We start from the raw sequence: 144,179 nt of genomic DNA on the forward strand, positions 1-144,179 counted from the left end.
CGCCATAGGACCTACCTGTGTCGGTGCGACGTAAAGCAAATTTTTTAAAAAATCTAAAATGGATAAAACATTCACTAACCATTAGAAATAATTATTATAACTGTGGATATAGAAGTATTTGTTTAAATTTTTTGAAGTCTGAGGTGTCCTTGGAAACCAAGGAGATGTGATCGTGTGCTTGGTGGGCTGATAGGAGCTCATCTGTATTAACAATTCTATGACTAATGACCAGAGGGCGGACTCATGTGCGCTAAAAACGGCAAAATATGCGCTCATATATGCACTATTGCACACTCTGCAAAATACTTGTTTTTCCTCTATATATAAGGTTGGTTCTCTAAATATCAACTGCCGAAGCAGAGTACTTCTAGCTGATTTTTCTTTTGGCATGATTTCTGGAATTCATGCAATGAAGAAATGAAAGTATAGACTATAGTTTCAACATACTGTAGCAGCGGATCCAGCGAGCTCGCAATGCACTAAACAGGCTAAGTAGGCTTGCCAAAGTCGGCGCATTATCCACAGATATTGAATAACACATAATATGAATATGGAAAGGTTAGAGCTAAAAAATAATGGGTTGGACGAGACATGTTGGTCTGGTTGATTAGGTCCTGCTACTAACAAGAACATAATGGCAAAGAAAATGGTGGTTTATTTAGTTTCAGGCTGTCTCTGTTTTAAATCCTCTATGTAAGAATACATTTCGGGACGGATAGCTTGGTCCCTGACAAATATCGAAGAATGAGCTCTCCTCTCTGCTAATTCAGGTCTCACTAGGCGAGTTGGCCGAGCTGTTAGGGGCGCGCGGCTGTGAGCTTGCATCCAGGAGATAGTGGGTTCAAATCCTACTGTCGGCAGTCCTGAAGATGGTTCTCCGTGGTTTCCCATTTTCACACCAGGCAAATGCTGGGACAGTACCTTAATTAAGGCCATGGCCGCTTCCTTCCAACTCCTAGGCCTTTCCTATCTCATCGTTGCCATAAGACCTATCTGTGTCGGTGCGACGTAAAGCAACTAGCAAAAATCGTTATTTTTCTATGATTCCAACATCCGAACCGAAAATCAAAACGCCACTGTAATAAAATTACACACTGACAAGCTCTTGTTAATACTGTCGACTGTCAACAACAATGTACTGTAAAGGCTTCCGGTGGCGAACGGAATTTACATATTCATTTCATTGCATTGTTGTACCGATTCGAATGCAATATTATTTGTTGTTTTATAGAAGATAATAATAAAACATGCCTCTGCTGATGAGACCTAGTGTTTATAGTGCACTATGTCTTCTGGTATGGGCTAGAACAATTTTCTTACTTTCAATGACCTGTCTCAGTCGCATCCTTCGCTTTGACAATATGAAAATTACTGAGGTATGAGTGATGTTAGTATTGCCATTCCATATCCAACCAGTCCCTGCTATGAACGGTGTGAAAATATTGCTCACATGGTCGGTTGGTGCATGCATTTCAGTGGGATTGGCAGACTGATATGTCATAGCAACTTCTGGCTCGTGAGGAAAGCAACGGGAAACTACCTCACTCCTCATTTCCCTAGTACGACTCTTCAGTAATGCCTATGCCATCTATGACAGCTAATGGTGAAGCTGTTGAGGATTCAACAAGCCTTCGGGCTGAGGACTGAACATAGGCTACATAAATACACACACAATAATAAAACAGCAATTATGCACTTAGGTGCACATACGTAAAGAATATGCGCGTATTCCCAATATTATATGCATTATAAAACTTAGTCATTCGATTTCAAGTTGTATGAATCGCCTTATAGGCATATTATGTCTTGAAACAAACAAAACATGCAAACATGCCAAATCCGCCTTCTATTAATGACCAGTCTGTCGTGCCTGACTCTTGAAGTATTCTAGTGGTAGACTATGACTGCAATTAATCAGCAGTTCAATACTTCCTCTTTTAAAAATATTATTCACTATTTCTTTCGTAGATAATTTAATTCTTCTTCTTCTTCTTAACCCTCCTTTAGTAACTCACGGAGATTTCCTCCGGGCCGATTACATTTTACACGGTACTGAACTTCTCAGTTGAAATGTTGGTCTCCCCACCCCTAGACCTTCCTCCTTGTTCATTTGGACTCTTCCTGTCAGCATTTCGGCGCGATCGTGCATCCTGTGAGCGAGTGTGGGATCATTGTTTTGAAGATGACATCACCTGGGCCTTTCCTCCGTGTGCAAATAAGCAAAAAATCCTTATATTTTAGTGCACATTACTTATTTTCTAAGTCGATGGCTTTGTTGTTCTGTTCTTCTAAACGTATTTTAGAAAAATATTATTTCATATTTCATATGATGTGATCGTCGTAGGTAATATCATAAGACCATTCGTCACAGTTTAGGTCTACAGTATTCTGATTTTAGATCAAACAAACTCTGTAAGAATAACCTACTAATACTTAAAAGGGTTTCTTTTAATTATACCGAAGAACACTGCAAATGAACATGCCAAAACAACATCTCAAAGGACGAAAATTATGCGCATTTTTAGCCCCGGAGGTTACCTCCGTGCGCGACTAGTAACGTAATAATTTTCGCGCGACTAAAGAAGGGTTAATCTGTTTACCCTCCAGGGTCGGTTTTTCCCTCGGACTCAGCGAGGGATCCCACCTCTACCACCTCAAGGGCAGTGTCCTGGGGCTTCAGACTCTGGGTCGGGGGATACAACTGGGGAGGGTTACCAGTACCTCGCACAGGCGGCCTCACCTGCTATGTTGAACAGGGGCCTTGTGGAGGGATGGGAAGATTGGATGGGACAGGCAAGGAAGAGAGAAGGAAGCGGCCGTGGCCTTCAGTTAGGTACCATCCCGTCATTTGCCTGGAGGAGAAGTGGGAAACCACGGAAAACCACTTCCAGGATGGCTGTGGTGGGAATCGAACCCACCTCTACTCAATTGACCTCCTGAGGCTGAGTCGACCCCGTTCCAGCCCTCGTACCATTTTTCAAATTACGTGGCAGGGCCGGGAATCGAACCCGGACCTTCGGGGGTGGCAGCTAACCACTACACCACAGAGGCGAACAGATAATTTAATTACGTATGATTTTCATGTAAGGTTGCTCTAGAAAGAATCGGTGCACGATATTGTATACGTTCCTCGCAGGTACAGTTTTCTCAAATAAGTACCATGCCTGCTTTGGGTATGCACACAGTTTGTATCTACATCAGAGGTGAATTATATTTTGATAAATAATTAACATTAAGTCTGATAAAACCTTCAATGCGAACAGCATACAGTACTTCGCACATTATTATTTATTCAACCTGTTTACCCTCCATGGTTAGTGTTTCCCCGGGCTCAGCGAGAGATACCACCTCTACCGCCTCAAGGGCAGTGTACTGGAGCGTGAGACTTTGGGTCGCGGGGGTACAACTGGGAAGGAGGACCAGTATCTCGCCAAGGCGGCCTCACCTGCTATGATGAACAGGGGCCTTGTGGAGGCCTTAAGTTAGGTACCATCCCGGCATTTACCTGGAGGGGAAGTGCGAAACCACGCAAAACTACTTCGAGGATGGCAGAGGAGGGAATCAAATCCCCTCTACTCAGTAGACCTCCCGAGGCTGAGTGGAGCCCGTTCCAGCCCTCGTTCCACAATCCAAATTTCGTGGCAGAGCGGGGAATCGAACCTGCGCCTCTGGGAGCGGCAGTTAATCACATTTAGTTACATTACTCTTAAAATTATATTTATATCAAAATATTCATATTGTTCAGTCGTTATTCTTCAAAAATTAATAGACATATAAGTTATATTTAAGTTAATAACGTAATATCTAAAAGTCCGTCCTACACTTCCCTTATCGAGAAGAAAGATTTGTCAGGGAAAGCCGTTTCAGTGATGAATGTGGATGCCAGTCCCGTTGAAGGACTGAACAGAAACAATATGTCCAGGGCTGAGAATAAATGGACGTAGCAGAATAAGGATTGATGAGAGCTCACCAACGTAATGCCCGGAAACGTAGAGTTTGTTCTTATTCTTTTTTGTTTTCATGTTTTTCCTTGTCTCTCTTTATCTGCCTTCCCTCTACACCAAGTTGCCTATGTAATAAGTAGAGACAGGAATTTGCCTATTTGCCTAATTTTATTCCTGTGTTCAGAAACGTAGGCTTTTGAGACATAAATCCATTTTAGCTATATTTCATCGGTTTTATTGTGCCTATAAATGCCTATTTCAGGGGTTTGTGCCTATTTGGAGTATAATTTCCTATTTGACTGTATTTTTAAAAGTCCGATTTTCTTCCAGTGCATTATATTGTAGCTAGTGTGCTCGACAGAATTATCTTCTCTTTTCTCAACATCGGTTTACCCCACGAACAAAAACGGAAATTCTCAGAAGTCACCAGAAATAGTTCAAGGGAAATTTCCATCAGCAGAAACAAGGAACAATTTGACCTCGAAGCCTTCAACCCCCTAAGACATATGCGAGAACCACTCAACGTCGAACTGTTACACAGCCCATATGCCCTGTACCTCCCTTTCGATGCGAACTGTTGTACGCGTATGCTTTACATTCAGAAAGTGTTGTGATTTATTGTGAAATTGAAGAAGAAGAAGAAGAAGAAGAAGAAAAGAAGAAGAAGAAGAAGAAGAAGAAGAAGAAGAAGAAGAAGAAGTGAGTCTGCAGCAATGCCCAAAAAAAATAATCGAATTCCTACTGGCTGAAGCAGTGGATCACAGGGGATCCCAATTTCACGACGGAGTCAGGGGAAGTTTTGACCGAACATCCGGGATGGCAGCCGCTGACAGCGAAATAAGACCAGATGAAGTGACTTCATTGAAGTTTTGTCCAATCACTTCAGGTGATGTTGAGAGATCTTTCTCTCAGTACAAAAATATTATGCATAAGAGGAGAACAAGATTGTTACCGGGAAACACTGAAACGTTGCCTGTAGATTCATTTTCTAGTAACTGAGTGTGTTATTAAATTTTTCCATGCCTATTTTGTTGCCTACTTTATATGTTTGTGCCTATTTAAATGCCTATTTTGGCTAATTTAAAGCCTATATGCCTGCCTATTTTAACTGCTTTTAGTGCTATAATTCTCGTCTCTAGTAATAAGGGTCGTGTAGCTGAAAACTTGCATTTTGGAGATAATGGGTTCGAATCCCACGTCCATGCTATGATTAAACCATTAGGACTCAAATTATGTCCGGCTCTGTGTGTAGTGATTAGTGTGATTAGCTGCCATCCCCGGAGACCCGGATTCGATTCCCGGCCTTGCCACGAAATTTGAAAAGTGGTGCGATGACTGGAGCGGGGTTCACTCAGCCTTAAGAGGTCAACTGAGTAGAGAGGGTTCGATTCCCACTTCAGCGATCATCGAAGTGGTTTTCCGTGTTTTCTCAGGTCTCCTCCAGGCAAATGCCGGGATGGTACCTGCAGTAACTTAAGGCCACGGTCGCTTCCCTCTCTCTTCCTTGTCTCTTTCTTCCAAAGTTCCCATTCCCCTATGAACAGGAACTGTCCCAGCATTTGGCTGAAAGTGAAAATGGGAAACCACAGCAAACCATTATCAAGACAGCCGACGGTGGGTTTCGAAACATTGTTTGTCTCCCGATTGCAGAGCTTGGCTCCATAGCCGTAGCGCGTTTAACATGTGCGACCACTCCTCTCGGTGGATAGATTACGACGTTGTGCTTGTTATTGATATATGAACAGTCCAGCCCCTCAGCTGAATGGCCCTTGGTGTTAGTTTTCGGTTCAGAGGGGCACAGGTTTGATTCCCGGACGGCTGAGGTATTATAACTCCATCTGGTTAATTCCTGTAGCTTGGAGATTGGATGTTTGTGTTAATACATACCTGCATACAACACATTGCAGTACAGACCACAACAAAATACATCCCTCATGATAGGTTTTGCAACAGGAAGGGCATCCGGTCGTAAAATTTGAGATTAATCCAGACATATTGTCGACACCAAGTATTGGGAAAAACAAACACTTTTGTTGCCAAAGTTAGCATCAGCACTCACCTGGCATGTTTCCCGATGCTCTCGTGAAACATAAGGCATCGTCATCTGGTCCATTTGACGGCCAAACTCTAGGCATTTCCTTTTTTCAGCCCCCCCCCCCCGGGTTAGCATTTCTTCACCGCAATTGTCTGAGTCTTCCCTACTTCCTTTTTCGAATTCAAATTCAACGCCACTACCTCGATTATTTCATTTTTATTCCTCAGAGTAAGACCACACCGTTTCCATTTCCCCTGCCTGATCTGTATGGAAATATCAATTTTTCCGTTCCTTGCACAGAGTTCAGGGATTCAGGTTTTCTGGAAATCAAATCAGTAGATGTACAAAACCGCTGTTGACGAAGGTCTATAGCTCTGGGGAGACCACATACACTAACTTACTTATCTCTGACATATACAGCAATACTGTCTGTATGTTGCTTCATCACCGCAATAAGAGCTCACCAACTTGGATCAAGTACCCCTTTTCAACTAATCCCCCACCTACCCATCAAAACTCTACCCTCCCCGCCACGTTAACGCCTTTTCAAGTATGTAATACGAGGTGTCGACCCCTCTATTACAGAAAAAACAATCTCAGAACTCACCGCGGAAGGCAATCCAGTCAAGAAGGCATTCAGAATCAAGGATTTCACGGGTCCTACCTATATGGTGAGAATTCTTCTGCCATCGCCCGAAGATACCGATGCGTCTTGGCCAACGGTGTCTCCATTCATAGACACCACCATAAAATGGAACGAACCCGCGCTCCACCACCACAATCCAGCCAGTGTCAGCGCTGTCTCATCTACAATAATCATACCACCATTCAGTGTACCGCCAAACCCCTAAATGTGATCATCTCAATCAAGATCACGCTACAGCCAGGAGTCCCCCTCCCCCACTCCCATACCTGTGGAGATTATCACGCAGTGTATTCTCGCGACTGCCGTCGCCACCCTGCACCTCCTCAAAATCAACCAGAACTTATAGCCCGTATCAGAACCATTGATTCACCTACAACACATAGCCGTTCCCTTTTTCAGTCACTTACAGTCGAGGATCTAATTCGTTTTGTCACCATTACTAAATATTCACACCTACAACAGATCCTTAGTTCTCACTCGCTTACAAGCCGTAGCAAATCAAACATTCAATCTTCACTTTCTAACCACCCATTGAGCCAAAATTAGCACTTCAACTTCACACCATTGGAAACCCTTGTTTGAACACAGTTCCCTCAGCTCATGCAACTGCTCGATAAAATCGCATCCTCTCAAATCTTTGCAATCACCGAATGAATTTACATTCTCTTAAACGTAGGCCTGTGTGTGCACCAGGATATTATACGACTAAGGCCCAGATTTTTTTATGCATTAACAGGTTAGATTGCAAACTAATTTAGTTAGTAGGAAGTGCCGGCCATCCGCTCATCCATAATGTAGTAAGAGTAACATAAATTATAGGGGTTCTGATGGGCTGTACCCCTAATGTTTATGCAAACCCCGCAGCATAGTCGTTGTGAAGGTAGACTATACTTGCTACTCACTTCAGGAAGTTTGCATTCTAAGCTATTAATGCATAAAAATCCGGGCTGTATATATGACATTCTTCACATACTTGCCAGCCTGTCTTCAGAAGAGAGCCCCTCGGCGAAGGAACCGATGAAACAAAAATCTTTAATTGATGTTAATAGCTCTAGTACTGTTAGAATGTACAGGTTATATATAAATGTAAATGAAACGGAAAAAAATGAGAAAATTACATTGTAAATAATAATGAAATAAAGAAGTTACAAACCCTTAGCTAAGAAGCAAACTCCCTCCCATGTCCTTCTTCACACCCTTTACCCATCACCTTCCTCCATCACATCTCCCTAACTCACCCGCATATCTTTGCCAGAGAGAGGGCATAACCCTCTAGATGGCCCGCCCAACCCCTTCAGGGTGGGGAATGGAAACATTCATAGATAGATTACTAGCAGCACTTACTACTACCTTAGAAATTAGTTAACTACTAGCATGTTATTTGTTAAACCAGTAGACTATATGCATTTTTAACTTCCTTCTTGTAAATAATTTTAAAAAAATTTAAGTTGCAGAACCCCTAGTCAAGACGCCACGAACTCCCTACCATCCCCTCCTTCTAATCCGTCCGCATCTCCTGGCCAGAGAGAAGGCGTGGGCCGCCTCACCCTTGCAGGATGAGGAATGAAAACTTTGTGTGATGATGATTCACCTGCATACACCCCAGCGTCGGTGGGTAGAACCTGATACGTTCCACTTTAATTAGTCTAGTGCCAGGCGTACGTCTGAAAAGTCTTAGATCGAATGTTGGAAGTGCTCTATTGGTGGGGGGAAAATCTAATTCCCTCACCGGGAACTTAGATTTTTGATGGGCATACTTCTTTTACCATACAGTGAATTCAACTTCAATCGCAACACGAAACATTATTAGTAAATATTAGTAAATCATTTTCCGATAATTATGGTAGATATTATCATTGTGTCAATATGCGAACAGATATTCCATAAAACTTGGAATAATAATAATAATACAATACAGTATGTATACTACATGGTCTACCGCTCAAATGATGTTTGCAAAAAAGCTTGATCTTTGAAACACTTTCCAGATGGAGAGGCAGTAATGATAATAATTCAGAATTGATTCAGTTGTATCTGAACTATTTTTAAAGGAAACGCTGCGGCTCAGACGCTTCTTATAGTTGTGAAAGTTGCACCACGCACGCATTAGCGCTTATTGTGTCTCCTTCTGAGTGTACAAAGTCTAATGCCGCCGAAATTAAATCGACTCTGCGATGACTTCACTGTAGTGCTTTTCGTTGCAAAATTTAGTTCTTCTGGCACATTTAAACAATGGTAACACCATGAAATTTGTGTGGTAAGTTCATCAGTGAATACTATATTGCGTAAATGTATACATCGGCCTAGAAGCAGGATTGAAGAAATATCGCTTTGGGAAGTGCTTAAAAAAAGTCAAACGTGCTTCTGCTATGACAGATTCATCTCGCTTGCGTGCGGGTAAAGAGATTAGGCGAGATGAATCACCTCTCGTACTTGCACGAAAATCAAGGCAAAGAGTGAAAAAATGGTAACCAGGTACCGCAAGATCTGGACTTCCTCTAAATTATTTGAGTCTGGTTGAGAGACACTCATACGTGTCGCTTCTGCCAGTTACGCTTATACTGACAAGCTTTATATACTGTTCGCATGGAGCGCTGAAGCACTGCCGTTGTCTCAAGGTAAAGCACGCGAGAGCTACTATTGGTTGTAATTCATATTAAATTGTAAATAATTCCATGAGTGGGAAGGTGAGGGTAAACACTGATTCAGAATAAAATAAATGTTGTATGAAATATATGACATTTGGACAAATACTTCATTATATTTGACAGGTGTACTATAAATAACTGCAGGTACACTGTCATTGGGGTTCATAATAAGCTCTGTTGGGTACGAAGGATAAATCGAAGGAAACTAGACAAAATAGAATGCTATGGCTTCGGAAAAACTTATTATAAAATTTCTCTAACCGTCTGAAAGTAAAACTTGGCTCCAAGCATTTCATAGTTCGGGAACTATTTTCTTCACATCTATGGCAGTTACGACTGACGTAACACAAAAATAATCTGATTAAACGAGTATATATGTGTTTTACAACAACTGGATCTAATTTGCAAGAATTAACATATAAACTCAAAAATAATTTATAAATTACGCCATTGAAATTATATGTGCTCCTTGTTTAATTGTACAAGGAACGACAATGCAGACAATTGTGGATTGTTATAGAGGATTGGTTCCTCAAGCCTGAATTGTTCTCCAGCTACAAGCCTTGGACACTTGATTGCTAATTGAGCATGAAGGAGGGTGGGGGTCGTGAGGTACAATCTCCGGCTAATCTCCTCATGGTCCGGAACCGAGCGCTCTCTAGGGAAATAGAGTGGCCATTGTCTATCATTTCCTCCTCTCAAATCAAACAGATGGCACAATTTTAGTTTTAGAATACAAAGAAACCGTGCCATAACGAGAGTACAATTAGAGTGGACAGTACGATTCTGGCACTGACATTATCTTACTAGGGAAAATTGTCCTTTAAACAGATTGTAATCTGTTGAAGATTAACCCCTTCAGATCTATGGTGCATAATTAAGTACACCGATTCTGAAACTTCCGTTTGGCTGCAGATATCATAGAGAGACCTCAAGACGTGCTGTACACAATTCCACACATCAGATAGACGGAATGTCAACACTGGGGTAGCCATCTAGACTATTTAATACGGAACTATTTAATACGATGAACTCGTCGAGGTAACGGTACGAAATTTGTTTATTTTATAACATATAAAACCATTGAATTTGGAATCCCTGCTACAGATTGCGTAGTAAAACTTCGTGGTATCTTCTCTGTTTAATTGCAGTATCGTAAGGCCCGAATTTTTATGCAGTAACAGGTTAGATTGCAAACTAATATGGTTAGTAGGAAGTGTCGGCCACCCGCTCTTCCACAATGTAGTAAGAGTAACATAAATTATAGGGGTTCTGATGGGCTGTACCCCTAATGATTATGCAAACCCCGTAGCATAATCGATGCGAAGGTAGACTATACTTGCTATTCGCTTCAGGAAGTTTGCATTCTAACCTATTCATGCATAAAAATCCGGGCTGTAGATACAATACCAAAATCGACCTATAAACGTTTTGGGTTTTCCATGCCACTTTTCCAGAAAACAATTTCGAGGGCTGTAATTAAATTAGTAGCAACATAGTCTAAACAAAAGCTGAAGATCGGGCATGCACATATAGGATTTGGGAGTAGTCAGGTGGCGCTTCTGTCCATGTGTAGTGTGCATTTGACGGGCAACCAGTTGGGAATGTTGTTGCTGTGTGGCGTTGTAGTGAAAGAGAGTCGATTTAATCGCCCTAAAGCATGTTTTCAAAATATGATCAGCGTTTGTGGATTAAAATAGAGGTTAACCGTGGCAAATATGCATTAGAATGTTATCGCGGATTACGTGAAGCCTGTGGCGAGAATGCATTACCGTATAGGATAGTTGCACGATGGTTGGAATGGGACTGCGGATTTGCACCGCACAGGTCTACCGCCCATTCCTCAAGATCAGATGGACATCGTGAGTGATCTCGTTTCCGTAGACGATGGATGGACTGTCGGGAAATTAGAGGTTGGTCTCAGTTATTAAACGGTGTGTCACATTGTGACGAAATGTCTTAACATGAGGAAAACTGCGTCCCGTTGGGTTTCACATCAACTCACCGACGTACAGAAATGACACCGGTATGCACAGGGTGGCATCCACCTGGACAGATACCGCAACGAAGGAGACGCATTTCTGCAGCGTATTGTCGCTATTGATGAAATGTGGGCACGAACCTAATAGCCTGAATTAGAGCGTCAGTCGAATGAATGGCGTCACCCAGGTTCGCTACGTCCACAGAAATTTCGACAGGAACCCAGTGGGGTGAAACTTATGCTGACTGAGGCCTACGACTACGAGGTTGTTATTCTTACACACGCTGTGCCTGAGGGACAAACCATCAACAGTGACTACTATTACCGATTTCTGGATTGTCATCTGCGTCCGACTATGCGGGGCAAATGCCACGTTTATTGCGATACGATCGCCCTATCGTGTTGCATGACAACGCACCTTGTCATAGCGCAAACAATGTCAAGCTCTCATTACAACGGTGGCATTTCGAAGTCTTCGAACGCCCTCCATACTCACCAGACATGACTCCTTGTGACTTCGACCTGTTCCCGAAGTTGAAGGAAGCTCTCCGAGCCTGCCGATTTCCTGACGTGGCATCTGTACTCCGTTGCTGTCTTCAACAGAGAACGCCTTGCCAGTGATCCTCAACGGCTCCCCAACATTTGCCAAAAGGTAACAGACATGGCTGGAGACTACATTGAAGAAATGTATTCCAGTTATACTTGTTAGTTCATTAAATATTGCCACTATTATGTTTAAAGACCTCGTATTTTATAGCATCTAGTAGAACATTATGGTAATACAATTTTATTAAATCTATGTCTTTAAATTTCTTTCTGCACTGCAGAATACCGTTTTCAATAAACAAGAAGTTATAATATATTTCATATGCTAAATTGTTTGTTGATTCTGGCAACATTCCTTATGACTGGCTAAAAGCAGAATTTATCGCATTACTTAAAACAAGCGGAGCTAAGTTATGTGGCGATTTCAGAATGATAAGCCTTATGAGCCATTTATTAAAACTTTTTCTGAACGTCATTCACAGACCAATATACAAACTTTGCGAAGATCAAATTTCACCTACACAGTTTGGTTTCCGAAATGCATTTCGCACACGGGAATCTCTAGAGGTAACATTTCAGCAATGCAGAGACATATATTGTTATATTTATGGCTGTTTTATTGACTCTGAATAAGGCCTTTGACAGAGTGCAACATCACAAGACGTTTGAAATTCTAAGAAGTATAGGTCCAGATGATAAGGATCTGAGAATCATTGTCAACTTATACGGATATCAGACTGCTTCTATTAGACTGGGAGAGGAAAATACGGAAGACGCTAATATCCATCGGGGTGTACGACAGGGTTGTATAATGTCTCCATTGCTATTCAACATCTATTCAGAATATATCTCAGGGAAGCACTGGATGATATACAAATGGGAGTGCTTGTAAATGGACAGTGGATAAACAACATTTTATAAGCGGATGACACTGGAATTTTTGCAGATAGTTTAGAAAGTTTACAATGTCTCATTGAAAGATTAGCATTTACTAGCCATGAATACGGTCTTGACATTCATATAAAGAAAACCAAAATTATGGCCGTAAGTCAAACTTTATCCCTGTATGTCATCTAGTAATTGACGAAAAACCTGTTGAACGAGTGCGGAAATACACCACATCTCAGCACCATCGTTAATGATCAATGGGATAATTCGGTTGAAGTGAAGTCCCGCATTGAAAAAGCTAGGACTGTGTTCAACACAGCTGCTATGTATTTTCTGTTCTCCATTGCGGTGTTGAATCATGGACTCTAACAAAGTCGCTGAGTAAAATATTAGAGACCTTTGAGATGTGGCTATACCGAAGGATGCTAAGAGTGTCATTGACAGATCATGTCACAAATGTAGAGATCCTTCGAAGAATGAAAAATGATATGGAAGTACTGATCACTGTAAAAACGAGAAAGCTACAATAACTCGGTCACATCACGAGAAACAGAAGCAGGTTCCATCTACTGCAGGAAATCCTGCAAGAAAAGATACCTGGAAAGAGAGATGTTGGCAGAAGACTAATTTCTTGGCTAAGAAACCTCAGAGACTGGACTCACAAGACATCGGCAGAGTTATTCCAAGCAGGTCACAACAGAGAAGACACAGCCAAGATGGTTGCCGACATTCGGAACGGATAGGGACTTGAAGATGAATAAACTGTTCGATAAATCTATATCTACTCCTGGTCCATATAAATAAAATTGTACGGGGTCCGTTGTCTGTAATTTCATTTATTTTTCCAATTTTTCATATGTTTATCCGTTTTAGGTCAACGCAAGCCCGTATCAGTGGTTTTAAGCTTTCGTGCCTGCCTGTATGTTTGTCTATTCCACCATCGCGGCGAAACGGCTGGATAAATCTCGACCAAACTTCATATGTAGAGTATACTCATCCAGGAGCAGGTTTTAATATGCATTATGATTTTAAAATCACGGCGCAGAATGGAGGTTTATAGGGAGATCAAACGAGTCATTTAACATTTTCTCAAACCCTGCTGAGTTTCTGTAAAATCTCTTGGTGGTATGTGAAACGTCCTCTGTGGATCCGTGGTAGAGTGTCGGCCTCCGGATCCCAAGTTAGCGGGTTCAAACCCGGCAGAGGTAGTCGGATTTTTGAAGGGCGGAAAAAAGTCCAATCGACACTCCATGTCGTACAATGTCGGCATGTAAAAGATCTCTGGTGATACATTTGGTATTTACCCGACAAAATTAATTAAATCTCAGCCATAGACGCCCAAGAGAGATCCGGTTTACACTAGGTCCGCTAGATGGCAGACAGAGTAAACCGGAACGTCGAAATTGACGAGCAGACAGCCAGATGGCGTCAAATCGAAATGTCTGCAAACGGTAGCTGAGGCCTTATTATTATTATTATTATTGTTTTAAATAATTTTTTGTTATCCACATAATTTCGCTTACTCTTCAAAGGACGGAGAAAATTATTATTTTCTACGGGTTTCATGCTCTGCGTCGAGTAACAGACACCCTCACAGACCGACAAACAAATTAACGGACAGAATGATGGATAAACATTGAACTGAAGCTGTTTTCTACTTTCGAATATCCGGCACCACTGAAAATAAGATCTATGCCATCTATACCGATATTTTGAAAGATTCAATAAATATTTTGCACTGTCATTTATATGGCGCACGTTACAATGTTTTGTCAATAGATTATACATGGAGGATGTAATTTCAGGTATCTGCATGTAATTGTAGTTGTGCCAGTTTATTCTGGACCCTTGTGGTCAAGCTGAATGCCGGACAGACGTTCTTAGCCTATATTCAGAAAATATAATACGAGATATACAAATTTTTAAAAAATAATTATGGGACAAAAAGTAGCTTACAGAGAGCATTATAATTTTATTCGGAGTTCGGAAATTATTGAGTAAAATATATTACTGTAGCGATTACAGTCTTAGTAAATTTTACTTTTTGAATCATTACTTTTTGTAAAATGTAATTTTTAATATTAATTTTTTTAAATGAAGTGTTAATCGCTATTTTCTAGTAAGTATTCTATTCTAGTAATTGATATACATCGCACGGAATCGGAAACGGGGAAAGCATAAATGATGATGATTTTTTTCAGTTCTACTGCATTATAACCAGTAATTTGACCAGTTTTTTACTTCAAAGACATCATTCTTATTCCAACAATATTTATAAAATCGGACACATGCTTCTGTAGGGCGTCCGTTAAAGACAACATTACTGTACTTTACCCCCAAAGACGTCGAGGCATAGCGATGATAATCTTAAGAACCAATTCATTTATTGAAAAATGAATGGAAATTTTTCATTTAAACTTTAACGGCCCGTAAAACTATTCATGATGTAATATTTTTGGAATTAAACCGTGTAATTAAAGTATATAAACTCACTCAGTAAACGCGCGCTTCTGTCCAATATAAACCTTACCGCAAGTACAGGGAACTCTATAGATAGCCGGTTGTTGCAATTTAGGCAAACTGTCCTTTGTTGGGCGCAAGAGTTGCCCATCTCAATTGAAGTTCCAAATACAGTTGGTATATTGCACCTATGTAAGATATTAGCAATACGAACCGTCGTGCTACGTATGTAAGGTAGGTAAGCAGTTCCTCTTACATCTTTTTTCTCAACATGCGTCGGTTTCAGAACCGTAGAGATCAAAGCTTTGCTACAACTGTTGCTCTCAAAGGTGGTTCTCAAGGTATTAATTTCCTCTTGTAGAGCATAACTGAAACACTAGATCTGGCACTTCCCTCGCTATTCCCGTCGACTACTCTTCAATGTATTATAGATCCTTCATTGCGGCTGGGTCACGTCTTTGGAATTCACTTCCAGCTACTGTCAGGAACTCTAAGCCAGTATCAAAACTTAAACTTCACGCACATATTATCCGCTGAATACCACTGATTGTTTCGTGTGGCTGGTGACGTATAATAGGTTGCGTGATCGTCGTAGGTAGGCTAGTAACATTGCCATTTTACTGTACAGCTGAAGAATACTGCTGTTTCTTGTAATAAATTTTAGGTTATTTCTATAGTGTAAATGTACATAATATTTAGCTTTCAACTCATGTACATAGATCACTGTTTATGTCCATACTTGTATTTCCGTTATTTTATTTTGTATTGCCTATATTTTTCAGTTTTTACGTTTCCTTGTTTCATTGTGACCTTTCCTCTTTCATGTTTACTTTTATGCTCCGAATTTCTTTTTATTTTATTTTATTTTATTTTATTTTATATTTTATTTTATTTTATTTTATTTTATTTTATTTTATTTTATTTTTTGTATTCATTATACATTCTCCAAATCTGTTATTTAGCTTAGTTATATTTGATTTTATAATAAAATAGTGAATTTATTTTATGTACCGGTATGTATTATCTTGTCATTTACGCGCTTCAGTGTAAGATAGTGCCATGATCCCTAAATTCGCCAATGCTAAAGTCAAATACCGTATTTACGCGAATAATATCCGCACACTTTTTTTAAAAAATTTGGGGCACGAAATTGAGGTGCGGGTTTTATTTACGTCAATGTTGGCATCTTTTTTCAAAATCAGCCTTCCTAAATTTAGGGTGAGGGATTATACGGTGGCGGGTATTATTCGCGTAAATACCCGCACAATTCAAAAAATAGAGGCATGAAACTGGGATGCGTTTTTTTTTTGCGTCGAAGTTGGCATTTCTTTTTTTCAAAATAAGCCTACCTAAAGTTAGGGTGCAAGGATTATTCGCGTAAATAGGGTAAATAAATTCTCACTTTCGGCCAACAGGAAGTTCGTCACTTCCCTTCTGTCATGAAATTGTCAGACCGTAAGTATTGATTACGAATACTATGTTCACATGAACTAACACGAAGATCACCAAAAAGGAATCAGTGATTCTAAGATTCTTCATCACTCACGGCACACTGCTCCCCGAAAAGCAGCCTTTACTACATGAAGTTGTTCTAATTTAATTTCACTCTAGAGTGAAGCTGCGTGCTCTATTTCTGGCCCTCTTTGGTGTGAAGTGTTCGCGCGAGACGCCTCAGGCTTGCCACCATCTTCCACACTGATGAACATGAGACAGTTAACTTAATAATGTCCTTGATTACCTGCCACAAGCAACACCTGACGTGACACGAAATGGCAGCAGAGACTCTACGAGTTCTCGAGAAGACGCTCTTAGTACAACGCTTTGGGATTATTATTATTATTATTATTATTATTATTATTATTATTATTATTATTATTATTATTATTATTATTATTATTATTATTATTATTATTATTATTATTATTATTATTATTATTATATATTAGTATGTAGATATCCAAGAGGCAATGTCTGCTTCCAGTAGCAGAGCCGCTAAATGAATTTAAAACCCCAGTCACAGAACAACAAAGAATTACAGCAAACCATTACATGAAAACTAAGTATTACAGTAATTTTATCAAGAATAGGAATTCCATGTTAACAAAAGAATAAATATATGAACACAAGGAAATAATAATATATGTAAATTTAAAATTATGTACGAGTAACGTAATAAATAAAATAATTAATGAACGAACTCGAACGAAATTCGCATAAAACTTACATTCTCTTATAAAATATAATATGCATTATTGTTTATGCACTGCTAAAGCGACTCTTTAATGCCAGAGGGAATTTAAAAAAATACATCAGTTCATGAGGGAATAATATTTTACAACAGCATAGTGGGTCAAATACCCAGCGGAATGGCTACGCGTATTAAACCCATTTATGGTCGGAACCTTTTATTTCAATTTTAAAAATGAAAAGCATTTGATTAAGTCAATATGAGATCTATTTAGAGTCTTCTTCTTTTTTCTTCTTCTTTTCCTGCCGCTTTTCCCACACCTGTGGGGTCGCGGGTGCGAACTGCGTCGCACATGTGGATTTGGCCCTGTTTTTACGGCCGGATGCCCTTCCTGACGCCAACCCTCTATGGAGGGATGTAAGCACTATTGCGTGTTTCTGTGGTGGTTGGTAGTGTAGTATGTTGTGTGAATATGATGAGGAGAGTGTTGGGACGGACATATACACCCAGTCCCCGAGCCAGAAGAATTAATCAGAAGCGATTAAAATCCCCGACCCGGCCGGGAATCGAACCCGGGACCCTCTGAACCGAAGGCCAGTACGCTGACCATTCAGCCAACGAGTCGGACATGAGATCTATTTAGAGTAATTTTCGTAAATATAGTTTTCTTCATGCAATACAGGAGTGGGTACGAAAGTGCCCATTGGTCACGAGTCCTACAAGAACACCACGAAAGGATATTTTGATTATTAATGTAGTTGATAACGGTCATTATATTACAAATAGTTTTTAACTCACCTATTTGGACTAATGTTTGAATATAGTCTCCAAATCTGAATATTTTCACAATATTCGTTTGGAGTATATGACACAAAAGTTTTCTCTTTGTGATATTCAGCAAAGCAATATCTGTAAAATGAAACTTGGCATCTCTCACAAACCATTACCGTCCTTACCTTGCGACAAAGTGCACATCTCTTAGCTTGCCCCTTTGTGATGAGATGACCTTCACGAGTCTCAGCAGCAGGATCGCTCATCCTGTCAGAATATCGCATTATCTCCAGTGTCTTCGGAAGGGTGTCATACTTCTGGAGAAGTGTTGCCCAAATCTTCATCTAAGCTACCTTCTTCACGAGTTCCAATAAAAACATCGGGACCAAGAACGTCTGGCGGATCAAGACACTCAAGCTTATCGGGTATCTCTGCCACAATAGCATGTGCTGAAATACGGATACTGAGGTATAACGATGATATTCTGTGCACAAAACTAAGAGAAACAAGACCAAGTGTGCTTCATAAACAGACTAGTTATCCTTCAAAATTAAAAGGAACAAACAAATATTACACTAACATCAAAAATATATTTTGAATCTGATGTTGATATTTGGATCTTTCCATGAATAATGTTGTATCAGGGTCTGTATAATTGACATAAAACCATACTTTCAAGCATTATGTGTTAGAAATATTGCGATTACTTTGGTAAAAACGAACGTGGTTGTAGGACTCGTCATATGGGAACTATCATGGAATCACACTAAATGCACATGAACACAATTTAGTGACACTGATACCATTGCACACTTTGATATGATCTTTCTCAGCTAACAATTCAGTTACATAGATGATAGTGAGTATGAAGTTTACTTCCTCTTTGGAGCTTATGATGGCATTCCAAACATCCTTCCTTCCTTGTAACTGCCAACAAGTAATCAAATGTAATTGTTGATAGGTACACACGCATACATGCCCATTGTTATGTATATTCCTTGTTGGCGGCCAGGCTTATTTAAAAACATCGTTAATTAAATAATTAAATTTCCTAGAGGGCAAAAATGCGCTACGGTTGTGGAAGTAAGCTCTGTATTCGGAAGACGAGTAGGTTCGAACCCCACCGTTGGCGTCCTGAGGATGGTTTACTATAGTTTCCCATTTTATTTTCCATGTAAGTGCTGGGACATTTTATATCCGTAGGCCGTAGCCGATTATTTCATTCATTTCATCTTCATGAGCTCCCCAGCTGAGCCTGGCGTCGGGAAGGGCATCCTGGCGTAAAACATGCCATATAATTGAATTTAGTATCGTCTCATCCCCGACCTCGTATCAGGAAACGGGACTAAGGTGTTAGACATCCCTAGCGGTGGGGTTAGGAAAGGGATGCATTATAAAAATAATAGAAAACAAATAATATCAATGTGAAACCCATACACATACAGTAGTAGTTCAAATTGCAGACGTTGTTCAGTTGTACACGTATCTTGATCTTACAGTTGTCACAAGCCGGTGACTCGGTAATACCAACAACCCAGCAACCCAATCTGAGGGAAGAATCATTATTCGCCATTTTTCACGAAACGAATTACGATATCTACAGTTACAAATAGTAATTTTTCGTCGCCATAAGACCTATCTGTGTCGGTGCGACGTAAAGCAAATAGCTAATAATAATAATAATAATAATAATAATAATAATAATAATAATAATAATAATAATAATAATAATAATAATAATAATAATAGGAAGGGCTTACTAGAAAACATTGAAAAGACAGAAAGGAAGATCTTGAGGAAGATACTAGGGCCCAGGAAAGTGGGTCAAGAATTTAGACTGCGACCAAATGAGGAACTATACAAAAGGACCGCAAAAATCACATCCTTCAAGAAGAGAAGACTCTGCTTCTACGGACACATTAAAGGAATGCCACCAGAGAGAACAGCCAAGCGAATTCTGGAATACATGGAGAACAGGAAGACACAAACTAGCTGGCTTAAAGGGGTCAAGGAGGATATGGAGGAAAATAATATATCACAGCAGGTAGTATACAACAGACAGGAATACAGAAAAATCATCAACAAAATTACGGGATTCCAAGATCAAAGTAGCAAAAAATGGACCGGTAACAACTGGTCACGAGCACGTAAAGAAGCCCACTCCGAAAGGATGAAGAAGTACTGGGCCGATCGAAAGAGGAAGAACCGTAAATGAATGATGCTTAACGTGGTCCATAGTAGACCCATTCGAAAACAAGAATAATAATAATAATAATAATTTACACGCGCGACTCCTTGGTTAACTGGTTAGCATGTTGGTCTTTGATCCAAGGAGTAGTGGGTCGGATTCCTAGCCGTATTTTGGAATTTAACATTCATTCTGGCAAGAGGATTGTATGTTCGAGCCGTCTTCAACGTCAAATTTCATTTCAGCTAAGGCCGATCATGGACATCAATGCAAAAGACCTACAGATGTCACATGCATTACTATTATTAGACCAAGTTCGTGGTATTCAACAGAAGCAAGCGTAAAGGTGCCTCCTTTTCACTAATCAAACAATGAACGAGTAAGTCAGTTCACATTCCTGGGTGGTGGTGGTGGTGGTTATTGTTTTAAGAGGAATTACAACTAGGCAACCATCCTCTATATAACACTAATCAGAGAGAAAGAACGGAAGGGGTCCGACACTTCGAAAAATGAAGGTATGGGCCAAAGGAAGACAACGGCCACGAAGGGCGCGAAAATGAAAAACTCCCTAGACCTCCATACGTAATACCGTCGGGGCTGAAAAGAATAAGAGTTGACCAAGGGAGGTCGGATAGGATAGATGAAAGTGAAGAGCCTGGCACAATCAAGTGGAAAAAATGCCAGGACTCAGCTGAGGGCCCCGTGGTCGCCAACTCACGTTCAAAAGTTCAAAGCCCATGGGGCTCACATTCCTGGAGAGCACCATAACAGACAATCTCGGCCCTTAAAAAGAGATCAGACGCCGTATTGACATTTCCAGATCAGCTTTCCAAAAGATGAAGTCCATTCTTTGAGATGATAATATAAACTTCAAACTCAGGCAAAAGCTGTTGATATGTTACGTCTGATTAGCACTGCTTTATGGAGAAGAGACCTGGACTGTCAAAGCTCCCTCTCTGAATAGATTAGAGGCCTTTGAAATGTGGTTACATAAGGGAATGCTCAGAATACCCTGGACAGATTTTGTTACCAATAACGAAGGGTTATAGAGAGTCAGAGATGAGCGTGAGATGACAAACATCATCAAAGCCTGGAAATCACCTTACTTAGGTCATGTTCTGCGAGGTAGGAAGTACGGGCTTCTACACCTCATGTTACAAGGAAAGATAGAAGGCAAGCGAGGAACTGGTAAACCACCGATGTCATGGCTCCAAAACATTAAAAACTGGACTTGCTTCAAAAAACCGAACAACTTTTCAAGACAGCTAAAGAAAGGGGCTGGTTTTTCCAGGGTGACCACCAACGTCTGGAGGACCGGGTATGGCACTTGAAGAAGAAGATTATTATTATTATTATTATTATTATTATTATTATTATTATTATTATTATTATTATTATTATTATTATTATTATTATTATTATTATTATTATGATAACAAAATGTTTTAATAACGTTCGCCTTGATAACAGAACTTATGGAAATGCTGATTATACTACAATTTCACGACATTTGATTGGCAATTAAAATGAACATTTACAATATTAAATGCATAAAAGAATAATGTATCTATTATATATATTAAGCAGTGTTCTGATATGTGGGAAAGAAATAGAAATTGTAAAACAATTTAAATCCCTTGGAGAAACTATTACATACAATTTAAATGATAAAATTTCTTGGACAGAGAGAACGAATAAATTATCCAGAGCCCAAAAATAACCGGAAGTACATACAACATGAAAGGTTTGTCAATTAATACAAAATTGAAAGATTATAAGACTGCAGTCCAACCTGAAATAACTTATTTAAGTGAAACATTATTTAAACTAAAGCAAAAAACAACGTAGACAAAATTTTAAAAATAGAAAGAAGAACAGTAAGAACATGCATTAATAAGAAGTACCAGAAAGAAGGAGAATGGCGTATCATCCGAAATGCAGCAGTATATCAGGAAATAGAACCTAAAACGGATTTCATAAGAAGGAAGGGAACGTCATTCTTTGGTCATCTGTTGGGAACACCTCAAGAAAGATTCATACGTAGAATTTTGAAAAAGCCTTGGAAACAAAAACAACCACCTGTCTGGAAAAAACAAATAAAAGAAGACATGAAAGAATTAGACATAACACTGGAGGATTTAAAGAATAAATCAAACAAACTAAATAAGTTGAAGAGTGGTAAAATTAGATTCCTACCAAAATGTGATAATGAAGAAACAACTAAAAGGGTATTTTCAGAAGAAGAACGAGAACGAAGATCAGATAGAATGAAGAAATACTGGAAGAACTGATAAAACATAAAAAATCATAGAAGACCGGACAGAAATTGACTACAGTGGTCTAATGGGGCCGTAAAAGCGCAATAATAATAATAATAATAATAATAATAATAATAATAATAATAATAATAATAATAATAATAATAATAATAATAATTGTACCGGGCGGTACACCTCCGCGCCGCTAATTCAAACATTGCGCCAGTTGAAACTCCTCTACTGGAGGAAGCCTGAACTTTAACCACCATGTTAATTCTAAAGTTTCTCAGAAGATGTCGCTATTGTAAATTTTGAAGAGTTCTGAACTGCGTCTTTTTCGATTTATATTTGTTTTCTCTGTAGTGAGAAGTGTGAACATTATCTTCTAGATGGCACTACTGAAGAACTACTATTGTGCACCCTAGTGCGAAGTGAAGGAACTGTTTTTTGAGAAATTTTGTGTTCATAAGTTTGTTCTTTGTTAAATTTCTTTCTGTCATTTTTTGGGTTTCTGTTTCCGCTTGTTTTGAATTTAGCCAATCCCGAATTTCTCTAATTAATTTTTGACCAATAACGTACGTCTTCTCCGATATGGACATGTTGCTTGATCCTAGCCAATAAAATTGAGGGGGGTGTGGGTAATCATTCATGAAACGTCTCGAATTTTCCGCGAGGATATATAAACTGCTGATTTTCTTGTCTCCTGGCCACTTCAGTAACATCTTTCCTAGGGTGATTATGTAGCAGGGGGCGGGAAGCGCCTCTTCCTTCGGGCAGCAGTTCTTCCATAAGGTAATGGCCTTCTAATAACTTCATTTCTTGCTAGCTCAGCAGTTTAACCCTCGGGGCAGGTTCGAAACTTTTATCATGTAACCTTCCTTTAAAATGTAAAAGTCACTTGGTATAAATTCCGTCTCTTTAACTACAAATCGGGATAGAGAGTGCCTAACCCTCTCGAGCTCCCTCTCATATTGTTTTTGAGGTGACTACGTTTTCATAACCGTTTTTTTTTTCGCTTCATAATGTAATAAATTTTCCTATCGTGTCACCTCCATAGTATGGGATTAGCCCTTGCATAAGCGGCCTAAGAGCCAAATAGGTTTTAAAAAGGTGTTTTAGGAGTGCAAGTTACGCCTCCACTCAAGTTGGTATTTTGAGGCCATGTAATTGTCCTGTTTCTTTAGTGAATAGGCCTCAGTAGGTTGGGTATTTTTACCCCTGTTCTTGTGTGCCTGGAGGGCAGCTTCAAGGTGGAGTTTGGTGTGGCCTTTGAATTGGCTTCAAATTTGAGAGCGGGTTCGCTTTCTAAAAATTGTATTTTCTGTGTGCCTCAAGCAGGCTTAACTGGGTAATTGGGAGCAAATGCTCCTTGGCATGATTGGGGTTTTCTGCCCCTTTGTTGAACCTTGTGTATAGGTAAAGTTGGGCTCATTGCTCAGGGATTGTTAATCTGGGGCTCGAAGCCCAAAATCCATTAATACACTGTAATTGTACTTTCTTAACTTGTTGATATACAACTGAGTTCCTGTTATTCTTGTTATTTCTTGATCTTGAAAAGAAAATATAACCTTTGTTAAATTTTAAATTAATTTTAATTTCGTTGTTGAGACCTATTCCATCCAGCACCTTCTTTTACCTCTAACTACCACGGGTAATTCCGTAATAATAATAATAATAATAATAATAATAATAATAATAATAATAATAATAAAGATCTTGCAGAGCTTAATATTAATCAAGCCGCCATTACTGACAGAAATGCATACCGTTTAATGGTCAAAACTAAACCTTTCCTAACATCCCGTACATCAGCTAGCCACAAAGGAGCCGGGAATTGGTCAGAGGAGCGCAGGAAAGAATTCAGCGAGAAAATGAAGGAATACTGGGCCAACAGGAAGGCTCAAGAGGCCACTAAGAACACAATCCAGTATGCTAAAAGGGGCAGACGAAGACAAAAACACAGCTAGAACACAAGCACCGTGGTCCACAGATGGCCTAAACGCAAAGAAAAAAAAATGGGTTTGTGTGATGGGTGGGGAGGGGGGCGTTGTTCCACATCTCCTCCTAAACCACTGGAGCAAAATCAACCAAACTTGGTACACATGTGACTTAATATCTGGTAAAAAGTACTTTGGATACTTTGGAGGTAAAACACCCCTAGCACTCCTAGGGATGTTGGTGTAAATGGGTGAAATAAAAAAATAATAGAAAACAACCAATATTAGTGTCTAATCCGTAGTTTTCTTTGCTGATAAGAATAGTGACACTTCGGATGCCGTTTAAGTCCAAGTTCAGTTCGAATCGGTATGGGGGTTGAGAAGAGATGAAAGAAAGAATGTTCAAAATGGCCGACATTATGGATGTATGTGTGTAAGTTCTAGCATATCTCTCAAATAAACTTGGTATATATGACTTACTATCTGGAAAAAATACTGTGGGGTTTAAACACCCCCAGCACACCTAGAAAAAGGATTGATATGTAAAGATTATCGAAAACGACCGCTATTAGTGTCGAATCCTAAATTTTCTGGGTCGCTGATATAAATTGTGACACTCTGGTAGTTTCAGCCTCCACCGGCATAGGAGTTGAGAAGGAGTGAAAAGAAAATGTCCAGAATTACTGATATTAGTGTTGAATACACAGTTTTCGGGGTTGCTAGACTAAATGGTGATAGTTCCAGTGACATTTGGAATCGTGTACATCATAACAATAGCGCAACGCGTAAATATATACAACAATAACCTACTTATATGATTTATTTGAAGGGATCAACCACTTCCCAGACAATCTGAGCTACCAAAAGAAAACAAATTTTAAAGTAAAATTGATGATGATGATGATGATGATGCGTGTTGTTTTAAGGGGCCTAACATCGAAGGTCATCGGCCCTAAAGTAAAATTAAACAATCTCAAATTGAAACTTAAAATGAAATACATAACTGCAACTCTAAAACTACAAGACAGTTCGTGCAATATCGATCAACGTCCCAATAAATAAAAACTAAAAAAATTCGCTGCAAACAGGTAATACAAATCCTGAAATTAAGCATTCAAAAAAGTACCCGAACTGAGTCGGGCACAACTGCTAGTAATAACATAATTTCCTTCCAAGTATCGTAATATAATTATTGTAACACAGTAAGTCCGCCTCTGTGGTGTAGTGGTTAGCGTGACTACCTGCCACCCCCGGAGGCCCGGGTTCGATTCCCGGCTCTGCCACGAAATTTGAAAAGTGGTACGAGGGCTGGAACGGGGTCCACTCAGCCTCGGGAGGTCAATTGAGTAGAGGTGGGTTCGATTCCCACCTCAGCCATCCTGGAAGTGGTTTTCCGTGGTTTCCCACTTCTCCTCCAGGCGAATGCCGGGATGGTACCTAACTCAAGGCCACGGCCGCTTCCTTTCCTCTTCCTTGCCTATCCCTTCCAATCTTCCCATCCCTCCACAAGGCCCCTGTTCAGCATAGCAGGTGAGGCCGCCTGGGCGAGGTACTGGTCATACTCCCCAGTTGTATCCCCCGACCAAGAGTCTGAAGCTCCAGGACACTGCCCTTGAGGCGGTAGAGATGGGATCCCTCGCTAAGTCCGAGGGAAAAACCGAACCTGGAGGGTAAACAGATGATGATGATGATAACACAGTAATCCAGGAATGTATTTAAAACCTAGAAAAAATATAATTAAAAATATTCCATTGCGAGTAGTGTAACATAACGATTACAGCCTAATAACATACGAATTTATAGATAACTTAAATATTGGCACCGAGCGAGTTGGTCACGCAGTTAGGGGCGCACAGCTGTGGTCTTGTATTTAGGAGATAGTGAGTTCGGTCCCCAATGTCGGCAGCCCTGAAGACGGTTTTCCGTGGTTTCCCATTTTCACACTAGGTAATTGCCGGGGCTGAACATTAATTAAGGCCTTCCCACTCCTAGCCCTTTCCTCTCTCATCGTCGCCGTAAGACCTATCCGTGTCGGTGCCACGTAAAGTCATTTGTAACAATAAAGTTGCAATAAGTTAGCAGTGGTGGTGGTGGTGGTGGTGACAATTGTTTTCACGATGAAGTACAACTGGGCCAATACAATATCACTACGACTTACAGTACATTGAGAGGTACAGTGAATTGCTACCAGCTTAACATTGTAATAGCAACATTATCGGATAGAAATTAACACAAAATGTATAAGATACTGGAGTCCTTTCCTGAAATATCTTGCATTTTTGAGAAAATCCTTTAAGACTGCTGCCGTTAATGAATTCAAATGATCAATTCCACGATTTATAGAAGAATATTTACCACACTTGGTTTTTTTCCGCAGTCTTCCTTCCACTTCACGTGAATGGTTGATCCATCAGTGAAAGAGAGTGAAAAGACATATCAGAATAGATTTAGATTAGTATGTTGATATATCGAACATATGATGAGTGAAAAGAACTATGTTACTAAGCATGAACTCTCACTAGACAGAAAGAGACTTTCTGTAAATCTGAATGAACGCAAGAGTGGCTCAAGGGATTTGTAATTCATAGCAGAAAAGAATGTAGCAGTCATGTAAACAAAGACAGCCTTTTGAATACATTTTGACTTGATGATCTAATCAAAATTTAGATCTATATCACGATTCGTAAAATAATAATCACTAAAACGTTTTTATTTCTTCCGAAATAGTTTCCATTGTAAAGGAAAGATCTGAACCAAAAATATTGAGAGAACGATTCATTTGCGTTTCTGTACTTATTAATACTGTTAGTCGATTCGTGTAGATATTTAAAAACACAGAGGTGTAGAAATATTTTTCCAGAGAAACGTTTAACGTTCCAGTAGACAACGACTCGATTTTATCTCATTAAACACCTTCAAATACCACTTACCTGAAATGGGTCAAATCTTCTAATATTATTTACTTATTTTCCTTTGAACTTCTCGAATTTATGTTACGAACCATCCGCTTAAAATCATATTAGTTTTTACTACCGATAAAAGACTCAGCATAATTTCGTTTCATGTCAGCATAAACATGGTTAAAATATTTGTCCCACTAGCCTCTGTCTGTTTCTTTATCTTTATGCCTAAATGTTTGTTTGTTTGTTTGTTTTTGTTTGTTTGTTTGTTTGTTTGTTTGCTTGTTTGTTTGTTTGTTTGTTTGTTTGTTTGTTTGTTTGTTTGTTTGTTTGTTTGTTTGTTTTTGTCTGAAAACGACTGCAAACTTCTGTAATCAGATACCATCCGTATGAGTGAGTGGTATAAGCAGTGGATGTTGCAGGTCAATGTTTCGAAGTGCAATGTAATCAGCTTCACTCATAAAACATCCCCTGTCGAGTATAATAATCCTTTCAATGTCGTTTATTCAAACCGTGTAGATACGATCAATGATTTAGGTATCATATTAAGCAATGCAAATGTACTTCCTTCAAGGACCATATAAATTTTATAATAAGCAAATCTCTTAGGTTTTTGGGTTTTCTTAAGAGAAATTGTAAGGATTATGTTTCTGTTCGAAGCCTGAAATTCTTTATATTTCCTATATCAGGCAAAGCAAAGCAAAGTCATCTCCGTACAGGCCATGAAGGCCCTTGGAGTGGTGGAAGGTAAAGGCTTCCACTATTTGTAACCTCGACACTTGATGGGGTAGAGAAGTTAGCTCTAAGCCCGGCCGCCTTTGCCCCCAGGAATTAACCTGGTACTCATTTTTGGTGTAGGCTGAGTGAACCTCAGGGGCATGTGCACCTCCAGAAGTGGAAATCTAGTTTCTTAAATGTTACGACTTCCTGACGGTGATTCGAACCCACGTCCTTCCGGGCGAACCGAGCACGCCTTTACCACCTCGGCCAATCGGCCCCTTTCCTATGTCAGGCAGGGTTGTAATATGGTACTGAGATCTGGATACCGTCCCAATAATGTTTAATTGACTCACTAGAGAGAATGCAGGTAAAATTTATGAACTGAATGAATTACAGGGCCTTCGAAATTAAGATGACGTCTTCATTATATGAGTTTTGCCCACAGTGGCAAATGTACTGCTGCGTCTCAAATGTGCTAACGTAGTGTTCACAATAAAATGCATCATCATCATCATCATCATCTGTTTACCCTCCAGGGTCGGCTTTTCCCTCGGACACGGCGAGGGATCCCACCTCTACCGCCTCAAGGGCAGTGTCCCGGAGCTTCAGACTCTTGGTCGAGGATACAACTGGGGAGAATGACCAGTACTTCGCCCAGGCGGCTTCACCTGCTATGCTGAACAGGGGCCTTGTGGAGGGATGGGAAGATTGGAAGGGATAGGCAAGGAAGAGGGAAGGAAGTGGCCGTGGCCTTAAGTTAGGTACCATCCCGGCATTCCCCTGGAGGAGAAGTGGGAAACCACGGAAAACCACTTCCAGGATGGCTGAGGTGGGAATCGAACCCACCTCTACTCAGTTGACCTCCCGAGGCTGAGTGGACCCCGTTCCTGCCCTCATACCACTTTTTCAAATTTCGTGGCAGAGCCGGGAATCGAACCCGGGCCTCCAGGGATGGCAGCTAATCACCACAATAAAATGCACAACAAATAAAATAGATTGTCCAGAGCTCCTGCAGATAACATCATTTCATGTTCCGGCACGAAACACAAGACACAGAGTCACCTTTCTTGAAATCAAGTATAGAACTTAACACCACAGGGTTAATACAGTCACGGCGGACACTGAACAGTTTTGGGGAATCTCTGAACTGCTTCTGTTATGATTTAAAGAATTAAAACGCAGTATTACAAATGGAAAAATAATAGATCTCTATGTAGTATTGTAGGATGTAAATTTTTCAACCTTATAGTTTGTGATAACACTGATCAACAAAAACTTACTTTCGGTGGATATCTTGGTATCCAACACATGTTCTAAGTCAACTGAAGCATGTTTATTCAAAATATGCAAACCGTGTATCTCTATCATCCACAGTTCTTGTGATATACTACATCAAACATCTACATATGTTTAACTGTATCAAGGAAAACAACTCACAAACAGAGGTTTCACTAGAGCCTTGATTGCTACACGGAGTACTAATGAGATGGCTGTAGCTAATATTAGTGCAAATTCACCACATGACACATATTGGATTTGTTTGTTACATAGCCGCACTCGTAGGAAAAGAAATTTGATGAATTTATGCAACCTCTGGACGCCATAATATCAACTGCCACTGAGAGTAAAAAAGGAGCAAATTAAAATTTTTGTCCGCCTCTGTGGTGTAGTGGTTAGCGTGATTAGCTACCACCCCCGGAGGCCCGGGTTCGATTCCCGGCTCTGCCACGAAATTTGAAAAGTGGTACGAGGGCTGGAACGGGGTCCACTCAGCCTCGGGAGGTCAACTGAGTAGAGGTGGGTTCGATTCCCACCTCAGCCATCCTGGAAGTGATTTTCCGTGGTTTCCCACTTCTCCTCCAGGCGAATGCCGGGATGGTACCTAACTTACGGCCACGGCCGCTTCCTTCCCTCTTCCTTGTCTATCCCTTCCAATCTTCCCATCCCTCCACAAGGCCCCTGTTCACCATAGCAGGTGAGGCCGCCTGGGCGAGGTACTGGTCATACTCCCCAGTTGTATCCCCCGACCAAGAGTCTGAAGCTCCAGGACACTGCCCTTGAGGCGGTAGAGGTGGGATCCCTCGCTAAGTCCGAGGGAAAAACCGAACCTGGAGGGTAAACAGATGATGATGATGATGATGATGATGATTAAAATTTTCGATGAACGCTGTTCCATGAAAAATAAAACTTTGTCAGCACCTTCAAACTCTGACGTGAAAAAGTCGAACGGTTTTCAGATTTGAAATCAGTTCGGAAAAAATTCACTAGAAACAGTAAACATCATGTCAGATATCTCCGCTTTGTAAATCAGCGTTATGTGTAAATATAAGGAAATAAGGAATAGCCTGTTGTTCTAAATAAATCTATCTATCGGCATTACTTGATAAATGCTGAACATAATTGTACAAATCATTGCATTTCAAGATTCCTAGTAGGATTGTCACTTTATCTATAAATTATTTTATTTTGAAGGAAAGTCTAGATAGAACAGTTAATATTAATACCACCTTAACATTTGTACATAAAATAATGTGTATACAAAGAGACAATCCCCCCTGAAAACTTGAAATGCAATACATTGTAAACTTATGTTCAGCGGTTCAAGTGATGTAACACACAAACAAACATACAAACAAACAAACAATAAATGGTATTGTCTTGTATATTTTGTATGATTTGTTGCATAATAAATTAACACGGACTACTTATAATTTCAGATCTTTTGCCATGTTTCTTAAGTATGGTTGATTTTTTAGTTAAAGGACGAGCGATTACTATGGGATTGTCTAGCTTATAAAACATTTCTAATTTCGGTTGTAGGGAAAACGCTGAGATAAGAGTAGAAAGTTTGCCTTTAAATTTAACTCAAATCAGGGAGGTGGTGGAGGTGAACTGGTAGTGCTGAAATAAAGAAATAGGTGTTTCAGATTTAGTCATTATTTTATAGTTACTTGACTGATCTAGGATTTAGGATCACATTATTCAGTTGGTTTAAATAATTGTACAAATCTTTGTAACTTATTCAGATATCCTTCTTCTTCTCTAAGAACGTTTGATGCCGTTTTGAATTCCTGAAATGAAATACTTGCGATAACCTCTGATTTATTGCAACAAGTGATTCCCAGCTCGTCAATATGACTCATTAGATGAGACAGCAAGTGAACACTTTCGCAGAGTATGACAATGTTATATCTCTTCCTCTTTATAAAACGTTCCTCGCATCACCTCTAACTTGCACGGCTTTACTCGACTGATCTCCTGGAATCCTCTCAAATCTACTTCTTTCCTCAGCAGCTCTCTCTTCTCTCTATAAGGCTGGTGACTCCATGGATCATTGTCAAAGGAATTTGTGTATCGGTACTTCTAACTTCCCTGTAATGCTTATTAAAAATTAATTAAATAAAACTAAAGTAAACATTGCCAACATTAACATCTACAAACTTTCTTTGTGGGTTGCTCCATGTATTTACTTACATTTGCATCATTTCTGTTTTGTTCTTTATTGTATTTTTCTATTATTTTCTCTTTTCTGTATTGCACATATCTCCCGCGGTTTCTACTTTATGTTTTATCTTTACTTTTTAAATTTACTCTGTATTGTAAATTATTCCTTATTTTTTCATCATGTTATTCTTACTCAATTTTTGCACGGATTAAATTGTACTAGAAGCTAAATAAATAATTTAATTAATTAAAACTATCAATAACATATTTACAACAAAAAAATCAATGTTAGTAAAAGCCAAACTTCGTCCTTACAACACCGTCATAAAACCGGAGTACAGGTATGCAGATGAATGTTCGGTCTTAAAAAAAGAAAATTGTTGAATTAGGAAAGGAAAAAACGAAAGTCCAATGGAAAATTAAAATTAAAGACAAAATGGAACAATGAATAACTTAATTTTAAACATGAAAAGCCTTCAGACAGTAATAAGAAAGGGGGATTATCTTGCACGTCCATTTCCTCCGGATGAATCCAGAGAGGCTAATGAAGAGAATATTTTATCATTTCAACAAAAATCGCAAAACAGGAATCCGATCGTTCATCGAAGTTGACCAAGACATGGCTGAAATGAGTATCACAAGAACGAGATATTAGTTAGGGGCCATTTTCAGAAAAATTATGAAAGAGTTTGGGGGAGGGGGAGTTCTAGGAGAAAGAGAAGAAGCAAAGGCAATCTGTGTGGATGGAGAAAAGAAGGAGGGAACATAGTGAAATGATGAAGAAATACTGGAAAAACGTGAAGGCAAGGAGAGGAAGAAAATCACGAAGTTACTTCACGTAGTCCAAAGCTGGCCATGATCGAAGAAAATAATAATAATAATAATAATAATAATAATAATAATAATAATAATAATAATAATAATAATAATAATAACGTATAACTCCTAAGTTATGAAAAATTCAAAAATATTACTTTGATCTTTTTACCGTTAATATCCTACGATTTGGGAAAAACTACTTCCCGAACCGGCAAACTTTCTGCACAGAATTCCACTTCTCTAAACTACACTACAGTGCACGAAACAAAGCCAAATCATTGAATGAATGAAGAATATCGCGCCCCAACCATTATTAGAGAACGGATGTTCGCTATTTAATTTTCCAGTTCACTTCTGTTTAAAATCATTGTTTGGATTTCACATTGGCAGTACGAGAGGCGGACACAATGGATTTTTCATTAGGTCTTCACCCTCATCGCATGCTAAATAGTGGAATCAATAGAGCCCATTTAATCAGCCACCGTACCAATGAAATGCACGGCCATCCTCACATACTGCTGCGATTTCTACGTCGTTATGTACATCATCCATGTTTGTTTGACAATTCATCTGTTATGATTATTTTATGAAACAATAATTGACGGGATTATACTTCCTTTAATGAATGCAGTTCATTTGGCTCCTAGCGTACTGCAAACGAACTGATTGAACAAAAGGCTATACGTGCAGGGAGAACCTGTCCAGACACCATTATACAGTTTATGTGAAATTCACAAACAGTTCATAAACATCATTATCCTTTAATCTATTTCTAGTGCGCATCAATTTGACCTAAATTGAAGAGATACATATTGACATAAATATGTCTTTAAGCTGGGAGTCATCCGAAAATTTGTTTAAAGAAATAGTGTTCTGTAACAAAATGGGTGACGGAAGTGTAACCTAGCAACCGTGCAGACAGTGATGCAAAGTATGGATGAATGGCCAGTCGGTGTTGCCTAGCAACCGTGCAGGCAGTGATGTAAAGTATGGATGAATGGCCAGTCAGTGTTGCTTAGCAACCGTGCATGCTATGTCTTATGGCTGGTGGCCATCTGAAATTAGCAACCGGTGATGGATGACCATGGCCGAGAGACATATAAAACATACAGTGTGTCCCGCTCCCAGCTGGGCCGACAGTCGACATGCACATTCACGCTCCGAGCGGTGTATTTATAACCTCATGCTGACTCACTGCACAGCCACGTGGCGGTCAGTTACACGAGTTTGTGTGTCGTGGAAATCCGTGAGTCGTGAAGTGATAAAGTTTGTTGCAAGAACACGTGTGGCAGAATTACAGTAGAATTAATTAGATGAATTACATTATTAAACATCGAAATGCCAGCGAAGTTCGCGCTTGAAGGAAATCTTAGATTGTGCGATTTCTTATGTATAGGGAACCCTAAAAAGTAAAGATTATTAATCATCACACTGTCCGACACATTGGCTGAAAGGTCAGCATTGAGGCCTTCGGTTCAGAGGGTCCCGGGTTCGATTTAATCACGTGTGAATAAATCTTCTGACTCGGGGACTGAGTGTTTGTGTTTGTCCCAACACTTCCATCTTCATATTCATACAACGCACTGCACTACCAACCAGCCACAGAAACATGCAATAGTGATAACATCCCTCCATATAGAATTAGCGTCAGGAAGTGCACCCGGCCGTAAAAGAGGGTCAAATCGAACTGTGCGACACAGTTCGCGCTCACTACCCCATAGATGTGGGGAAAGCGGTAGAAGAAAAAGAAGAAAAGAGGAATCCTCACACAATAGATGGACTTGAAAAAAATATAAGAAGATGCCAGGAATGTTTGAATGCTGAAAGACACCACTTTCAATACCACCTGTAAAAAAAAGTTAGTACTCATGATAAAGCTTATTGGATGCATAAATAAGCAATAAATTTCACAATATCAGTAGTAGAACACGCGGGAGGTTATGAATACTGTATACCGCTCGGAACATGCATGTTGTCTCCTGGCCCCACTGGGAGTGGGACATACTGTTTTTATGATCATTTTTCACTTGTTAACTTACTAGTGTCCGCCTCTGGTGTAGTGGTTAGTGTGATTAGCTGCCACCCCCGGAGGCCCGGGTTCGATTCCCGGCTCTGCCACGAAATTTGAAAAGTGGTACCAGGACTGGAACGGCGTCCACTCAGCCTCGGGAGGTCAACTGAGTATAGGCGGGGTCCGATTCCCACCTCAGCCATCCTCGAAGTGGTTTTCCGTGGTTTCCCACTTCTCCTCCAGGCAAATGTCGGGATGGTACCTAACTTAAGGCGATGGCCGCTTCCTTCCCTCTTCCTTGTCTATCCCTTCCAAACTTCCCATCCCCCCACCAGGCCCCTGTTCAGCACAGCAGATGAGGCCGCCTGGGCGAGGTACTGGTCATCCTCCCCAGTTGTATCCCACCCAGAGTCCGAAGCTCCAGGAAACTGCCCTTGAGGTGGTAGAGGTGGGATGTCTCGCTGAGTCCGAGGGAAAAACCGACCCTGGAGGGTAAACAGATTACGAACGAACGAACTTACTACTAGTTCCGATGCACCTACAAATCGCACTTTGTTTGGCATTAAGTGGACATTATTAATGGAATGGGCAGTGTTACATAATAATTCAAAAGTATTAAACGGTACATGGGATGGAAAGTCAGGCTGTAAGTTTCAGCAAGAAGAAAACTCTCAGTTTTAATCAGTGTGTTGATAGAACGACCTCTCGGGGATCACTCTACGTACCTAGGAGTTAATATGAGGAAATATCATCACTGGGACAATCATTTTAACGAGGTTGCAAATTAAGTTTACAGATATCTTCTGAGGGTATCTAGGGATTGTAGCAAGGAAGATGTAAGAGAGAGGGTGCGTAAGTGTCTGGTAAGACCACAATTAGATATGGTTCCAGTGAATAGGAGCCACACCAGGATTACCTTATACAAGAACTGGAATATATCCTAAGGAAAGCAGCACTATTTGTTCTTGGTGATTTCCGACAAAAGAGTAGGGTTAAAAAATATTGCAAATTTTGTATGGGCTGGGAAGACTTGGGACTGAGGAGATGTGCTGCTCGACTACATGGTATGTTTCGAGCTGTCGGTGGAGAGATGGCCTGGAATTGCATCAGTAGATGAATAAGTTTGAGTGGAGCTTTTAAAGAGAAGAAAGATAAGATGAAGATAAATTTGGAATTCATGATAACAAATTGGAGCAAATATTAAGTTATAGAAACACGAATTAGGGACTGGAATAGTTTATCAAGGGAAATGTTTGGTAGTTTTCAAATTTTTTGAAAATGTCATTTAAGAGAAAACTAAGTAAACAATTGCTGGGGAATCTGCCACCTGGGCGAAGAAAGTCGTAATATGTAAATAATTTACCCTTCCCTTGCCTAACGTAATTAGCTTATTGTAAATTTTTTACTCCTGAATCACCGAGTGAACTGGCCGTGCGGTGAGGGGCGCGCAGCTCTGAGTTTGCATCCGGGAGATAGTGGGTTCGAATCCCATTGTCGACAGCCCTGAAGATGCTTTTCCGTGGTTCCCATTTTAATAATAATAATGTTATTTGTTTTACGTCCCACTAACTAACCTTTTACGGTTTTCGGAGACGCCGAGGTGCCGGAATTTAGTCCCGCAGCCACTCAGCCCGGCGGTTCCCATTTTCACACCAGGCAAATGCTGGGGCTCTACCTTCATTAAGGCCACTGCCGCTTTATTCTCACTCCTAGGCCTTTCCTATCCCATCATGCGACGTAAAGCAGCTTGTAAATAATAATTACTCTTGAATCATTTCCTCTAGAATAACCAAACACTAACCTGATCCCTCCTTCATTATCGCATTTTCATTTCATGTTTTATTAAGAAACTCCTGAATTTCCTTCGGGAATATCAAGTCTTCAAAGAATGATATTGTGAACCTCGTCTCTCGGGCTCTGTAAACACACGACTGGGAACACAATATCTCTACAGCCATATAGTATTCATACCGTTCTATATTTGTTTTGTACATTCAGTTACCTGAACCGCTGCGTTATGAGAAGGAACACTCCGTCAATAAAACAAAGACGATTAACTTTTGGAAGTTCACGTTAGTACAGACACAATATTCTCGCTTTGAATTAATATAATGACGGCATCTCTATCTTATACTGCTGCACCATCGTATCTCTCACGGAATAATTTGAAAGCCTTGATCCCAAATGAGAATAACGTTCTTTCTTCGTTCTTATGCTTCTGTAGCAGAAAAGAAGGATTTTAGTCTCAAGTCAGGGCAAATTGCACTGAAGAAAAAACAACAGAGAACACTGCATTTCACTAAAACAAAATTAGAATGAGGTTATTTCTGAAAAGACAGGATAATCTTCAAAAAAAATTAATACAAGAAATTTTACAACAGAAATGAAATTGATATTTTCAGAGCATAAAACAGAAATTTAAAATAAATTATTAACATTTCATTAACCCAATCTAGATCATTATATACACTCTCATTCATACAGTTTTGGGCAATCTGTCACATAGCAAAAGAAATCTATTTTGGGGATGGAAGATCCTCAGTTAAACCCTATAACATCTGAGGGGTGGTGGTGGGGAATTGTCCGCGGTGTGGTACTTTATGTGCAGTACGTAAAACTCTTAACTCCAAAGTGTCATCCTGTAATTTGTTGTGTATACAGTACCGCACTGCAACTGTTATACAGCTTTATCAATTTGCAGCGGGCAATTCCCATTCCTCTCCCCTTGAGCATGGGTGTGCAGATTTTTTTCCATTGAAGTGTCTCAGAATAGATCTCTAACTACACTCTGTTCACGGGATCTGTTAAGTATGGTCGCACATCACCCAACTGTGTAGGAGCGACGTAAAGCAACTTGTAAAAAAAGAGAACTGTAATGTTTGGGTACTCAGCATTATATACATTTCCCAGTATGTGCTCATAGTTTGGCTACAATGCATGCTCCTCGCATCAGTAGACAACAGAAAGTTTGGCCTACAAGTCTGGTCATACGCACTGGCAGCGACCTTGACAAACGCTGCCCTCTTCAGGAGTTCAAGACAATTTGTACCTTTGCAAGATCACACAAAATCTGTGATCCCAGTTCGCATACAAGCTGTAATTGCTCCTATACGTGCCTGTTATGCAAACTGCCAAACTTCGTAGTTTTCACTCGTTTGCGATCGTCTAACAGGAGCGCTATATCTGAATGTTTACACTGCGGGAACGGATGTCTAAAACTGACAACTGGATCACCGAAACGTGTTCCTGTGATCTTATATACGAAATGCTACTGCTTGATTTCGATCCTAGATGGCAAAGGGGTTAGGACTGGAATGGTACAGAACGGGAGATATAGCATGAACCAAACATGCGCAGAGGGGAAGGTTCTTGCTTCCCTACCTGTCCGCACGGCCCCCCGGCTCGACCCTGAAGATGTGCTGGAGAGAGGAATGAGGGGAGGAACCGCCCAACTTGCTACCATGACTGCTACACATTAAGCATGTGGGTTTTCGCACTAGAGGCCCGTCAACACTCCCTTCACCACTGTGGCATTGAGTTACTGCGCATCTCTTTGTTTGGTTCTTGCTACTACTCCCGACCAGTATAGTCTATGGCTTCGACTTAGGTACAGCTGCATCATTGGCCCGACGTGAAAATGGTAAAACACAGAATGTTATCTTCAGGACTGCTGATGAATGAGTTCAAGCCCATGGCCTTCCGCACAAAAGCTTACAGCTACACAACCCGTACTGGCAGCCAACTGGGACGCGGTTTGTTGAGAATTTTTGTCGGTGACTACATGCGTGGGTGTGACAGGGATAAGTAGCCGAGGATTACCTCAATGTGTCACTTGTGAGTCCACAACAAATATACAGACTAAAAGAAGGAAGATAAATGTATGCAATTTACGAGTCTGAAATCCTCCCATTTGAAATCCTTAACACCGTTATTTGCTTACATAAAATATGTTATCTTAGACATTCGCAATAATTCACATACTTTCATGACTTTTAAATAAATAAATCAGGATTACCAACGATATAGCGATTTGAGTATAATGAAGGTAAACACGGTTCATTCTTAAATCATTTTAAGTGGATTAGATTCGGAAAGAAAATAAAAGAAAGCATCTCGTTACAGTACTTTCAACTGATCATATTTGGTAAAGGTAATAAACTAAATACCTCCTTGGAACACTTTGAAATGATCATATTAGATAAAGAAAATAAAGTACTTTCTACCAGTTATAATTTGTAAAGAAGAGAAATAAATTTCTTCATAGGAATACTTTCAAATGGACCGAGCGAGGTGGCCGTGCGGTTAGAGGCGCGCAGTTGTGAGTGTACATTCGGGTGATAGTGAGTTTGAAACCCACTGTCGGGAACCCTGAAGATAGCTTTCCGTGGTTTCCCATTTTCGCAGCGGGCTGTACCTTGGTTAAGCGAGGACCTACACCATTGAACATAGAAAAATGGAGTGTATTAAACTTTTTTTTTGCAGCAATGGGAATGAACACTAAAAGGAAACTTAGTATGACAAACACATTTTTCCTTAATAATATACCTACATACTGTATTTATAAATCATACAAACGTATGCCATTATGTATAATTAATTATTAGGAATGGCGTTGTATCACGGCCACTACTTTGCGGTATCCATGATAATTTTTAAACACATGAATATATTTCTATTTTAATTATGATTAGTAATGTTATAGCTACAAAATGTACCAGAATCAGTGAAGTCCATCAAGTAGTTAATTTTTCATTAATTTTAATTTGAAAATATTTTCTTGAAACTTAAACCAATAAAACGACCTCAATAATTCTAGCATACCTTCTTTTCTTCTATGAAATACACATGAATGCAAAATTTCACTTTCATATCTTAAAATTTTCAGAGTTATCTGGGAAACGGTTCTGTAAAGCAAACGTTACGGGAAACAAGCAACAAACGTACCGATAAAGGGCAAGCTTGGGTGACAGGGCTCCGAAAGTATTGAAGATATTATTAAACATTTTGCACTCTTATGATACATTTCCATTTATTTAGGAACAACCTTCTGTATTTACAGGCTGCCACTAAGAACAATGCAAAACATATCAAAGAACAGTTCAATTTTTAAATTAAAAAAATGAAAAATCTCATTTTTGGTCACTCATAGGTGTCGGTCCTCCCTTAAGGCCACAGCTGCTTCCTTTCCACTTCTATCCCTTTCCTATCCCATCGTCGCCTTAACACCTATCTGTGTCGGTGCAACGTAAAGCAACCTGTAAGAAAATATCTTTCAACCGGTTATATTCAGTGAATTATTTCTTTGAAGTATTTTCAGGCGATTATATTCCTCCATCTTTAGCAACTTACATTCCAGACAGGAATGTGTGATATCATGTGTCCGGAACCAACATGAGGTGTACGGTTAAAAAATTGTAGAAATGATTATTGTTTTAGGAAGTGCCATCGCTTGCTTAGCCATATTCAGATGGGGAAGGGGAATAGTGTAGGTTTATTTGTTTTAATGTGGAATAAACTCGAAAACGAAACCCCCGGTGATTTGTTGAGCAACCTGTCTTCTAAGCCTGGTATAGTATATATTCGCTTCCTAAAATTTTTGGCAAAACGTACGTATGAGGCTTTCGTCATCCAATGGTACACTGAATGTAAAAATGTAGGAAGCGGGTAACTATCACGACTGCCTCTGAGGAATTTAATATTTAAAAAATCATATCGAAATGTGATTGTTCCTGCTTAGTTCATCCACATGTACTGTGCCCTTTAAAATATGGCATATCTCCAAAATTCTTCATCCTTGAACTTTATTATCGTGTATCACATTCACAGAGAACGGTCTAAAAAGGCTTGTAAAACGAATGGCCGCTACACGGCCTGTAATATAATTCCAAATGACCCGCGATAAAGTGTGAAGTTTCTATTAAATTTGTTTCTAATATATTATATAAATATTGTACCCATACCAGGCATATCAGGGCAACAATTACATAATTCGGCCTCACAAACAAATACATAAATGGAATTCCTGGATGAGAACCTTCGGAAATCACTTCCCGGAGCTCGAAGTCTCATCCTCCCTACTTCCATTGCGTCAACGGCTAAAGCTCAAAGCATACGGGTAGTGGAATGTTCGTAAAAGAAAAATAGGCACTACATAAAATATAACGAAAGTAGGGTTCTCTATAATGTAAGAGGAATACATTAATATCATAAAATGAGAAGAATCCTTGTTAAGAATATTTACTAAACGTTTTATTAAACTGATAGAATCACACGATAAATGCATGATATAATGCCATATTATTTCATATAAACAAAGAAATAATCATCTGAAAAGCAATCATTTGTACACAGTATGCCTTAACGTCCTTTCAGTTTATTCACAGTTGTGGTTGTCGCTTGGCATATAAATCACTTTATTAACGCGCACTGATACTTGTACAGTATGCAAATTTATTTCTTTCTTAACAATAATACTCGATGGTATCTGTTATCTGAATGGACTGACCAGAAGTCATGATGATATTTTCTCAATGAATCATATTATTAGTTGACTGTCATGGTTATGGAATTTATGTATATTAGTTAGTACATTTTAACGCACGAGATTGCATCGCCACATATCAAACATATGGTCATTTGACCACGTCAATCATATATTACACTGAACACATACGCGTATCCTTGGTTTACCTAAACCTATTATATACAAAGTAAATCAACCAACGCTGGTATCTAACCCATCGCCTTAAACACTTGGGAATAATGAAATACATAAATACATTACATAGGAAAATATCAAGCATATAGCAAACAATACATCTTGAAGATATGGCCTAACCAAGCCATAAAGTATCAGCTTAAATCCATATTACCAACGAGGGTCGAACCCACGTTCTTCAGCTTCCGAGGTAAAAATCTGAAACTCCTATCACGAGCTAATTTGATATATAAAAATGGGGAGGAATACTTCCTTCGCTATTATCAACGGTAGTCATAATGTATCATTAGCATGGAATTGATATTGCACTGGTGAATGAAAGAAAGCCTACAGGTGAATGTTAAGACTCTTGGAGACAACACAGTCCCTCTCGAACCGTATGAACCCTTACATCGTAAATCCATCTTTCTCTAAGAATGGCCATTGCCCTGCCCTGTGGCGGCGAAGATATTTTCGGTTTTTCTTTCTTTCTTTCTTTCTTTCTTTCTTTCTTTCTTTCTTTCACCGGGCGAGTTGGCCGTGCGCGTAGAGGCGCGCGGCTGTGAGCTTGCATCCGAGAGATAGTAGGTTCGAATCCCACTAGTTCCTAGGCCTTTCCTATCCCATCGTCGCCATAAGACCTATCTGTGTCGGTGCGACGTAAAGCCCATAGCAAATTCAAGAAAAATTCTTTCTTTCTTTCTTTCTTTCTTTCTTTCTTTCTTTCTTTCTTTCTTTCTTTCTTTTCATCTTGGTTCGTTCCCAAGTACACGTTTATTTAAAGGCCATCAATTCTTATTACTCATTATTCCGGCTATATATACGGCCTAATTCAATACATCACGATAGCCGATATTATTGTAATTCTTTGTCATTCCAGCATATCAAACATTTCACAAGCCTCATCCTTGCCACATCACACCAGTGCATCTCAAATCCATTTTATTCATTTATGGAGAAGACTCCATTCTCACAGGTTATTTAACTGATTCACTTTCACTCTCGTATCTATATAAATAAAATAATACCTCGATTTGAACATCTTCAATGATCATTTATTATTATATGGGATTTATAAAATACCTGAATCACCCTGTGAAGCGAACACATAGTCTATATTCAAATTACTATGAAGGTCCTTACCAATTAGTAACATTAGGAAGAATTATAAATTTAACTGAAGTGTCGTTCTCCTCAAAATATGTACTTCATGCGCACTAAGAATTTATGGGATCTATGTTCTAATTCATGCAAATAAGCCCACTAAAATATTAGTGATTATCCTTAAACCACAGAAAAAAATCCTAATTAAATTAATCAAATAATCTTTCCCAGTCACACGCGTATAGTGTTCCCTACATTTAATATTATTAATTACAATATATTTTTATATTCTTTTATTCACAAAAAATTGATATTAGCATGCAAATCACGTGGTTTAATATATTTAAAAAATTACTTATCAGATAATGCCTGTGGTTCGCTGCCATGTCGAAGGTACATCTGGAAATTAGACCCTCATGTCGACAGCTCCACTCTTAAATAGTCCTTGGTTCTTCTTCCTCCTCACAAGGTCCATGTCCCAAATTGTGGTCTTCCGTTGTTGGAATTTCTAGACGTTCCCTGAAGAGATGAATTCAGGCACTTTGGGCGCGATTCTCGTTTATTCCAGTTCTTGGGTTCGATGATCACTCACGAACATAGAGGCAAAAATGGGAAATTTAATTAATAAACACTCTTTATGTTTTCACAGAATCTACTGGTGATTAGATACACTTATAACAAGAAATGGACTAACCCGAATAGTGGTAAGTTTGTATAAATCACTATTTATTTCCCCATTAATCACACAGTCTGATTAATTGTTACCACGAGTGTCCATGGAGTATGCAAACGTTCTTCCTATCTCTAACACCGTTCTTTTAATTTTACTAAGTGTCACTCACTATTTAAAGGTTTTTAAATCAGCCACTATTAAATACTGAATATAATCGGCTGTCTCACTACTTCTAAACAACCTGATGCGTTTTCCCTTTCTGTGATGATTGCATCATAAGCCATAACTGACTGTCGTCAATATTTAAAGGATTAAGTGTTGAAACAAGACTTTTATTCATCACCACTGTACTTTATCTCGTACCACACGGCTTATTTTGCGATATTTACACCGCACTGATATGTTTTTCCTCGACACAGTACTTCATACACTGATATCCGTAGTTTACTACTAACACGCGAGTACTTCGGCTACACAAATTACAATGGGATACTGCATCTAAGTCCGGATCGTATTTATAGTATCTGGGCTGAGTAGTTGGGGAGGAGGTAGACCACGCCACTGATCGATATGAAGGTCCAGTAAACGGAATCTTCCAGCGACCTGAAAGCAATCAAATTATAGCTCGTGACCTCTGTTTTATACTGATCTAGTTTTGAATTAATACGATCAGCGGCTCATTTACAATCTCAAGAACATCCTTTTATAAATTCACGCGCCATGGTTCATCTCATAAGACCTCCCACTTTTTTCCACATGTTGCCAGATCTCGGCAGGCATCTTTAGTCTGCGTACCACTATATGACATGCATCATTACCGATCCACTATTAATGTATTGCGTTTATATGCGTCAATAATTAGTATTAAATACTTGTTTCGAATGAGACCTGACTTATAAATTTCCATAGATTATCTCAGACTAAGGTGTTCTTCTTCTCCCTCTTTTTAGTTAATTATGGTGAATTGGCACCAATGAATGCGGTGTTGAATCAATAAAGATTTTTATTTCTTGGGGGTTAACACACCTTAATTCAGCCCACTCTCTGACAACCTACATTTCCACGCGTAGCGTCATCTCTCCTCCTCTCTCGCATCAAGTGAGAGTGCGATCTCAAGGTTCCGTAGTAATACGCTATCCTTTTCTCAATACAGCGCAGGAAACTGCTTCCTTCGGTCCTGTATATCGCAAATCTTATCCCGGTTCGGCACGTAGACTGCTAATTATGACATCATATGTCGCAGAATGTTGCGGAAAACGGCATACATGGTTGACTAAACCTCCTAACAAGCCTATGGCGTAGTGATGAACATTCACATCATATACATTTTCGCTCCGTCGATTACCGGTTTATTACTTTGTTACACACTTTAAGGAAGGTGGGGTGTGTAGTGTTGGCGCAGCAAATGTTCATCTGCAAGAAGGAACTGTACTTCGTGTATGATTTCCTGACAGTGTTTGTGACACTATAACGTGTATTGAGTGTGTGTTAGTGTTGTTTAATGGATCTGAGATCGTTTAATGTGTATTTTGGCACAAATATTATGTATCTTTTGTGCTCTAAGTGTCACCATTTCGTTTTTCCTACAGTTCAGTCCGTAGATAACACTAAGTAGAGAGACACTCTGTTATATGTTTACCATCTTTTCCCGTAGTGTCAGCCATCTTGTTATATTTATCATCAATGCCATAGAAACCATGAAGAAGACGGGCACTCTATACGTGGTTACTGGCATTGCCTATGACATGGAGTTTATACTTCTGGGTTCCATTACAGTGGACATAATGGTTTTGTGTTGGTTTCATCTGCATTCATGTGTGTCCAATTATCCAAAACCTTTCTACACACTACCACAATATTACCTGTGCAAACCTCTACGACAGTGAAGGTGGAGGTGGTGATCGTCAGTACATAGGAACTGGTTGACCGAATGACCACCGGTATAAGTGGTCCTCTACCAAGTGCCAACAGCCTCCTCGGAGGGTGGATGAGCAGCTAGAGGTCCAGGGCACCCTCTTGTCCTTGGGGTGGGAATCTGTCCCTAAAGGCGGAAGAACCACTGGATTGCCAACGGCATAGCATCAGGAAGGCAAAAGGAAACTACCTGATTATCATCCCATGAGTGCATCATGCAGAGTCAAAAAATGAATATTGGTATGCTGCGCGATCCGAGTAGCAATCGGCGTCAGTTTAGGTCCGGACCAAACGATGTGAAATGTGCAGAGGTGAACGATCAGGCCTCACACGGTCAATCTGCTACTTATTCACGAAATGAAGACAACTTTGCAAAGGTAAAACAATAATTACATGGAATGTGAGAGGGTTACTTCAGACGGGAGAACTTCGCATTGTAGAAAGAGAACTAAAGAAACATCAAATCGATATTTGTGGACTGTCAGAAACTCACTGGAAAGGATGTGGGCATTTTGAAATGTTGAAGAATACAGACATATCAATGAAAGAATACTGACCCTCACTCTCAACACCAAACCATATACACTACATCTGATCCATGTATATCTACCCACCATCCCTGCATCCGATCAAGAGGTTGAAGACTTCTATACAGACATGGAAGATACTATAGCATCACTTAAACCAAGAGGTATTACCATCATATTGGGAGACTTCAATGAAGAATACAGACATATCAATGAAAGAATACTGACCCTCACTCTCAACACCAAACCATATACACTACATCTGATCCATGTATATCTACCCACCATCCCTGCATCCGATCAAGAGGTTGAAGACTTCTATACAGACATGGAAGATACTATAGCATCACTTAAACCAAGAGGTATTACCATCATATTGGGAGACTTCAATGCAAAAGTAGGAACCACCTGCAAGAAACTGTAGGACAGTATGCCCTGGGTGCACGTAATGAGCGAGGCAATTGGTTGATACAGTTGGCAACCGACAACAGTCTTTATATTATGAATACCATGTTTAAACACCACAAACATCGTCTCTTTACTTGGACCTCCCCGAATGGGCATTTTAAGAACCAAATTGATTACACCCTTGTCGATAAAAAAGTGAAGAACCTCCTTCCGTAATGTGAAAACAAAACCTAGTGCCGAATGCGGATCGGATCATCGTCTACATTGAGCCTACCTTAGAATCAAACTAAGCAAACCAGTGGTCAAAATAAGATCGAAAATTTTACGGCCCCTAAGCAAATTACTTTCCAAAAACACTCCGAAGCACTGTGCTACCTGAACCAGAAGGAAATTGTGAAATGGCTTGGAAGAGTATTGAAAAATGGATCACAGATGCAGAGAACAAGGCCTCAAAGATGAACACCATAGTGAAATGACAACATTGGATGACTGACGAAACTTTGGCACTGGTTGAAATGAGACTTAACATATGGCTCACAGTTACAGATTCAGAACAACAAGGACGACTAATGGAAAATATAAACAATGATATCAAACACGCGCGTAGAAGAGACAAGAATGACCATAATAAGAAACTGTGTGCAAAACTAGAGGCACATGCGACCAAAAATCACAGCGCCAAACTGTACGACAAGGTGAAATACATAGCACGAGAGTTTATGCCTAAGATTATTAAAGACGACGAAGAGAATATCATCACAAATGCAGTGGGCATTGTCAAAGTATGGAGAGAACACTGCATTAAGCTGTACACTGATGATCCACAACCAATGCCAGGTCACCAGAACCCAACAGACATTGAACCAACGATCCTTAGAAAAGAAGTGGAACGTGCAATAAAAAAGCTCGGGAACCGGAAAGCACCAGGCCAAGCTGGAATCTCTGCTGCAAATCCTAAAGAACATGGGTGACCTAGGTGTCGACATCCTTCACAAGTTATGTCAGAAGATATGGGCATCTGGAAATTGGCCGGACCAGTGGTGCCACTCCATCTTCGTACCATTGCTCAAGAAAGGTACTTGACTGTGCAAACTATCGAACGATAGCCCTCATCTCCCATGCCAGCAAAATGATGCTCACGGTGCTGAACGAGAGACTGAAGACGTTCTTACTTCCGCAAATATCAGAGGAACAAACCCGAACAAACCGTGTTTTTTTCAGGCAAAGGAACTCTTGAGCATATCCTAAACATCCGGCAGCGCATAGAGAAGACAAGAGAGTACAATATCAAGACGTTCCTATGCTTCGCGGACTACAAGAAAGCCTTCGACAAGGTGAAATGTTCAAAGCTCTGGGCTATACTCATTGAGATAGAGACGCCGAGACATTTAGTGAACATGATTCAACAATTATACTCTTCGAACACTGCGACGGTGAGAGATAATAGCATCTTCTCAACATCTTTTCTACTACTGCTGGAGTGCGACAAAGTTGCATTCACTCCCTCCTTCTATTTAATTTATACAGTGAGTACATTAGGAGGGAGATTCTCGACGATTGGAGTGACGGCATCACAGTTGGTGGCAGGAAAATTAACAATCTCAGATATGCGGATGGCACTGTGATGATTTCAACAGTTGATCATAAACTAGAAACCATCATGTGGAGGTTAGACGAGCAAAGCAGAGAACACAGTCTTGAAATCAACAATAAAAGGACCAAAGTGATGATTGTAGATCTTGTTAATAACAACAGACTTGCAATAACAAGAATTGCTGATTATGAGGTTATCAGTCGCTTCGAGTATCTGGGATCTATTGTCACAAATACTGGAGACTGTGAACCTGAGATCCGTAATCGCATTGCGATTGGGAGAAATTCAACAGCAAAACTTTCTCGCATCTGGAAGGACACCTCCGTCATTTCCAAGACAAAGCTCAACCTCATGCGAACTCTGATCTTCCCTATCGCGACCTATGCAGCAGAAGCTTGGACGATGAAGATGCCAGATCACCGCAGGATTGATGCTCTAGAAATGTGGTGCTATAAGAGATTACTGCGAATAGCATGGACAGCCCACCGTACTAATGAATCGATCCTGCAACAGCTCGGCATCAGAACAAGACTGTCGACCATTATCAACCAAAAACAACTCAGATATTTTGGTCATATTGCCAGAAGACAGGAGGCAATGGAAATACATATCATAGAGGGAAAAGTTGACGGCCGAAGACCTAGAGGACGTGCACCTTTACGATGAATGAACCAGATCAAGAGCTTGACCAGGATGATTTTACAGCACGCAAGTCACCGTGCCCAAAGCAGAGACTCCTGGAGACAGATCACTAAGTCTTGTCGCGTGATGCCACTACACCCTCGCGCAGGGTTGGACTCAGAGAGGGGATAACAGGTAAGTCTCAGAAGTTGAGGAAAAATATATTTTTCTCGAGTGTCCGAAAACGAGGCCCGACATAATTATATGTTTATTCTGAGTCATTGTAGGCCAGAAAATATCGGCTTTTTTCTTCAACTTCACTTTTCTTCGACTACATTTGTACTGCCCATTCTCAATTCGAACCATCATTAGTTCACCCATTACCTCTTAAACATCTTTTCATTAGTAAAAGAGAAAATGAAATAAAGATGAAATTAAAAATGAAACTAATGCTTGAAAAAGCCCAGGCTTACCACATTATGTGCAATATAAGTGAAATATTGAAAGGAGAAAATTTTGATGGGAGTGTTTTTGAAAAGGAAAATCTCACTTGCCTCAGGTATGAACCGTTAACATCCGTTGACGTGGAGAGAAGTTTCTCGATGTTTTACAACGTGCTGTCTGTAAACCGACGATTCTTTACACCTACAAACCTGGAGCTGACTATTGTGACATACTGGAAAGATAACTGAGGTAATGTTCCCGAATTCCAATTTCTGTAACCCTAGTGTGGTTAAGCCAAATATGATTCCAGGTATACAAATTTCAATTCTCCAGGATATCCATTGCGGGTTCGCTGAATTCATTATAGGTGGAAAAACATTTCATTCTAAATTCGTAAGTAGTTTTTAATAAACGCGGATTTTTTAAAATTATTTTAATCTAAAAATATATGTCTGAAAAAAGAAATATTTCAGTCATATATGTTTACATTCTTCTTCTTCTTTTCCTACCGCTTTTCCAACACCTGTGGGGTCGCGGGTGCGAACTGCGTCGCACATGTGTATTTGGCTTTGTTTTACGGCCGGATGCCCCTCCTGACTCCAGCTCTATACGGAGGGATGTAATCACTATTGCGTGTGTCTGTGGTGGCTGGTAGTGCGGTATGTTGTCTGAATATGAAGAGAAGAGTGTTGGAACGGACACAAACACCCCGAGCCAGAAGTATTAATCAGAAGCGATCAAAACCCCATACTCGGCCGGGAATCGAACCCGGGACCATCTGAACCGAAGGACAGTACGCTGACCATTCAGCCAACGAGTCGGACTCATATTATTTTACATTGCATGTTGCATTCCACCAGAATTTTGCATTTGAATACGTTATTCCTACATTAAATATGTACGTAATGAACTATAATTGTGAATTAATTTGGATCGCATTTTTAGTTCCTTTTTTGGGATATTTTAGGCCTTTTTAAAGGTCTATTTTAGGCAATTTATAAGTCTTAAACCTCCGAACCCTAGTTATAGGATACAAATATAAGTCAATCAATCACACAATAGCATATATATATTCTTTGGCAGGTATTAGTAATCAATTACTCAAATACAAAACGACACACAGGTCAAATATTTGAATATGTTATGCCATCTTCCATTCTACCGCCAGTTCTAGAATGTGCACTCTTACAAAAGGTGGAAAGTATGCCGCTATAAAAATAAATGCTGCTAAGATATTTTAAAAGTTCGGTAGCATATAAATTAGAAATCGGTTATAACAACCCCAAAGGGACCGCCAAACAACGTCGTTATAGCCGATAGTCACACAAACCGTTTTTCTTTCCTTGCGAAAAGTGTCATATATACACGTTCCAGGCTTCACACTTACATGGTTAATTAAAATAATTAAGGTAAAACATAAAAACCGTCACTGAATTAAGTACTGTATTTACAGTATAGTATTTGTGAAGTAGGACTGCGAAGAATGTCATTGGCTTTTGCTTGAAGAGTGCCTGATCGGCACATTATTTGTTCTTTGCTGCTTAAACCATCTGAGTAAAGATTCTTCAATATCTTCGTGTTCAGATGATCTGCCTCGCAAAAATTATTCTAAAAGTGACTTATTTTCTCTTTGTCCTCCCAAAATGTAGAAATCTGTCTATGTAATGCACCCAATTCCTTCGCAATCCTGACATTTGTATCCCCGTTTCCTAGTCCCCATATTATGAGTGATATTTTTCAATATTAAACACTTTCCTTTTCTTTTGCGTCATCTTCACAGCGATGCTTGCCTTGACCGCTACCCCCAGAGACCCGAGTTCTATTCCCGGCTCTGCCACAAAATTTGAAAAGTTGTATTAAGGCTGGAACGGAGTCCATTCAGCCTTGGGAGGTCAATTGAGTAGCGGTGGTTTCGATTCCCACCTCAGTCATCCTCGAAGTAGTTTTCTGTGGTTTCCCACTTCTCCTTCAGGCAAATGTCGGGATGGTACCTAACATAAGGCGACGGCCGCTTCCTTCCCTCTTCCTTTTCTACCCCTTCCAAACTTCCCATCTCCCCACAAGGCCCTTGTTCAGCATAGTAGGTGAGGCCGCCTAGGCGAAGTACTGGTCCTCCTGCCTAGTCTAATCCCCAGGCCCAAAGTCTCACCCTCCAGGACACTACCTTTGAGACAGTAGACGTGGGATCCCTTGGTGGGTAAATGGATTAAGGAAGAAAGAAGGAAAGAAAGATAGGAAGATAAAAAGAAAGAAAGAAGGAAAGAAAGCAAGAACGAAAGATGAAGGTATGTGATGTAAGAAAATTTATTTTACAGTGTTTAGTTACATTACAAATAATATTTAATGCTCAGTCGGGCTCCGTGGTTAAATGGTTCGTATTCAATTTCCGGTCGGGTCGGAGATTTCAACCTTCAATGGTTAATTCCAATGGATCGGGGGTTGGGTATTTGTGCCGTCCTCAGGACTAGAAATCATCAAAGCTTGGAACCCATCCTCACAGACGCGCCGGTCGTCTCTTTGGCGTCAGCACGGAAGACCTGCACCTCTTTGGAGGCCACACGCCATCATTATTAGTAATTCTAAGAATGGTTTCTGTTTTGTTTTGTTTGATTAGTAGTCATACGTATTATTCCGTGCTTTATAAGAGTACAATACTGACATAAAACTTTTAAAGTAACGTTGAATATGGACAATTGAATACACATTTTCATCTATTCAGAATTTTCCGAGAATTTATGTTAATGTAATACTATTGAGTGATGTGTCTAAAATAATGAAGTTTGAGGTTATTAACACACTGACGTCGGCTGCGTGGCGAAATGCTTAGCATGCTGACCTTTGGCCCAAGGGGTGACGGGTTTGATTCCCGGCTTGGTCATGGATTTGAACCTTAATTGGTTAATTCCTCTTGTTCAGGGTCTGAGTGATTCAGCGTCTTCAACTTAGAATTCGAATCCAGGAGCATCTGAACCGATGCCACTACGCTGACCATTGAGCTAACTAGCCGATTTCGCACTCGTGAATATCAAATAACTTTTTGAGAAATGAAATACTGCGAATCACTCTAAATGGCTTAAAACACTTAAGAAATTCCGTACTATATCGGAAAAAGTGCAAAAGCAATAATCCTCTAATCAGAGGAGGCAACACCACATATTGTGCCTCAAGGTTGATTGTAGCCAGGCACTGTATAGGCAACACAACAAGAACATGAGTTGTATGGATTGCCTGCAGCGTAGGCGCTCAATTATCAGATCTTGTGTAGGTACAGCGCCGATTTGTGAGTAGTAAATGGAGACAGAAGGTGGTTGTTTATACTGTACTCAGCCGACTGTGTACCACGTTATTTCAACCATTGGCAGCCTTCAGATTTAATTCTTTCCCAGTATTCCCACATCTATTTTCCGTGAAATCCATTCTTTCATAAGTCCACTTCTTGCTTGTTTTCAATTTCGGCTTTGCTTTGAACCGCTGGCATTTACGAACTTTCTCCTGGAGAAGAATACGTTCCTGGATGTCTCCACGTGTGATCCCTATTTTTTGAAGGTCTTTTTCAATTTCGGTGCACCAGGGTCCTTGACTGTTTAACAGACTGATTTGAAATCTACAGTAAACTTATTCACACAGTAACAAGTGTTACATTCTTGTCAGCAATCTCCAAATAAGTTTATGTAAGAAACAAAAATCAGTGTTGGACGTTATATCCGAAAATGTGATCAAAATACATCGTTTTATACGATATATCGTACTAAGCGACGTCGTACTAAACGATTTTTTAAAATGCAATGTTTATTTAGGATTTAGAGGAAACCGTTACATTTCGCCATTATATCCAGTACGTCGTTAAAAGCAATGTCACTATAAAACGGTTTCCACTGTATATTCCTGAAATATATATGACTATAATACCACACTGAATTTGCATGTCTCGATCGGTGGCCAACTATGATCTCTTAAGAAAATTATATGACACACACACACACACACACACACACACACGCACGCACCAGATTTAGTTTGACAGCCCTCATCTAAGAAATAGACTCTCTAAGGCATGAGCATTCCTCCAGGAAGAACCTGTATATATTGGCAAGTACTTTAACGTATTATTGTCGTCGAAAGGAAAAGAATATCTGACACCATAGTCCTTACACGGTATTGATGTTCACTAAACTTGGAGAGGATTCAGTTCCACTGGAAAGATCAGCCTGTAACTGGAGAAGTTTAGAGTGAATGCAGAACTCGGAAGTAGAAACTTGAACTCAATAACATGACGTTCAAGTTGAACTAGGTAAACGGAGAAGTATGACATTTTCTCCGTACTAAACTGTTGAATGTACTGTATTTTTATACCAAGGATTAGTTGTAATTCGAATTTACGATACGTAATTTACTTAAATTTTTGTTCGCCTCTGTGATGTAGTACTTAGTGTGATTAGCTGCAACCCCCAGAGAACCGGATTCAATTCCCGGCTCTGCCACGAAATTTAAAAAGTTGTACGAGGTCTGAAACGGGAAGTCAGCTAAGTAGAGGGGTTTCGATTCCCATCTCATACATCCTCGAAGTGGGTTTCCTTAGTTTCCCATTTCTCCACTAGGCAAATGCCGGGATGGTCCCTAACTTAAGGCCACGTCCACTTCATTCTATCCCTTCCGATCTTTCTATCCCCCCCCCCCACAAGGCTCTTATTCAGCATAGCAGGTGAGACCACCTGGGCGTGGTATCGGTCTTCCGACCCAAATTCTCATGCTCCAGGACAATGCCCTTGAGGTGGTAGAGATGGGATGCCTCCCTGAGTCCGAGGAAAAAACCTAACACGGAGGTAAACGGATTAAGAAATCAAGAAAAAATGTATTATTATTATTATTATTATTATTATTATTATTATTATTATTATACTTCGTTTCGGCCGACTGTGTACCACGTTATTTCAACCATTGGCAGCCTTCAGCTTTAATTCTTTCCCAGTATTCCCACATCTATTTTCCGTGAAATCCATTCTTTCATAAGTCCACTTCTTGCTTGTTTTCAATTTCGGCTTTGCTTTGAACCGCTGGCATTTACGAACTTTCTCCTGGAGAAGAATACGTTCCTGGATGTCTCCACGTGTGATCCCTATTTTTTGAAGGTCTTTTTCAATTTCGGTGCACCAGGGTCCTTTGATTTTCTTGTTTATAAAGTAGGAAAAGATCCGCTTGGTCAATCTCTGTGACCACATACGTGTTATGTGGCCATAAAACTTAATCCACCGTTTCCGAATTATTCTTATCATTCCGTCTCAGTGACTAAGATCTCTGAGCTGATGTCACATGTAATACTTGTAGGTCAATTTCGATGTTCCGTTCTCACTAACTGGTACGCCACTGTAATTAAGTATAGTTAACACGTCTCCTAGCAATGAACTGAAAATGTGCAGACTTGCGTAATGATAATTGTTCCTTTAGGAAGTAACAACGTTATAAGTATTTTATCCGAGATTATTACTCGATAAGTTGAACCATTTCTTCAATGTTTACAAATGATGCAGGAAACCGAAATCACGCCTTAACATTCATTGCATTCGTAGAGAATCCCAAGTGAAATATTTTTAAAACGCTACCATTCAACTAAAGCATCAAATGATGAAATTCTGTTACACTAAAATATGTCTGAAGTTATTATCTCATTTCTTTGAATCAATACAAGTCTAAATTTTAACGAATTAATCAAAAAGTGTAAGTGATTTCTTTATTAAGCTGTGTTACATAACTTCAGGAGAAGCAGTAAAAGTTGACCACGTTCCTCTTAGCTGGATGAAGAGCCTTTACTCCCTTCATATAACAATTTGAACATCTAAATTCAGCGTATTCACAGGTTCTACAAGTCCTACAAAGAAACAGAGATTATAAAAAGGTTAAGTGAGCGATTTTATTTTTTAAAACTTCCAGTTGCAAGACTTAGCACCATTGATGATTGCTTGCATTTCATACCGAAACAAAAGCATCGTCTGTGAGAATACCTTGGTTTTCTTTGATGTTACTCCCATCTTTCTGAAAGGACTGAAACTCTGCCTCTGTAGGTGCCTTCAAATGGCATCAGAGGGCATAACGAGTGTAAGTAAAGATTTAAATCTGCCAGATGAGGAACAATCGGCAGACGTGATTAGTTCAGTGGCTTAGTCGCTGGTTTCCCAGGCGGAAGGTTGAGGTTCGAATCCCGGTCGTTCCTGAGTTGTGGTTTTCAACTCAAAAGTCTGCTGGGGTTAGGATTGTCATCCGGCCCAAACTAAAATGTCTCCAACAACTCCAGAAATAACTGGGATAAGCTGAAGGAAATGTATTGGAAACAATGGGAGATTGATTTTAACAAGTAGTCTGTGTTAAAGAATTGTTATGGAATGTGCCAGTGTCTGAGTCTGAGACTGATAAAGAGAAAACGAATGCATCGTATCTGCCCTTCAACAAAAGGAAGGATGACATCATATCAGTGTTTGTTTCATGTGTGCGTCACCAATCAGTCTCGGATAAGACCATAAAATCTGTAAGAGTTGTGCTGAAACTTGAGGAAAGTTACTGTCAGACTAAGTGATTCATAGGTATTGAAATACTTGATTACGAAGCGCATAATGTCTACTAAACTTATATTGTGAGTGTAAATATTCAAATTTGTCAGGAGATTTCTCTTCTGGTTACTAATTATTTAGAATTTCAATAATGAGCATCCATGTGTTAATGTGTGCCTTTCTGTCTCTATATAAGTAAGCAATTGTTGTTTATAATGTATGGTACCGTTAGTATTCATTGAAAGTATTTTAAACCTACCATAAGTGAGTTGAAGAACATACTGTGCTCTCTCTTTAAGTGTAATTGAACGATTTTTCATCATCTCCTTCGTCTTCTTCTTCTTCTTCTTCTTCTTCTTCTTCTTCTACTTCTAGCACTTTTTCCACACCCTTGTGGGGTAACAGGTTTGAACTGTGTCGCAGATATGAGTTTGGCCGCGTTTTTCGACCGGATGCCTTTCCTGACGCCAACCCCATGTATTGGAAAGTTAATTAATCGATATCGAAGGAAAATGAAACCTTGAAAGTGGGGTAGTCCCTGAGAATGCTGAGTACAGTATGAACAACCACCTTTTGTCTCCATTTACTACTCACAAATCGGCGCTGTCCCTACACAAGATCTGATAATTGAGCGCCTACGCTGCAGGCAATCCATACAACTCATGTTCTTGTTGTGTTGCCTATACAGTGCCTGGCTACAATCAACCTTGAGGCACAACATGTGGTGTTGCCTCCTCTGATTAGAGGATTATTGCTTTTGCACTTTTTCCGATATAGTACGGAATTTCTTAAGTGTTTTAAGCCATTTAGAGTGATTCGCAGTATTTCATTTCTCAAAAAGTTATTTGATATTCACGAGTGCGAAATCGGCTAGTTAGCTCAATGGTCAGCGTAGTGGCATCGGTTCAGATGCTCATGGAATGGAATTCTAAGTTGAAGACGCTGAATCACTCAGACCCTGACCAGGGGGAATTAACCAATTAAGGTTCAAATCCATGACCAAGCCGGAAATCAAACCCGTCGCCTCTTGGGCCAAAGGTCAGCATGCTAAGCATTTCGCCACGCAGCCGACGTCAGTGTGTTAATAACCTCAATCTTCATTATTTTAGACACATCACTCAATAGTATTACATTAACATAAATTCTCGGAAAATTCTGAGTAGATGAAAATGTGTATTCAAATGTCCATATTCAACGTCACTTTAAAAGTTTTATGTCAGTATTGTACTCTTATAAATCACGGAATAATACGTATGACTACTAATCAAACAAAACAAAACAGAAACCATTCTTAGAATTACTAATAATAATGGCGTGTGGCCTCCAAAGAGGCCTGGTGGCAGGTCTTCCGTGCTGACGCCAAAGAGACGACCGGCGCGTCTGTGAGGATGGGCCCCAAGCTTTGATGATTTCTAGTCCTGAGGACGGCACAAATACCCAACCCCCGATCCATTGGAATTAACCATTGAAGGTTGAAATCTCCGACCCGACCGGAAATCGAACACGAACCATTTAACCACGGAGCCCGACTGAGCATTAAATATTATTTGTAATGTAACTAAACACTGTAAAATAAATTTTCTAACATCACATACCTTCATCTTTGGTTCTTTCCTTCTTTCCTTCCTTCTTTCTTTCTTTCTTTCTTTCTTTCTTTCTTTCTATCTATCTTTCTTTCCTTCTTTCTTCCTTAATCCGTTTACTCTCCAAGGGATCCCACGTCCACTGCCTCAAGGGTAGTGTCCTGGAGGGTGAGACTTTGGGCCTGGGGATACGACTGGGCACGAGGAACAGTACTTCGCCTAGGCGGCTTCACCTACTATGCTGAACAAGGGCCTTGTGGAGAGATGGGAAGTTTGGAAGGGGTAGACAAGGAAGAGGGAAGGAAGCGGCCACCGCCTTATGTTAGGTACCATCCCGACATTTGCCTGAAGGAGAAGTGGGAAACCACAGAAAACTACTTCGAGGATGGCTGAGGTGGGAATCGAAACCACCGCTACTCAGTTGACCTCCCAAGGCTGAGTGGACCCCGTTCCAGCATTCGTAAAACTTTTCAAATTTTATGGCAGAGCCGGGAATCGAACTCGGGTGTCTGGGGGTAGCAGTCAAGCATGATAACCACTACAACACCGAGGACTGGGTGTATATGTCGTCTTCATCATAATTTCATCGTCATCACGATGCGCAGGTCGCCTACGGGAATCAAATCAAAAGACCTGTACGTGGCAAGACGAAGTCCTCGGACACATCCCGGCACTAAAAGTCATTAGCCATTTCAATAATAATAATAATAATAATAATAATAATAATAATAATAATAATAATAATAATAATAATAATAATAATAATTCCGTGTGGCTATTTCTAGCCGAGTGCAGCCCTTGGAAGGCAGACCCTCCGATGAGGGTGGGCGGTATCTGCCATGTTTAGGTAACTGCGTGTTATTGTGGTGGAGGATAGTGTTGTGTGTGGTGTGTGAGTTGCAGGGATGTCGGGGACAGCACAAACACCCAGCCCCGAGCCATTTGAATTAACCAATGAAGGTTAAATATCCGACCCGGCCAGGAATCGAACCCGGGACCCTCTGAACCGAAAGCCAGTACGCTGACCATTCACCCAACGAGTCGAACAAAAAAAATAATGATAAGGATCTTTAACGAGACGTGCCCCTCACTTCATTGCTCCTTCAAGTCGTTCTGTACAGCAAAGGTCAAGGATTCTTTTAAAACAAAGGTACGATTTAAGGGCACAAGAGGCAGGAGGTGAATGACAAAAGAAAAAATCGATGGAGTTGTAAGTGACTCTTAAAACTCTTTTTGGAGTTACAGATGCTTTCAGCGCAAGCTATAAGGATGGGTAAAAAGTCATTGTGTCCGCCTCTGTGATGTAGTAGTTAATTTAATTAGCTGCCACCCTCCGGAGGCCCGGGTTCAATTCCCAGGAAAGGCTCCAATAAGCAAATGCGGGGATGGTACCTAACTTAAGGCCATGGCCGCGTCCATCTCTCTTCCTTACCTATCCCTTGCAATTCTTCCCATCCCCCACAAAGCCCTTGTTCAGCATAGCAAATGACGCCGCCAGGGTAAGGAACTCGTCCTCCTTGCCAATTGTATCCCCGACCAAAAGTCCCACCCTCCAGGACACGGCCCTTGAGACCGTAGAGGTGGGATTCCTCGCCGAATCCAGGGGAGAATCAACCACGGAAGGTAAATGGATGAAATAAGAAGAAGAAAAGAAGAATTGTACCGGAGCTACACCAACTCCGTACATTCAAACTAAGCGCCTTTTAGAAGGCCATCTGTAATACGAACTGTGAAACCTCTAGTGGAAGAAGTTTGAACGTTTTTCGTCAGATGCCTCTACTGTCAGTTTATGTGCTCCCTCTGGTGAGAGGATGGACAATTAATTCTCAAGAGAAATGTTATAGTCATTCGTAAAACTGAATTGTTTATAGATTTGTTTTGGTGTTCTAACGTTATCAGCACTTGTGTCTCTTCTCGCCGGCGTAAAATGTTAACCAATAAGGAATTTTTGGAATTTATTTAATCAACCAATCAAATTTTTGGGGTGTGTTCAGAGCTTCGGCCGAGAGAATTCTGGAAACTTCCTCCCCGCTATCAAAGCTGGGACCTTTCCGGCCATGTTGTCTTTCTGATCGATCTAGTCCAGCAGTAGACTGTGTTTATAGAGGAGGCAGGGGACGCGCCTCGTCCATCTCCGGAAAGCCCTAGCTCAAGGTAATGGCAGACACTTTGTAATCATGTAATAGTCTCAGAAAGATGTTTTAAGGGGAAGATTTCACAATTCTTTCGTAATGTAAGCTTACAATGTAAAATTTTTAATCTGGTTTAAGACCTTAACCTAGTTTAGGAAATAAAGAGTGGGAACCCTTTTTTATTCCCCTTCAATTTGGTATTGTGGTGACAATGGTTTTGTAAACCTAAAAAATGTTCTCTTGTAATTTAATCTTTTTCTCCATCTACTCATCTCCGTAGTATAGACTTAGCCTCTGTAAATTCGGGCCATAAGCACACACAGGGCCTTACGTATTTTCAAGTGTATTTCAAGGTGTGCAAGTGTTCAGCTACTAACATTTTGATTTCTGGCCAATAACCTTAACCTTTTATTTTTCACTAAGGCCAGGTAGAATGGACACTTGTTGTCCCTGTTAACTATTCTTATTCTATTTCCTATTTAATGCAATGTAGACGATCGAGAGAATAAGACAGTGGGAACTGTTTGTTGTTTATCGAATGTAAAAGTTGAATTGTGCCTTCGAAAGGCTGGAAGCATGTAAATTTTGGAGAGTAGTCTCCTAAGTGCCGGACCCGTGGTGTAGAGGTAGTGTGCCTGCCTCTTACTCGGAGGCCCCGGGTTCGACTCCCGGTCAGGACAGGGATTTTTACCTGGACCTGAGGCCTGGTTCGAGGTCCACTCAGCCTACGTGATTACAACTGAGGAGCTATCTGACGGTGAGATAGCGGCCCCTGTCTAGAAAGCCAAGAATAACGGCCAAGAGGATTCATTGTACTGACCACACGACACCTCGTAATCTGCAAGCCTTCGGGCTGAGCAGCGGTCGCTTGGTAGGCGATGGCCCTTCAAGGGCTGTAGTGCCATGGGGTTTGGTTAGTCGCCTAGAGGCTAAGACGATCTTTGCTCATGTTGTAAATTTTGGAGCCCAGTCTCCTGACTTGTAATTGAGTAGAGCAATAGTGCTCTTGATAATTTTGTCACGTTTGATCTACCTAACTCATCTACGTATTGTACCTGATTTCAAATAAGTATTGTTTCTAGAGTCGTAGAACTCCTCTTATGTATTTCCAACTATTAAATGTTATTGTTTAACAAAGTTTAAGATCTGAAAAAAATAACAAGGAAACAATTAAATTTTCGAATTTTAGAGTTTTAAATTAAAATTCGATCTTTTCTCTATCCACCCATTCATGCCCGCACCTTCTTATACCTCTGTAAAGCCTGTATCTCCGTAACAATAATAATACCAGTCAAAGACAAAGACACCTCCCTACAGGCGATGAAGGCCCTTGGAGGAGTGGAAGGTAAAGGCTACCACCATTGTTAACCGCGGCGCGTTATGGGGTAGAGTGGTTAGCTCTTCGCCCGGCCGCCTATGCCCCCAGGAATTAACCTGGTACTCATTTTTTGTGTAGGCTGAGTGAACCTCTGGGAAATCTCGTTTCTTAAATGTTACGACTTCCGGACGGGGATTCGAACCCACGTCCTTCCGGGAAAACCGAGCACGCCTTTACCGCCTCGGCCAGGCAGCCCCTAATAATAATAATAATAATAATAATAATAATAATAATAATAATAAGTCGTCATTGTACAAAGTGTTGTTACTGGATAAAGAGTACAGTAATTGTAACTGCAGTATTTCAGTACATAGTTTGGAAAATAGCACGCTATCGAAAAGGCCTTCAATGGAGTGACCATTCTCGGGATATTTTAGTGGAAAGGTCACGATGGATTACGCAAAATTAAACCAAGTTGTATTCGGTAGTAGTTGCTGTTTCCTCGGCCCAGAGGCTCATTAGATCTTCAACAGCTCCACTGCCAGGTGTCATGGATAGCCTAGATCACAAAAGAGGCGTACTGGGGAATTGAGGAGTGGGTTGGTGAGGTAGTTGCCCATTGCTCGCCGAGCCAGAAGGTAAGACAAGTCACTAAAATGCTTGCACCAACCGATCCTATTATCACAACTTACTCCATTTATAACGAGGATTGGCTGCATAACAATTGATGTTCCCGTCATCGTTAAAGCTTCAGTCACTCTCATATTGCCAAAGGCGCGGATGAGACTGAGCTAGGTCCATGAAAGCAACAAACTTGAATTAGCCCATACCAGAGGATACAATGCACCGTACATACAAAATCACATCAGAGACGAATCTTGGCTTGTATTTAAGTAGTAGTAGTAGAAGAAGAAGAAGAAGAAGAAGAAGAAGAAGAAGAAGAATAATGACCAAGTGAGTTGTCCGTGTAGTTAGGGGCGCGCAGCTGTGAGCTTGCATTTGGGAGATAGTGTCAGCAGCCCTAGAAATTGCCGGGGCTGTACCTCAATTAAGGCCAAGGCTGCTTCCTTCCCACTCCTACACCTTTCCTATCCCATCGTCGCCATAAGACCTACCTGTGTCGCTGCAACGTAAAGCAACCTGTAAAATATAAATTAAGAAATATCGAGTAGGGTTAGTGTTTTATTTAGTAGGTATGAATTTCATATTCAATTTTGCGTAGTCTTAGAATCACTTTTATTACTCACTTATGTTTATTATTATATTTTTTACAATCTTCCTTTTTTACTTATAGTCAACGCTTTTCTAAAATGTTTATTTTTGAGATGCGGTGTGACTACCACGAGTCCCGAGCTGAGTCCTGCATTGTTGCCACTTACTTGTGCCAGGATCCTCCTGCAGTCCTCGCTGTACTCACTTCCTTCGCCAAATCTTGTTCTTTTCTGACCCCAACACTACTAAAACATTCGAGGCCTAAAGTAGCTTCATCTCCCGCGTTTCACGGTTCTTCTTTCTTTTTTCTGATACCTTCATTTGTTGGAGGTTCAGACCTCCTTTCTTCCTCATACAAAATCATCTTCATAACTTTACGTGGCGTAATCTCGAGTGTCAACTGAGCAAACCTACAATGTACAGTATGTATATATAATGTCTACAAGAGCGTGTTTTAAGACACACATATACAGGGTCTTTTTTAGCTCACTCCGCAGCACCACTCAGAGCACGGCACGGCCGGCGCAATGACACTCCGTCGGTAGCCGGTAAATTGCGCGCTTTTCCTCCCCACTACTCACGGCAATTCACACTTACAGAAATTCATTTGTAGTGGAACTATTAGTCTAAAACCTACCTGGAATTTCATTTGATGTTCAAAATGTTGTCCCTCAGCTGTCAAACACTCGGCGAATCTCAGCCCGTGTGATGTTCGAAATAACTTGTGTAATGTTCCCTTGTAGTTCTTCTCTAGTGTGAGGGTTGTTCACATACACTTTTCCCTTCATCATCTCCCAAAGGTAACAATCACAGGGATTTAAATCAGGAGCGCTTGGAGGATAATTAGCTACACGATCTTCGAAAACTTCCCGTATTACCTCCATAGACCGATTAGCAGTGTGTGCCGTCGCATTATCTTGCATTAGTCCTTTCTTCTTCTGTCAGCTCTTGAAAGAAAAGTCTGAGAATGAAGCCTATATATCGATCAGCGTTTATTGTTTCACGGAAAAATATAGGCCCTATAATTCTGCGAGCACTTATTGCGCACCATCATGAAGTGGACGGACATGCAGCTGGTGGGGATTTTCTGCACACCATTAGCGATTGTTTTGACTATTTACATAGCCACTTAAGTGTAGTTCTGAGTCAATATACCCATCGTGATTTGACTGAAGCAACCAGTTACAATACCGAACCCTAGCGAAACTATCAGGTCCTCTTAAATATTGGGCAGGGGTGGATTTGTACAGTTTTGTTTTCAACAGTTTTGTTGCTTTGTGTGCAGAAGATAATAACACATTAGCTTGTACGGCGAGACGCGACAGGGTTTTGTTAAAGTTCTTTCCAAGAGAGCTCAAGCTTTCGTCAAGCTTTTCCTCTGTTAAAACGGAACTTCTTTACTACTTTACGTACCGTACTCCTATGGGGAGGGAGGATGATAGGAAATAAGCGAATGAATCGAAAGCGGCATTCTATATAAGAAGAATGCTTCGCATAGCACAACATAATCAATACTCACTGTTCTACTGTATAGGCCTTCATCACTCGTTAAACACACGATTACTTTAGTATTCCTACAGGAACTACGCTATTTTAAAGCGAACACATTGAACACGCTACCTGTGCCACAGATGTTAAAATAAACTATTGCTGTGAAGCAGTGGTTATCGCTACCGTACTGCATTAGATCATCTTAGCCGGTCATGAAGCAATATATCTCTCTCGGCAAATCAGTCACCCGGCCGCACTATCGCCTTCCGTGCATGTTCCCCCGACACACGGAAGGAGCTTTAAAAAAATACCCTGTACTTGCGGGCCACCTTAATTTAACCATTTTAATCCTTGTTCATAAATCCGTACGAAGGATGAGAACTTGAGCTACGAGGAAGATGAAGAAGTGGAAGAAGAAAAGCAACAGCGAGAAGATAAAGAGATTTTGGGAGAAGAAAAGAGAAATAATAATAATAATAATAATATTAATGTCCGCTTCTGTGGTGTAGTTGTTAGCATGATTAGCTGCCACCCGCAGAGGTCCGGGTTCGATTCCCGGCTCTGCCACGAAATTTGAAAACTGGTATGAGGGCTGCAACGGAGTCTACTCAGTCTCGGGAGGTCAACTGAGTATAGGGCGCTTCGATTCCCACCTCAGCCATCCTCGAAGTGGTTTTTCCGTGGTTTGCCACTTCTCCTCCATTCAAACGCCCGGATGGTACCTAACTTAAAGCCATGGCCGCTTCCTTCCCTCTTCGTCGTCTATCCCTTCCAATGTTCCCTTCCCCATACGAGGCCCCTGTTCAGCATAGCAGGTGAGGCCGCCTTGGGGAGGTAGTGGTCGTCCTCCCCAGTTGTATCCTCCGACCCAAAGTCCCACGCTCAGGGCACTACTCTTGAGGCGGTAGAGGTGGCATCCCTCGCTGATTCCGAAGGAAAAACCAACCCTGGAGGGTGAACAGATTAAGAAAGAAAGAAAGAAAGGAAGGAAGAAAGAAAGAAATTACAATAATAATAATTGTTACGGGGTTACCCTTGGAATGCAGAGGTGAAAGAAGGTGCGGGCTGGAATAGGTCTATCCACAAAGCCGAGATATGAATTAAAATTGCATTAAAGGTTATATTTTCGAAAATATCAAAACTTAAAAATTTTCACATAAAACTCAGACTTTAACAAATAACAACAAGTCAAATCAGGTACAAGACCAGGAAAACCAAGATTTAGAGACAATTTAACAATCTGGGCCTCAAGCCCTAATTTTTACAATTTCTGAGCTCTCAGCTCACAACCACATATTTACCAAAGGGCAGAAAACCCCTAATAAAACGGAGCACTTGCTCGAACCTTTGAATATCAAGCCTCTCTGAGGCACTTTTACCACAAATAAAAGAGCTGACCTGCTCTCAATGTCCTGAGCCTATCAAAGGCCACAACAGACTTTACCATTAACTGCCCTCAAGCCACACTTACAAAGAAACAGAGGTATCTTGTACCCAACCTATTGGGCCTTAGTAGTAAAATAACAGGTTAAGTTAATGGCCCAAAATGCAAAATGAATGGAGGCGAGAATTTGCACTCCTACATGAAACTTCTTAAAACCTACGAGGCACTAGGCCGATGAAACAAGGGCTATTCCCAAACTATGGAGGTGACTCGTGTACAGAATAAATTTAACACATTAAGGAAGAGTAGAAAAACGGTTACGAAAACGTAGTCACCTCAAATCCAAAATGAAGGGGAGCTCGAGAGGGTAAAACACTCTCTATCCCCGATTTACAGTTAAAGATATATGAAGGTTTTAACAGAATTCTACATGTTTAAGAGATAGGTTACATGGTAAAGGTTTCGGACCTTCCCCGCGGGTTAAACTGCTGAGCTAGCAAGAAATAAAGATGTTAAGCGGCCATTACCTAAATGAAGACCGCTGCCTGAAGAAAGAGGCGCTTCCCGCCACCTGCTACACGTCCAGACACTAAGTTAACTGTTGATGATGTGGCCGAGAGACAAGAAAATCAGCAGTTTTTATACCCTCGAGTAAAATTCGAGATCTTTCATGAATAAAAGAGCCACAACCCACAGGCTTTTATTGGCTGGCTAAAAGTTACACATCAAAACTGAAGAAGAAAGACACGATTGGTCAAAAATTAATTACAGAAATAATTGATTGGCTAACTTCAAAACTGGTGGAAAGAAAATATTAATATTGCCAACCCACAAATGAAAGAACGAAATTTTGTTATAGGAAAACTTATGAGTACAAAATATCTTCAAAAAAATTTCCTTCACTTCGCACCAGGGTGCATGATCATAGTTTTTTAGTAGAGACATCTATAAGAGAATGTCCACACTTCTTGATCAATGGAAAAACAAAACAAGTTGAACTCCACACAGTATTGACAACTTCGTAATCACAAAATTTACTGTAGTGACATCTTCTGAGAAACTAATGAGTTGATCCAGTTTTTAAAGTTCAGAGTTTCTCCTTAGAGGAGTACTTTAAGGCGGAAAATTCAAATGTGCGGCGTAGAGGTGTACCAGCCGGTACAATAATAATAATAATAATAATAATAATAATAATAATAATAATAATAATAATAATAATAATAATAATAATAATAATATATTATAATAATAATAATAATAATAAACGTATGTACATTTCCCCGCTACACGGAAAACATACAATCATGAACTTGTTTTGAGGTTTAGCTTTTTGGCTGTGCGTTCTTTCGCTCCACCCACCGGGCAGATAAATAGTTCCGATAAATCGAAACAGATAAATAAATCATTTCCTCTTCCCTCCGCGGTGTTAAAAATTTTAATTAGTGTTTTCCCGTTTAAATTATTCGTCATTGCTGTGTTTACAATATATTTTACAATGTTTTAACGTCGCACCGACACAGATAGGTCTTCTGGCGATGATTGAATTGAATTGAATTGAATTTATTGATCATGATTTACATGCCACTGAGACTGAAAAGCCCCTTTATGTAGCGTCTTCTTATAATACAGTGCAGATTTATGAAAACAGTAACTACATTTTTATAATATTAAACAAGAAACTTTAAAAAAATGAAAATACAGATACCAAATCCAGTAAGGTTAAGACATCTATATATATAAAATAAGAGTTTTGTCTGTACATTGCTCAGAATTTGAAAATAATGGTATTTCTGTATCGGTCATGCCCATAGTAACAAGAAAATGCATTTTTTACTTTTCCGTAATTTCTGTCTGTCTGTCTGTCTGTCTGTCTGTCTGTCTGTCTGTCTGTCTGTCTGTCTGTCTGTCTGTCTGTCTGTCTGTCTGTCTGTCTGTCTGTCTGTCTGTCTGTCTGTCTGTCTGTATGTACACGCATCACGAGAAAACGGTTGAAGAGAATTTAATGAAAATCGGTATGTGAAGTCGGGGGATGAGCCTCTACAATCTAGGCTATAAATCATTTTGCTCACGATGAGTGAAATGGTAGTTTAGGGGAAGGCCTTAAATTGAATTCTCAACTATTTGTTATTAGTGGTCTAATGAAAATCGGTATGTGAAGTCGAGGGATGAGCCTCTACAATCTAGGCTATAAATCATTTTGCTCACGATGAGTGAAATGGTAGTTTAGGGGAAGCCCTAAAATTGAATTCTCAACTATTTATATTAGTGGTCGTATTTCAAAGAAAATGGGTATGCAAAGTTGGGGAATAAGTTGCTACAATCTAGGCTATCAATAATTGTATTCACGCTGAGAAAAATGGTAGTTTAGGGGAAGGCCTAAAGTTTAATTCTCAAATATTGTTGTTATTAGTAGTCCTATCTTGATGAAAATCGGTATGCAAAATCAAGAAATAAGTCGCTATAGTCTAAGCTGTAAATTATTTTATTCACGCTGAGTGAAATGGTAATTTAGGGGAAGGCCTAAAATGTAATTCTCAAATATTTCTTATTAGAGGTGTAATCGATGAATGTTACATAATTAAGGTTCTATAGTATTAAATTTCCTATTATTCATGTCTTATACATTGTTACCGTACTGGCTATGATCACAAAGTTATTCATGAATTAGGATTTTTGTTACTAAGTCCATATCAGCGCCGAGTAACGAGAAAATGGGTAAACAGTATTTAATGAAAATCGGTATGTAAAGTCGGAGAATAAGAAACTACAGTTTATGGTATAAAATATTTTACAAATCACAGAGTCGAAAGAAAACTAAATGTGAAGGCCTACAATATAGAAAGCTCATAACATTGATCAACAATAACATTACATTGCCCATTGTTTGTCGTGATGTGCTTTGTGTCTTCTGTTGCCCCTCATCTCTGGTATATAGGATTACTGCTGCGTACAGAGCATTTTTTATTTGATTTACGTTGCACCGACATAGATAGGTTTTATGGCGACGATGGGATAGGAAAGGGCTAGGAGTGCCTTAGGCCTTAATTAAGGTACAGGCCCAGCATTTGACTGGTGTGTAAGTGGGAAGCCACGGAATACCATCTTCAGCGCTGCCAACAATGGGGTTCGAATCCACTATCTCTCGGATGCAAGCTCACAGCTGCGCAACGCTAACCACACAGTCAACTCGCCCATTCGTACAGAGTGTAACAGCCTGTCTGAATATTGATGGGAAGTAGCTGGGGAGTTAGATAACTTTCTTCTTTAGCATGCCATTCCCCTGGTTTATAAATTTTCTGATACTACTGGTACGTAACACACTGGATCATCATAGCATTCGGGCTATTTAATCCCTACTCTGAGGCACTGATTGGAATGAACAGTGTGCATATTTAGCGGAATAGTGGCAGATGAGTGTTCATGGCAATCTGCGGCCTGGTCATCCCAGCTCTGGAACTTTGGACTATTAGATTGGCACCGCAATCTAACCGCAGCACTGTTCGTTAAAAGTGATAAAATGTGCGGCTTTCCATTTGATCGAGTATTTTATATGATAGCATTGCTTTTAATCGCTACATTCATACTTATGTTTTTGTAATGACCTATGTTGATTTCAGGTTAGGAAAACCACAAAGTCAGTCTTTCTGAGAATCCCGTAGCAAAGCACGGGTACATCAGCTAGTACATTTTATAATAAGTAAGAAAGTAAATCATTAAGCCCTTCTGTTATTTTGGACTACATGGGTTTAAAGAATATAAAGCTAAAGCAGAGAAACAATTTTCTTCGAAATATACATATTCCTGATTGTTCGACACAAGAATGCCTGATCTCAGCCTCTTGCGTACTCCTCCAGAAAGATAGATGTTAAGAACTGCTTTAGTTGGGTACAGTTAGTGTTACTTGCGAAACGGTGAAGATTAAAGACGTTAAAGATACGTGATGCAGTGCAAACAAAGGATTTGTTAAATTTAGTGGAATTTGAAGGGTGGTTTTTGTAAACCTATTATCTCTGTTATGTACCGACTCCATAGGTTTAAATGCATTATAAAGGTAGGATGGTGTCTTCAGTTTGAGAATTTTCTGCGTAGCAACAGCTACTGAGATTTCCCGACGTTCATGGAGTTTCAAGCATTGTAGCTGTATGTAATAGGGTGTTACGTGTTCATCACGCCTGGCATTTGTAACGTAACGAACACATGCGTTTTGTACCCTCTGTAGTTTTATGTTCAAAGTTTCAGATAAGTCGTTGTATACGACTGAACCATAGTCAATTATTGGAAATATAAGACTTTGAACAAGTGATGGGATAGAAGAAGTGCCAAGGATGGGAAGGAAGCGGCCGTGTCCCAGGCATTCATCTGGTGTGAAAATGGGAAACCACGGAAAACAAACTTCAGGGCTCCCGACAGTGGGGTTCGAACCCACCATCTTCCGAATGCTTTGTTTATAGCCTCACTTCACTTTATAGGTTTAATACGTCCAAGATCAACATCTTCCAGAAATATGCTTTTCCGCCCACTAAAATGACGTCATTCTTCCATACATATGACGTACACTAGTTGCCTTGTTACGGTGTCGGTTTTTGTCGATGCAAAAGTGTTTACGCTAATTCCATATAGAACCCAGCACACAAACATATCCATGTTAATAATAATAATAATAATTATTATTATTATTATTATTATTATTATTATTATTATTATTATTATTATTATTATTATTTATTATAACTTTTTGCCAACATAGGACTACTTAATCTGGTTTATGGAGGTTTTTCTTCTTTTTCTCAGCCCAATACTGTTTCATCCTTTCTGAACGTAATTTTCTTTTTGCTTATGGAATCACTCTTCCTATTCTCTGCTTGTTGATTTTTTTCTGTAGTCTAGTGTGATTTTCTTTCAATATTTTGAGTGCATTGGTTTTGTATTTTAAATCTTCTATTGTAATATGCAACTCTCTCAAAATTTGACTTGTGTTAATCATGATTAACTCCTAACTCTAGACTACCTCTCGTGTGCTGCTTTTGCTACGTCTCCTTTACTCACGGATATAAGAAATTGGAAGCCGTTCAATGACTTGCTGTCGCTCGCTCTGTTAAAGTTGGAGCAACTTGCGTTGAACTTCTTAGAATAATCCTTCCCCTTTTTCATGTCCATTCCATTCTGCTGTTGATTTTAAGGAAACTTTTAATATCATTATGTGCAAATCTGATTCCAGCTGAATGATCTAACCAAGTCAAGTATAAAATTAAGTTAATCCTCTTTGGAAGCTGCACTGCTTTAGAACTGAAGGAAATAACGAATTGGGAGGTAAGTGGGAAAGTTACGTAATTCCATGCATGCTTATCAACGTCACAATGGAGAGTGGTTGAGAAATAATGGGGTTTAATTAATCTGACCGGCTAAAAAGCAAAGCATTTATAAATCTGAGTGTCCGAATTATTTCAAAGAACAAGTATGATTTCATTCCCCACCAGGAGAGCAGTGGGTAAAGCCACGACAGTGTAGGAGTTGAGAGAGGGGTTATGAAGCCAGGACATAAGTGAACAGGGAGTAATATAGGGTGTTTTAGAAGTACCATCACTAATGTTCTTTCTTTCTTTCTTTCTTTCTTTCTTTCTTTCTTTCTTTCTTTCTTTCTTTCTTTATTAATCAGTTTACCCTCCAGGATTCGTTTCTCCCTCGGACTCAGTGAGGAAACCCACCTCTACCGTCTCAAGGGCAGTGTCCTGGAGCGTGAGACTTTTGGGTTGAGGTGATTCAACTGGGAAGGAGGGCCAGTGCATAGTCCAGGCAGTATCACCTGCTATACTGAACAGGGGCCTTGTGTGGGGATGGGAATATGGGAAGGGATAGACAGGGAAAGAGGTCAAGAAGTGGCCGCGACGTTAAGTTAGGTATACCATCTCGGCATCTGTCTGGAGGAGAAGTGGGAAACCGCGGAAAACCATTTCGAGGATGGCTAAGGTGGGAATGGAAACCCCCCTCTACTCAGTTGACCTCCCGAGGAGAGATGTCTGATGCCTTTGAAATCAAGACAGGAGTGAGACAAGGAGACGGGCTATCTCTCTTCTCTTCAACTGTGTTTTAGGAAAAGTCATCCGAGAATGGCGAAAAGAAATGAGAAGTTCAAGTTGAGGGGTAGAAAATGGGGTAAGGCTACGCTACAAGTATATGAATCTTACAATCGACTGTCTAGCCTTTGCAGATGATCTAGTTATTTTTTCAGACGCCATTGATACGGCAGGATAACAACTTAGCCAACTGAAGACTCAAGCATTGAAGACTGGGCTTCAAATGTCCTTTGAGAAGACGCATTTCATGACAAATATAAAATCAGCGCCAAGGGAACTGGAGGTCGGACTAGGAAAAAATAAGCAGGCAAAAAAGTTTAAATACCTCGGTGAATGGATAGAGCCTAACCTATCAGAGAAAGAAGCCTTCGTATCACGCATGATGTATGTTCAGTCTTCAGACCTAAGGCTGGTTGGATCCTCAACATCTCCGCTATCAGTTACAAAATGGAAATGGCCTACCAACTAACTAAAGATATCTACAATAAGAGATCGATATCCTTAAACGCCATGATTAGATATTACTGCAGTGTTATTCGACCGAGGCTCTTATGCGGCAGAGACTCTTACAATGGTCAAGTGATGCAAAACCAAAAACTAAGGTAACCGCAATAAAGCATCAAGTAAAAAAAATAATCGTATGGCCTCAGCTACCGTGTGCAGACATTTCAATTTGACGCCATCTGGCTGTCTGCTCGTCAATTTCGACGTTTCGTTTTACTCTAGGCCCAATAGATGGCAGACCGAGTAAACCGAAACTCTCCTGGGCGTCTATGGCTGAGAGTTAATGAATTTTTTCGGGTAAACATTAAATGTGTCACCAGAGATCTTTTACATGCCAACATCGTACGACATGGAGTGTCGAATGGACCTTTTTCCACCCTTCAAAAGTCCGACTATGTCTGCCGGGTTTGAACCCGCTATCTTGGGATCCGCAGGCCGACACTCTACCACTGATCCACAGAGGCAGCTAAGCATCACGTGACCAAGCGCCATTATCTCAGATTACGACAATATACTTCAAATATCCCTAAATTTGATACATTAAGAATATTTTTTTCTGTCTTCATGTTGGTATATAATACCTCACATTTAACAGGAAATACATGAATTAATACAAAGGATTTTCAAAATATACTTTTGGCGCTTGGTCATGTGATGCATAACACCATTACGGCAGAGGTCCATCCACTTGGGAGTTTCTCGCTTTCCCAGATCTCTTGAATAATTGCAACAAGCTTGTCGATTGCCTTATCCCTTGCACGCTTCCACAGTTATTGGAAGCCTTATTGTCCTTCAACTCTTGGATGATCTTTCTGATTTCTACCTTCGTAGGTGGGGACGAATCTGGGTGGATGTTTGGATTTTTTTCATGAATGAATGTGATCTCTGGAGCCTCACACTTGAAGAAGCTTTTCAAAATAACATGTTAGAATCTGACAATTATCTTCATCATTGTGAGCTAGTTTCCCGTTGGAATCTTTAAAATGGAGGGGGGGTTGTATTTGTTCAGATTGTGCTTGAAGGTTAATTCTGGAAGTCTTGCGCAATCTGTACCAACTGTTTTTATTAAACATACGTTTTACGCCACGGACGGTTTTAATGCAGATTTTCTCGCATTTAGGAAGTAAATCGTGTTCGTTTCATTTCTGTGGCAATTCCATTTCTGCCATGCAACCTGTCTTAGCTGTACTGCTGCATCGCATTCATTATCCCACCAAGCATGCTTTCTTGATTTCGTGAGTGGGACAGTCTCCTTAGCTGTTCTGACTATAGTCTCCTGTAATTGTTCCCACTTCTCTGGATTTAAAGTTTCCAACTTTTGGGTGAATTCTTGGTTGCTCCTTAGCTTGCCTCTGTCAAACTTATCAGTTTATCTTGGAATTAGTCTAACTTTGATCTTCGAAAAATAGTGATCCAAGTCTAAGTCAGCATTTCTCAGAACCTTTACGTTCTGGATCTATCGTTGCACTTTCCTTGCAATGGTGACATGGTCAATTTGGAATTCACCAAGGTTGGAGTTTGAAGAAATCCAGGTCTTCTGCTTTCTGGGCAGGTGTTTGAACGCAGTTGACTGTAGGACCAGATTGTATGCTCTACATAACTCCACAAGCCTCTCTCCAATACGAATGGTTATCCTGTGAGCTTGGTAGTTTCCAATAATCTTCTGATATTTTCGTTCCTTGCCAAGCTGGACACTGAAATCTTCTAGCTCCTCCCAGAATGCGTCTGTTCCTTCCCTGTCCTCCTTATTCGCCTGATTGATCGGCGCATGTACGTTCACCATTGTGTAAACTATATTTGTACACCGAAAAGAAAGGGTAGAGTCTCGGCTGTTAGGGGAGATGAAGTCCACAATCGAACCCAAAATCTTGCTGTTGACAATAAATCTTGTGCCTAAGTGTGGTATGGTTTTTATTTCACGTTCAACGGTCTTGCCCTTGAAGATTCTATAGCCTTGTGACTCGAAGCAATGTTCGTTCGTGAATCTCGTTTCCTGAATTGATGCGATCAATATTGTGACTTCCCCTCTCGGAGAACAATCATCGAACGAGAAATGCAACCATTCAAGCTAAGGGCGCCAATCTTTAAGTTGAGGACTTAAAGATAAAAATTTATAATCAAGCTTGGACGGACTCTTATCACAGGGGTGGGGTGATAGTGCACTAATCATTAAGCAGGAGAATTAGAAATCAAAAGGCGAATTAAGGCAGATTGATTAAAGTGAACTAGAAAAATACTATTTATTATATTTAATATAAATGACGACGGTTTAACGAGAACTGAATTTACAATAGAAAATGAATTTAACAAAAAATTGAATGACTCTACTTCGCGAAAACTTGCAATATCTTTAACTCGCTTGCTCACCATGTAGTCTTGTTCTGTTGGTCCTTGGAAAGCTTCCATCCTTGTAGCTGGAACATCACCGGTCGTCTTTGAGATCTCTTCATCTGCAGCTAAGTACCATTCCTACCTTGCAAATTGCACCTCCCACTAATTGGAAGATGACTTCAAACTAACACTCCCTATTATGCTCTATCCCATATATTGGAGATAAGCCCTAAGTCATAGTTAGAAGAACCACCTTGGGTTTTATGGAGAGGATACTCAATTAAGAATCCTTCCAACTTTACTGAAAATGTGCTCTGAAGTTTCATTTCTATCTAGATTAATACTACCTATTGACTTAGACTGGTTCAAACCGGTCTTGTAGCCGAGCTGTACGTACTTCCTGATGAGAGTGGCTATACACCCCTCATTCAGAATTTCTAAGTACCACGTCGTGGTAAATGAAGTAATTAATGTAGAATACGAATGCAGAATCAAACGAAGAATCCGAAGAATCAAGTAGAAGAATCAAGTAGAAGATCAAGTAGAAGATTGTAGAAACTCAATAAGAATCACGTAGAAGATTGTAGAAACTCAATAAGAATCACGTAGAAGATTGTAGAAACTCAATAAGAATCACGTAGAAGATTGTAGAAACTCAATAAGAATCACGTAGAAGATTGTAGAAACTCAATAAGAATCACGTAGAAGATGAAGCCAAGAGCTCCAACACGCCCTTTTATAACCTTCTCTGGCGCTAATTACAGGTCGCTACACGTGGTCCAATCAGATGACACGTCTCTCCCCACTCCAGATATTAGAGTTGACGGGTCTTAACCCTGATATCAACTGTTTTTCTATTAGTCCTGTCACTCAGTATCCATGGCAACATGACGCTCCTTTGAAAATATAGGCGGTGATCAGTTTGAATAATTCTGGTCGAAATACGGTAGCTTACGTTACAACGCTTGAACACGTGCTCGCTTTTCCCAGAACTTGGTGTCTAAATTTGTCCTTCCTTCTTCCTCGGTGATGTGGCAAGATAGAGGAAATCTACTGCAAGTTAATTTTAAACGAATGTCGCAAGAATCTAAATGAATATTAGGATATTCAGCCCTCGTTTACAAGTCGTAGTTACAAAGTAATGAAATGATAGTGAGCAAATGATTAAACATGAATTATAATACAATTACATACCAAAATAAATATCATGACGTTAAATTCCTGAATTAATTACACATAATAAAATTAACATAATTACACTGTAACGTCTGGAACGTTACATACGCCCCCATGAGTTCTTAACAAATATCACATGAGTTGAGAACTCACACACTTACTCCCACATTGACTTGAAATACCTCTATTACCTGCCCATAACGAGCGACATTATTTTCATACAATTAATTATATCTCACTGTTTCCATATCTCTCTTAGACTGCTTACCATTGCGAATGTCTGTTATTTCCGTTCATCTTCAGGTTTAGATACTAAATTATGCCCAACACAAGCAACTTTCCATTTTTGTAAAAAACAAGATTATCCTAGAGAATATAACATAATATATATACAATTCAGATTACAGACTCTGCCGAGTGTCTATTTGTCCTTTTACTCCCCATCTCTCCGACATTCTTTGCTAGATAGCAGTAACACGTTCTCTTCCAATCTTTTACATTAGAACCATGGAAAACAAATGATACAAACAATTTACACTTTTATCACTCTTTCGAATGTTTCAACCTTATCTTGAAGCAGGATGCAATACACTTCACACGAATACGCACGTGATTTAAGCTCACGGTAAAATTATTGCAAGTTAGAAATGCACATACGGGAAAATTAATTATTTGCCGTCGTCAGCTTTAATTAGCCTTCTGTAACATCTCAGAAAACAAATATATAAAATTTCATGGCCTCACATACGGAAAACAGATGATCTATCGTCAATGAACGAGCGTAAATCTACCGCCACACAAACACATCCCTTGTTTACAAACACAACTAGGAAATACCACCACAATTGAGACGTAAACTCATTCCGCTCGTAGTCTGACATAACAAGTAGCAACTTCCCCGAGTTACTGACCTATATCTCACAATCCGGTTCAGCCACCTCACACGACAGGTATCTCCGTAAACTACTAATGTTATATGAACCATTCATTACGCTCTCGCCATCCGCTAACTTGTAAGCACAGGGTCCTAATTTTCTATGTACTTTATAAGGGCCTTGATATAAAAGAAAAAATTTCTTTGTTACCTTATCCTCACTATTTGACAACATTGGAACTCTCACCAAAACCATATCACCTACCTCAAAGTTATCCAGTACCTTACGTTTCTGCTGCCTTTTACGTTTATCTCCAGATTTAATCAGGTTCTCCCGTGCCAGTCGGACGTAAAATTCAGCATTACGAGGTGGTTCCTCAGGCAAACCTAACACTCTCACTACGCTCTCGCATTCAATACACAGACGTATTGATCCATCAGACTTAGGCACGACAATTAAGGGATTAACATATTGACTGTTTGATAATTCAATCACATCGTCTGCTAACATAGCTTGAATTTGATCCTCTACGGCTTTGGCATTTTTGTGTGGTATCGGATACCGCGGTCCGCTGAATGGAGTCTTATCCAGCACAGAAAAAGAATGTTCATACAGATGGGTAACACCAGGTTTCTCGGAGAAAATCTCCACGTGTTCACATAACACTTCATATAACTTGTCCTTCTGGATTTCATTCAACTGATTTCTACTTACGGCTTCTTTCAAGCCACATATTTTATCCTCATTAATCCACAACTGGCACAACTTCAGGCCCTCACTAGCCTCTTCATTTACTTTAGAAACCTCTCTCATTCTCCACACTGTACTAACTTCCGTTTTCCTCTGAATTTCCTCCTCAAACTTGACCTTGATATCCTCATTATTCCACCTCAAATTTAGCACTAGATCATTGTAATTTAACTGAGCCAATTTTAACGTTAACCAGTCAGATCCCAAGATAAGATCAAATATTAAATGCGGAATTACCAAACATATCTGAACGCTAATAGAATTATTAATGCAGATCGGGACAGCTACTTGTTTACAAATTTGCTTAAACCTCTTTCCAACAGCCGTAATGATGAAAGTAGACTTAACAGGCATTTCCTCCAACTGAATACCCTGTTTCACTAATGACTCATACCACTGAGAACTAATACATGATATTTGGCTACCAGAATCAATCAAAACTTTAACCCACGCCCCCCAGACTTTCAATTTAACAACGGGATTGACTACTTTATTACTTGAATCTCCATTATTCTGCTCGGGTTCATACAACAAATCGTCTCTAACATCTAGGTCATATGGTAACACTTTCATGGCAAGACACTTCGCTACCTTCGTACTAGGCTGGAATTCTGACCTAACATTACAGCCTCTAGTTAGTTTAAAGGTTCCCTTTGTGTATTGACGTTGGACTCATTAGTACATTGCTCTGGCCTCCGTTGGGAATTTCCTGTCCTATATTCAGGTGCTCCGCTCCTGCTGTTCTGCTGAGGTCTGAACTGATTGCTAGCTTCGTGATTCTGTATTCTACCGTTATGTCTCATTCCGTTGTGATGACTAAAGTTCTGAATATTCTCCGTTCTACTCCTAAGGTTACCTAACGCATCAAAACTGCCTAGTAGGTTCTCCATCTCCTGAATAGTTCCAACTTTTTGCATGCAGGCCGCTTCTCTCACCCTGTCCGGAAAATGTCTCAAAAGTAGTCTTACTACATCAGACCCCTCGGTTATACCATCTAAGTTCTGACAAATCATGACATGTGCCAGGAAGTACTCGGTCATAGTAACTCCTTCATGCTGTTTGTACCTCCCAAATACCACCCTTTCTCTCTCCCGAGCTTGTATCGCTTCATTCCAGAATTTCTCTCTAAACTTATTTCTGAATTCTTTCAGGTTCGTCATCGTCTGCCTATATACCATGAACCAAGACCGAGTTTCTCCTACAAAAGCATGGTCAATATTTTCCATAACGTCTTCCCAGTCCATAGACCCTTCCTCTAGACGCTTTTCAAATCGTTTTTCTATCATCTTAAGGAAATCTAGCGGGTTCGTTTGTTTCCCATTAAATTTAGGTAGTTCAATTTCCCTAATGTAGCTATTTCCTAGACATTGCCTTCCCGTGAAAACCTGTTTATCCTTTGCCACCTGTTTTAACTTATTTTCTGCTTTCTCCATCCGGCATTCAACATCTCTGTCTCTCCTATCAATTTCTCTCTCCAAATTAACCTGCTTCTCTTTCAATGTCCTAATTTCAATCTTATTCTCTTCAGCTATCGCAAACCTTTCTTCACTTGCCCGGGTCTCATCTTCTATTCTAAGCTTTACCGTGTCAATCTCTTGTTGGACGTGGTCTTTGAATATCCGTATTTCCCCTCTTTGAATCTCAACTCTCTTATCAATACTAGTGACCTGCCTCATTACTTCCTCCCTAGTAGAGTTGTTTTCCTTCCCCATTAATTCCAGGAATTCACTTCTCTGCTCGGCAAACTTTTCTTCTATCTCTTTCCCTTGCCGTACATATTCATTTTTCTGGTCCTCTAATCGCCTATTAAAATGTTCATTTTTTACCACCAGATCGCGTAACTGCCTACTGTGTTCGTCCATTCTCCGATTCGCTTCCTCCTTATTTTCCCTCATCTCCCTGCTTAATTCAGCTTTAGTTTGTTCTAACTGTTCTTTCAGTTCAGATTTAGTTTGTTCTAATTCACCTTTAAGCTCAGATTTAGTTTGTTCTACATCTGTTTTAATTTGTTCCAATTCACTTTTTATTTCAGTTTTACTGTCCTCTATCTTACTTAACATTAACTGCATCATTCCCATTAACTGATCATTATTATTACTTTCATTGTTAGTGTTTACTTCCGCTTCGCCCCCCATCCTACTATCATCTGACTCCATACTGACTTCTTTCTGCTTGCCTTCACTCTCCATACTACTTACACTTCTATCTTCAATTTCCTCTACTAGACTACACAACTCTTCCTCTGAACTCAATACATTATTGCCTTTTATCGCCCGTCCACTGCGCAACATCCTCTCCTCTTTCGTCTGATCAGCCATGACCCTTCCCACAATCAAACACTCCTAATGCAACGTGGATATCCAAATTTTGCCCATAATACGAATCCTGATATCGTTACTGTCATTAACTGCTCCGTACTTAATGATTTTCTCGCCACACGTTGGAGCGGCATTTATGTGACTTCCCCTCTCGGAGAACAATCATCGAACGAGAAATGCAACCATTCAAGCTAAGGGCGCCAATCTTTAAGTTGAGGACTTAAAGATAAAAATTTATAATCAAGCTTGGACGGACTCTTATCACAGGGGTGGGGTGATAGTGCACTAATCATTAAGCAGGAGAATTAGAAATCAAAAGGCGAATTAAGGCAGATTGATTAAAGTGAACTAGAAAAATACTATTTATTATATTTAATATAAATGACGACGGTTTAACGAGAACTGAATTTACAATAGAAAATGAATTTAACAAAAAATTGAATGACTCTACTTCGCGAAAACTTGCAATATCTTTAACTCGCTTGCTCACCATGTAGTCTTGTTCTGTTGGTCCTTGGAAAGCTTCCATCCTTGTAGCTGGAACATCACCGGTCGTCTTTGAGATCTCTTCATCTGCAGCTAAGTACCATTCCTACCTTGCAAATTGCACCTCCCACTAATTGGAAGATGACTTCAAAACTAACACTCCCTATTATGCTCTATCCCATATATTGGAGATAAGCCCTAAGTCATAGTTAGAAGAACCACCTTGGGTTTTATGGAGAGGATACTCAATTAAGAATCCTTCCAACTTTACTGAAAATGTGCTCTGAAGTTTCATTTCTATCTAGATTAATACTACCTATTGACTTAGACTGGTTCAAACCGGTCTTGTAGCCGAGCTGTACGTACTTCCTGATGAGAGTGGCTATACACCCCTCATTCAGAATTTCTAAGTACCACGTCGTGGTAAATGAAGTAATTAATGTAGAATACGAATGCAGAATCAAACGAAGAATCCGAAGAATCAAGTAGAAGAATCAAGTAGAAGATCAAGTAGAAGATTGTAGAAACTCAATAAGAATCACGTAGAAGATTGTAGAAACTCAATAAGAATCACGTAGAAGATTGTAGAAACTCAATAAGAATCACGTAGAAGATTGTAGAAACTCAATAAGAATCACGTAGAAGATTGTAGAAACTCAATAAGAATCACGTAGAAGATGAAGCCAAGAGCTCCAACACGCCCTTTTATAACCTTCTCTGGCGCTAATTACAGGTCGCTACACGTGGTCCAATCAGATGACACGTCTCTCCCCACTCCAGATATTAGAGTTGACGGGTCTTAACCCTGATATCAACTGTTCTTCCATTAGTCCTGTCACTCAGTATCCATGGCAACATGACGCTCCTTTGAAAATATAGGCGGTGATCAGTTTGAATAATTCTGGTCGAAATACGGTAGCTTACGTTACAACGCTTGAACACGTGCTCGCTTTTCCCAGAACTTGGTGTCTAAATTTGTCCTTCCTTCTTCCTCGGTGATGTGGCAAGATAGAGGAAATCTACTGCAAGTTAATTTTAAACGAATGTCGCAAGAATCTAAATGAATATTAGGATATTCAGCCCTCGTTTACAAGTCGTAGTTACAAAGTAATGAAATGATAGTGAGCAAATGATTAAACATGAATTATAATACAATTACATACCAAAATAAATATCATGACGTTAAATTCCTGAATTAATTACACATAATAAAATTAACATAATTACACTGTAACGTCTGGAACGTTACAATATCTGGTATCGTGACAAGGCATCATGGACCTGTTTCAGTTTCCCGGTCTTGAGAAAGGAGTTTGCATTGAAAGTAGCAAAAAAGTTCCGGAGTCTGCGTCTGATCTTTCCTGGAGTCTCCGAAACCTCCACGCATGTCGGCGCAGGCTCTCCAGAATCCGAAGGCCTGCATGCTTCACACGAGGTGAAGGTGGATTGGTTACCACCTGGGGTAGTAGCTTCTGCTGAACGTTCCTGTAGATTGTAGATTAGGGTCAGTGATATTAAGTTATTATTATTGTTATTATTTCTTCGATTTTGTCCTACTTTGGACCACGCTAAACAATTGACTTGCTGATTAGTCCTTTTTCCTTTTCCAAGACCTTCATCATTTCGCTGTGGTTCCTCATCTCTCTTCTGATCAATGTTCTTGGTCTTTTCATTTTGTTTTTTCCTGGAACCCATTGAATTTATCAATTTTAGCTTCGAAACACATCTCTGTTAAAGATTTTTTTTATTGATACCAACTTCCTTGATGTATCTTCTTGTTTCCTCTACTCATTTAGTACCGGTAGTTGCTTTTATTTCGTGGATGTAGTTAACCCTTGTCTAGTCGCGTGAAAATTATTACATTACTAGTCGCGCACGGACTTAACCTCCGGGGTTAAAAATGCGCGCCATTTTCGTCTTTGGAGATGTTGTTTTGGCATGTTCGTTTGCAATATTCTTCGGTATAATTAAAAGAAACCCTTTTAAGTACTTGTAGGTTATTTTTACATAGTTTGCTTGATCTAAAAGCAGAATACTGTAGACCTTAACTATGTCGAATGATCTTACGATATTAAATTCGTGAGACTCGCATTACCTACGACGATCACATCACATCACATGAAATAATATTTCTAAAATAAGTTTTCCGTGGTTTCCCACTTCTCCTTCTGGCAAATGCCGGGATGGTAAACAGATCAAGAAGAAGAGAAAGAATTCAGGTCCAAAACACAACAGCGCATAGGTCATGTAATCAATCGTGGATGGAATTCCGTTTCAAACTGAAGATCAAGATCTATGATCACGGTATCAACAGGTAAACCGATAAGCGTGCTTCTTTACAATGCGTCAGCCGGCCTGAGTGACTCAGGCAGACCTTCTGACCCCAACTTGGCAGGTTCGATCCTAGCTCAGTCCGATGGTATTTGAAGGTGCTCAAATACGTCAGCCTCGCATCAGTAGATTTACTGTCCGTAAAACAACTCCTGATGGGCTATATTCCGGCACCTCGGCGTCTCCGAAAGCCGTAAAAATTTAGTTAGTGGAACGTAAAGCAAATAACATTATTATAGACGTACAATATTATTACACAAAATCTAGTTTGTGCAATAAATAGAATCGTGTGGGGATAATATTGATAGTTGTGCAAAGCGGTCATAGACGTACAATATGCGTTGCAATATATAGTCAGTCCATGCCGGTATTTTATTTGGTGATTATATTGAGTGATACTGATCTTTGCTGCGTTTTGATAGCCTTGGGCGTAAGTGCCAAAAAGAAGCAGAAACGGAAAAGAAGCACAAGGGCCAAACAGTGGTTTCTAGACAGAGAAAAGTACACTCATGAAAATTTACTCAATGAACTGAGAAAATGGGAACCAAATGATTTCCGAAACTTTCTGGGCATGAATGGTGAATTGTATGAGGAACTCCTCGCTTTGCTCTTAACGTCCCACAGAGCCGGAAGGCCATGGTACACTTCGATAAACTTTTTCTCCTTCTTTTTGCCTGCCATCACGATACCTTCTCCAACGCTTGTTGATACCAACTGGCGGGAGGACGGGATATTGCACAATATTGCCAACACACAGCACAGTATTTTGCGATTTACGCAATATATTTCAAACTTTCTTGATTTCGTACAATATATTGCACAACCCTTCAATATTAAATACACACTATCAATGTTATTGCACAAACCCCGATATTGCGCAATAATATTGCACGTCTATGGGCCCCTTAATGCGTCAAAATCTTCTTTTAACTTCACTGCACGGTTACAGTGTATTTCACACCTAAATGAAACACATAATTTTTACATCAAAAACTAATCAAATGCTCTGGGTAGCCTAGAACCTACACAACAGATGACTGAATTATACGGCAGTTGCAAATCGATTTATCGATTATATCTCAGGCTTGTTACTGATTGCCCCACAGCTACAAACCGGACTCATATCCGGACCATATTTGCTGGAGCTAATTTAATCAGTTTGAGGGTTTCATCCGAAACCGTGTAAGCAAGCCATTACAGACTGCTTATGACCGTAGGATTCACAGAACAATATGTAGAGAACCGCAGCGCTGTGCCGCCTTTCAGTTCTGACCATCACCAAGAGATGCTGCTAGTGTGTCAGGGTGATAACTATACCTCGGATTTGTAGGCGTTAATAGGTTAGAATGGAAAGTAATTTGGTTTGTAAGAAGTGTCATGCAACCCGTTGTACCATAATGTAGGAAGAGTAGCATAAATTCAAGGAGATCTATAGGCTGTGCCCCCTAATATCTATGCAAATCTCATAGCATAACCGTTGTACAGTGTAGGGTGCACTTGTTACTGGCTTAAGTAAGTTTGCATTCTAACCTATCAGCAACTAATAAACCGGACTCTAGTGATAACACATGCGCACTGGCGGCCGGTGGGAATATGAACAGGCTCTTCGTATAACATGATGATTTCGATTAGGATTATTATGTCGTTTTAATGGGCCAAGCATTGAGGCCGTCGGCTCCTGCTTCATATAATATTTCGAGTAATAGTTCAGAGTAATATGGAGCAAATACGGGGAGTCATGACTGAAATTTGAAACTTCTACAGTTTACCACTTATCACAAGTAAATTTAAAATACAAGCATATATATTATTTTATGATAGAACACCACACAAAATTTGAAGTTGATTAGTTCATTTGTTGCAAAGTTATTAATAAACAATGTTTATTTTTTAAATGTTGTATGGAAAATGCTCTTTGCGGTACAGTTTTCATTCATTTTGACAGATTTGCCAAAAATACTCATATACTTAATAACAACTCTGGGTTTTGCAGTCAGGTATAAACTATTGAAGATATGTTTCTAAATATTTCATTATTTATACAATAGGCAAAATTCTAATTTTGTGCTATTTTAGGAACAAAAGTACAAAGGTAATATTCAACTGATAATAACTTGCAGAGTCCGCCTCCGTGGTGTAATGGTTAGTGTGATTATCTGCCACTCCCGGAGGCCCGGGTTCGATTCCCGGCTCAGCCATGAAATCGAAAAGTAGTACGAAGGCTGGAACTGGGTCCACTCAGGCTCTGGAGGTCAACTAAGTAGAGGCGGGTTCGATTCCCACCTCAGCCATCGTGGAAGTGGCTTTCCGTGGTTTTCCACTTCTCCTCCAGGCAAATGCCGGGATGGTACATTACTTAAGGCCACGGCCGCTTCCTTCCCCCTTCCTTGTCTATCCCTCCCAATCTTCCCATCCCCTACCAAGGCCCCTGTTCAACATAGCAGGTGAGGCCACCTGGGCGAGGTACTGGTCATTCTCCCCAGTTGTATCCCCCTACCCAATATCTCACGCTCCAGGACACTGCCCTTGGGGCGGTAGAGGTGGGATCCCTCTCTGAGTCCAAGGGAAAAGCCAACCCTGGAGAGTAAGCAGATTAAGAAAGAAGAAAGAAAGAAAGAAAGAAAGAAAGAAAGAAAGAAAGAAAGAAAGAATATCATGCAGAACTAATTTTAATTTCTGTACATATTGAAATTTTATCAGAAAATTTTAGGTGAATCTGTTTGCCCTCCATGGTTGATTATTACCTCAGACTCAGCGAGTGATCCCACCTCTACCATCTCAAGGGCAGTGTTCTGGAGCGTGACTTTGGGTCGGACAGATACAACTGCGGAGGAGGACCAGTATCGTGTCCAGGCTGTCGCACCTGCTGTGCTGAACACGGGCCTTGTGGGTGAATGGGAAGATTGAAAGGTATAGACAAGGAAGAGAGAAGGAAGCCACTGTAACCTTACGTTAGGCACCACAGCGGCATTTGCTTGGTGGAGAAGTGAGAAACCACGGAAATCCACTTCCATGATAGCTGAGGTGGGAATCGAACCACCTTTCACTCAGTTGACCTCCCGAGGCTGAGTGGACCCCGTTCCAGTCCTCGTACCACTTTTGAAATTTCGTGGCAGAGCCGGGAATCGAACCCGGGCCTCCGGGGGTGGCAGCTAATCTCGCTAACCACTAGGCTACACCTCAGAGGCGGACAACATTTTATTTAGTTTGAAATTTTGCTCTCACATATGTACTTATCCCTTTCCTCCGATAGGTTGTTCTTACCTACACAATGGGACAATTTTTCTCTTCCCTCTCTCTTAATGTGTTTTCCCTCGAGGGTTGGTTTTATCCGTCGGATTCAGCGAGGAATCCCACCTCTACGCCTCCAAAGCCAGTGTCCTGGAGCGTGAGACTTTTTGGTCGAGGAGTACAACTGGAGAGGAGAACCAGTACATCGCCCAGGTGGCCTCACCTGCTATGCTGAACAGGGGCCATGTGGAGGGATTGAAAAACTGAAAGGGACAGGGAAGGATGAGGGAAGGAAGCGGCCGTGACCTTATGTTAGGTACCATCCCGGCATTTTCCTGGAAAATAAGTGGGGTGCCACGCAAAGCCACTTCGAGGATGTCTGAGGTGGGAATCGAACTACCCTCTACTCAGTTGACCTCCCGAGGCTGAGTGGACCCAGCCCCCTTACCACTTAGCAAATTTCGTGGGAGAGCCGAGGATCGAACCCAGGCCTCCGGGGATGGCGGCTAATCACACTAACTACTGCACCGCAGAGACGGACACGCGACAATTTGCTGCCTCTTATTTGAAAAAATCTTGCCATTTCATGGATCCAGTGTTGATACTGCAAGACGCAGGGCCGCATCAACGTCTCTTCGGTTCTTGTATTTTGACTTAATTGCACAGACACCAGAGAACGTTGTTCGACATAAATATGTTGTTGAATACGTAACTAATGAGTTCGATTCTTTTGTCCTGGGATCGCAATAATCTTAAAGATGACAGCATGGTATCTTAAACGGTTTTGAATTTTTCTAAAATTCTGTCAAAATGTGAATATTTTCTCAAAGATGGAAATGGCAGGAAATTCAGATAATATCTCAATTGAAAGTAAAGATTTAAAATGTTCTGCTTTGTGTAAAATTACGAAAGTAAAAGACGAAATCAAAAATCAAAACTCTGCGAATTTTCCGAAAAATAATTTTGTGGACCGGCTCTTGAAACCCACTGTCTTAGTCTGTGTCAGTGTGGTTCAGTACTCTTGGGGTGGTGTACTTTGCCAAGTTCTAAATCACCCAACTTTGCTCTTGCCCGCTCCAACTTCTCGTAAAGCTGTCTGGCGTCTCTGAAACATGAGAAGCAAGTGATGTTCTGAATAATAACTCCCCGCCTTTATTAGCTCTTTACTTCACATGAAATATGAAACTGGCGACGTACCTAGAATTAAATACATCTTTGTTTCAACATTCATTAACTTGGATGCTGTTGGTTGTTCATATCAAGAACAAGTGCGCTGGATTTTAATGACCCTAAGAGGGATAATTTTCTGTTAAGCTTTGTATTTTCTTCATTTTGTCTAATTACGAACAATTTATGGCCTTGGGGGAAATATTAATTTCTGTATATGCTCATTAGGAGGGAGAAAATTATAAAGGAGAAATCACTACGTTTCATACAACAAAGCAAACATGAAGTTTCACCTGATTATTCCTATCATGATAATAGTCACAAAACCGGGCTGAGTGGCTAGACGCTGGCCTTCCAGCTTGGCAGGTTCGATACTGGCTCAGTCCGGTGATATTTGAAGCTGTTTGAATACTTCAGCCTCGTGCACGTCAGGCACGAAAAAGAACTCCTGCGGGACTAAATTCCGGCACCTCGGCGTCTCCGAAAGCCGAAAAAGTAGTTCGTGGCACGTAAGGCCAAGAACATCATTAATAACCACAAAAGTTCCAGCTTTAACTTCTGTTCTTTTCTGCTATTGGCTTTTTGTCGCATGGCACAGGTACATCTTATGGGATTAGGACTGGGAAAGAAGTGACCGTGGTATTAATTATGGTACAGCCTATCATTTACCTGATGTGAAAGTGGGAAACCACGCAAAATGATCATCAGTGCTGCTGACAGTGTGTTTCGAACCCACCATCTCCCGAACGCAAGGACGGACTTACGTGAACCCTGCAGCCACCTCGCTCGGTGATAAGGATGTGAGTTTCAATTTAAAATTTCAACCTTGGAATGCTGGGATTTGAACCGCTACCACCTTGCCGGAAAGCCAGTGGCGATAAGGAAATGAAACAAGCAGCATTTAGCTTCAAGTAATCAAAGTGAGGAGAGAGACTGGTTGAAATTCAGAAAGTTCCCTTCCGTAGTTACTTAACTCCAGGAGAATGCCGGGCGAGTTGGCCTTGCTGTTATGGTTGCGCAGCTGTGAGCTTGCATTCGGAAGATGGTGGGTTCGAATCTCACCGTCGGCATCCATGAATATGGCTTTCCGTGGTTTACTATTTTCACACCCTGGTATACGTTAATAAAGGCCATGGCCATTAGTTTCGTAGTCCTAACCTTTTCCCACCCCCACGTCGCCGAAAATCTGTGTTAGTGCGATGTTAAAACCACTAGGAATAGATGAGTGAGTCAGGCCGAAAACTTCCAATCCGTCCTGAGGGCATGTGACGCTCTATCGCTTCTATTGTGCCTTTTGTCTGGTGTCTCCGTGAATTTTCTGGAAGGCGAAACTAGAACGTTCTTATACTTCATCACCAGGGATATGAAAGCAGGCTTGCTGCGATCAGGAATTACGCTAGTTGTTGGAGTAATGTTAGCAGTAGTTGTTGTTGTTGTCGCCGTAGCACTGAGTGTTGAGAGAGTGTCTTCGGGGCGGGCTGTTGGAGTAATGTTGAAACTGAGAGTTGTTGTCGTCGTTGTTTAGTGTTGAGTTGTGATGCCGGATGATGCATTCGGTGTGTGGAGCAGTGAAGCGAGTTGACTGTACAAGTTATCGGTCTTGTCTGGAGTCGAGCCAAGTGAACAGCGGTCGCGTGTTTTGATAGTCAACAGACTTGTATTCGAACGTGACTGGTGCGTGAGAAACGAAGTGAAAGGTGAGATCTGTCAGTCAAGATTACGGAGGGATCGCCCGTTCCATGTAAATACCAACAAGCCAGAGACCTACTGTGAGGACAAGAAACTTATAATAAACAGCCAGTCATAAGTGAAGTTCTGCCATCCATTGTGTGTGTGAACTGATTCAGTAATTCTGGATTAAATTAAACCAATAAAACAGTCAGTATTTCATTTTTTTCACAATTTGTTTTACGTGGCATCGAGACAGATAGGTCCTATGGCGACGATGGGATAGGAAAAGGCTAGGAGTGTGAAGGAAGTGACTGTGGCCTTGATTAAGGGCATGTGCCTGGTGCGAAAATTGAAAACCACGGGAAACCATCTTCAAGGTCGCCAACACTGAGATTCGAAGGCCGGGCTGTGTACCTCAGACGGTAGAGCGCTGGTCTTCTGAGACTAGCTTGGGAGGTTCGATCCTGGCTCAGTCCGGTGGTATCTGAAGTGCTCAAATACGTAAGTCTCGTGTCGGTAGATTTAGTGGCACGCTGACGCTGATTTTTTCGCCGTACAAGCATCTGCTTAGCTTTTGTATTAGGAAGAGATTATTGTAGTTCTCGTATGTGGGCAAACACATCCGTGACACATCCAGGCCAATAACAGCTTTACCCTCCCAAGATGACTGCTGCCCAGACAGATAACTCGCTGGTATGGAAGTGCCACTTGGTCAGCGTGACGGTGTTTCAGACGTATTGCTTGGGATCCATGGTCTCTCATATCGTCGGCTTCGCACTTACCACACGGTGCTACGAAACTTCCTTCCAGCCCACGGTTCAGAATAACTGAACTCCTTGAATGTGCCGGTAATCTAACTCGTGGCCTCCACTTAAGAAGCAGACACCTCAAAACCTCGGGGCTGGCTCACATCACATGGGTTACTATAGTCACGTCCTAGTTCGTGAACATTGGCAACGGCTGAGTGGCCTAGTAAGTGGTCCTGAGAGTCGGGATACCAGTTGCTATGGAATGGGAGTGGGCATCTCGGACATATTCTGAGTCCTGGCCCTCCTTGTGCTCAGGCGGCTAGGACTATACAATCCACCGGTGGTCCATAACCCGTTAGAGGAGAGATCCTCACTTGGACTATGTGCAAGTAGGGTAGCATCCTGCTTCATGAATCGACCGAGCTTAGAACATTTTAAGCAAGCCTCGGACCTATGGGAGTAACGGAGTCCCACTCCCATTTGACAGTCGAGGGACTCCTTGGAAACAACTTGGCGAACGAAATGGAATTCGATGGGGAGCTATCAATATTAATGGGGCTTATGGAAGAAAGAAAGTAGAACTGGCTGAGTCAGCAAAGAGGATGTATCTGGATGTGCTAGGAGTAAGTGATATTCGGGTAAGGGGAGATAACGAGGAAGAGATAGGAGATTATAAAGTGTACTTGATGGGTGTTAGAAGGGGAAGGGCAGAGTCTGGGGTAGGGTTCTTTATCAGGAATACCATTGCACGCAACATAGTTTCTGTTAGGCACGTAAATGAGCGAATGATGTGGGTAGATTTGTCAGTTGGAGGAATTAGGACTAGAATTGTGTCCGTGTATTCACCATGTGAGGGTGCAGATGAGGATGAAGTTGACAAGTTTTATGAAGCATTGAGTGACATCGTGGTCAGGGTCAACAGCAAGGATAGAATAGTGCTAATGGGCGATTTCAATGCGAGAGTTGGGAATAGAACCGAAGGATACGAAAGGGTGATTGGTAAATGTGGGGAAGATATGGAAGCTAATGGGAATGGGAAGCGTTTGCTGGACTTCTGTGCTAGTATGGGTTTAGCTGTTACGAATACATTCTTCAAGCATAAGGCTATTCACCGCTACACATGGGAGGCTAGGGGTACCAGATCCATAATAGACTATATCTTAACAGACTTCGAATTCAGGAAATCTGTTAGGAATGTACGAGTTTTCCGGGGATTTTTCGATGATACAGACCACTATATGATCTGTAGTGAACTAAGTATCTGTAGGCCTAAGGTAGAGAAAGTGAAATCTGTCTGCAAACGAATAAGGGTAGAAAATCTCCAGAACGAGGAAATTAGACGGAAGTACATGGATATGATTAGTGAGAAGTTTCGAACAGTAGACAGTAAACAGGTTCAGGATATAGAAAGTGAATGGGTGGCATACAGGGATGCTGTAGTAGAAACAGCAAGGGAATGCCTAGGAACAACTGTGTGTAAAGATGGGAAAAGGCGAACATCTTGGTGGAATGATGAAGTGAAAGCAGCTTGTAAACGTAAAAAGAAGGCTTATCAGAAATGGCTGCAAACAAGGGCCGAGGCAGACAGGGAGTTGTACGTAGATGAAAGAAACAGAGCGAAACAAATAGTTGTTGAATCCAAAAAGAAGTCATGGGAAGATTTTGGTAACAACCTGGAAAGGCTAGGTCAAGCAGCAGGGAAACCTTTCTGGACAGTAATAAAGAATCTTAGGAAGGGAGGGAAAAAGGAAATGAACAGTGTTTTGAGTAATTCAGGCGAACTCACAATAGATCCCAGAGAATCACTGGAGAGGTGGAGGGAATATTTTGAACATCTTCTCAATGTAAAAGGAAATCATCCTGGTGGTATTGTGAACAGCCAAGCTCATGGGGAGGAGGAAAATGATGTTGGTAAAATTATGCTTGAGGAAGTGGAAAGGATGGTAAATAAACTCCATTGTCATAAGGCAGCAGGAATAGATTAAATTTGACCTGAAATGGTGAAGTATAGTGGGAAGGCAGGGGTGAAATGGCTTCATAGAGTAGTAAAATTAGCGTGGAGTGTTGGTAAGGTACCTTCAGATTGGGCAAAAGCTGTAATTGCCCTTATCTATAAGCAAGGGAACAGGAAGGATTACAACAACTATCGAGGTATCTCACTGATTAGTATACCAGGCAAAGTATTCACTGGCATCTTGGAAGGGAGGGTGCGATCAGTCGTTGAAAGAAAGTTGGATGAAAACCAGTGTGGTTTCAGATCACAGAGAGGCTGTCAGGATCAGATTTTCAGTATGCGCCAGGTAATTGAAAAATGCTACGAGAGGAATAGGCAGTTGTGTTTATGTTTCGTAGATCTAGAGAAAGCATATGACAGGGTACCGAGGGAAAAGATGTTCGCCATACTGGGGGACTATGGAATTAAAGGCAGATTATTAAAAGCAATCAAAGGCATTTATGTTGACAATTGGGCTTCAGTGAGAATTGATGGTAGAATGAGTTCTTGGTTCAGGGTACTTACAGGGGTTAGACAAGGCTGTAATCTTGCACCTTTGCTGTTTGTAGTTTACATGGATCATCTGCTGAAAGGTATAAAATGGCAGGGAGGGATTCAATTAGGTGGAAATGTAGTAAGCAGTCTGGCCTATGCTGACGACGTGGTCTTAATGGCAGATTGTGCCGAAAGCGTACAGTCTAATATCGTGGAACTTGAAAATAGGTGCAATGAGTATGGTATGAAAATTAGCTTCTCGAAGACTAAATTGATGTCAGTAGGTAATAAATTCAACAGAATTGAATGTCAGATTGGTGATACAAAGCTAGAACAGGTCGATAATTTCAAGTATTTAGGTTGTGTGTTCTCCCAGGATGGTAATATAGTAAGTGAGATTGAATCAAGGTGTCGTAAAGCTAATGCAGTGAGCTCGCAGCTGCGATCAGCAGTATTCTGTAAGAAGGAAGTCAGCTCCCAGACGAAACTATCTTTACATCGGTCTGTTTTTAGACCAACTTTGCTTTACGGGAGCGAAAGCTGGGTGGACTCAGGATATCGTATTCATAAGTTAGAAGTAACAGACATGAAAGTAGCAAGAATGATTGATTGCTGGGACAAACAGGTGGGAACAATGGCAGGATGGTACTCGGAATGAGGAGATAAAGGCTAATTTAGGAATGAACTCGATGGATGAAGCTGTACGCATAAACCGGCTTCGGTGGTGGCGTCATGTGAGGCGAATGGAGGAGGATAGGTTACCTAGGAGAATAATGGACTCTGCTATGGAGGGTAAGAGAAGTAGAGGTAGACCAAGACGACGATGGTTAGACTCGGTTTCTAACGATTTAAAGATAAGAGGTATAGAACTAAATGAGGCCACAACACTAGTTGCAAATCGAGGATTTTGGCGACGTTTAGTAAATTCACAGGGGCTTGCAGACTGAACGCTGAAAGGCATAACAGTCTATAATGATAATGTATGTATGTATGTATGTAATCTATGATAATGCACTTACTTGTCACCTAGTACAGAGGTTTTGCATATATCTTCCAGTTCCCTCGCCGAATATACCTTGATTCAGTAGGCAAAGGAAAGCGCTCCGTCTCGTAATTTCCTTTTATATTGAAATTCTCTTCGGAACTTCGCAAAAAGTTCTTTTAACTTGTCTAATGGCTTCATTTATATTCAGACTGCGTTCCTTGATTTTCTCACCCACACCATGCAAGGCATGTGCAGAGCAAATCATATGCACAAGGGCAGGAGGCTTTTAGCATTGTGAATGCTTTTACTTGTACGGTGCAATACTAGTTGCTATGAAGAACACTTGTTATTTCCACCACACAGTTTCCTTTAATGTGGTGAAAATTAAACTGGTGAACCAAGTGATCTGTTATTCTTTTATTTATTTGTTTGCCGTCAGTATACATTTAAAGTAACGGCAATGTACTGAAATGAAATTCGCTATAAAATTGAACCTACTGTATATATATATATATATATATATATATATATATATATATATATAATAAGAGTTTTCTCTGTACATTGCTCAGAATTAAAAAACAATGGTATTTCTGTATCAGTCGTGTACACAGTAACAAGAAAATGTGCTTTATAATTGTCTGTCTGTCTGTCTGTCTGTCTGTCTGTCTGTCTGTCTGTCTGTCTGTCTGTCTGTCTGTCTGTCTGTCTGTCTGTCTGTCTGTCTGTCTGTCTGTCTGTCTGTCTGTCTGTCTGTCTGTCTGTCTGTCTGTCTGTCTGTCTGCACGGGCATCACAAGAAAATAGCTTAAGATAATTTACTGAAAATGTTTATGTAAAGGCGGGAAATAAGGCACTACAATCTAGGCTTTAAATCATTATTTTTTATTTTCACAGAGTGAAATGATAGTTTAGGGGAAGCCTTAAACTTCAATGCTCAAAAATCAATGTTATTCGTGGTCCTATCGATGAATACTATATAGCCTAACTTAAGTTATATAGAATTAAATGTACGATCATTTATGTCTTATACATTCCATGTCCATGCCTGAGTCACGTCTCCCAAAACTAATCATGTACTGTGTGGAGATGAGAAGAATGAAAGAATGAGGAATGTAGCCTGCAAGCACGAACTTCCTGTTCTGCCCAGACAGATCGGCTCTTATCTGCTCTTATCTGCTACACGAAAACATTGACTCACACTTTGCAGTTTGCTGGAATACAACTGACAAGAGCGAAGAGCTGCCAGTAGAAGATAATATAAAGTCGCCTGGGTAGTAGCGGAGTTGCTATGGTAACCATTGCGTCACTAGCTCTGCTGGTGAAAACCCCTTCGCCCCGTGCCTCACCGGGCAATTGCATTCTTCTGATCTCCCAGCAGTACTGTCAGTTGAAGGACGGACAAAGAAAACAGGGTGGGCAACAAAAACGCTATAAAGACGTTCTGAAGGCGAATCTAAAGAAATGTCAAATTTACACTGAAAATTGGGAGGTTGTGGCATACACTCGTTCAGAATGGCCTCGCGTCGTCCACCAAGGACATCTATCCATTAAACTACAACCGAGGAAACTTCTGGCCAACAAACGCAATGCTAGAAAAGAGCGTATGAATAACAGAAGTATCAGCCCTCAAGGACCAGTGGCTACCCAAGATACCATTTTCCAACAATGTGGAAGAGTCTGTGGTTCCAGAGTTGGATTATACAGCCATCAAAGAACTCATATGATTTTAACTTACCTTTGGAAGACAATCATACTGGTTAACGAGTGATAGCCTAATATACATTTCTACCGTACCGGTTTAATTAAGTTGTTAAGTCCCAATGCCAAGCCACGAGAAAATGGATGAACATAGTTGAATGAAAATCGGTATGAACATTCGGAGAAATAAAGCACTGCAATCTCGGCTATAAATAATTTTATTCACGCAGGATGAAATGGTAGTTTAGGGGAAGGAGCCAAACATGTAATTTTTAAACACCTATGTTCCCATCAACGACGATTATTAAAGCTAGTACTCCATATAATTCCGCCCCTGTGGTGTAGTGGTTAGTGTGATTAGCTACCACCCCCGGAGGCCCGGGTTCGATTCCTGGCTCTGCCATGAAATTTGAAAAGTGGTACGAGAGCTGGAACGGGGTCCACTCAGCCTCGGGAGGTCAACTGAGTAGAGGTGGGTTCGATTCCTACCTCAGGCATCCTAGAAGTGGTTTTCCGTGGTTTCCCACTTCTCTTCTAGGCAAATGCCGGGATGTTACCTAACTTAAGGCCACGGCCGCTTCCTTCCCTCTTCCTTGTCTATCCTTTCCAATCTTTCCATCCCCCACAAGGCCCTTGTTCAGCACAGCAGGTGAGGCCACCTGGGCGAGGTACTGTAATTCTCCCCAGTTGTATCCCCGACCCAATATCTCACGCTCTAGGACACTGCCCTTGAGGCGGTAGAGGTGGGGTCCCTCGCTGAGTTCAAGGGAAAAATCAACCCTGGAGGGTAAGCAGATTAAGAAAGAAAAAGAAAGAAAGAAAGAAAGAAAGAAAGAAATTCATGCCTTGGATTTGACGCGAGGTTCTAAAGTTTTTATCACAAAACCCCATACCTCCAAATGGCCTGATAATGAATTCATACCTATACGTCGTATATATATATATCAACTTTTACTATTTATGTAACAATAGAATTCGTGTGTGGTTTGATTACAATTTGTTTTACGTCGCACCGACGCAGGTATGCCTTACGGTGACGATGGGATTGGAAAGGGCTATGAGTGGGAAGGAAGTGGCCGTGGCTTAGATTAAGGTACAGCTCCCGAATGGGAAACCACGGAAAACTATCTTCTGTCTGCGGACAGTGAGGTTCGAACCCACTATTTCCCGAAAGCAAGCTGATAGCTACGTGACCCAAACCGCACAGCCACTTGCTCGGCTCTAACGGAGCTATCAAAATCAGGTTCTTCAGTATGAAAAAATGTTTAATTTTCTCGGAAGATAGCCCAAAAAATGTAAATCTCTGTAGCAATGGACTTAGCCCCGTGATTAGTTTAACTGTCAGTGTGCATGACAACAAAAAGAAAGTTCGTTCTGTGTACTTCAGGGGAAAAGAGTGGGTCAATTGCAGGTGTCAAATTATTGCCGGGAACAAGGCTCTCACAGATCTCCGACAGCTATATGATGGCAGTTATTATTGCTTTAAAAGGAAGTACAATTAGGTAATCATCCTCAATATAACATTAATCAGAGAGAAACAACGAAGGGATCCGACACTTCATAAAATGAAGGTATCAGCCAAAGAAAGACAAGGGCCACGAAGGGCGTGAAAATGAAAGACTCCATAGGCCTCACAACCTAAAACCGTCGGGGTCGGAAAAGAACAAGAGTTGATCAAGGGAGGTCGGATAGACGAAAGTGAAGAGCCTGGCACAAATAAGTAGAAGCAGTGCTAGGGTTCATCTAAGGGAGACCCGTGGACGCCCCTGTGGCCCCTTTTGGTCGCCTCTTACGATAGGCGGGGATATATTGAGTGGTATTATACCGTCCCAACCCACAGCTACAACTCCGGGCCATTTATTTATTTATTTATTTATTTATTTATTTATTTATTTATTTATTTATTTATTTATTTATTTATTTATTTATTTATTTATTTATTTATTTATTTATTTACTAAAAACATAAGTTGTAGGCAAACTATGGTATTAATATTTCTGTAAATACATTTTCTGTAATGTTATATAGCGGTCTTAAACTTCTAACTAACACTGCCATGTTCCAGAGAATTAAATCCTCCTCCTAGTAAACTTACATGGCGACGGGTTGCGTGTTGAAGAATATAAATTCTTTTCTCCAAGTTACGATCGAACTCTGCAGGGCACTGGGAGTGAATGTCATTGCAACAACTCGCGTTCCTATGACGTAACACTTGTTCTCACTAATTAGCGATCCCTTGTGTATGCAGAGCTTTGTGTAATCTTCTCAACACAGAGAGTCGACAGTATTATTAGTGTCGTAAGTTACAAATGGGAACGCTCATCATTCCTATTGAAAGAGGAAATAATATGAGGAATATATGCACCAAGAACAAAAACCAGACTTCGTGACGTTCAATTCTAGATTTTTCAGGAAAATTCTATCTCGACGGAGATATCTCCTCTGAAGAAGTCTAGCAATATACTGCCATAACTCTTAACATACCGTACATACATACATACATACATACATACATACATACATACATACATACATTGAGTGGCTCACTAGTCAGATGGTAGAACGCTGACGTTTTCAGCCAAAGTTTGCGGGTTTGACCCCACGTGAGTCCGGTGGTATTTCAAGGTTCTCAAATTCGCCAGTCTCTCAGATTTACTGGTATGTAAACTCCTTCGGGACTAAATTCTGGCACCCAGGTATCTCTAAAACGTAAAAGTAGTAGTAGTAGTAGTTGTTGTTGTTGTTGTTGTTGCTGCTCGAGTCATCAGTCCATACACTGATTGAATGCAGCTTCCAACCCACCCTATTCTACGCTATCTTTTTCATTTCATCCTACATGTGCTTTAATCTGCTTGTCATATTCATACCTTGATCTACCTCTACCGTTCTTACCGTCTACATTACCCTCATAAACCAACTGAGCAAGTCCTAGGTGTCGTAAGATTTGTCCTCTCATTTTATCTCCTCTTCTCATCAAATTTAGCCAAATCGATCTTCTCTCACCAATTAGATTCAGTACCTCTTCATTCATGATTCGATCCACCCATCTTTTCTTCAGCGTTCTTCTGTAACACCACATTTCAAAAGCTTCTACTCTCTTTTTTTCGGAGCTAGTTATCGTCCATATTTCCCCAATGCCACGCTCCAGACGGGAAATCTTCAAAAACGTCTTTCTAATTCCTATATCAACGTTCGGATTGAGCAAATTTATTTTCTTAAAAAAGGCCTTCCTTGCTTGTGGCAGTCTGAACTTTATGTCCTCCTTACTTCTGCCATCGTTAGTTATTTGATTTGTCAGCTGGACGAAAAATCAATATGAATCAATGAATACACTTCTCTCCCGTCCACAAATGACCACCAACTGAGGAGAGCGTATTCTTTTATTGTAACCGAAATCATTACATGAAGTTAGATTTGAACATTCTACAAGAGAATCCAAAGATATTCCAGTTCCTTAGGTAAGGTAAGGGTTATTCTGCCCGAAGGCAGGTCAGAACCTCCGCAGAGGTGGTCCTGAGCCGGAGTTTACGTGCGGTAGGGTGGCCAGTTCCTTTCCGCTCCTCCATTCCCTTACCCCCCACCAACAGAGCTTGGCAACCCATCCAACTCCTGACCACGCCCAATGTTGCTTAACTTCGGAGATCTCACGGGATCCGGTGTTTCAACACGGCTACGGCCGTTGGCTCCAGTTCCTTAAATGTTACAATAATGTTAGTATATGTTGCATACCCAGTACATATTATACAACCTTATTTATACTGCATATGAACAAACAAAGACATCTGATCAAGGACTGTAAAGAAGCTATAAATATCAGAGCAATGTTGCCAGGTCTACAAATCGGTAGATCGGTAGATTATACGTAAAAATTTCGGGAGTTTTAAATGAAAATTTCGGTAGTTTCTCGAGCACAGAAATGTTATAATACCGTATAACTAAATTAAAGAATACGATTAGTCATTTTAAGTTATTAAGAAAAAATATACAATTTCAGTCACCCGTACTCTCTGGACACTCTGTGCTTCTTCTACTTTTCTTCTCCCCACTCTTCCTTCAGATGTAGTTATTCATCGGACGTAGAAATGGCGTGCCAATCTTGAAGTCGTAGCAGGATGCAGATTTTGCGTTCTGTATGCGGATCGGTGATTTCCCTTCAAATGGTGCAGTCAAGCGTGCGTTTTGAGTTTAATAAGAGGGAAGAGATGACGTAATTCGAGCCTGAAATGAATGCGGGGAAGTTCCTAACGAGCGATGTTATCGATAACACTTCACGCAGTGAGACGAGGAATGAATTTTTCGGCACATATATATATAATGCTTTTTGCACCATTAATCATTATCATTCATTTTCCTTAAATTTGGATTAGAATAATTTCGAGAGTTTTTTTCGGGTTTTCTGGTGTGTTTCAAAAAAATTAGCAAATCTGAAATTTCGGGAGACCTGACAACACTGTATCAAAGACAAATATATAGATGGGGAAGAGTAAGGCAAAATTTTAAATGAACAGGAATTTTATGACACACTTGCTAAGCTATTAAACAGAGAATGGAGGTAAAGCTGGAAAAACAGCAAAATTATTTAATGTTATTAGAGGAATTTGAGAGAAGAAATGTGAAGAAGGTAAAATCAGAGGAAATTGAATGTAGTTTAAGGAAGAGGTATCCTGGATTGGATGACTTAGTTAATATCGAGGCATTATCTCACAAGGATAAGGTTGTCTAACTTTCTAAGATATATACCTAAATAACTATTAAAAATAGGTACACCGGGCGAGTTGGCTGTGCGCGTAGAGGCGCGCGGCTGTGAGCTTGCATCCGGGAGATAGTAGGTTCGAATCCCACTATCGGCAGCCCTGAAAATGGTTTTCCGTGGTTTCCCATTTTCACATCAGGCAAATGCTGGGGCTGTACCTTAATTAAGGCCACGGCCGCTTCCTTCCAACTCCTAGGCCTTTCCTATCCCATCGTCGCCATAAGACCTATCTGTGTCGGTGCGACGTAAAGCCCCTAGCAAAAAAAAAAAAAAAAAATAGGTACTGTAGCGGTACATTATAGTTTAATTGTCCGACTCGTTGGCTGAGCGGTCAGCGTACTGGCCTTCGGTTCAGAAGGTCCCGGGTTCGATTCCCGGCCGGGTCGGGGATTTTAACCTTAATTGGTTAATTCCAATGGCAGGGAGGCTGGGTGTATGTGTTGTCTTCATCATCATTTCATCCTCATCACGACCCGCAGGTCGCCTACGGGAGTCAAATAGAAAGATCTGCACCTGGCGAGCCGAACCCGTCCTGGAATATCCCGGCACTAAAAGCTATACGACATTTCATTTTCATAGTTTAATAATGTATTGTGACAGTTTGTTAATTGGTGGTCATGCGTGAGTGGGGGAGGGTGATGTGTTTTCGTTGTTTTCATCGGTCATATGTAGTAAGATATGTTTGATATTCCCCAAAATGTATAATACTGGTTGCATGTGAATACAATGGTTGCAGTGCAGCGGGCGGATGTTGTCTCCAGCGGTTGGTGGTTATTCGTGACTGGGAGGAGGGGGGGGGGTCCTGTTCATTGTCTCCGTCCATTCATAAAATCAATATTATCTCTAGAACGATCGGGTTGGGTCTGTGACACCCAACAGTGTGAAATATTTCTGTTACCTCAGATTCACAGCACTTACAGGGTTATTAATAATAATGTTATTTGCTTTACGTCCCACTAACTATTTTTACGGTCTTCGGAGACGCCTACAGGGTTATTAACCTCTGTACTTTCCTGAAACAGTCGTAAGAATGCGTTAAATTTTTTTTTCTCTCGTTTTCATCATTTAGTCAGCCCATATATCAGTTGAGTAATCATTTCGGTTCTTACTATAGCCTATATACATGATACAACGTGATTAACAAAACTTATATTGAAGTAGACAAACAATAACCCGGCGAGTTGGCCGTGCCGTTAGGGACGTGCAGCTGTGAACTTGCATGCGGGAGATAGTGGGTTCGAACCCCACTGTCGGCAGCCCAGAAGAGGATTTTCCGTAGTTTATTTTCATACCATGCAAATTCTGGGGATGTACCTTAATTAAGACCACGGCCACTCCCTTCCCACCCCCTAGTCCTTTCCTATCCCCTCGTCGCCATAAGACCTATCTGTGTCGGTACGACGTAAAGCCAATTGTAAAAAAATATAAATAGTTATATAGTTAAGGACAACACACACACACACCCATCAAACCCCGAGGCAGTGAAATTAACCAATTAAGGAGCGAGGACCCGTGCACAAAGCTGCAGTTGTTAGTTACTGTATATGTAAATAATTCTGTCCAATACGCTTAGAAATTGATGTTCGTGTGCTTTAAGTTTCAAAGCTTTCCCAGCGTTCACATCTTGAATAAATTTTGTGTTTCCATAAAATTTCGAACATGGGAGCATCAAGCGAGAGGTTTCCAACATGTACTATACATCACTAGTGAAACGTTGCTTGGCCGAGCGAGCTGAACAGGGTTATCTAACTCAGAAAATTCGATTTCTGACAGCAAGACTTTCAGGAGCAACACATGAACAACGAAAAGACCCAAAACTTGGGAAAAGAGGAAGATGTCGTAAGTGCAAGGGCAGCAAGACATAGAACTTCTGAAAGCTGTGGATTTGCTTGAAATTGTGAACTGTCTTGAAAATTAAAGTAGTTCGCCTGGTTAAGACAAAGGTAAAATATTCTACTATCCGCAACCTCAGTACTAAGTAGTTTCGATGAAATGAAATGGCGAATGGTTTTTTGCGCCGGGAGTGTCCGACAACAAGTTCGACTCGCCATATGCAGGTCTTTTTTTATTTAACGCACGCAGACGACCTGCACGTCGTGATGATAATGAAATTATGATGAAGACGAGACATGCACCAATCCCCCTTGCCAGCGGAATTAACCAATTATGGTTAAAATTCCCGACACTGCCGGGAATCGAACCCGGGACCTCTGTGACCAAAGGACAGCTCACTAACCATTTAGCCATGAAGCCAGACAGTAAATTCTATTTCCTGAATGAAATCGAACCCACGTCGTTCTGAGTGAACTGGCCACGTCGTTACCGCTGGGCCGCTCTTATGTAATCTGATATATTTGGGTCTAGGTGCAAGATAATGGTAAGCACCACAAAGCATGTTCTGAGTAATGCTTAAAACAAAAGTAAAGTGTGCTGAGAATCAGATTTTCAAATTTTGTTGTTCTAAACCTTATTAGGGTATATAAAAGAGACATGCGCTGCCTGTTTATCAAATAGCGAATACCCAAGTATTATGAGTCTCTACAATTGGACACACGTAAGCGTTATATCGTGTGAGTTACCATTTTATTGACCTAAAAAAAAAGAACAACTGAAAAACAAAATAATTTACTTTTACAATGAAAGGCAAAATATAATTGTATTTGACTGTTCTTCTGGATAGTAATAAAGAATCTAAGAAAGGGAGGGGAAAAGGAAATGAATTGTGTTTTTGGGTAAATCAGGTGAACTGATAGTAGATCAATGGACAGGTGGAAGGAACATTTTGAAAATCTTCTCAATGTAAAAGTAAATCATTCTTGTGAAGTCACAAACAATAGAACTCATGGCGTGGAGGATAATGATGTTGGTGAAATTATGCTTGAGGAAGTGGAAAGGATGGTAAATAAACTCCATTGTCATAAAGCCGCAGGAACACATGAAATTAGACCTGAAATGATGAAATATAGTGGGAAAGCAGGGATAAAATGGCTTCATAGAGTAATAAGATTAGCATGGAGTGTTGGTAAGGTACCTTCAGATTGGACAAAAACAGTAATTGCACCTATCTATAAGCAAGGAAACAGGAAGGATTTGAACAACTATTGAGGTATATCACTGACCAGTATACCAGGCAAGGTGTTCACTCGCATTTTGGAGAGGAGGGTACGATCAGTGGTTGAGAGTAAGACGGGTGAAAACCAGTGTGGTTTCAGACCACATAGGGGCTGTCAGGATGAGATATTCAGTATACGGGAAGTAATTGAAAAATGATACGAGAGATGAATCGTCAGTTATGTTTACGTTTCTTAGATCTAGAGAAGGCATATGACAGAGCACCGAGGGGAAAATGTTACCCGTTGATGGAGACTACGCGATTAAGGATAGATTATTAATGGTAATCAAAGGGATTTATGTTGACAATTGGGCTGCAGTGAGAACTGTTTGTAGAATGAGTTCTTGGTTCAAGGTAATTACACGGGTTAGACAAGGCTATAATCTTTCACCCTTGTTGTTCATAGTTTACATGGATCATCTACTGAAAGGTATAACGTTGCAGGGAGGGATTCCGTTTCGTGGAAATGTGGTAAGTAGTTTGACCTATATCGATGACTTGGTCTTCATGGCAGTTTATGCTGAGCCCTGTAGTCTAATATCTTGGAACTTGAAAATAGGTGAAATGATATGAAAATTAGCCTTTCCAAAACTAAGTGATGTCGGTAGATAAGAAACCTAAGATAAATGAATGTTAGGTTGGGAATACCAAATAGGAACACATTGATAATTTCAAGTATTAGGATGTGTGTACTCCCAGGATGGTAGTATAGTCAGTGAGATTGAATAAAGGTTCAGTAAAGCTAATGCAGTTAGCTCGCAGTTGCGATCAACAGTATTATCTAAAAAAAAAAAGTTTCCAGACGATACTATCTTTACACCGGTCTGTTTTCAGACCAACTTTGCTTTACGGGAGTGAAAGCTGGGTAGATTCAGTATATCATATTCATAAGTTACAAGTAACAGACATAAAAGTAGCGAGAATGATCACTAGTAAAAGCAAGTGGGAACAATGGATGGAGAGTAATCGAAATTAGGAGATAAAGGCTAAGTTAGGAATGAACCCGACTGATGAGGCTGTACGTATGAACCGGCTTCGGTGGAGGTAGGATCATGTGAAGAGATTGAAAGAGGATAGGTTACCTAGGATAAAAACAGATAGGTCATGGATGGTATGAGAAGTAGAGGGAGACCAAGATGACAATGGTTAGACTCAGTTTCTGACGATTTTAAAATAAGAGGCACAGAAGTAAACGGGGCCGCAGAGTTAGTTACAAATAGAGGATTGTGTCGGAGTTTAGTAGAATCACAGAGGCTTGCAGACTGAACGCTGAAAGGCATATAACACTCTATAATGAAGATGTATGTATGTTCATTATGAAATGTAACTACCTGTTTTTCAAAACAGAAACCAGAAAATAGGCAGAATTGCATCAAACGAGAATGAAGTTCCATCTCATACCAGTACAATAAGATATTTGGTACTTGCTGAGAACTAAAATAAAACGCTCTTTTCGAATAAAATGCATATTTTATATTATCGAATTGGTGTTCTGTAGTATAGCGAAAAAATATTTTACTTTCTCTTTCACTCCGATTCATTTTCAGCAATTGAAACCTTCAAGTTAAATGAATGATACACAGGTGGCACGTAGGACAGTAAGGACAACAGGCCATCATACTTCTGTTTTGTTATAGTATGAATGCTCCTGATTTCTGTAGACGGTCCTTAGTAACATATTCATTTGGCCTCTGCGTTTTCTGAATGAAACATCACGCCAAATGTGAATCAGTCTTAGGCGCGTATTCACCAAAGTCAATTACTTTTGCTGTTGTCTTAGATTTTCAAAACTCGAACAATGTCATTATCTTGGATAACACTCACTTCTACATTCATCACAGATTTATTTTATTTTGTTTTACCAAAACTAATATTTCGTTTCGATCTAAATCAAAAGTTCATACTGACGCACGGAAAACAAGTGACTGTGTCCTACCGCAATTATAGAAATGTAAACAAGTTTCTATTTACATTTGTCGTTGGCAAATTATTTATCGTAAATTATATCCGCTGTTGACCAGAAACGGAAACACAATAGAAGCCTAATATGACGTTCACCGGGCGAGTTGGCCGTGCGCGTAGAGGCGCGCGGCTGTGAGCTTGCATCCGGGAGATAGTAGGTTCGAATCCCACTATCGGCAGCCCTGAAAATGGTTTTCCGTGGTTTCCCATTTTCACACCAGGCAAATGCTGGGGCTGTACCTTAATTAAGGCCACGGCCGCTTCCTTCCAACTCCTAGGCCTTTCCTATCCCATCATCGCCATAAGACCTATCTGTGTCGGTGCGACGTAAAGCCCGTAGCAAAAAATATGACGTTCCAACATAAGGAATTATTTAGTTTATTTTCCGGGTTGAACCGTGTTGTTGTTTTACGTACAGTTTGCCGACGTTTCGAATACATCGCAGTATTCTTTGTCAAGGCGACTGAAATACCCCTACTGGATCCGAGGTAATCAGTCTCCCAGGCAGCAATCACACTACAAAGAATGGTTCCTGACCTTGGTCTTATATATGCTAGCCTTTCTGGCTGACGTAAGCCCTATGGTTGTCTCGTGAGAATTCTTGAAGGTATGTGTCATAGTCGGGTAGTGGGTGTTTATGTTGTGGTCTGTATGTCTTAATCTATGTATGATAGGCATCCAAGAATTACTGATTTTATATCCTTCTTCTAAATTTATTGTACGCAATATACAGAAAACAACAACACGGTTTAACCCAGAAAAAAAAAACTAAATAATTCTACACACCTTGGAAGGTTCACCTCTAAGATAAAGAATTGTTATTGAATTTGGTGACAGAAAGCATTAACGTGATGAAATGAAATGTCGTATGGCTTTAAGTGCCGGGATATCCCAGGACGGGTTCGGCTCGCCAGGTGCAGGTCTTTCTATTTGACACCCGTAGGCGACCTGCGCGTCGTGATGAGGATGAAATGATGATTGAAGACAACACATACACCCAGCCCCCGTGCCATTGGAATTAACCAATTAAGGTTAAAATCCCCGACCCGGCCGGGAATCGAACCCGGGACCCTCTGAACCGAAGGCCAGTACGCTGACCGTTCAGCCAACGAGTCGGACATTAACGTGATAGAGAATAAGAAAACAAGTTATAGCCTACACATTGTATATTTCACTTAAAATATAAGGTAATAATCCCTAGTTCTTTATTAAAAATCATACCCAATCGTGTACCGTACAAGATATAAGCTAAATCGAGAATTCATCTTAGACCTGCCTATGTGTTGGGAATTCCAGGTTATGTTCGATCAGGGATAAGACTGACAGTGTTGAAGTTTTAGATAACTTAAAATGTGTTTCAAAATCAGTGTCATTGTTGCATGCAGCGCGTTATTTTTATCCACCTAGGACGTTTTATTGTATAATCTTGGCCAAAATCCTCATCGCTGTGATTTTCTCCTTCAGTTAAATATTTCCATTCGTCTACAAGCCGCCATCTTGAAAGGCTATTAACTTAGATTTCCTGTTTTATCGGCCAACCTTTCTCCGGTAAAATTTTAAACCGAGATAATACCCATTATCCGATATATGTATTTTGGTGAATACAAATTTAACTGCTGCCTCGGTTTTCTTACCTTTAAACCAAGATAAAAGCGCGTTGGTGAATATTGACCTTAATATCAGAAATCATCCCTGGCACAGTATTTTGCAGTTCTACTTCAGCATCTGCTTCAAAAACAGCAACCTCTTTTCTTTTTTTTCTTTTTTTTAGAATTTGCTTTACGTCGCACCGACACAGATAGGTCTTATGACGGCGATGGGATAGGAAAAGGCAAGGTGTGGGAAGGAAGCGGCCGTGGCCTTAATTAAAGTACAACCCGACCATTCGCCTGGTGTGAAAATGGGAAACCAGGGCTGCTGATAGTAGGGGTTCGAACCGACTATCTCCCGGATTCAAGCTCACAGCTGCGGGGCCCTAACCGCACAGCCAACTCGCTCAGGCAGTACGCCGGCATCTTACCACTCAGTTCCGTAGTTCAAATCCTGGTCACTCCATGTGAGATTTGTGCTAGACAAAACGGAGGTGGGACAGGATTTTCTCCGGAAGCTCCTGTTTTTCCTGTCATCTTTCATTCCAGGAGCACTCTCCACTACTATTTCATTTCATCTGTCAATCATTAATCATTGCCCCTGATGAATGCCGCGCAATTCGTATCCTCGCCGCTAGTTTTCATTAAGTTAAGGAAATATATTTTATTCCTAAAATTTACCGCTTTTAAATATGTAATTTTCAATTATATTTGCAAAATGAAATCATGAAACATTAAATCGACTGGATGTATATGTAGTGCAATCTAATATCTAAAAGAAGTCCAAAGAGAAGGTTTCATGATTATTTTTAAAGGCAAAAAACGATGGCAAATTAGAAAATATAAAATAATAGTGACAACCTTATTTGACACACTAGTCGGAAAAGGTTTGCCATCCCTGCTATAGAGTGACCCCTTGCCACTAAAATATTTATTAGGCTATTGCTCTGAAGATGATTCTGGTTGCAGGTTCAAAACACGTTAGCATATGATAAGTATTACACGACCTAACAAACCCAAAATCGTATGTTGTAATGTCTACGCCTTAAACGTTATTTTCTTAAGAAAGGCATTCCTTGCTTGTGCTATTTCTCATTTCATGTCATACTTGCTTCTACCACCCAAGGAACAATATACGTCTATCTCCTTTAAGACTTCATTTCTTATTCTAATATTTCCTGGCCCATCTGACTTTATTCGACTGGGTTTCATTACTTTTAATTAAATATTTAATGCAGCTAAATGGCATACAATGAGAATTAAATTAAAATACAGTGTTCATTCACTGCAACATGTGGTTCCATATCTTTTGTCACACAGTCTAATAAAGGAGAGATGAGGTTATCCATTCGAATTCTGTTTGTGAAGCTTTATCTGACCCTGTAATAATTAAGAGGGGAATTCCTCAAGGCAGTATTATCGGACATTTATGTTTTCTTATATATATATAAATGATATGAGTAAAGGAGTGGAATCGGAGGTAAGGCTTTTTGCGAATGATGTTATTCTCTATAGAGTGATAAATAAGTTACAAGATTGTGAGCAACTGCAACGTGACCTCAAAAATGTTGTGAGATGGACAACAGGCAATGGTATGTTGATAAACGGGGTTAAAAGTCAGGTTGTGAGTTTCACAAATAGGAAAAGTCCTCTCAGTTTTAATTACTGCGTTGATGGCGTGAAAGTTCCTTTTGGGAATCATTGTAAGTATCTAGGTGTTAATATAAGGAAAGATCTTCATTGGGGTAATCACATAACGATGGCCTAGAATGAATACCTCGTATCTCAAAATGTTCTTCATATACATTATTTCCCTTAAGAATGGTCACGCCTCTCAGCCACATTTGAGTATGCAGTCCATCAGAACAATGTTCGTTGGGTTTATTTTCCTATGCTGGCGCGTAAAGGAAAATGAACCTTATAAAAATTATACTCTAGGAGTTAGTAAATACATCACGCAGACATACTTTCCTATAGTACGGTACGGTAAGGTTCATTTTCCTTCACACGTCGGCATAGGAATAAAGAACACAACGAACATTGTTCTGATGGACTGCATATTGATGTGTGGCTGGGAGGCGTAACCAGTCTTAAGGGAAATAATGGAGAGGAAGAACTTTGTGAGATACGAGGTTTTCACTCTAGGCCATCGATAAATGGGATTGTAAATAAAGGGTACAGATCTCTGCACATGGTTATGAGGGTATTTAGGGGTTGTAGTAAGGATGTAAAGGAGAGGGCATATAAGTCTCTGGTAAGACCCCAACTAGAGTATGGTTCCAGTGTACAGGACCCTCACCAGGATTACCTGATTCAAGAACTGGAAAAATCCAAAGAAAAGCAGCTCTATTTGTTCTGGGTGATTTCCGACAAAAGAGTAGTGTTACAAAAATGTTGCAAAATTTGGGTTGGAAAGAATTGAGAGAAAGAAGAAAAGCTGCTCGACTAAGTGCTATGTTTCGAGCTGTCAGCGGAGAGATGGCGTGGAATGACATTAGTAGACGAATAAGTTTGAGTGGCGTTTATAAAAGTAGGAAAGATCACAATATGAAGATAAAGTTGGAATTCAAGAGGACGAACTGGGGCAAATATTCATTAGGAAGGGGAGTTAGGGACTGGAATAACTTACCAAGGGAGACGTTCAATAAATTTCCAATTTCTTTGAAATCATTTAGGAAAAGGCTAGGAAAGCAACAGATAGGGAATCTGCCACCTGGGCGACTGCCCTAAATGCAGATCAAGATTGATTGATTGATTGATTGATTGATTGATTGATTGATTGATTGATTGATTGATTGATTGATTGATTGATTGATTGATTGATTGATTGATTGATTGAAGATCTGCTAAATACTAGTCTTCAGACCTGTGGCACAATGTGATTATTTGATTGGAGAAGATCTGTCCATGACAAGTCATAAATAATGTGTATGATCGAATTTCGGTTCACTGCTGAGTCATGGAACAAACCAGCTGAGAACAACGAGATTCAGGATTATGGTGTCTCACATCTCCTGGGTGATGTGAAACGCTTGTCACTGATTTACATAACACGGTTCGCTACAGACAGCCTGGCGCTGTTGTTCAAAGTTTGCTTGAATCAAATCACATGCTCGATGTTTACACCGAAGTCAACCCAGTGTGTAACAAGCCGGGGATTAATTCGACTTAAATGTGGTGAACACTCTACTGTCCTGTGATGTTCCATATCTGTCATTAACAAGTATTATATACAGGTCCCGGATACTGACGATCTAATAAATACTGATACAAGACAAATAAAATAACCTAAAAAATTCTCAAAAAACGACTTATAATGAGTGAGAAAATTACCCACAAATCTGGAGGACAATATAATTTTTACCCAAAACAGTAAATATGTGCATTGTCCATATTACCTTTAACTAGTATTGGAGTGAATATCATGAATAAATTTCATCGACTAATAATAATAATAATAATAATAATAATAATAATAATAATAATAATAATAATAATAATAATAATAATAATAATAATGTCCGCATCCGTGGTGTAGTGGTTAGCGTGATTAGCTGCCAGGCCCGGGTTCGATTCCCGGCTCTGCCACAAAACTTGAAAAGTGGTACGAGGGCTGGAACGGGGTCCACTCAGCCTCTGGGGGTCAAGTAAGCAGAAAGGGGGGGGGGGTCGATCCACTCCTCAGCCATCGTCGAAGTGATCTTCCAGGCAAATGCCGAGATGTTACCTCACTTAAGGGCACGGCCGTTTCCTTCCCTCTTCCTTGTATATCTCTTCTGTTCTTCCCATCGCCCCACAACAAGGCGTCTGTTCAGCATAGCAGGTGAGGTTGCCTGGGCGAGTTACTTGTCATTCTCCTTAGTTGTATCCGCGGACCCAAAGTCCCACGCTCCAGGACACTGACCTTGAGGCGGTAGAGATGGGATCCATTGCTGAGTCCGAGGAAAAAACCAAACCTGGAGGGTAAACATATAAGAAATAATAATAATAATAATAATAATAATAATAATAATAATAATAATAATAATAATAATAATAATAATAATATACAGAAAAGAGAAAGAAAGTTCCTGCGAAAAATCGTGGCTACAAAGAAGTTGCAAAATGACACTTTCTACTTGTTATCGAATCAGAAACTCTATAATACCATCGAAAAAAACTATGACGACGATGAGGAAAACAAGATGGACCTTTAATTGACACACTAAAAGGATGAATCAAGAGAGGTTGGCCAACAAGATACCCTTTCTACAAAAAAAATCTTGAAAACAGCCTGGGTGGCTTACACAGGCGCATAAAGACCTAGCGGAAGTGGGTGTCAAAGATTCAGAGATACAGGACAGAACAACATTTAGAAAAAAGATTGCGGGAGTGAGGGATATACCCGAAATGCCACTGGCCAAGCCACGGTACATCTCGGCGGAAAACTGAGGAAAGAGGGGGGTCATATTAAAGAACAAAACTTCGAGGCAAAGTCGGCTTTGTACCCATCAAAGTCACAATTTTTCTTATTCATAGTAGAGACTTTGCGGAAAGTACACTTTGTAAAGTATCCGTTCAAATTCTTGTTCTTGGATACGACCCTTAAGGAAAGAGAAGGTCATCAGTCCGCATGGCAGAATGGCAGGTAGATTATGAAAACATGACCCACAGATGGCCGTATCGACGAATGACTGAAACAATGAATGAATAACATAATGGCGCGTGTCCAAGAAGAGGGCTCGTAGAGGTCTTTCGAGTTAACGCCCTTTAGGCAATCTGGTGCGTCTGTGAATATGGAGCCCTACACACGATGAAATCTAATGCTGAAGACGACACGCACACCCAGCCATTGGAACTAACCGATCAAACCAAACCCCATGATGCAACACCCCGAAGGTCCATGGCCTACCAAGCGACCGCTGCTCGTCCCGAAGGCCTGAAAATTACGAGATGTCATGTGGTCAGTACGACGAATCCTCTCGGCCGTTATTCTTGGCTTTCTAGACCGGGTCCGCTATATCACCGTCAGATAGCTCCTCAATTGTAATCACGCAGGCTGAGTGAACCTCGAACCAGTCCTCAGATCCAGGTAAATATCCCTGTTCTGGTCGGGAATCAAATCCGGGGCCTCCGAGTAAGAGGCCAGCGAGGCCAGCACGCTGACCATTTAGCCGTGGGGCCTAAAATACTAATAATAATAATAATAATAATAATAATAATAATAATAATAATAATAATAGGCAAAGAAACACCTGAGAGATTAACATTTCAGTCCTTTTCTAAAAGTGCAGTTCTTACAAACAAAATAACTGAGCATTAATATACTGTAATTATCAGGACAGTATAAAATTCACTGATGTTCTGGATACCACGTGTTTGTCGCAACTTACATGTTGCTGAATGGTAAATCTATATCTGTTGCCCCTTTCACTTCGCATATTTCTCAGAAAAGTATCTGACCATATGGAGAAAAAATATCTTCACCGAATTATAAAATAATTTTCCTTCAATTGATAGCTTTAGCACCGACACAGATAGGTCTTATGGCGACGAGGGGACACGAAATGCCTAGGAGTGGGGAAAAAAGCGGCCCCAACATTTGCCTGGTGTGAAAATAGGAAACCAATGAAAACCATCTTCAGGGCAGTCGACAGTGGGGTTCGAACCCACTATCTCTCGGATGCAGCCTCACAGCCGCACGGCCAACTCGCCCGGTGATAATGTCAGATGGCTTTATATTTGGTATTCTACGACTTGAAGTGAATCACACACTAATACATAAAAGTCGCACTGTATTAAAAAGAACTAACAAGCACGCATGTGTATGTTAGTATTCAGGCACTTCAACACCTGACCTGAAATGTGTATTTATACTTACTACAGTGAAAATAAACTCCCATCTCACAGATTAGAAGCACTAGTTGGAGAAAATAAGTTACCAGAGGAGGCATTTAAACAAGGATAGTGCCATAACAATTACGCTACGGTGAACAGGATGAAACCCCCGGTGTGTTTGTGTTTGCTACTGATTTATCGGCATGGTCCTCAAGTAGGTCTTAAGTCACGTGCAGATGTAGCAGCACCTCCTCACAAGGCCCTTTTGAATTAACCCGCAAAGCGATTTGATTGGCTAGCTTCAGCAGCTGTTACAATGACAACTGATCGAAATATCGAGTTTTTCAAATTATTTATCAGAATGACCAAACCTCTAAACGCTTACATATCCGGTTCGAGAAGTTTCCGACCACCCTCTTTATCACTTTCATCTAAATTCTACGTCACCGGGCGAGTTGGCCGTGCGGTTAGGGGCGCGGAGCTATGAGCTTGCATCCGGGGAATAGTCGCTTCGAACTCCACTGTCAGCAGTCCTGAAGATAGTTTTCCGTGGTTTACCATTTTCACACCAGGGAAATGCTGGGGCTGTACCTTAATTAAGGCCACAGTCGCTTCCTACCCACTTCTAGGCCTTTCGTCGCCGCAAGACCTATCTGTGTTGGTATGACCTAAAACAATTTCAAAGAAAGATATACGTCATCTGGCTGGGAAAGAGTCTTCATACCTTATTGTAGCGTCATGATTTATACAACCTGTGACAATAAAGTTCGGTGAATAGTCCTGTACTAAATACATAGATGAACAATGCACGACAGTGACCTTACTGTCCTTCGAAATAGTCCCCTCCCATAACTATGCACTGCTGAGATCGGCGATACATGTCCTGGAAACTTTGCAAGAAGGCTTCCCTTGGGATGGTGTTCAAAAGCCTTATCACGTTTGGTTGGATGTCAGGAATATCGTCAAATCTCTTTCCTCTCAAAGCGAGTTTGATGCGTGACTTTTCAGCTCTGACCTTTTTCCGACGAGGAGATCCCGGAGAACGCCATTCAATGCTTTGCCGTTTCGTGCCATGGTCGTACCTCAGACACCAGGTTTCATCCTCAGTGACAATACAGTTCAAGAAATTTGGTGTCGCATCCGCCGTTTCGACAAAAACCTGTGAAGCCTCTAAACGTGCCTGCTTCTGATCGTCAGTCGAGTGATGTGGCACAAGACGAGAACATGTGTTCCACTTCCCTAACTTTTGGGTAACGATTTGTCGCACGAATTCACGGTTAATCTGCAGTTCATCCGCTACCATGAGCACAGTTAATCGCCGATCGTTCGTGATTAATATCCTCACCTTCTCAGTGTTTTCGTCACTGACGGCGGTCGCTGGTCTTCCGCTTCGGGGGTTCTCACAAACACTTTCCCGGCCTCCTCGAAAACGGGCGAACCACTCGTACACACATTTAAAGGATAGTGCTTGATATTCATAAACACGTACCAGCATCGCTTGCGTTTCTTTCGGTGTCTTGCCAAGCTTAAAACAAAACTGTACATTGATCTTTCGGTCGTTCATTTTCCTGTTCGCAGTTCAGAACCAACGCACTAAACACGCACTGTGTCAAACAGGTCTTACACAGCACACACACGATGCTCAATTGAACAACATTGGGAGCAGGTGGTCGAAACCTGCTGCTACGCAGGTGCAGCGTTGTGTGTCGCCAGCGTTGCCGAATAGACAGTTCTGACTTCATTCACCGAACTTTATTGTCACATGTTGTATATCAGTAGTACATAAGCCTGTCTTCGACAGACGAAATGACTAATGTACGCGCACTTTTTAGTGATAGATTTTTGTGCTGGATCGAGGAGTAAGGAGGGAGCACTGCCGATTCCGGTAATACTGCCAACTGAATGGAAATGACATCTGAATTGAATCGATAATATGATCGATCGATATGAATTTTCTAAACCTTTATTATCTTACGCCAACAACTGTGTCACACACACAATATATAATACTATATAACATTTCTCTATGCGAAACGTGTTCCTAGCATGAATTCTATACTTTGGCTTTGCTGTGTAAACAACAACAGTACGAGTACGTAAAGTGCACGCCAGATGTCGCACAGCGATCATCAGCGATTCTTAGTTTGTGTTTCAAAGGTTGTCAATACGAATCTCGAAGATAACCGAAGTCGACCGATTCAGTACTAGGGTGTAAATCTATCGCTAAAATGTGCGCAGATAATACATATAAAGTAACTGGAAATTCTAAATGGACTATTAATATTGAGCCCTTTATCGGTCTCGGTTATGGGTTCAATATATCTTATGAACAAAAGTTACATTTTCCGGGTTTTATACGGCTTTCTAATGGAATTAAAACAGGTATTGCAGTATTTCCTTACAAACCATATTGAGTGCTGTTATAGCTGGCAGCTTAACGTTGACGTCTATGGATCTGCGTACTCTTGAGAAAGCCACATACAACTGTTCACAACGAATCATCATACAGGCCCTCACTCCATATGCGCACTGCGGAAAGGTTCAGTCAGAATTTAATCCAGGCTTTTGGCACGCATTCTAATGCCACCACCTCCCCTTCCTGCCGACCAGCATTCTGATGGTAAAAGTATCTTCAACGAACGGGTTTCGAACAGTCTAGCCACGGTATCAGACCATACAGACATGACTCGTTAACGACCATTGCCACGGGGTAGGCTGCTGTGGGAGATGCTTATCGATAGACATAAAACCCAGAAAAAAAAATGATTCATTCACTTCATTGATAGATAGTATTTTTCACTGAACAGTTTAAGTATGATGGTCATCATTAGACTACATTGTTTTTGTAACCCATAATTGGTACCTGTTTAAGTTTCTCAAATATATCTGTAGAAGGCAAAAAATGCCAGGATGTACGCAGTTCGACATCATGCCAATAGATATAGTTTGTACCTACGGCATAATGGCGAGTGTGCGACGACGACTTCGCTGATAGAAGCGTATTTTTCTTTAAATCATCATCATCATCATCTGTTTACCCTCCAGGTTCGGTTTTTCCCTCGGACTTAGCGAGGGATCCCACCTCTACCGCCTCAAGGGCAGTGTCCTGGAGCTTCAGACTCTTGGTCGGGGGATACAACTGGTGAGTATGACCAGTACCTCGCCCAGGCGGCCTCACCTGCTATGGTGAACAGGGGCCTTGTGGAGGGATGGGAAGATTGGAAGGGATAGGCAAGGAAGAGGGAAGGAAGCGGCCGTGGCCTTAAGGTAGGTACCATCCCGGCATTCGCCTGGAGGAGAAGTGGGAAACCACGGAAAACCACTTCCAGGATGGCTGAGGTGGGAATCGAACCCACCTCTACTCAGTTGACCTCCCGAGGCTGAGTGGACCCCGTTCCAGCCCTCGTACCACTTTTCAAATTTCGTGGCAGAGCCGGGAATCGAACCCGGACCTCCGGGGGTGGCAGCTAATCACGCTAACCACTACACCACAGAGGCGGCATTTTTCTTTAAAAACGTACAAAAGTCGTGGTCGTGAGAGGTTCATTGCAGTTTTCTTGAAAATAAGACATAATAATCTATAACTGGTATCAATTTCAACTGTTGAAATCTCGTTTTCACAATATCGCTGTGAATGAAGGACAGAATCAGGGATTTTATATATATTTACTCCGGTTTATTATAATTGTATCGATACGACATTTAATTCCACCTTCCGCTGTATAATGGGATTCTTCTTGCACCTCAAGGCTTTTCCCCTGAGACTGGTTGCTAATGAAGATCTTACAGTGTTATTAAGATTCTGAAGGCAGCTCTCGAGCACATATGGTAGGATTTCATACTCACTGCAGTGCCCTGTGAAGAGAGTCAAACATAAATCAATGAAAACAATGCAATAGTAAGCTTCAGTCCCATAATGAGACGAACAGAGCTTCTTGGCAATACTTTCAATAAAGTTTGTATTTTCAATAAACGAAAGTTACACTGTTGTAATTCTAACGTCTTATATCCGTGGCAGAAGACATGTGGCTCCCCCCTGGAGACAAGAGAGCAATCGGTGGTTATTGAATGTCAGTTTGTCTTCTACGTCGCGAACAAACAGGACTTGGGAGATTTGTTCATGCAATAAAAAGCTAAAAAATAAAAGTGGAGAACCTCTTGAACAACCTCTTCAAGCTTTTAAAAGAGGGTAAAAGAAAGCGAATATATCCTCGCTTTTGTTCTCTTATCTGACATTGGAATCTCCCACAAAGAAACTTGATGTTCATTTGTGTCAGACAATCCAACTTTTAGCTTGAAAAAAAAAGGTTACAGCACTGTAAGTCTGTTCTCCAGGTCAGCAAATCAACATTGTATAATTACTGTTTTCTACTACTACTATTACTACTATTAAAATGTTGACATTCCTCCCCTGAAGGTGGAGGCGGGCCTCTTAGACGGTGACGCCGTCTCTCAGGCCGGTGAATGAGATGCTCGGAGAAGGTGAGGGGGTAGTCTGCCGTGGCCTATACTAGTAACTGTCCCGGCATTCGCCTTAGTGAAGGAGAATGGAAAACCACGAAAAACCACTCTCAGGACAGCCGACGGTTGGGGCCAGCGGTGAGGTCCAGCCCAATCCCGTCTCCCGAATGCAGAGGCGTAGAGCCACGGTAGAGCCGTGGCCACCCCTCTTCTGCTCGGTTGACCAGTAGAGTGCAGAGCTGTTGGACCACAGACAAGCCGTGGCCACTTATGGGCCGAGACCCACTCTGCATCTACCGACCTACTGTTTTCCCGACAGGATATTTATATAAAATAATAGTAGTAGTAGTAGTAGCAGTGAGGAAACGGCTGAATAAATTTAAGTGAGTGACACCTCGTTTTAGAGCATGTATTTTAGAGATCATTCGAAAATTAATAGTTTTTTATAGGACTGCTGATTTTCCCACATAATTTTCTTATTTTCTTATTTTCGTCAGTGAGTTTCACGCCCTTTCGCTAGATTCCGAGGTGCGCGGCTAGATACCGTGTGGCAGCTGGTAAAATAGCTATTAGCGCTATAGTGAGAATCGCCAGTTTCAAGCAGTGACGAGTTGGCGTACTATTAAGATGGTAGTCTGAAGTTACTGTAAGCTCTGGCCTAAAGATATTCTGTTACGAACTTACAGAGTTACCTTCAGGAAATAAAACTGATTACACAAATCAATATAACGCCATGTCTACTTGCGGCCGATCCTGCAGAGACTCTTCTGAGAGTAAATCGATCAGATCTTCAAGAAATAGAAATGGCAATGGCGTATGGCTTTTAGTGCCGAGAGATCCCAGGACGGGTTCGGCTCGCCAGGTGCAGGTCTTTTGATTTGACTCCCGCAGGCGACCTGCGCGTCGTGATGAGGATGAAATGATGACGAAGACAACACATACACCCAGCCCCCGTGCCAGGGAATTCAACCAATGATGGTTGAAATTCCCGACCCTGCCGGGAATCGAACCCGGGACCCCTGTGACCAAAGGCCATCACGCTAACCATTTATCTATGGAGCCAGACAGATTTTTCAAGAGCAACAAATAGATTGCAAAGACCGACAGCTCTTCTTACAAACGAACAATTTTTATATTGCACAAACCACTATTTCCAGTTATAGAACCACCACATTGGCACCTACCTCCTTTGTGCAAGGTTTTATTTTTATTTGCTAGTGGTATAACGCTGGACCCATCGTCTAGGGGTAGAGTGCCTGGTTCTCACCCGGAGGTCCCATGTTTGATTACCAGCCAGATCAGGGATCTTTGCCTGAACCTGAGGGTTGGCTCGATATCTACTCATCTACGTAATTCCAATTGAGGAGTTATCTGACGGTTATCTGGCGACCCCGATATGCAGGGTGTATACATGATAATGTTACAAACTTTCAGATATGACGGCATGGCGTAGGGATGTGGCGACCCAATGGCCCAGTGGAAAACCACTGCAGTCAGCCTCCCCAGTATTGGCGGGTAAACCATAGCTAGTTGGGTTTGGAGGAAATGATAACCCAAAACCATGAACATCTTCGGTCACAATGGGATAATCATCCATTACGTTGGGCAGCGTCTTGCCTATGTGGAAAGTAACGGGATACTACCACGTTATATTTCCCAGGAAACACATGGTATGGCTCTTTGTGTAAATGATTCCGGAAGTAAAACTTCCCCTCAATCGGATCTCCGGGAGGGTGAGACAAACCAAAGATAAGTTGAAGGAAGATGAGAAAGGAAAGGCAAAGCAGATTAGGAAGAAGGAAGAGAAGATGAGGACTGGAACATGGAATGTTCTAACACTGCTGCAAGGTGGCAAGCTGGAAAATGCGAAACAGGAAATGAAGAAAAATCGACTGGACGCCTTAGGAATGTTTGAAATAAGATGGAGAAACAGTGGTGAGGTAGAAAGTGGAGACTAAAGATTGTTTTATTGAGGAAATGAAACTGGTGGTAGTAATGGCGTGGCAATTATGATAGGAAAATGGCTGAAGAAAAAAGTATTGAAGATTGACTATATAGATGATAGATGGATGATGATTAGATTAGAGGGCATAAGAAGGATGTTGTTCTAATACAACTTTATATGCCAACAAGCCAACACAAGGATGAGGAAGTAGAAGAGTATTATGAAAAGATTCAAGAACTTATGGTACAGGAGAAGTGTCTGCACTATTGCAATGGAGGATTGTAATGCAGTGATTGGTGAAGGAAGAAAAGAAGAAGTAGTTGGAAAATTCGGACTGGGTACAAGGAACAACAGGGGTGAAATGTTGATTAATTTCCTCAAAGAAAACTCACTTGTGATTGGGAACACTTTGTTCGAACATCACAAGAGACGGCGTTACACGTGGACATCCAGGTTGAATGGTGAGAGGTATCAAACTGATTATATCATGATACAGAACAGGTACAGAAACTGTCTAAGGAATGCAAAAGCATTCCCCGGAGCAGATATAGATTCAGACCACAACTTGGTGGTGGGAGATTTTCACGCGCGGTTGAAAAAAGTGAGAAGGAGAAAAATAAGAGAAAATTTTGACCTAGAAATTCTAAAGGAAAAAGGCAAATACAAGGTGCTTGAAGACATATTTATGTCAAAATGAAGAAAGTGCAAATGAGACATGGAAGAGGATGAGAGAAAACCTCAGAGATTTTGCATAAGAAGTAGTTGGGAAAAGGACATCTGCAAGAATAAGGAAAAAATGGGCCACAAATGCAATGCTGGGCAAGATGGAGGAAAGAAGGAAATGGAAGAATGTAGGATCAGAGGAAGTGAAACGAATGTACAGAAAACTGAACAACGAATTAAGGAGATAAACAGATCAATCAAGGGAGACATGGACGAAAGAGAGATGTGAGGAAATAGAGAAACTAGAAAAGGAAGGGAAATATGAATGTATAAATTAGCTTCAGAACTGGTATTTGAAGGGAGGAAAAGCAGGACCAGTATGGAAATAGAAAGAAATGATGGCGCATTGGTGTATAAACCTCAAAAAGTAAGGGAAAGGTGAAAAGAGTGTGTAGAGTGCCTATATCATTATGATCAAAGAACAAATGATATAGAAATAGAAGATGAGACAAGAGTAATAGAAGATGAAAAAGGATACCGCATTTTGGAAGGGGAGGTAGAAAAAGCTCTGAAAGAAATGAATTGCAAAGCAAGTGGGATTGATGGATTATCGATAGAGCATTTTAAGTCTTGGAAATAAAGGAATGAAAGAGCTAACATATCTCTGTAATAATATATATGAAAGCGGCGAATGGCCAGATTATTTTCTTTCAGTAGTAATGGTACCGATTGAAAAGAAAAAGAATTCAAAAAAATGTGATTTTAGAAGCATCAGTCTGATCACACATGCAACCAAAGTATTACTGAACGTACTGAAGGGAAGACTTCATGGAAGGCTAGACAACTGTATCTCTGAGGAACAGTATGGCTTCATGAGAGGTAAAGGAACAAGAGATGCAATTGGACTATTAAAAAAATTATGTGAGAGATACATTGAAAGAGGAAGAGAAATATATGATGTGTTCATTGACCTGGAAAAAGCTTTTGACAGAGTACAGTGGAAAAAGTTAATGGACATTCTAAGCAGGAACGGAGTTGACTGGAAGAAGAGAAGGCTGATTAAGAATCTGTATCTACAACAGAAGATAAGTGTGCAGATAGGGAATGAGATGACAGAGGAAACCACAATTGGAAGGGGAGTAAGAAAATGCTGCTGTCTCTCACCCATACTTTTTAACATGTATTTGAAAGAGATTATCCAGAAATTTACGAATGGAAAAAGAGGAGTGAAAGTTGGTGGCAGGAGAATAGAATGTATTCGATTTGCTGATGACATGGTCCTACTGGCAGAGAGTGAACGGCCTATGATGGTGATGCTAACAGATCAAAATGTTGTCTGTGAAGAATTTGGAATGTGAATTAATAAGAAAAAGGAAAATAAAAATGTATGCTGATAAGCACAAGACAACCATAAAGTTAGGGCAGGAAATAATAGAACAGGTGGATGCTTTCAAATACTTGGGAAGTGTAATAACAGAGGACAGGATGTGCAGTCGAGAGGTGAAAACTCGTATTACGATTGCGAATGAAGCATTTAGTAAGAAGAGTAGAGTAGACTTTTAGTGGGGGCATTGATAGAGACTTGAGGAAGCGATTCGTGAGGTGCTTTGTATGGAGCTGAGACATGGACATTGAGAAAAGAGGACGAAAGAAGAATGGAAGCATTTGAGACGTAGATTTGGAGGAGGATGGAAAGTATACACTGGATAGAAAAATAAAGAATGAAGAAGTCTTGAGAAGAGTTGGGAAGAGAGAAATAAGTAATCAAGAAGAGAAAACACAGTTATATTGGTCATTGGATGAGTAAAGATTGCTTGCTTGTAGATGCCATAGAAGGAACAGTAAATGGAAAAAGGCAAAGAGGACGGAGAAGATATCAAATGCTGGACAGTATCAGGATAGAATACAAGTATGAGGCAACAAAGAGGGTGGCAAGAGACAGGACTGCGTGGAGGGCTGCCATGTGAAGACCTGCCATATGGCAGAACACTGATGATGATGAGGAGGAGGACGGCAAATTGATCAATTTGAGATAAAGAACCGTAGTTCGGAAACGATCGATTCAAAAGTTATTAATAATCCAAGTTGTTTAACGTCCGTTCGTTCTTAACAGACGCCGGGGTGTCGAAATTTCACCCTGCAGTAGTTCTTTAACGTGTCGGAAACCAACGACATGGGGTTGTCACCTTTAAACACCCTTAAAAGCCACCAACCTCAGTCGGGTTTGAACCCGTTAACTTGCGATTAGTACACCAACGTCGTATCCATACAACACTGCGGTCGGCAGTCAAAAGTTAAAGCAAAAATCGGTCTGATACCTCCGACTGTACAGTACACTACATGTGCTAAGAGAATAATAGAGGGGACAATCCCGACGAGCAGAAGAGGTAGGATAATAACTCAACGACTCCAGTGTGTTTGCGGGTTGAAGTGGTACGTTGATCAACCCTCTCCAAATGGAGTTGTACCCGGTTACGGAACTTGCAGATATGGTGTTCGTGTACGGGAAAGAAAATGGAAGCAGCAGAGAAGCCGAACGGTTGTACAGGACCAAATATCCACGTAGGTGACATCCGGCTCACACTATGTTTCCACGACTATTCCAACGATTAAGTGAAACAGGGCAATTGGTACCACAGTACAATGACCGAGGAAGACGACGAATTACTCGGACTCCCGACTTAGAAGATGCAATGCTTGCTCGCGTGGATGAGGAGCCTGCAATCAGCACTCGAGCAGTTGCACATGAAATTAATGTTTCTCACATGACTGTGTGGTGAGTATCTGAAATGCAGCTACACCCCTACCATCCACAGAAAGTGCAAGCTTTAAAATCCTGCTGACTTCGCACCTCGAGTTATGTTCAGCCAATGGGTCTTGCAGCCCCTTGCAGTCGAAACTCACTTTCCTGCGTATGTGCTTTTCACAGATGAAGCCTGTTTCAACAGAGACGGAATGCTAAATAGTCACTATAGTCATGTTTGGGCCGATGATAATCCCCACGCAACAGTTGTGAAGAGACATCAGCACAAACTTTCAGTCAACGTGTGGGCAGGCATAATCAGTGATTACTTTGTATACCCGTTTCTTCTTCCTCAGCGCCTGAATGCAGCAGTGTTCACAGTGGTGCTCAGAGATGTACTATCCACGTTCCTGGAACACATTCCACTTGCCCTTCGTCAACAGACGTGGCTCCAACATGATGGAGCCACACCTCACTTTAGACTTAGGTGAACACTTGGATCAGACATTCCCTGCAAAATGGATAGGAAGAAGAGGTGCTGTTTCGTGGCCCGCTCGTTCACCTGATCTCACTACACTTGATTTCTCGTTGTGGGGCCATGTAAAAAGCCTTGTGTATGAGACACCTATCGAGACTGAAGAGGATCTCTTGCCAAGAATTCTCGCTGCCTGCGACGCTGTTCAAACGACACCGGGGATCTTCGAACGGGTACGACAGAACTTTGTGCGACGGTGCCATGCCTTCATTGACGCAGAGGGACGCTATTTCGAACATTTGTTGTAAATGCAGCAGGTTTTGAAACTTGTGCTGGCAAACGGACTTAAATGAGTAGAATTTAGCTTAACTTTTGACTCGATCGTTTCCGGAATATGGTTCCTTATCTCAAGATCATCACGGATACACCCTGTAGAAGACCAAGAGTAACCGCCGAGAGGATACGTTGCATGGACCATGCGTCACGTCATAATATGCAGGCCTTCTGGTTGAAACCGTCTTTGACTTCACACATGAATAAGTACGCAAGGCCACAATACAATTGTAGAAAGAGTATTTTCATTGATCTCAGCACAATGGACTGATAATAGGAACCGTTTCAAAGTAGAAACCACCGAGCTCGATAGCTGCAGTCGCTTAAGTGCGGCCAGTATCCAGTAATCGGGAGGTAGTGGGTTCGAGCCCCACAGTCGGCAGCCCTGAAGATGGTTTTCCGTGGTTTCCCATTTTCACACCAGGCAAATGCCGGGGCTGTACCTTAATTAAGGATACGGCCGCTTCCTTCCAATTCCTAGGCCTTTCCTATCCCATCGTCGCCATAAGACCTATCTGTGTCGGTGCGACGTAAAGCAAATAGCAAAAAAAAAAAAAAAAAAAAAAAAGTAGAACCTGTGAAAAGTCTTCTTAGTGGTTGAATATTATCTCAAGGAATTTACATGTGTATCATTTTATAAGTATATTTAGATAGGTACGCCAAAACTCCTGAAGGCGACTGAATCTCCATAAAAGCACCAGCAAGGCGTGCAAAATTAGTTTCATTGTTTAAATTTTGCAAGAATTTACTGTATAATATGGAAAGTGATACATTTTGTTTATGTATGTGAAAATTGCAATAGTTGTGTCCTCTTTTCTATCTATTTTTCACCTGTTCAACCGCCTCCCCCCCCCCCCCCCCAAAGACCCCCCATGGCCAAACGTTTGCCCCCTCACCTAAAATATGATTTTTGCAAATTTGTCATATTTTGTTATCTAAGAGACCATTAAGCACAAAACTCTCTTTTTATGTCTAAATTTGGCCTTGGTTCTTTGGAGATTAAGGAACTGAACGCATGCTCGATCGCGCTTCAGGGGCTTATCTTCATACCAATATGATATTATTCAGCAAAATGTCCTCTTGTTACATTTCGCAACATGGAATAACACTCAAACAGAGGTAAAGAATTGTGTTCTGCCTTAATACCCCTATTAATGACTGCTGAATACAGGAGAGCGTTGGCCACTGCTAATGGTCTAGGCGTTTTTCTCCCTGGCAGAGACAGACGACAATATTTGTCTTCAAGTCAAGTGAAGAGCAACTTCCTTCTACAAAGGGATTTATACCTCGGCTCTGATTTCTAACGACAGAGTCTAGAAGGACTTACAATTTTTTATGACAAGCAGAGTGTTTGAAATAGACTTTAAAAGTAGCAAAGGATAGAGAGAGAGAAACAATGGGGAGTATATGTTACGTTTCGCCAGTAGAATATACTGTATTTCTGAGTATGGAACATTAAAGGCGATCCATTTTCAAACACCTTACGGGTTTACTGAGCAGTACAAACATACGTACTTTTATCATGATTTTGAGAGGTTTGCTAGTAAACACGATGTAGAGACGATATCTATTAATGCTGAATATTATGTTTGTCTGTCTGTCTTTTTGTCTGTCTAAACTGAATAAACGCGAAAACTGCCAATTCATTTTTCATTAAACTTGCCAGTATTTAAGTAGAGACTTCCAGAATTTCCCCATACATGGTTTTATCTCAGTCTGTTTAGTAGGAGCTGAGAAATAATATTTTCAGCCTCCGGAATACAGCGTCTCAGCCAGAGAGAAGCGAGCAGTGAGTGAGCGACTACCCTCGCGGGCCACCAATACTGCACCCGGGATCATTGTTGGTTTATTGCTAACAGTAGCAGTCGTGTTTGGTACTTACTTGTCATCTGCTCATTGTGTAGAAAACAAAGCCATTCGAATTAAACTCTTTAACATCCTTCATATGTGCACTGACTACAATAGTTTGTGTTTCTTCACTGAGATCTTTATGTTTACGCCCTCAGATACCGTAACACTCTATGTTATTATAGCGGAACTTCAGTTTTAGTAGTATACCACTTGCAGACACCAGTAATAGCGTTTCATGTCAAGTGCCCTTCTTTCCCCTCCACATCCTTTCCCGTAGTACCAGAATGAAGACCCTGTTCCATATTCACTACTCCCACCTTCCTCTTACCCAAATCTCTGTACGTATTCCATTCATGTATAATACCTTATCTCTCAAATGGAACCTGTATCAAATACACTATAGAAAATACTGGACACTTCCGTATTCTAAACTGAGAGACATGTTGACAGTGGCTCACCTTGTGGCCCGACCTTAAACATCAGGGGACCGAGCTCGATAGCTGCAGTCGCTTAAGTGCGGCCAGTATCCAGTATTCGGGAGATAGTAGGTTCGAATCTCACTGTCGGCAGCCCTGAAAATGGTTTTCCGTGGTTTCCCATTTTCACACCAGGCAAATGCCGGGGCTGTACCTTAATTAAGGCCACGGCCGCTTCCTTCCCACTCCTAGTCCTTTCCTGTCCCATCGTCGCCATAAGACCTATCTGTGTCGGTGCGACGTAAAGCAACTAGCAAAAAAAAAAAAAAAAAAAAAAACATCAGGCGACAAGGTTGAAACTACAAAAGTTGCATGTTAAAACTGATAGAGACAATGAAACTCAATAATGATTTCATTTTGTCCACATCCTGAGCTGAATGGTCAGCGTTGAGGTGTTCGGTTCAGAAGGTCCCGGATTCGATTCCCGGCCAGATCGGGAATTTTAATCACGTCTAATTAATTCTTCTGCCTCGGGAACTGGGTGCGTATGATTGTTCCAACACGTTTCTCTTCATATTCAGACAATACACTACACTTCCAACCACCACAGAAACATGCAATTGCGATTACTAAACCTCGGATCATAGATGCTTAAATGTTATTTTAGCTGCCAAAATAGACTCTCAAATAGGTTCTAAAATATTTCTGGCAGTTTCAATTGTACGTATTTTAGTAGGCATCAATTAAAATACCATGTTTATTTTGCAAAATTGATAATAACTCGTTAGGGGGAAATACAAAGCAACTTCCATTCACCTCTTTGCTGCAAACATCAAAGAATATAACTTTGCCATCCGATGTGAAATGGGTAAACTCCTGTAACCACTTTTTAATTAAACACGACTTGGAACCTGACACTTTCGGCATAATTCATTCTCATTGTGTATAGTGAACTACTACACTCAGTTTCAAGGCCGTCCCGCTAGGTGCGCTAGCAATCAATGTCTTGCAATATCTCGCAAAGTGGCACGTATTCTCTATAGTGTATTTGCTTATATATCGTCTTATCATATCCTTCCTTTTGCCGTGATATTTTTTACATAACTTAGCCTCAATTTCTTCTTTTTTTTCTTTTTACCTTCCGGTTCTTCCATGATCTTCCATTGTCTATCTCTTCTGTTGTATTTACGTGAATTTTCCTTTGCTTATGTGAAATGTAAAGTTTTAATTGCATTAGGCCTGTACAGTTTATTTTGTGTCCTTTATAAATTTGTGTATATTTCACATTTTTAGAGTAATTGTTGTAACTAAGGGATTTATTGCATATCTTTGTAATTCAATGCTATGCTGATTCTAATTCTTAATAAATAAATAAATAAATAAATAAATAAATAAATAAATAAATAAATAAATAAATAAATAAATAAATAAAATGGCACATTATTTAAAGTTAGAAACCTTCGTAATATTAATGCTATGTGTCAAAGGTGAATGTGCGTTTGTACATCGCATTCCCCTAATACCTAAAAAATTTCGTTCCAATTTAAAATACTGCAATTTATATTATATGTCTGTTTTGAAAACCTTCAACCTGTTTTCCAGTCAATGACCGGGTCAGGGATGGAATGAACGAAGCCCCTATCTTGCGGCGAGGATAGGAAATGTGCTGGCTGCTGAAGCCTGTCGCACTCCTCTGGGGCAATGATTAATGACTGACAGATGAAATGAAATTATAATGGAGAGTGTTGATGGAATAAAAGATGACAGGGAAACCCGGAGTACCCGGAGAAAAACCTGTCCCGCCTCCGCTTTGTTCAGCACAAATCTCACATGGAGTGACCGGGATTTGAACCACGGAACCCAGCGGTGAGAGGCCGGCGCGCTGCCGTCTGATCCATGGAAGCTGCCTGTTTGTTTTATGTGACAATAAATAATCATAAGGGGAGAGTTTGAGCAAAGGAGGTGAGGACCTGAAAACCAAATGCTCTTCACATGAAAAACTGTATGTGGCTTGGTGTAGAGCAGAGGTTGCTCAGCTGGGCGCCATTTTAGGGGTAGTCGAGGGCGGCCGGACTCTCTCTACCCAGGGTGAGCACCTCTGCACTAGAGTAAGCACAACAGCATGGCAAACAGCTTTTGGTGTTAGGAAGATGTGTGAGATATTAGATGTAATGAGAATTCAATGTACAAGAAATGCAATGGTAACTTTCATAGGCACTCTGCAACGGAGTTATGTATTTATCACGAGATCAATTGATAAGACCACAACGTATTAATTATAATCATCATCATCATCATCATCATCTGTTTACCCTCCAGGTTCGGTTTTTCCCTCGGACTTAGCGAGGGATCCCACCTCTACCGCCTCAAGGGCAGTGTCCTGGAGCTTCAGACTCTTGGTCGGGGGATACAACTGGGGAGTATGACCAGTACCTCGCCCAGGCGGCCTCACCTGCTATGCTGAACAGGGGCCTTGTGGAGGGATGGAAAGATTGGAAAGGATAGGCAAGGAAGAGGGAAGGAAGCGGCCGTGGCCTTAAGTTAGGTACCATCCCGGCATTTGCCTGGAGGAGAAGTGGAAAACCACGGAAAACCACTTCCAGGATGGCTGAGGTGGGAATCGAACCCACCTCTACTCAGTTGACCTCCCGAGGCTGAGTGGACCCCGTTCCAGCCCTCGTACAACTTTTCAAATTTCGTGGCAGAGCCGGGAATCGAACCCGGGCCTCCGGGGGTGGCAGCTAATCACGCTAACCACTACACCACAGAAGCGGCACGTATTAATTAACGGTCTCAATAATATCATTAAGTCTTAACTCTGAGTCGTGTGCCCTATTTATTTATTTATTTATTTATTTATTTATTTATTTATTTATTTATTTATTTATTTATTTATTTATTTATTTATTTATTTATTTATTTATTTATTTATCTTAAAAAATACTGAACGAATTTTGATACAATTTCTAGCGTTCATCGGTTCTACAGATGGCCACAAAATTAACAATCACGTGTGCAAAGTTGCGGGCAGAAGCTAATATATACAGAATGATTCAGAATGAATGTGACAACTCATAGTACGTTTTGTGGGAAGGCAAACTGATCGTATTTCAACTGGGGATGGATGACCGAAAGTGCACTGGTTTCAAAACACCTCTGATATGACGATTGTGTGCGTTCAACATTTTGTCAAGCAACCTCCACCAACCTAATAAGAGTTTCTTATAGGGCATTAAATTACGAAATGAGTTCGAATTGTCGACCGCTAATTTTATTACAAAGTCTATATCGGTAGTGTACAGATTGGTACAGACGTGTGCTTGTGTTTTCATTATTTTAGTATTTCAGTCGCTGCGTGGATTCGTGTGATATGGTCCTCCTTTGATAATACATCAGTGTCACAGCCTTGATAGTACCCCACCCCCTACCCCCACTCAAACAATAGCGTCTTTAACAACCCCTACACCACCAATGTAGGCTCTGTTGGAAGTCGACAAGCCGAACCTGTTCTTCAACGTAATGAAAGCTGGTTTGGTAGGTAGAAGTTTTTGAAAAAATGTGGAACGCTCACCCGCCACTATACCATCAAACTTTCAAACTTTGACGGCCCACGGTGCCCAGACATTGGTGCCTTATTGAAATACAGTCAGTTTGTCACCCCGCACAACATGCTAAGCGGTGTCGCATTCATTCTGAACCACCCAGTATACATAAAATACTTGAGATCCTTTATTGGTAAGGTAATGTGATCGTAGGACTACGTTTGAAAAAAACATTCAAGGAAACCACGCAGTGTGCCCCGTCCACAAGCTTTTGGTGTTAGGAGGATGTGTGAGATATTAGATTAATGAGAATTCAATGTACAAGAAATTCAATGGTGAACTTTCATTGGCACTATGCAACGGAGTTAAATAAGAAATGTGTTTATCACGAGATCGATTGATAAGACCACAACATATTAATATAACAGCCTGAAAAATATTATTAAGGAAGGTCTTAATTCTGCCCCGTGTGACCTTTTTGTTTGTTTGTTTGTTTGTTTGTTTGTTTGTTTGTTTGTTTGTTTGTTTGTTTGTTTGTTTGTTTGTTTGTTTGTTTGTTTGTTTGTTTGTTGAGAATCGGCACCAGCATAGCTCCGAATTATAAAAATCCGTAATAAATCTCTGATCTACAATTATTGTTACAAGAATTAATCCGAAATGATAAATATACACACAAATATACACAAATTAAACTATAGAATCCTAATGCAACTAAAACCGTGTATTTTACATATTTAGGGGCCGATGACCTTCGATGCTAGGCCCCTTAAAACAACAAGCATCATCATCATTATCATTTACATATTTATATAAACAATGGCAGAAATAAAGGAACACACAAATACAACTGAAGACACAGAGAATGGTAGATAACGAGAGAACCGGAAGGGAAAGGAAATGAAGGTAAGTAATGTAAGATGTGTCATGGCAGATGAAAGGTGATGATAAGATGTGTAGGTTCCTATTGAGAGAACTTCTTCTTCTTTTACTACTGCTTTATCCTACACCTGTGGGGTCGCGGGTGCGAACTGCGTCGCACATGTAGATTTGGCCTTGTTTTACGGCCGGATGCCCTTCCTGACGCCAACCCTATATCGAGGGATGCAATCACTATTGTGTGTTTCTGTGGCAGTTAGTAGTGTGGTGTGTTGTCTGAATATGAAGAGGAGAGTGTTGGGACATACACAAACACCCAGTCGCCGAGCCAGAAGAATTAACTAGAAGCGATTAAAATCCCAGACCCGGCCGGGAATCGAAACCGGGACACTCTGACCCGAAGGACAGTACGTTGACCATTCAGCCGACGAGGCTAGGTTCCTATTGAGAGATACAGTGTTATAAATGATTTGAATACGTATACGTAAGAGAAAGGCGGGAGTAAGGAATATGGAAAGAGGTCTTCATAATGGTACTACGGGAACGAGCATGGAGGAGGAAGAAGGTAACTTTAGCATGAAAAGTTATTTCTGGAGTCTCCAAGTAGTATACCACTAAAATGGAAGTCTCCCAACATCATATCTGGCATTAGTGTAGCCATGAAAAAAAGGCATACAAAATCTTGCAGTCGGTGCACAAGCATGTTTAGTTCGAATGGCTTTGTATTCTACACAGCGAGGGTAAGACACAGCCGCTATCGTTAGCAACAAACCAGCAGTGGATATAAATTGTCGGCAGATGAGAGTATTACAGGCCTAACATTCACGGCTGTAAAACATCGGTGAGCAAGGGAGTGAACTTTGTTGTATGCTGAATGAGTTATTGCAATGTTCTGATCTACACTACACTACTATTATGAAGAGCGGGTTGAGACGTTGTTTCTAAAGGCTGTGTATGTATGATCAGTCCTTAGCCCGAAGGCTGGTTGGATCTTCAACAACTCCACCTTTAGCTGTAATAGATGGCCTGGACATCACTGAAGAGGCGTACTAGGGAAATGAGAAGTGAGATGGTTTCCCGCTGCTTTCCTCACTGAGCCAGAAGTTGTTATTACATATTAGTCTGCCAAGCACACTGAAATGCATGCACCAATCGACCGTATGAGCAACATTTTCACACCAGTCATAGCAGGGACTGGCTGCATAAGGAATGGCATTACTAGCATCGCTCATACTTCAGTCACTTTGATATTGTCAAAGCCAAAACTGAGACAGATCAATGAGAGTAACAAAACTGTTATAGCCCATACAAGAAGATATCGTGCACTGTAAACACTACTGTAGGTCTCGCCAGCAAAGGCATAGGCTGTGGAGGATAAACTCGGGAAGTACTCAACCGATTTCAGTATCTCTATCAGGTTATATCCCAAGTAGCTGGACCTGCATTGTAGGGGTAGCATGCCTGGCTCTTACCCTAAGCTCCCGGGTTCGATTCTCGACCAGGTCAGGGATTTTTACCTTGATCTGAGGGCTGGGCGGATATCCACTGAGCCTACGTGACTACAAGGAGCTATCTGACGGTGAGATGTCGGCCCCTGTCAAGAATAACGCCCGAAAGGATTCGTCGTGCTAACCACAGGACACCTCGTAATCTTTAGCCTGGCGGTCGCTTGATAGGCCACGGCCCTTCGGTGCTCTTATGCCATGGGGTTTGGTTTATACCCCGATGTTGTTGCAACAAAGGCTGCGCTCAACACTCCGATCATAACTACGTTACGGTATTAACCGAAAAAAGGAGGGTACTTTTGGGGATTGTCTTAGGGTCATGCCACTGTTCCTTTCATTCCCTGCCTTGCTCAGTAGCTCAGGCGTTAAAACTCTGATCTTCTGAGCTATAGTTCTTGGGTTCGATACTGGTTCAGTCCAGTGATATTTGAAGGTACTCAAAAACGCCAGTCCCATGTCGGTAAAATTACTGGCACGTAAAATAATTCCTGCGGGAGAAAATTCCGGAACTTCGACATTTCCTAAAGCCATAAAAATAGTTAGTGGGATGTAAAATAAATAGCATTGTTATTGTTCCTTTCTTTGTGTTAAAAGAAGATAATGTCACGTGAAACAAGGCAGACATTTAGAGCGCTTGGTAGACATGAGGAGTGTGCAGGCAAATGGACCACCCTCTTTTCTCTCATCTGCATTGGACATCCATGGCCAAGATCGAGTTCGCAGATTACCCTCTGACCAAGAGTGACGTCAGTATCGACTTGCGTCAAACTCCTCCGTTCACACCTAATCCGCCTGGCTCACGGGAGGTGGGGGCTGTCTTCTGACGTAACGAAACAAGTTTGGCTTCGAGTCTCGCCCACGTCACTACAAAGCACGACCTTCACTAGTCAGACAATGAATATAGGGTACACGTTCTTCAGCAAGCTAAACAGTGCTTTAGCTACAAAGGGAATCATTATTAATTTGTTTGTTCTTCAGAAAAATACTGTAAAGTCATGTTCTCATTCTGAGATAGTGCAGTTATTTCCAGGAGCACCCACAATAGAGGCGAGCTACATACTATATACCCATTTAACCACATACCAGCTCGCCTGCCAATCTTACATTTCTGGCAGTATCATAAATCGAAACCGAGACACTGAGGTCGGCAGCTAGTAGCACCTACCACTACAATATGGACGTTTCAAACAAAAGTACTACATATGGCACATTTGTCAGCGTCTAAGACATTTTTATTTATTTTCTACAATTGGTTTTATGTTGCACCGACACAGATAGGTCTTGCGGCGACGAAGGGATAGGAAAGGGCTAGGATGGGAAAGAAGCGTCCCTGGCCTTAAATGAGGTACAGTCCCAGCATTTGCCTGTTGTGAAAATGGGTAACCAGGGTTGCCGACAGTGGGGTTCGAACCCACTATCTCCCGAATGCAAGCTCACAGCTGCGCATCCCTAACAGCATGGCAGACTCGTTCGGTGTCCCAGACAGTGTAATTGAAATTATTCGGGACTGTGCAGCATATGACTAATATGGCTGATCTAAGGATTCCCCCCCCCCCCCCCTCCCAACGTGGGGGTTGGTAGAATACATCCACGGTACCTCCTGCCTCTCGTAAGAGGCGACTAAAAGGGGCTCTTAACTTGCGTAGGGGTGTCTTTCATTTTCACGCCATTTCTGGGTCTTGTCTTGCTTTGGCCGTACCTTCATTTTTAGAGGTGTCGGACCGTAGTAGTACTTCCTCTTAAAACAATAATCACCTCCACCACTCTAAGGATTTCGTTCCTGGACCGAGCTGAGTACCTCAGGTGGTAAGGCACAGGCCTTCTGAGCGTATGGTGTCACTCGTCCCTGCTTTTGTTTCTTACGCCACTATTTCTGTTTTCTATACAATTTTTTTTATACTGTTCCCGATTTCTTTGGATTCATTTTTATAATAATTATTTAATATTTTTTAATTGAAAAATGCATTTATTTCTGCTTCCCCCATTTGGAGGCTGCCAAAAAGACAAAGCTTATACAAAAATTTGGTTAATAATTACAAGGGCCGTTTAAAATGTGTCTACAATGATAGGCATACTAAAGCCTAAATAATAAAAAATTGTATCAGTCAATAGTTTTGAAATCCTCTCCTTTTTCTTACAAAATTCTATGCTTGCCTCTTACGTTCCCTCATTTTTAGTGTCCTCAACACTTACGCTCGTTTTTACAATGTTATACAGGAAATTTGGATTACTTTATTTTCTCTTTTCCACATTTTTACTGCCAGCTATTACTATTGCTCTTTAAACCATTCTTGCTTCGTCTCTGTCATTCGCATGGTATGTCCACGCCTCCGTCAAATAAGGAGTTGTGATTCGCTGAGCTGTAGTACCGGCCTTCACCCCGTCAACGTCTCGTGTTCGGACGTACAGGGCTGCGCATCGCATACGACAACAGTGCGAAGATCTGAACTGCTGAATAAACGACTAAACCTGGATTCTGTTCACTTAGTTTATTGAACACATTCACAATGCACTGCCTATAGTCACTTCTGAGCGGTTTTCCTTTTTGTGCTTCACTACACGCGATGGTCCTACCTCTTGCTCCATTTTTCTCACTATGAATATTGACACTGATGCTGCTGCAAGATGCAACACCTTATCTCCACTCTGTACAACTTGGGACTTTCCCTCACTACGAGAATACTTACTGTATTACACCACGCCTTATGCCTTCATATCTCGTTATTTAATCACTATTTTATAAAAAAGAATCTTATATATACACCGGTATATATGACAACCATATTTTAATTCTATTACGTACTCTTCCAAACTCTCTAAATGTAATAAATTAAAATAAAATTAAATTAATGCGACATACTATTTTTCTTCGAGCTCGGATACAGTGAAGTGAGTGCGACGGCTGCTTCTCCAATCAACTACGTCTATGTCCACGTGCAAAAGACAAGTTGCTCCACCTGCTATGCTGAACAGGGGCCTTGCGGGGCGATGGGAAGAATGGAAGGGTTAGACAAGGAAGAGGAAAGGAATCGAACCCACCTCTACTCATTTGACCTCCCGAGGCTGAGTGGACCCCGTTCCAGCCCTCGTACCACTTTTCAAATTTCGTGGCAGTGCCGGGAATCGAACCCGGACCTTCAGGGGTGGCAGCTAATCACACTAACCACTACACCACAGAGGTGGTCGGGTGTATTCTACCATTTTTTATTTTAATTTGCCTTTAATTTCTCCTATACCTTTTGTTTTCGGGGCCCCCCTTCAACCCCGAAAAACTCTCCCTCTCCGGCCCTCGAAGAAATTCTTGGGTATGGCCTTGTACTGATGTAATGGCTCAGAATCAAATCACGTTTCCTTGGTAGACTCGCGCGCCCTCCTAGGGTTGCCAAGTAAATTATTAGCTGCGTGCCGTAGTTCTACACTTGACCAACTCGTTGCTAGGTGGCGTGATACTTAGGTCTGTGCCTGTAAATCTGGGCGGAACCACTTGAACTGTTGACTCACGCTATTTACAAATCCATAGTCCCATAGTAACTGTCTTTGCTCATGACATTGAAACCAAGCTTTATCGAATACCTCTTCCTGCGTTCTCTCTCTCTCTCTATCTCCTTCTCTCTCTACGATTGCCAATCCCACCAAGGCCCGTGAGAATGATAATGCGGTTACGTTAACTGTTGAACGTTTCCACCAGTAGAGGTCAAGGAACATGATACATAGGCTTGGAGCGAATGACAAATAGACATTGTTATCTAATACTTGTAAGTTACAGTCGGCTAAGTCAAGTCAGCCGAGTTGGTGGGCTTCGGCTGAACAGACGCTAATTTTTGCTATCCTGGCACCTTTTGTATTCGGAAGGTGAAGGGGCTGATCCCCAAAGTCGGCTGTCCTGAGAATGGTTTTCCGCGGTTTTCCATTCTCCTGTTCTAAAGCGAATGCCGAGACAGATCTTTTACAAGCCAGGGCCACAACCCCATCACCTTCTCCGCAACTCAAATCATTGCTTCAGATCTCTTTGTCTCGAGAGAGGACATCGCCCTCTAGGAGACCCGCCCTACCCCTTCAGAATCATCATCATCATCATCATCATCATCTGTTTACCCTCCAGGTTCGGTTTTTCCCTCGGACTTAGCGAGGGATCCCACCTCTACCGCCTCAAGGGCAGTGTCCTGGAGCTTCAGACTCTTGGTCGGGGATACAACTGGGGAGTATGACCAGTACCTCGCCCAGGCGGCCTCACCTGCTATGCTGAACAGGGGCCTTGGTGGGGGATGGGAAGATTGGAAGGGATAGGCAAGGAAGAGGGAAGAAAGCGGCCGTGGCCTTAAGTTAGGTACCATCCCGGCATTCGCCTGGAGGAGAAGTGGGAAACCACGGAAAACCACTTCCAGGATGGCTGAGGTGGGAATCGAACCCACCTCTACTCAGTTGACCTCCCGAGGCTGAGTGGACCCCGTTCCAGCCCTCGTACCACTTTTCAAATTTCGTGGCAGAGCCGGGAATCGAACCCGGGCCTCCGGGGGTGGCAGCTAATCACACTAACCACTACACAACAGAGGCGGACTCCCCTTCAGAATACGGAATGAAAACATTTTAGTTAAAATGAAATGAAATGGCGTATGCCTTTTAATGCCGGGATGTGTCCGAGGACTTCGGCTCGCCAGGTGCAGGTCTCTTGATTTGACACCTGTAGGCGACCTGCGCGTCATGATGAGGATGAAATGATGATGAAGACGACACATACACCCAGTCCCCGTGCCAGCGGAATTAACCAATGATGGTTAAAATTCCCGGCTCTGCAGGGAATCGAACCCGGGAACCCTGTGACCAAAGGCCCACACGTTAACCATTTAGCCATGGAGCCGGACATTTTAGTAGTAGTAGTAGTAGTAGTAGTAGTAGCTGGGGTTACCTTGTTCTACTCCTTGCTTCAATGATCAGCATTGAGGCCTTAGGCTCAGAGAATCGCGGGTTCGATTCCCGGCCGCGTCGGCGAATTTTATAGTGTGCAATTGATTCTTATGGCACGAGGAGCAGGTCTTTGTGCTTGTTCCAAAACACTCCATTTCAAATTCAGACAACCCACCACAGAAACTCGCAATAGGGTTGGTGTCATGAAGGCCATCTTTTTTTGCTATCGGCTTTACGTCGCACCGACACAGATATGTCTTATGCCGACGATGGGACAGGAAAGGGCTAGGAATGGGAAGGAAGCGGCCATGGCCTTAATTAAGTTACAGCCCCAGCATTTGCCTGGTGTGAAAATGGGAAACCACGGAAAACCATCTTCAGGGCTGCCGACAGTGGCATTCGAACCTACTATCTCCCGAATACCGGATACTGGCCGCACTTAAGCGACTGCAGCTATCGAGCTCGGTATAAAGGCCATCCGGCCGTAAAAAAATAGGGTCAAATCCATATATGCTACACAGTTCGCACGTGCGACCGCGCAGTGTGTGGGGAAAGCAGTGGAAAAAAAAGTACCGGTAGTTGGTGTTGCCTTCGGTGTGGTTATGAAACAAGGTACAGGTACTGTAGGTGGTTCATGCAGGTTCATGTGGGTACGGCTGTCCACTCCCTCTATCATACTATTCTTTCTTTCTTAATTCGTTCACAGTCCAGGGATGGTTTTCCCAACCGTAATCAGCGACGGACCCCACCTCTACCACCTCAAGGGCAGTGTCCTGGAGTCTGAGATATTTCGTCGGGGATACAACTGGTATGGAGGAACAGTGCCTCGTCCTGACGGCCTCACCTGCTATGCTGAACAGGGCCTTGTTGGGGGATGGGAAGATTGGAAGGGATAGACAAGGAAGGGGGAAGGAAGCGAGCGCGGCCTTAACTTAGGTACCATCCCGGTATTTGCCTGGAAAAGAAGTGGGAAACCACGGAAAACCACTTCGAGGATTACTGAGGAGCAAATTGATTCCTCCGCCCCTACCTAGTTGACCGTCCGATGCTCAGTTGACCCTGTTCCAATCCTCGTACCACTTTTCAAATTTTGTGGCAGAGCCAGGAATCGAACCCGGGCCTAAACACTAACCTCTACACCACAGAAGCGGACCTATCATATTATTTCGAAGTATTACGCAGTTTCTTTTGCTTTGTAGTTGGTTACATGATTTATTTTATTTTTTTACTTTTTACTTTTTGCTTTACGTCGCTCGACACAGATAGAACTTACAGCGACTATGGGATAGGAAAGGCCTAGGAGTGGGAAGGAAGCGACCGTGGCCTTGATCAAGGTACAGCCAAAGCATTTGCCTGGTGTGAAAATGGGAAACAACGGGAAATATCGTCAGGGCTGCTGACAGTGGGGTTCGAACCCACTATCTCCGGGATGCAAGCTCACAGCTGCGCGCCCCTAACCGCACAGCCAGCTCGCCTGGTTCTCACTCGCTCAGTCTTGATTGATAAACATGGTGTTTCAGGAGGAATGATATATTCATATGGACTATTTCAAAGTGACAAGGGTATTCAATTTACAGTGTGTGTGTGTGTGTGTGTCTGAACGTAGATTTGTGTATCAATAAATGCATCGATAAGTCATTTGTGTTGATATTTTGCATATTATGTAGAGCTCTTGCGTCAAAAAAGGTCATTCCTGAGCCTTTAATCATTGTTGTAAGGGTGTAATTCCGCATACTGTACACATCGGCTGCGTGTTTATATAACCTTATTGCTGTCTGCTAAAATACACTGCTGTTTGTAGAAAGTAAAACACTCAGAAGCAATGGTCTGAAACACGCCAAAATGAGAGGACTTGTAAAAGAGTGGGACCATAATAAGTGATTTAAATTGCAGAGAGGTGGCGTGCACGTATGCCCAGCAATGCCCTTCTGTGTGTGACCCGCTAGGGCAGTGTTACGCAACGCTCAGTCAGTGCGGAGCCGTCATACGAAGTGGAAACGTGTACCTAAGTGCCGCTATGCTTCGCCGACATCACAGGAGGGAATATCAGCGTGTGAGTGCGTTCGAACGGGGCAGAATGATAGGGCTCCGGGAGATGGGTCTGTCGTACCGTGACATTGCAGCTCGTACAGGGTACGCTGCTTCAACAGTGAGGTGTATGTGGAACCAGTGGAGAGAAGAGGGCCGTACATAGCGCCGACAGGGTACTGGACGACACAATGTGACCACAGCGCGAGATGACCGCCATGTTGTCCGCTTGGCTGTAACGGACAGAACAGCTTCGTCCACGGTGTTAGCTTGACGTTGGAGCACTGCAACAGGTGTGGGGATGTCTGCATCGACGGTTCGACGCCGTCTTCTGAGGGCCGGACTGGTGGAACGCATGCCATTGCGCCGGCTTCCATTGACCAGAAACCACCAACGCCATAGACTGCAATGGGCACGTGAACACCGACACTGGCGTGCTGAGTGGCAAAATGTAGTGTTTTCGGACGAGTCCTGCTTCAACTTGTCCTACAGTGATGGCAGCATACCCGTTAGACGCCACCGTTGTGAATGCCATCGGGAAGACTGTATTGTTGAGCGGCATAGCGGACAAATGCCAAGTGTGATGGTTTGGGGCGCAATTGCCTATAACATGCGATCTCGCTCCCTACGTCTTGCGGGCAATCTGAAGATCAGCCGCTACATCAGGGAGGTTTTACAGCCCGAGGCCCTGCCCCTCCTGCAGGCCATTCCAGACGCCATATTCCATCAGGACAATGCCCGGCCGCATGTGGCGAGGAATGTGCAAGCCTTCTTCGAAGAACGACGGATACCAATGTTTCCCTGGCCTGCCCGTTCGCCGGATATGTCACCCATTGAACATGTCTGAGATATGGTCGGTCGGCACCTTGTTCGTTCAGGTCCACATGTAGCCAGTGTTGATGATTTATGGACGCGCCTACAAAACCGCGTGGCAGAGTATTCCCCAGCAGCATATTCAGGCGCTCCTTGATTCCATGCCACGACGTCTAGCGGCTCTGATTGCAGCGCGTGGTGGCGCTACGCCGTACTGAATTTCCACGGTCACCGTGGATGTACAGTTCTGTAATTGTAATCATTCGTGTCTTGTCATGTCCCTAATATGTGGAATAAATTGCATTGTGATCACAGCTCTCTGTCTTGGTGTTTCACTTTCTACAAACAAAAGTGTATTTACTATTCCTCCTTAAAGACTATGTTGTATGTAGAGTCCTCAGTCCGCAGGCTTCAACATCATCTACCAAATATACCCTAGTACCGCCTCTGTGGTGTAGTGGTTAGTGTGATTAGCTGCCACCCCCGGAGGCCCGGGTTCGATTCCTCTAGTTTACCCTCTAGGGTTGCTTTTTTCCTCGGACTCGGCGAGGGACCTCATCTCTACCGCCTCAAGGGCAGTGTCCTGGAGCGTGATACTTTCGGTCGGAGATACAACTGGGAAGAAGGAGCAGTACTTCTCCCAGGCGGTCTCACCTGCTATCTTGAACAGGGGCCATGTGGCGGGATGGGAAGGTTGGAAGGGATAGACAAGGTAGAGGGAAGGAAGCGGTCGTGTCCTTAAGTTAGACGCCATCCCGGCATTCGTCTGGGGGAGAAGGGGAAAACCACGGAAGACCACTTCGAGGATGGCTCAGGAGGGAATCAACCCCCTCCCTCTACTCACTTAATCTCCCAAGGCTGAGTGGACCACGTTCTAACCCTCGTACCACTTTTCAAATTTCGTGGCAGAGCCGGGAATTGAACCCAGGCCTCCGGGGGTGGCAGCTAATCGCACTAACCACTGCACCACACAGGCTGACTATGAATATTATTATTATTATTATTATTATTATTATTATTATTATTATTATTATTATTAATATTCCGAGAATATGTCAAAGGTTTCCATTGCGTCAGACATTGTAGTCCAATGTGCATTCTCAATATCAATCAATCACCACTAATCTGCATTTAAGGCAGTAGCCCAGGTGGGACATTCCCTATCTGCTGTTTACCCAGTCTTTTCTTTGGAAATTTATTGAACATCTCCCTTGGAAATGGTTTTTTTTTTTGTTTTTTGTTTTTTTTTGTTTTTTTGCTGTTTACTTTACGTCGCACCGACACAGACAGGTCTTATGGCGACGATGGGACAGGGAACGCCTAGGAGTGGGAAGGGAGCGGCCGTGGCCTTAATTAGGGCAGAGTGCCAGCATTTGACTGGTGTGAAAATGAGAAACCATGGAAAACCATCTTCAGGGCTGCCGACGGTGGGATTCGATTCCACTATCTCCCCAATCTTATGTCGCAGCTGCGCGACCCTAAACGCACGGCTAACTCGCTCGGTATTATTATTATCATGTTATTATTATCCTTTTACGCCGTTAAGCAGCCGGACCTTGAGACTTTTTCGGCAGGCATTTCGATCCTGGACAAGTCGTTGTGGTAGTTCCACGCCCCCCCCCCCCCCCTTCTCGTGGCCATTTTTTCAATATGTACTTGGATTTCCACACTTTTAATGTTTCTAGGTTTACAGACTATGCTTACATACAGCAGAAACGTACAAAGTGGTTGACCATCGATTTAGGAATTTAAATGAAATCCTTCTTTTTATTGCAGAATTGTAGTTGGTACTGTGGTGTGCAAGACAACAAACTAACTTACTGACCGTACTGTAGTGGATGAATATAATCTACAACTCTGCCTTTATTCAGATTAAACTGGTCATCACTATTATTCAACATTGAATATAATCTCCTAATCACCGCTATTATATTGATTGATATGGTACATTAAACAGACGTTCAGCTATTCTGGTATATAACGGGTGCCAGTTACTAATAAAAGTAACGATTAGATAAAGCATGACTCTTATATTATTTCAAAGGTGTGGGGTAATAGGCTTACTATGGTTGTTATATTAACACCCTGAATTTAGGATTACTTGAGGTTTTACCGCATAACATAATTAATTTACTCAATTCATAATATAAAGTTATATTCTGTGAATTTAAATCCGAAATAATGAAATTTGCCGTTACAACATGTTTGAAATGTAACTAAGTCTTAAATAGCAATAAAATTAAGTTGCTGGCATTTATTTGAGATTGTGGTCCGCTGGACGATGGCGCGTTTTCCTGAAATGTGGTCTAAGCACCTTGGAACAGCTTAGGGCGCCGCTCGAACTTCCTTCTTGGTTGCGGACATAAATGACTCTTGCTCGTTCCCTCGTGCAGTTTTTCAACTTACGAAAGTAGAAGTTGTTGAATCAGCCCTGCCGTCCTACTTTCATGTTGGTGACCTAATGCCATCCCACGAACTACCCTTGGTATTTCAATGAAAAGACTAGCCATATGCATTTCTCAAATAATTAGGCGTACTGATTATTATGATAGCTTCACACATTCTACTTGTGACATTTGAGATAGATTGAACAAGCGGTACTGCGCATAGTCTTAACGCTCGTTATAAGCTTATTTGCCATACGGCAAAGCTATGTCAAACCACGTGAGATCAGACTCGATCCAGAACATCCTTCAACGTCCTTAGAAGTCTGAGATACGACACAGATGTTGGAGGTCAGCATATCAGAAGATTATCGAGTTAAAGATGCCTCTCCAATGGATAAAAGCCATATTATAAACTTGAGGGGTCACGTGGCTTCTCCTACTACGAGCCTCCTCCTCTCGACATCCATCAGACAACCAGCTAATAGTCTCTCCGCTAAGCTCACACATGTGCTACCTTGCCTTTTTTTTAGTGGATATTCCGAAGCATGTTCTAACTATTAATACAGTACTTGCGTTACGCAATTATGCCAGCTTCTGAATAAACATCTACTATACTGTAACGTGTTGGCGGGGTAAATAATTAAATAAATGAGTATAGAACCTGGTAGCGTCCTATTTCTAAGATTTATTATCTAAGCACTACAATTACACATTTACACACACAGAGACGATAGCCGAGCCTACAACTTGCACAAGTACACGATTACACACTTACACGGTTCTCGCTCTCATTCTTAGCTTCTCATATTCCATCTACAATGACACACACACAGAGTCATCGATTATTTACAGTACACTCTCTCAACCACACAGTTACACTCGTTAACGCTGTCACGGTCCACAGCCTACACGTCAGTCTCGCAGGTCGGAATAGTATCCGCTGTTCACTCAATCCGTCGAACCCCGTTCGCAGTCCGCACACGTCGGCACCCAGTGTTCCCTTCGCGCTGCTCCAGAACACTTCAGGTTCTCCTCCAGCAGCCAGCCTCAAGGGAACACACATACGACATCAGGGAAACAGGAACGATTCCTCGGCTCCAACAGGCACACTCCATCAGGCTGCACTCTCCCAGGCCATCACTGACTGCGCTCCAGCGAACTCAATCTCGCTCTCACTCACTCACTAACTCTAACTAACTGACTGACTGACTGACTGACTGACTGACTCTCCAAGTTACTCCTCTCCTTATATACCTGCTCTGGGCCTTCCAGAACAGTCCGGATGCTAGATGTATCCAGGAACCTCGCGAGATAGAAGACTCCAGATTAATAGTCGAGTTATTTCCGTCGTCCTCTGCTGTGAGACCGCGGACGGAGGCGAGAGGGCCGGCCTAGCACCAAGTGTTGCTCGTGATTGGCGCGCTCGAGCGTAAGGGGGTTGGGGCCGATACGATGACGCCCCGGGTGCGTAGCGACTTGGCATCGCGGACGCTATAACCATTACAATACTTCGACAAATCTCACCGTATATACAAATGTTTATCCTTAATTCTAATACAGTCATATATATGATTAATCCTAATAGAATGCATGGTTAATAAAGTGACATAATGTGGGTGATAAATAATTAATGGTGAAAACTGATGACGAAATATAATACAAAAATAATTATTTTTATCAATAATAATTGATGTTGAGAAATGCTTGTAACAGTTGAACATTTACAGTACTTACCATATTATAAGCGTCGATTCGCATCAAATGGTGACATTAGTTGAGGGCTGCCAAGGACGCTGGCCTCTACGAGAGATTTACAGGTGTTATAAATAGTGTTCTCGATAGACTGAAAAGCTTTACAGTTTATCACAAATAAACAAGATTTAATTTTGTCATAAATATGTCTTATAGCCGGGGGTCATCTGAAAATTTGCGTTATGGAAGTGGGCGACGGAAGTGTATCCCTAGTAACCGTGCAGGCTGTGATGTAAGGTATGGATGGATGATCAGACAATGTTACCTAGAAACCATGGAGGCTATGTCTTATGGCTGGTGTTCATCTTAAATTAGTAGTCGTTGATGTATGGCTATGACCGAGAGATATATTTATGATCATTTGATTTTCGCAAAGGGAAATGTGACCTTTTTTAATTCAGAATCAGGTACGGTAGTAAAAAATGTAGATAAACATATCAATCGACTTTGCATATTTTGTGATTTTACTCATTTTGTAATGGACAAACATCATAGATGAATGAAATGGAAAGCGAACTAATTGTCCATGGACGAAGCTTCTGGGCATCAAAATTAATGAGTTGGTATGAACAACGTGCATGCATAGCCAGTTATTTATAAATTACTAGCAATTAACCGCCGGCTCCACTCGCAATGTATCGTGCTGTTCATTAATACCCGCACGGATGTATTGCAAAATTTCGAGGTAATTAAATAATTTACCTTAACTTTTATGGTAACAGAAAATACATCACAAGTATAAATTAAATTGCATTTGTTTTTCTGCAATGGGGTAACTTTTTAACTTATTGTGAATTATTGATATGGATTCGTTAGCTTTGTACATCTTTTCTGTCTGCGAAATCATTAATGTAGTTCCGTAGAATAAACAATATTACATGCCACACTATTAGGAGCGTAAATGTATAAATTCCTGGGAGTCCCAACCATGGAACAACCTACATAAAATTGATCACGAGAGAAACAAGGAGTTTCCAAATTAATCCCCGCTACTTTCAGGGTTTCTCCTTGAGCCTTGTTTACAGTCATAGTGAAAGCTTCGTTTCGCTGATGTAGTAAAATCCCGACCTGAATATCTCTCCAGTAATTTCCGTTTTCTATCTTCCTTTCATGACCGTGACACGCGATCTGGGTCAACAATTGCAATACCTCCACATCATACATTTGCTTCAGTAATTCTTTCCTTGTGTCGGGCGCTAGAATATGGAATGCTTTACCCCTGAAATTAGAAATTGTTCCTTATTAATTCCCTTAAAATACAGTCTAAAGATTTCCTCTTGAATACGTAGGCTATATCATGTAGTTATGTGTGAATGTGTGAGTGAATGTCTTGAGTAAATAGTTCCCAAAAGTTTACATAAATTACTGTTATATTGTATGAATTCCACCTAGAGTAGTTAATAATGAATCTGTTTTGCTCACTTTGGACTTATGTAGGATGTAATCTTTTAGTTTTAGTCTATATTAAGTTATATTATTATTATGTGTGTGTTCAGTTTGAATATTTTGTATTCAGTATCAAGTCGCATAATGTGGTTAAGTGTAAGAGAGGGCCAAGAGCCCTAATTTCGCCACAAATAAAGACATCAATAAATAAATAAATAAATAAATAAATAAATAAATAAATAAATAAATAAATAAATAAAATAAACCAGCGTAAATTTCTACTAATAAGCATGTATAGAGATGGCAAACGAATATCGATATATCGGAAATATCGATATTTTGAGAGAGAAATATCGATATGTCGACATCGATATTTTGAGGTTCGATATATTGTCGATATCGATATTTTGTGATCAATATATCGATATTTCTGTCTAATTTAATACTTTTGGCTACGATGTGATTCTTTTTCAGGCCCTTTCAAAAATTGAATGCTACAGTTACGAAATTTGAATGTTTATTTCTCAATTCACTTCGGTAAATACAGTGATAATATCACAACTCTTCCATCGTGCATATCTTGTAAGTCATTTAAGCCGCCAGCCGCAGTCGTGAACTACGTTGTCATTGTTGTCGATGAGGTACAGGAAAGTTGTGGAATATTGTTGGCGGTTAGTGCTGTTCGTACTTCATAGTGTTGCTGTAAGTGATTCATACGTTTACATATTTTAGTGGTACTTCATATAGTTTTCAACAAGTAGTTTCACAAATGGCTCCAAATAAAAGCGATCTGTGGAGATATTTCACAAAAATCAATAAAACTGAAGTTAAGTCTAATACTTGTGCCAAAATTTTGAGAAGTTCCGGCAATACCACAAATATGAAGGCTCGTTTGAAGATACATACATTAAAACACGAAATAATATATACGTCGCCTGTTAAAGGAACTTCAAGCATGAAATGAATGCCTAAGTCAGTGGTAGGGAACAGTAAATCGTAACTTTAAAATCTGGTGAGGCTGAAGACCCTCCTACAACATCCTTAGCAGCATCTGCATCTGTACCATCACTGGGAACTGCTACTGGGGGGTTCACTGCATCCACTACATCGGTAACCAACAATGAGTTCTCATCACCAAGTACGTCTACAGCTATCCAGCCGTCTATCCGGCAATCGTTAGGAGACATTAAGACATTTTCAGGTTATTTTACTGAACATTTTGGCCCTTTATTGTAGCTAGGCAAGTTGGATTTCATTTTTAACCATTTACGAGATTGCCGTGTTTTATGAATAATTAATGTATTTTAGACCTCTTAAGCAGAAAGTAGGCCTATTTTTTAAAGAGTCGTTAGTTGTCTATTACCCGTTTACCCGTTTATTTCATTGAAGAGTCAGTCTTACAATAATAGCACCAATATATTAAAACCGATATATCGGTGATATATCGATATCTTGAAGGCATTGTATATCAATGGCATCGATATTTTAATACCGATGTATCGAAAATCCGATATATCGATATTCTGAAAAGTTTTGCCATCACTAAGCATGTAGTTATGATTTCCCCTATTGATGACGTCGATGTGGAATATGTTCCGAGATAAATTGTCCACAGGATGGAATAATCAGAGTCAAGGAAATCTATATATAAAATCCCTATTCTGTCTGTCATTCAGAGTGTCATTGAGAAAATGAGAACGTTTTAACAGCTGAAATTCGTACCAGTAATAGACTGTTATGTCTTCTTTACAAGGCAAATGCAATGAACCTTTCAAGATCACAAATGTTGCACTTTTTAAAGAAAACATATGTTTATTTCAGCGAAGTGTTTGTCTCATATTCACCATGATGACAGCAATATCTGTCGGCATGAGTTCAAACTACGTGCATCCTGAATTCTATTGCCTTCCACGCATAGCAGAAGGCGATGCTTCCACAAAGATATTGAGAAAACGAGAGTTTTTGGAAGACTGAAACTGGCACCAAATATAGGTTACGAGA

This window comes from Anabrus simplex, chromosome 8 (assembly GCF_040414725.1).
Source record: "Anabrus simplex isolate iqAnaSimp1 chromosome 8, ASM4041472v1, whole genome shotgun sequence".
NCBI classification, from domain to species: Eukaryota; Metazoa; Arthropoda; class Insecta; order Orthoptera; family Tettigoniidae; genus Anabrus; species Anabrus simplex.